At 31.1% G+C, this 144,179-nt stretch overlaps 14 protein-coding genes and 2 long non-coding RNA genes across 29 annotated transcripts in view; 9 read left to right on the top strand and 7 right to left on the bottom strand.

Annotated features, from left to right (window-relative positions):
- Positions 1–3,949, top strand: part of LOC107929913 (1-phosphatidylinositol-3-phosphate 5-kinase FAB1B) — an 11,085-nt gene extending 7,136 nt beyond the window's left edge. For all 3 annotated transcript variants that reach the window (XM_016861443.2, XM_016861446.2, XM_016861444.2), the window contains 5 exons: positions 339–462; positions 550–720; positions 899–2,434; positions 2,675–2,941; positions 3,408–3,949. In XM_016861443.2, coding sequence (XP_016716932.1) covers positions 339–462; positions 550–720; positions 899–2,434; positions 2,675–2,941; positions 3,408–3,743 — 2,434 coding nt within the window. In that variant the 3' untranslated portion in view covers positions 3,744–3,949. The remainder of the gene's footprint in view (positions 1–338; positions 463–549; positions 721–898; positions 2,435–2,674; positions 2,942–3,407) is intronic.
- Positions 3,950–10,166: 6,217 nt separating this feature from the next.
- On the bottom strand, positions 10,167–12,597 carry LOC107929870 (pectinesterase). The gene is made up of 3 exons (XM_016861403.2): positions 12,229–12,597; positions 11,268–11,870; positions 10,167–11,030 (listed from the first exon to the last, which is right to left on the bottom strand). Exons 1-3 carry the CDS (start codon positions 12,539–12,541, stop codon positions 10,342–10,344), a joined length of 1,605 nt encoding a protein of 534 aa, XP_016716892.1. The 5' UTR covers positions 12,542–12,597; the 3' UTR covers positions 10,167–10,341.
- A 10,474-nt stretch (positions 12,598–23,071) lies between these two features.
- On the bottom strand, positions 23,072–25,622 carry LOC107929932 (pectinesterase/pectinesterase inhibitor PPE8B-like). Its single transcript, NM_001327307.1, is given in 3 exon segments — positions 23,072–23,769; positions 24,663–25,235; positions 25,316–25,622. Coding segments are annotated over 3 exon segments (1,578 nt in total).
- A 9,864-nt stretch (positions 25,623–35,486) lies between these two features.
- On the bottom strand, positions 35,487–38,462 carry LOC107929854 (uncharacterized). The gene is made up of 6 exons (XM_016861378.2): positions 37,695–38,462; positions 37,490–37,587; positions 36,714–36,738; positions 36,263–36,383; positions 36,037–36,171; positions 35,487–35,940 (listed from the first exon to the last, which is right to left on the bottom strand). Exons 1-6 carry the CDS (start codon positions 38,086–38,088, stop codon positions 35,724–35,726), a joined length of 990 nt encoding a protein of 329 aa, XP_016716867.1. The 5' UTR covers positions 38,089–38,462; the 3' UTR covers positions 35,487–35,723.
- Positions 38,463–42,148: 3,686 nt separating this feature from the next.
- On the top strand, positions 42,149–44,303 carry LOC121231959 (ABSCISIC ACID-INSENSITIVE 5-like protein 5). The gene has a single exon (XM_041117128.1). The coding sequence runs from the start codon at positions 43,103–43,105 to the stop codon at positions 43,484–43,486; it is 384 nt and encodes a 127-aa protein (XP_040973062.1). The 5' UTR covers positions 42,149–43,102; the 3' UTR covers positions 43,487–44,303.
- On the bottom strand, positions 43,823–45,073 carry LOC107929978 (uncharacterized). Its single transcript, XM_041117127.1, has 2 exons — positions 44,509–45,073; positions 43,823–44,070 (listed from the first exon to the last, which is right to left on the bottom strand). Exons 1-2 carry the CDS (start codon positions 44,815–44,817, stop codon positions 43,906–43,908), a joined length of 474 nt encoding a protein of 157 aa, XP_040973061.1. The 5' UTR covers positions 44,818–45,073; the 3' UTR covers positions 43,823–43,905.
- Positions 45,074–46,316: 1,243 nt separating this feature from the next.
- On the top strand, positions 46,317–50,466 carry LOC107929967 (uncharacterized). 3 transcript variants are annotated; one of them, XM_016861521.2, is made up of 11 exons: positions 46,323–46,938; positions 47,037–47,139; positions 47,316–47,393; positions 47,847–47,963; positions 48,036–48,227; positions 48,297–48,745; positions 48,868–48,967; positions 49,153–49,212; positions 49,328–49,420; positions 49,823–49,921; positions 50,009–50,466. In XM_016861521.2, exons 1-11 carry the CDS (start codon positions 46,808–46,810, stop codon positions 50,345–50,347), a joined length of 1,761 nt encoding a protein of 586 aa, XP_016717010.1. In that variant the 5' UTR covers positions 46,323–46,807; the 3' UTR covers positions 50,348–50,466. The 3 variants fall into 3 exon arrangements, with proteins under 3 accessions (XP_016717011.1, XP_016717010.1, XP_016717009.1); XM_016861520.2 differs by having other exon boundaries at positions 46,326–46,938; positions 49,802–49,921; XM_016861522.2 differs by lacking the exon at positions 47,316–47,393 and having other exon boundaries at positions 46,317–46,938; positions 49,802–49,921.
- Positions 50,467–51,530: 1,064 nt separating this feature from the next.
- On the bottom strand, positions 51,531–64,584 carry LOC107929916 (brefeldin A-inhibited guanine nucleotide-exchange protein 5). Of its 7 annotated transcripts, none has more exons than XM_016861451.2 (35): positions 64,372–64,584; positions 64,064–64,226; positions 63,117–63,195; positions 62,768–62,803; positions 62,189–62,444; positions 61,838–61,959; positions 61,698–61,756; positions 61,548–61,605; positions 61,389–61,473; positions 61,095–61,292; positions 60,886–60,944; positions 60,716–60,785; positions 60,566–60,634; positions 60,070–60,192; positions 59,935–59,988; positions 59,731–59,819; positions 59,485–59,581; positions 59,284–59,382; positions 58,957–59,154; positions 58,713–58,823; positions 58,458–58,642; positions 57,313–57,936; positions 56,659–57,076; positions 55,827–56,066; positions 55,526–55,649; positions 55,297–55,445; positions 54,581–54,937; positions 54,220–54,386; positions 53,876–54,123; positions 53,422–53,588; positions 53,050–53,166; positions 52,831–52,967; positions 52,439–52,724; positions 52,205–52,300; positions 51,531–51,888 (listed from the first exon to the last, which is right to left on the bottom strand). In XM_016861451.2, exons 2-35 carry the CDS (start codon positions 64,164–64,166, stop codon positions 51,826–51,828), a joined length of 5,343 nt encoding a protein of 1,780 aa, XP_016716940.2. In that variant the 5' UTR covers positions 64,167–64,226; positions 64,372–64,584; the 3' UTR covers positions 51,531–51,825. The 7 variants fall into 7 exon arrangements, with proteins under 7 accessions (XP_016716940.2, XP_016716942.2, XP_016716939.2 ...); XM_016861453.2 differs by having other exon boundaries at positions 64,064–64,223; positions 64,372–64,574; XM_016861450.2 differs by having other exon boundaries at positions 64,357–64,563.
- A 1,519-nt stretch (positions 64,585–66,103) lies between these two features.
- On the top strand, positions 66,104–68,589 carry LOC121231961 (protein TIFY 3). The gene is made up of 5 exons (XM_041117131.1): positions 66,104–66,389; positions 67,383–67,494; positions 67,585–67,789; positions 67,901–67,958; positions 68,050–68,589. Exons 1-5 carry the CDS (start codon positions 66,241–66,243, stop codon positions 68,210–68,212), a joined length of 687 nt encoding a protein of 228 aa, XP_040973065.1. The 5' UTR covers positions 66,104–66,240; the 3' UTR covers positions 68,213–68,589.
- A 598-nt stretch (positions 68,590–69,187) lies between these two features.
- On the bottom strand, positions 69,188–72,177 carry LOC121231960 (protein FATTY ACID EXPORT 2, chloroplastic). The gene is made up of 3 exons (XM_041117130.1): positions 71,485–72,177; positions 70,249–70,383; positions 69,188–69,595 (listed from the first exon to the last, which is right to left on the bottom strand). The coding sequence occupies exons 1-3, from the start codon at positions 71,903–71,905 to the stop codon at positions 69,456–69,458; spliced, it is 696 nt and encodes a 231-aa protein (XP_040973064.1). The 5' UTR covers positions 71,906–72,177; the 3' UTR covers positions 69,188–69,455.
- A 25,276-nt stretch (positions 72,178–97,453) lies between these two features.
- On the top strand, positions 97,454–98,484 carry LOC107929884 (ethylene-responsive transcription factor ERF017). Its single transcript, XM_016861419.2, has one exon. The coding sequence runs from the start codon at positions 97,576–97,578 to the stop codon at positions 98,218–98,220; it is 645 nt and encodes a 214-aa protein (XP_016716908.2). The 5' UTR covers positions 97,454–97,575; the 3' UTR covers positions 98,221–98,484.
- Positions 98,485–101,121: 2,637 nt separating this feature from the next.
- Positions 101,122–105,601, top strand: LOC107929909 (uncharacterized). 2 transcript variants are annotated; one of them, XR_005930191.1, is made up of 4 exons: positions 101,122–101,417; positions 101,564–101,634; positions 103,388–103,489; positions 104,552–105,601. It is a non-coding gene; the product is annotated as an uncharacterized lncRNA (long non-coding RNA). The 2 variants fall into 2 exon arrangements; XR_005930190.1 differs by having other exon boundaries at positions 101,122–101,634.
- Positions 105,602–108,490: 2,889 nt separating this feature from the next.
- On the top strand, positions 108,491–113,994 carry LOC121231962 (uncharacterized). 3 transcript variants are annotated; one of them, XM_041117133.1, is made up of 10 exons: positions 108,491–109,080; positions 109,218–109,309; positions 110,239–110,341; positions 110,784–111,043; positions 111,218–111,349; positions 111,541–111,663; positions 112,091–112,219; positions 112,875–113,089; positions 113,200–113,323; positions 113,439–113,994. In XM_041117133.1, exons 1-10 carry the CDS (start codon positions 108,885–108,887, stop codon positions 113,658–113,660), a joined length of 1,596 nt encoding a protein of 531 aa, XP_040973067.1. In that variant the 5' UTR covers positions 108,491–108,884; the 3' UTR covers positions 113,661–113,994. The 3 variants fall into 3 exon arrangements, with proteins under 3 accessions (XP_040973067.1, XP_040973068.1, XP_040973066.1); XM_041117134.1 differs by having other exon boundaries at positions 108,492–109,035; positions 113,200–113,353; XM_041117132.1 differs by having other exon boundaries at positions 108,493–109,080; positions 113,200–113,353.
- Positions 113,995–120,894: 6,900 nt separating this feature from the next.
- On the top strand, positions 120,895–121,954 carry LOC107929850 (uncharacterized). Its single transcript, XR_005930192.1, has 2 exons — positions 120,895–121,323; positions 121,426–121,954. It is a non-coding gene; the product is annotated as an uncharacterized lncRNA (long non-coding RNA).
- A 6,065-nt stretch (positions 121,955–128,019) lies between these two features.
- LOC107929845 (copper transporter 5.1) lies at positions 128,020–128,764 on the top strand. The gene has a single exon (XM_016861366.2). It carries the CDS (start codon positions 128,208–128,210, stop codon positions 128,622–128,624), a length of 417 nt encoding a protein of 138 aa, XP_016716855.1. The 5' UTR covers positions 128,020–128,207; the 3' UTR covers positions 128,625–128,764.
- A 12,139-nt stretch (positions 128,765–140,903) lies between these two features.
- On the bottom strand, positions 140,904–142,841 carry LOC121231963 (serine/threonine-protein kinase RIPK). The gene is made up of 5 exons (XM_041117135.1): positions 142,343–142,841; positions 142,130–142,265; positions 141,717–141,853; positions 141,506–141,629; positions 140,904–141,423 (listed from the first exon to the last, which is right to left on the bottom strand). The coding sequence occupies exons 1-5, from the start codon at positions 142,730–142,732 to the stop codon at positions 140,942–140,944; spliced, it is 1,269 nt and encodes a 422-aa protein (XP_040973069.1). The 5' UTR covers positions 142,733–142,841; the 3' UTR covers positions 140,904–140,941.
- Between the last annotated feature and the right edge of the window lie 1,338 nt (positions 142,842–144,179).

The raw sequence follows: 144,179 nt of genomic DNA on the forward strand, positions 1-144,179 counted from the left end.
TGCTATAATGCTGTTCTTTCACAGTATAGTTTATTGGTCAGAAAGTGATGAGGAAAACAAGTTCATTATGTAGTTTGAGCACTGATAAGGGCATATACCTTTGTACACGTGTGACCTGAACTTGGCCTAGTGGTTTTTGCCTCAAGATAAGCCTAATGGTTTGATTTCCTAAGGTAAACTCCCTGCATGTACCTTCTGGATAAGGAGAATTTTTGGCCATTAAGGGGATGCAAAGGGTAGGTTCATTAGTGGTATGGAATATAAATTAAAAAATGGAAAAGATGTTTTGATATGATCAAGTGAAGTGTCCTCTTATTGTACTGTTTTACCATGTGCAGTTTCGGGAGAATGGTTGCTTGTTTTCGATATGCCTCCATTGATGTTCATTCCGTATATCTTCCACCTTCAAAACTGGAATTTAATTATGATAATCAGGAGTGGATACAATGTGAAGCAAATGAGGTTTGAATATCATAAATCCCTGTTCAAGTTCTTAAAGTTATTTTTGAATAAGATAATACCTACAATACCATTAATTTTGGTTTGCAGGTGAGTAACAGGGCAGAATTTTTATTTACTGAAATGTACAATGCTCTTCGAAAGATCTCAGAGAAACTATCAGGCCCAGGGTCCCAAGATTGTGGCATTAAGGCACCTGAAAGAAACATCTGTATCGAGGAATTGGAAGCAATGCTCCAAAAGGATAGAGAAGAACTTCAGGTAGTTGCTTTTTTATGCACCATCTGCCCACTCTCCCCTTCCCTTTTGAGCAGCAGTTGCTGTCAGATTTTACCAGTTACCTGTTCAGAAGTTTAATCCTGTGTTATTTCCTCTTTCTTTTATGCATAAATCAGTCTGACATGCTGTCTGGTTTTTAATCTGTTTACTGTTCCCTTAGGAATCTTTACAGGAAGCACTTTGTAAGGAGCTTAAAGCTGGCCAACCTGTTATTGACATTCTTGAGATGAATAAGTTACGGAGGCAAATACTCTTTCTGTCTTATGTTTGGGACCAACGACTGATACATGTATGTGGTTCAATTAACAATAATATACAGGAAGTTATGAGCAGCCCCATTCCTAAACTTGGGTTGAAGCCTGTAAATTCTATGGAAAAGCTTCCTGAGATGAATGTCAGTCCCAAACCAAGTAAATCCTTCAATAGTTGCGAATCTGCCCTAGTTGAGACCAAGCCTAACATAAAAATGAATCAAGGAGGCAATGCTGGTGTAATTGACAAATCAGGTGGAGATCACCCAGAAAAGGGCATAGGCGAGGATTTTAATAACAGGAAGGAGGCTGAACCTTCTGTTTCTTCTAGTATAAATACCAGTGAGAATTCTGATTCTCCTGAATCTGGAAAAGTAGTACAAAGGGCCCGGTCAGAAGGGGAATTGCCAATTATGGCAAATTTATCTGACACCCTTGAGGCAGCATGGACTGGTAAAAGTCACCCAGCTAGCATGAATTCTAAGGAGAATGGTTACTCTGCTCCTGATTCAGTTGCAGTGGATGTGTCAGGTGCAGTAAATTTGGATCTGGGAGTTCTTGCTAGTGATCGTGGTGAAGGGGAGGTGACTCGTTCTCCTCAGCCTTCTTTGCCTGCTAAGAAACTTGAAAGCCTGGAGAAGTCAATGAGCTGGGCAAACATGCCATTTCCAAATTTCTACAGCTCATTTAACAAGAACTCTTCATTCAATCCTCGAAAGCTAAGTATCAACGACCATAGTCCAGTTTATGTATCTTCATTTATGGAGTTGGAAAGGCAATGTGGTGCCAGGTTGTTGCTTCCTCTTGGTGTTAATGATACAGTAGTGCCTGTTTATGATGATGAGCCCACTAGTATTATAGCGTATGCACTTGTCTCATCAGATTATCATTCACAGATGTCTGAGGGGGAGAGACCAAAAGATGCTGCAGATTCTACAGTTTCATCGTCGCTTTTTGAATCAGTAAATCTACTCTCACTTAATTCTTTTAGTGACGTATCATCTGAGGCTTACAGAAGTTTTGGATCTGGTGATGATAGTATCTTGTCTTTGTCTGGGTCAGGCTCCCTGGTTTCTGACCCTCTCTTGTATACAAAAGATCTGCATGCTAGGGTTTCTTTTACAGATGATGGTCCCCTTGGGAAGGTGAAGTATTCTGTAACATGCTATTATGCAAAGCGGTTTGAGAGCTTGAGGAGGACTTGCTGCCCTTCTGAGCTAGATTTTGTACGGTCTCTCAGTCGTTGTAAGAAGTGGGGTGCCCAAGGTGGCAAGAGCAATGTCTTCTTTGCAAAAACTTTAGATGATCGGTTTATCATCAAACAAGTTACAAAGACAGAATTAGAATCATTTGTTAAGTTTGGACCAGCTTATTTCAAATATTTGTCTGAGTCAATCAATACAAGAAGCCCAACTTGCCTGGCCAAGATATTGGGCATGTACCAGGTATTATTTTTTTTAGTATTACTGTTGTAATTATTTGTGTCAAAATATGCTATGTTATCACTTGAAATCTAGGAAAGGAGTAGCTTGAGTGCATCAGGACGAGGAGATTTTCAATTTTGCATGCTTTGTTCTATTTTAGTTTTTACTAAATTAGAGTTCCGAAACTAAATTACACTTTTCTCATTTTGTGATACCTTGATTTTTGAGTTTAAATTTTCTTCTGGGGTCATTGTTTTTAAGGTTTCATCAAAGCACCTTAAAGGAGGGAAGGAGTCCAAAATGGACATGTTGGTGATGGAAAATCTTCTCTTCAGGCGTAATATTACAAGGCTTTATGACCTTAAAGGATCATCTCGGTCTAGGTATAATCCTGATACAAGTGGCAGCAACAAAGTTCTTCTGGATCAGAATTTGATTGAAGCAATGCCGACTTCTCCAATTTTTGTTGGAAGCAAGGCAAAACGGTTGTTGGAGAGGGCTGTCTGGAATGACACTTCCTTTCTTGCAGTAAGTTTCAATCCCTTTTTGAAGAATTTCCTTTTATTTTTAAATTTTAGTTCTTTCAAGCTCCTGGTAAGGAAAATTTTTGTTCTGGTGGTGTAGCATATATTTTAGCGGGCTGTCTGAAAATGTAGGTTTGAGTTTTCTTGCTTGTGCTGTTTTTATTTGCAATTAAACATCGACGAAACTCTTCACATTTATTCTATTTCTGGAACTTGCTCTCATTGTTAGGCATAACAGGTACGATGGTAGGAGACCCTCCTACTTTGGATAGCCATTAGTTTCCTTTTTTGAGGTTCATTGTTAGGGCTTGAGTCTGAGTTCTAGTTGCGTTCCATGCATAGAATGTTTTACATTATGGGTTTCAATGCATTGCCAGTGGCATGCAAGCTAATTAAATTGATCCAATGGTCACATTTGCTAGTTAGAGTTGAATGCTTATTTTTCTAACGATTATATTCACATTTCACAGTTAATCGATGTAATGGACTACTCATTACTTGTTGGTGTGGATGAGGAAAAAAACGAGCTTATTCTCGGAATAATCGATTTCATGAGGCAATACACATGGGACAAACACCTTGAAACATGGGTGAAGACCTCAGGCATCCTTGGAGGGCCTAAAAACACCTCACCGACAGTGATATCACCCCAACAATACAAGAAACGATTCAGAAAAGCCATGACAGCTTATTTTCTCATGGTGCCAGATCAGTGGTCTCCTCCAACGATTGTTCCAAGCGGGTCACAGACAGACCTTTGTGAAGAAAATAATAACAGTACACAAAGTGGTCTCCTTCAACAATGATGTGCAATCCTTCTGCCTGTGTGTCAAGACTCAATATGTAAGTTCAATACCTTTCTTTCTTTTCACCTTCTTTTATTTTTTAAAAGAAAATATAATTTTTGCCTCTTTTTTTTTTTTTTTTTTCTTCCATCCAATTGTAATTTCTAAATGGCTGCCACTTTGTATCATCATCATCATCATCAATGTATGCATCTGTTATTTTTTTAGTTATAAGCAGGATGTTTAATTCAAGTGAGACATATCCAGTCAAATAAGGTAATCCAAATATTCATGTTACGCTCGTGTTTACTATAAACACTTGTTATAATCGTGTTTAACAAGTTTTACAGATTATATGTATGTGTATATATTTTTATATTATAAAATAAGGTTTTTCTTTTGGATAATATTACATTTGGTACTTTTATTTTCTAAAAATGTCTAATGCGGTGTTTATATTTTGGAAATTTTCATTGTAGTATTTGAACTATCAATATGTACTTTTACAATTCAGGTACCATATTGGACTTTTTCAAAGTAGAAGCACCACTATGTTTTTTTAAAAAGTACGAGTACCATATTTGACAATTTATGAAAGTACAAGTATTATAATTGAACAAGCATTGATAGTTAAGGTATTGGACATTTTCGGACGTTTTCAAAGTACGGGTATTGTGATATTATTCTTAAAAAAACAACAGTTCTGTTGGCATGTTTAAAATATTTATGGAAGATAGGCGGAATGGTTATTTGTAACATAAATTAATTTTGCATTGTTATTAGTTTTTCTATTTACTAATTTAGTCCTTACAGTTTGGATGAAATAAAATAAAGAAAAATAAGTTCTTTTACTAGAAAAGGGATAGGTGTTTGTAGTTGAATTTACTTGTGGGATTAGAGTTTTTCACTAACTGTATATAAAGCTAACCCTTAAATTCAAACGTTTTCAACTATGTTTCACATTTTAAATTGGTTCTTAAATTTTAATGATCATATTAATCAAGTCTTTTCGGTACTAAACTGTTAATTTCACCATTGACACATAAGATCCTATATGGATAATTTAAAAATAAAAAATTAAACCTTAACCAAAAAAAAAGGCAAAAGTAAAAAGGAAAAAACTTTCCACAGCTCTTTTAAAAATAGTTTAAAAAAAAAAACTTGATTAGTATAATCTTCAAATTTTGAGATGTGATTAGAACGTTTTAAAATGAATTTTGTAATATGAGTCATAATTTCAGAATGCAATTGGTTTCGAAAATTTTAAAGAGAATCGACCTATTTGAGACTAATCTAATGGTGGTCCACTGTCGTTATTTTGGAACGTTTGGTATGATATTAAAGACTAATCTCGCCCTACTTATCCCATTTGAGAGCTTTCTCGTGTGATTAGATAGTGAAAAGTATGATTTAGTTGTTGAATAAGCTAAGATCAAATCAAAATTAATTATATGTTTCGTTTTAAAATAACTTGAAATAATTAAAACAAATCATCTCCACCCCATTTGTGGGTAAGCATTCCTCTCAAGAAACACTTTTTCCAAGTTTCATAAAGGCTAACAGAAATAGACTAATCTCATTCAATTCTTTGCAATCCATATCTCACCATTATTGCTAAATTCCAATTTAACTTAATTGCCTTCGAAAAAAGGTTTACAATTGTACATTTGATGGAAAATTATGTTTCCATGGTGGACCAAAAAGCAAAAAGCAAAAAGAGAAACTAAAGAATGGATCCAAAAATTGAAAATTTGAGAAGAAAAAAAGGAAGTTGATTTCCAACCACAAAAACAACCAAATTGATTTCCAACCACAAAAACAACCAAACATTTATAGAGTGAGAGTACCTATGAGATCCCTGTATTATAGGGTGAGACTACCCATGAGATCCTTGTATTATAGGAGTTGTATCAAATTAGTCCCTTTATTATCAAATTGATTAATTTAATCCCTGTACTATTAAAAAACATTAAATAGGGCCAAGTTGACAGAGTCAACATTTACGGTTTAATAGAGTTAATATTTTTAAAGTTTTTATGGTTTTGTAAATGAAGCCTTTTGTGTAGAATTGAAAAAAAAATTCAAGATATTTTTTATACAACAAATGTTAACTCTATTACAATTTGAACTTATTTAATTCTTTTTAATAGTATAGGGGCTAAATTGATCCATTAATAATATAGGGACTAATTTGATACAATCCCGATAATACAGGGATCTCCCAAGTATTTTAACCCATATATATTGTTTCCCATTATTTTTTATTTTGGTTTAACTGTGGTTTTGTCTCTCTACTATGATGAAAGTTAGAATTGATCCCATCTATTTTAACATAACATAATTTGATCTCTTTATTTTTATAATGTTGTTAAGAGGACCAAAATAATAACACTACTAGTTATTACTGTTAAATTGATGAAATGGATTAAAGAAAAATGGTCTTTAAGTATCAGTCGACAAGTATATAAATATTTATTATTGGTTGAACATGATTGATTGGATTTTCATGACATTGACCGTGTGACCAGATAACAGTTAAAGAAATTCATGTCATTATTTCAATGATAACAATTGATAGTGTTATCAATTTGGACTTGCTAATAATATTATAAAAGTAGAGATTAAATTATGCCAAAAGATAAAATTTCAAATTTCAAAGAATACTGTAAATTTTTTTTCAATTAATGATAATTTTTTTAAGAAGGTAATGGTAGTTTTTAAAAGAAAATAGTATTTTTAAGAGAAGGTCAGTCTCACCCTCAACGGTGGAAGTATTGTTCTCGAGATGTATATGCTCAATTTTAGCTTAGGAGATTTGTCTCCCAATTCTGATGAGAGCCCAAAGAAATTCACGAAATTTATTAGAAGTGCATAAGGTCGACAAAATTTTATTTATTTATTTATTTTTTTCCAATATAATTGATTTATACTTAGGAAGGACTAAAATCACCACCCATCTTCTTTGGTTTATGCTCATTTAGTATTGGTATAAAAATTTGTGGTGTGTATTGCATATGTTTAGCTATCAAATTGATGTTAGATATTGATCATACCGTCTCATTTTATCATAATATTTAAATCTACTTATAATTCCTCCACAACTTATAAATCGGAGAGTAATGTGTTTCAGCGTACTCAAACCCACATCCTCCTGTATTGGTAATAATATCCATATCAATCAAGTTAAGACTCAATTAACAATTCAATATTTTCTTTTGAATTTATATACCGATCAATTCTTAATCTAATTAATTCAGTTCGAACCACATTAGTTGTAACCATTTATTTTCCTCCAAAAACCGTCTTATTTATCATTAATTATCGTATTAATCTAAAACTGTCATGTTCACCTTCTCGATGATTTGTGTGGCAAAGGAGAGTTTGCTTTTTAGCTTTTGTTTTTTGGGGCACTTGTTAATCACTTTAGGGCCTACGGGATTTCAAGCATTAAGACTCTAATGGTCAATGGATATTTTTCTAAGTCTACTCCGAAATTAAAAATTCAAATTAAATTAAATTTAATTTAATGATAAAAAGTTTTATAATTTGAATCAACTTCACCTTATTTCGAAATAATTTTTATTCACACCAACTTTTATTAAGACTCTTATAGAATTAAAAAAATGTTAAATTTTGTTATTAGATCCTATACTTGTTGTAAGTTGTAAATTTAGTACTTGTATTTTAATTTAACACAACAAATTTAATTGTTATCATTGAATCAAGATTAAAATTTTAAAATTTTAAAAATATGAAAATTAAAATTGACCAAATTAAAGAATTGGTTAAAGTGTTAGTTAATTTTTTTATAAATGCTGGTGCCATGAGTTCTAATCTCAAATTATGCAGATTTTATACCTTTTTTCTAAATCTTATGAAAATATAATTTATTTCTTATATGTAAAGGTAATGTAATAATTTCTCAATCAAATTGATATTCAATTGACTCGTAATATTATTTTAATAAAAAATTAAATAATATAAATATTACAATAATAATTATAGCAGTGGAAATGACACCACACATAATCTAACAAAATGTTATTGTAAACCCAAATTATGATCTATTTCCCTAACCACCCAATATATGTACATACATTTATGAAGGTCTAATAAGAGGCTGGAATTTGTTTAAAAGCTACAATCATTTGAATGCAGACATGACCCCATTCTCACAATAAGGTATTCCACAAAAGCAAAAAGTGCAAACTTTTATCATAACAAAACTCATCATCATATTCCACTTCATCATTTAACTTATAGGTTTTGTTAAGGTTACCTAAATCGGAGTAATAGTCAAATCGATTAAATTTTTAATTTTTAATTTAATTAGACCAATTTTTTATTAATCTTATTAATTTTATTGGTTTTAGATTTATTCGGTTGGTTTGATTTTAAAAATAATAAAATTGATTGAATCAGTATCATCCATCAATTCAATTAAAAAATTATCAAATATTTTTCTGTTTTATAAAATAATAAATATAAATTTAGAGGTATTTATGCCTTTTTTTTTGTAGATTAAAACACAACATAAAGCGATTACATCAACCAATTCATATTAAACTGAATTAGAACCATTACAATCAACAATCAACACATCTTTTGTCGAATCCAGCGGAGCTTCAAATAACTGGAGCATGAGATTTTGTATTGCAGCATGTTTAGCCGTAAGTGAACACACAAAATTAAACATTCACCTCATCATTGCATGCATCTTCAACGACCATAACCTCCTCAATAAATGAAGTATCATCCTCCATAGGAGCTTTCTCAAGGACCCGTTCAAACTTGCGAACCAAGCCCTCCATAGCCTAGGTATTTATGCTTTTTATATTTTGATAAATTTAAAAATATGCATATAATTAAAAAATTATAAAATTTAAATTCAAAACATCAAAATCTTACTTCTCTCAATTTTATCATTTCAATCAAAATCAAATCAAATTCAATTTTTTATATAAATTACTTTTATAAATTTATTATATAAATGTTTTCACCCACAATTTAATATATATATTTTTACATTATCACAACATAGATCTATGTGGAAATCTTGTTAATTTTTTCGAAAAAATATAAATAATTAAATTTTATTATTTCAATAATGAATTAAAATTAATAACAATGACATCACATAATTCATCATTATGTATAAATTTATTCACCATCAATACATTGAAATATTTGTGTCTCAAATGTAGAAAAATATATTTGAATATAAGCATAAGATATAACCTTCGATTTAACTAATTCGATCACTATTTCAATAACATTTAAATAAATAATTAAAAATCGATAAAAATTATAAATAAATTTAACTATCGCTTTTTATTCTGAATTCCAATTCTAAACGATTTATTTAGAGATTAATTTAATTTATTTATTCAAATTAATATATTAATCGATTTTTAATATCCGAACAAAATTGAAATGAATATATAACCCAAAAGAATTGTAATAAATAGAGGTGGACAGCTTGTATTGGGCACATGTGAGTTGAGTCCATCAAGATGGAACTGTTACCACATTAATTAAGCACTGTATATTGAGACGTTGACCAACTAACGGTTAAAGTCTTTTGGGGCCTTTCTTTCTTCATCCATCCAAAGCCACTACTTTAAGTCAAAATCAGTCAAAAAGATTTTTACTTAAATTATAAAAAATATATATTTACTATATTATTATATTAAATTATTCAAGAATTATTTAAAAATATAATTATATTGAATTATTTAAATATAGTTAACATTATATTTAATTTTTTTGTAATATTTTATGTATAATTAATTATTTAAAAATATATATTTCATATATTATTATTTTAAATTATTTAATATCATTTAAATTAACTATATATTTTAATTTTTTATTATAATACCAAATATACAATGAATTATTATTTAGTTAAAGAATTAAATTTATCATATAATAAATATACAACTAACATTTATAACCCCATTTGGGTTTTGCTTTTTTATAAGTATAACCCTTTTGGGTTGTTTTATATTTTCTAACTCTTTTGGATTATTATTCAAGTCATGGAATTTATTATATAATAAATTTATAAAATAATTTTCCTTAATAATTTAATAAATATGTAAAAAAAAAAATTATATTATTACTTAAATAAGCAAATGATCTTTACATAAATAATAAAAATATTGTACATATTATTTTATTAATGAAGTTATAATTTAATATATTTTCAATAATTTTATAAAAATTAAATAACTCAAAATTTTAATTATATAATTGTTTTTAGTTTAATACCCTCAATAATTACTACAATTGCTGCATTAGAATCCAAATATATATCTCGTCTCTAACTTTAAATTCACAATAACAATATTTAATATCACCGTTATAATATGGGGTAACATAATATTTAATGAAAAATTATTTTATTTATTAAAGTAAAAATAAATACAAACGAGTCTAAAATGATGTCAAATTTTTTATTTATTTCAATAATAATTGACCGAATAATAATTCATGCTTTATATGTATGTATATATATATATCTTATATTTACACCTTGTACAATAATAACCATGTAATTTGTGTATGTAGGGGATATTAATTAATCCATGCCCTTATATTTATTTTTCTACATAAATTACTGGAGGCCTGAGATGAAAGTTACTCCAGTTGAAGGCAGCCAAAAATTTCCAGCAATGAACCTATCAACTGTAAATTTGGCAGCTTCATCACGCCCCATAACATGGAATCCTGGCCAGGTTACCCTCCCGGAAGTTCCAGCTCCGGGTCCGACATTTGCATACTCGGCAAAATACAACGATTTTGAGTAACCCCCTTCTCCGGGCCATTCGACCCAACCTCTTGAAGCGATGGCATTGTCTATTGTTGATTCCATGACTACTGCTCGAGAATATTGTTTCCAGGGCCTACCAAGATATGATTCAAAGCTATGTTTAACGGGAGAAAAATCTGAGCTTGGCACGATCCGACAATTCTGAACCGAGAAGCCGGTGTTTTGTCCGGGATCCGACCGTCCATTCGCAAGGATCACATTGTAGCCGGAAGGGCGACGAAGTGCCAATGTGCAACTTTGGAAAACTGCGGCCGCATTACCGAATATGAAATCGACTGTGCCGTAAATATCGCATTCTCTATAGAATTGACGCAGGGAAAGTGCGTACAATGTGTCCTGGTACCCTGCAATGCTGCACCTATAGAAAACCGAACGATCGGAGGCAACGTAAAGAGCTAAGGCTTGTTCTCCTTGAGGACCGGCTGTATTTTGAAATCCGATATCTCGAGCTATAAATCCGTCACCTGTAACAGCTAAGAATCACAAGAAAAGTCGAAGAAAACAATTAGAATTGATGACATTCTTTAATGACAACAATTAAATATGTTATTGATTTAGACTAATTAATAATATTATAAAAATAGAGCGATCATATTATGTTAAATTAAATTATAAAGATTAAATATCAAATTTCAACATAATAGAGGGATTAAATTCACAATTAGACCTTAAAATATAGGACAGGATTATAAGAGATAAAAAAAACTTACTAAATGTGGCGGAACCGGGCATGGAAGAGCCACCATTTACACTGTCACTACCAACGATGATAGTACTATATTTACCATCTCCAACTAAAGTAATACCATCTTTATTAGTACGAATTTTTTCTTTATAAACTCCAGCTTTTACGTAAATCACAAATCGTCCCCCAGAAGCAGCATTAATAGCTTCCGAGATTGTTTTATAATTTCCCGATCCATCTTTTGCCACTACAGCATTGGCTTTTACTGCCGGCACTTGAAGTAGTTTCCGATCTTTCGCCGATAACCATTCAGGGAAAACCCGATCAGCCTCAGCTAGCCGGCGGGACTTGGTGAAATGGGTTAACTCACTAGGTATCCTATTGACAAGGGCTAAAGTGTTGCTGCCCAATTGAGACAAGTAATCCATTTTTTGAGATATTTGTCTCATCAAGTCACCATTGGAGAAATTATGACTGTCGGCAGAGTCTTTACAAGCTTGTTGGTATGTCAAGGCAGCACTTATCCATGTCTGGATGTCATGTTTGTTTTTGTTACGAGAATTCTTAAGAGCTAATAATGACTGGTCGAGCCGCTTTAAAGACATGCTCAATAGCCCTTCACAGTATCCTGCATGAGAAACGTTGTGCTTTTTAGCTAAAAAAGAAAGGAAAAACAGAAAGGATTCTTCAAGGATTGAATCCGAAATTAATGTCAATTAAACATGTAATATAAAGTTCTCTGTATTTATCGACTCGAATTTATAAATTTATATTTGTTATATAATAATTTTTACCTAATGTGTCACAATCTAGTTAAATTAATATAATTAATGTCACTGATTAAGTCATACTAAAAATTTTATAATAGTAAAAACTAAATTACCACATCATATGTATAATATAATATAATAAAATCAAATTATATAAAGACTAAATTACCACATCATATACATTAGCCAAAAAAGTGTTGAGTTTTGTCGGCAAACCTGTGATGGAATTGACATGTTGGGCTTCATCGACATGGAGATCAGTGGTGAATTTGGTGAAGTAGGAAGTAGGAAGCTGGGTCTCTAAGATGGTTTTGTTTATAAGAGCTGACAAAATGTCAGGCTTTTGATTTTCAGACCCCAACCCTGTCATTGTGTCAACACAAAGGGTAGAGTATCTAGTAAACCTGCATTGCTCATCAACATGTTTTTGGTTGGCGGCTAAACAACCTTGGGTCACCATTAGGACAAGACCCATTACCCTAAACATAGTGATGAATTCCAGCATTGTCGTTTCTGAGAAATTTATCATAGAAGCAGCAGCTATGCCGAATTTAGACAAGTAATGTAGCTTGTATGAATGTGTTGTGAGTTGTAGGAAAGTATGGGGTGTCGATATTTATAGGGAGGGATGCCTGGTTTTGGACTTAAATGATTCGTGGCATAAAACATGTTAGTTTAAGTGTCTATTTTTTTCTACGACCGTACATGACATGGCAATGTTGCTAAGATCGATGTCCATGTCATCTATTTCGTAAAATTTCTCTCTCAAGTCATATATAATAACAATGTGTACATGGTATATATTTAAGAGCTACTTTATTAAAATTGTGATATTGTAATTTTACTTTAATTTACTGAAATTTGATTTTTGTATTTTACGAAAATTGAAGAGTTAATTGAATTTTAGCATAATTGGCATGAGTATTATTGTCAATGCAGAAGAATATAGATTTGAGTGCGCTGAAGCGCATTATCATCTTATTTATGGGTTGGAGAAGGGCTATAAGTATTTCTAGGTATTGTATAAAAAAAGTAGATATGATCAAAACATATAATAAAATTACTTAAATCTTTGTATTGAGAAGTTAATTTGATTGCGGTTAATATAAATTTTGTAACATTTTTTTATTTTTTTTTATAGTCGACAATTAAAAGGAAATATTTTCTCAATTTTTGTTATAGTTATTGCAACCCTGAAGCAGCTATTGGATCAACTATTATGTCCTCGATTTATAGTAACAGAAAATCAACGCGTATCAATCAATCAACTTTGTTGAATAAGTAATATTAATAATATTAAATTAGAAGATTCACCAATTTGAATTAACATGTACAATATGTTGGAATCTACATCATGTTTTCGAAAATATAAGAAATTAAAGTATCTTGGTCCTTTCTTATGAGTTGATCTCGAAGGAAATTGATTAAAAAATTCCTGATCGCCTTTTTTCCCTTCCATTCATATCATTTTCTTAGCCATTTCCCAACCTATACTACTTGTACTTCATATGGGTCTTTAATTTCATCAAAGACCTGCATAAGAGACTACTAGTTTTAACTTTTTTTAGAATATTTATATGCGGGGAAATATTTGATACTAGTGGAGCTTTCAGAGTTTGTAAGTAAGGTTAAAGATCGACAAGTATCCTAAAAGAGTATAGTAAAATATTAAAAAAATTAATTTCTAAAAAAAAAGATATATGACAATTTTTTAAGACTGTTTGTGGAATAAAAAAAATATTTTACTAATGTACCAAATACTAACCCATATATATATATATGATATGTATTACATATATAATGTTTTAAATATATAGAAGTTATATATTAAACCATATATTAATATCCTATATTTACCTTGACTCTAAATAATGCCAGTGAGAAACATATAATTATAACTAGAGGTGTTTATGGGTCAAGCTGAGTTTAAGGATGATATTAACACACTTTATATTTACTCAAACTTGTCTCCGCTCAAAATATGAGTTTAAAATTTTGCCTAAACCCACTTATATTTGTAAATGGCTAACTCAAACTCATTTTTAGACTCGTCCATATTTTTTAGATTTTTTTAACAATATTTAATTATTTTAAATTTAATATTTAATAATCTTATATATTTCTTCATTTATTAAAATTTTATTTTTTTTGGTACTTTTCATATCTATTTTATGGTCCATGTTTGGGGTTTATGGTTGCTCCTCTCCCAACAATGTTGTCTCCAATGTTCCAACATTGTTCTTCCATTGGAAGTATAATGTGCCTTACCACTACATCCAACACTTGTTGGTATTTATTAAAATTATATATATAGGCATTTTAACATTTTTTAGTGTTTACATTATAATATTATATATTACAATAGATTTAGTTTTTTATGTTTTATAAATTATAATATATATAAATAGCATAATATAATATATTATAAATATAGAAAATAATTTAGGCTAAGTTCAGGCCTTGAATATTTGAGCCCGTGCCTAGTCTATATTTTAAATGGGCCTAATTTTTTTGTCCAATTTCATTTTTCGTGTATAATATTTTTGTCCAAACCCTCTCGAAAATTGATTGGATCTGAAGGCTTGGACAAATAACCCGATTTATAAAGAGTTCTAATTATATCATAGTTAATATATTATTATATTATTATAAGTGCATGACAAGAGTTACATATGTCATAAGTTTTTAAACAGGAATTTATTCATAAAGGAGAATCTGACCAATGAGAACTTGGCTCAATGGTAAAGTTGAGATTTTAAGAATTTTAATTTTTCAAGTATCACTTTATGTAAGGTTAATGCTCAAGTAGGAACCCAACATTTTAGGGCTACTCATACAATAGTCAAACCTTTTAAATTAGTCATACAAGGGTTTAATCTTTACAAATGTGCTCAAATAAAGGTTAAATTTTTCAAAATAGTCAAATAAGGGTTAAACCTTTTCAAAAATACTAAAATAAAGGTAAACTTTTTTAAATGTGCTCAAATAAGGGCTTCTCAAACGTCGTATATTAATTTTTAAATTATGTTTTTATTATTTTCTTTTCTTTTAAACAATATTTGATTTAACTATTATGTCTTTTATACTAAACTGAATTAAAACGCGTGAAAAGTCTTCATTTAAGTATTTTTATAAATATTAGACCCTTATACGATCATTTTGAAATATTTAACTCTTATGTGAGCAACTCTTAAAATATTCAACCTAATTTAAGCATTCAACCCTTTATGTAAATATATAAATTTTCTCTTAAATTTATTGTAATTAGTATGAAAAAGAATAGCATCACAGTGTGAACCAAGGGCAACTTACATGGTCAAATCTCTCACAAACAAAAATAAAGTCACACATTGCCGAAGGAAATGGAAAACCATCGTACCTAATACATCTTTAAATGAATTATTGGGTATTTTGTGCATAACATTGTGAAGTCTAGTATTTGGATTTGAAAGCTATTAGAAAGCATATCTGCCATCTGCTAATCCAATAATAATCACATCAATTTAGAGCACAAAAATTAATGTAAGATGGGCCCTTTTTTCCCACTCAAGTTGTAAATGACCTCACATGCAATGCCAAAACTCATGTGTCGTTTTAGTTAGCATTGATGTTGATGATTAACACCATTTTGAAAAAGAAAAAAAGTGCCTTTAAAATGGTTTGTGATGAAAAAATTGTGGCGAGACAATGAAATATTTAGAAATATATTATCTTTAAAATCATACTAGTATATTTCTTCTTGTATTGGATTAATTATTTGTTTATATTAATTTATAAAAAAAATAAAACTTAAAATATGCTCTATATTTCTATATATTTCGTGTATTTGAAATTTAGTCTTTTTATTTTTATTTTTTAAGAATTTAATCCCTTTACTTTTTAAATTTAAAATTTTAGGTTTAGTTGTTATTATTGTTAAAATTCTTTTGTTAAGTTTACTAATGTGACATTTTAAAATTAAAAAAAATCCCTTGATAGTGATGTAACAAAAAAAAAAAGTTTGAAAATTAATGCTGATATGGACTTAAAAGCATTCATTCAAACTCGTCATGATAAAAAATATTCTTTTTTGTTGGAATAGTAATCTTTAAAAAAATGTCATCAGCATTGTAGTTAAAATAGTTAGCAATATTAATTATTTAGATTAACTAATGATATTATAAAAATAAAGGGACTAAATTATGTTAAAAATTAAAATATAATGATTAAAACCAAGTTTTAGCATAATATAGGGGCCAAAAATAAAATTTGACTATTGTCTTATAATGCTAAGGCAAATAAAAAAAAATTTCGCTCTCTAAGACCTTTAAAGCATCCAAATTATATATAATCACGTAATGTTTTATTCGAAAAATTAATGATATTAATTGTGAATTAACTAATAATGTTATGAAAATGTAAGAACCAAATTATGTTCAAAATTAAAATATAAAAATTAAATATCAAATTTAAACAGTAAAACATTTTCATGTAAGGAAAAGAAATCATATGTTTCAACAAAAGGTTGTAAGGAATTTTTTTTACATAAAGATATATAGATTATTAAATTATTTATAATGATAATTAAATAAATTAATAGTATTAAATACATAAATATGTTATTATAATTGATTTTATTTAAATATTATTTCATCTTAATAATATTTTATTTTAATAATTTTAGAATTTATGAATATTTCTATTATATGAAGAGGAGATAATGCTAATCCTCAAACACTAATAATACCAACCAAACATAAACACAAAATGAACCACTATATCAACCTTGCAGACTAAGAATAAATAAGGGGCAACCTTTCATTAAGCACAAAATCATAACCATTATCCTCTCATGCGAGTTTGTCTCCTTAATCACATATTCTTTCTCTACAAATTTATTTTCTATGTTATTTCCATTACAAGGACTTGTATTGATTTAAGCAGCCAAGAGCATCCCTTCGAATTTGGCAAGGGGCGAAGCCAGAAAATTTTTTTAGGGGGGCCGGATGAAATTTTAATTTTTTATAGGTTATATTTTTATAATTTGTAAAGGATTAAATTGAATTTTTATAATTTTAGGGGGGCCAAAGTACAATTTTACCTTTACTAATTTAAAATTTTTAAAAAATTTCAAGGGCCTAAAATATAATTTTCCATTTTAGGTGGGGTCGGGGCCCATGCCAGCCCCCCTGGCTACGCCCCTGAATTTGGCATTATTTTTTGAAATCCGAGAATATTTAAGTTTGTTTTACCTTTCTATAAGTCCATTTTCAAGCTCAACCAAACACGCGTAAACAATGTTATAAGTGAATAATGTTAAACTAGGTTATGATACACTTACGATATAAAAAAAAATTTATATCAAAACCAGACGTGGATTTTGGTAAAATGGTAAAGTTGAGGAAAAAAGTATTTCAAGGTCTTAGGTTTAAATTCCGTTTTGCGCATGTACTTTTGTAAATTGTATGTAAAAAAGATAAAAATGCTCTCAAAATTATATTTGTTGCTTTATAACAATATTAAGATCTTGGTAGTTTCATAATTGAGTTGGGACCTGATTGAGAATAATATCAACTCAGTCAAAACTTTAAATAATAGGATAAACTATACTATTAGTCACTAAACTATAGGTAAGTTTTCGTTTTGGCCACATAACTAAAAAAAGTTACAATCTGGCCTATTAGAAAGTTTTCATTTAAGTCACTAGACTATTCAAAAGTTTTTATTTAAGTCACTAGACTGTTAAGTTTTTTTTTTAAAAAAAGGTTCTACCAACGAGTTCCAAGTGACAATTTGACAATTGATATAGTGGATCAATACCCATCGACAAGTAAAAGAACATACCTTAGATCTAAGTCAATCTGATGGTCAGTGTTTGAGATTGAAAAAAAAGTTATTTGAATTTTGATTCGTAGATTCGTGATATCCAAAGTTATTTGAAGAAAAAAACTGAGTTGTAGAAGAGAAAGGAAAAGAGAGCTTTCGATTGGTGCAAACAAAGAAAGCCATATAGCATCGGTTTTAATAGCCCAATAACTTAAATGAAAACTTTTAAATAGTTAAATGATCAAAACAAAACTTTACCCATAATTTAGTGGCTAATAGTGTAATTTACCCTAAATAACAATAAAGATATTTAAAATAAAACATAAAATATAATTATACATATTATATAAACGTAATTATATACTCAAAAGTGCTTTTGCCAAATTTTTGTTCAAAAATCACTTTATAAAAACACTTTGGATGGCAAAAACACATTGTTTAGCAAATTTTTGGCCAACAAAAAGTACTTATAATTAGACAAAACGTACCAGCCCATGTATGAATTCATCATTCAGAATTTATTTTAATTACGTTGGACTCTTGCCTATTTAAAATCTCTGTTAGTTAGTCACATGCATGGGTGAAACCAGAAAATTTTTTAGGGGCCAAAATGAAATTTAATTTTTAATAGTCTACATCTTTATAATTTTTAAAGGATTAAATTAAATTTTTATAATTTTCTAAATGGCTAAAACAATAATTTTTATTTTATTTTAAGAGGACCGGGGCCACTACCAGCCCCCTGGATTTACCTCAGGACATGTAAAGATATATGATATATCATTATTGAACAGTCTTTTAATTTCGGTTTAATGACCCCAAAAAAAAGAAAGGCATTCCCCAGCAGCCGGATAAGTATATTTGTAGGGCTTGCTGCGGTTGTTGGTGAGCAAATGGAGAGAGCAAAGCAAAGAATGAGGCTGAAAATGGCACCACCACACCATGTAAAGGGAACTTATGTTTCTTAAGGGAGACAATAGCACATGTATTTGATAAGAGACAAGTGAGCGACCAAGGGGATGATATGGCTAAAACAACCATTAGAATTTGCCATTTCATTGTTTTGTTTTGAGTGGGACTAGGGAATTTTAAGACACTTCTGGGTTTCTAGTAGACTGCATGCCTGGCTTAGCTGCCTTGTTTTTTAGCTGAAATTGTAGTATGTTTTTTTTAGCTTTCGACTTGAAATTTCATGCAACTGAAAATGCAACATTTGGACTACTGTAAAAATTTCTTTAGGAAATGATATTTTGAATTCAGATTTCAAAATTTTATTCATGTGTATATAATTAACAAATATTGAATTAGAAACATAGAAGTATATTTATACAAAAGGTAACCTACTCTCGAGATCATCCGACTATGGTTAAAAACTCTATCACAATTTTATACGATATTAGATGACATCAATAATGTGACTTCTTGCTCTTGGTTAGTAATATTGAAATGAGAAGTTCCTAGCATAAAACTCACTTCCTAATTGTAGCTATAACAATAGTGTCAATGAGCTAAAACTCAACCGGCTCAAAAGAAAATTTATATGTGTGTTTAAGTTTTTTTTTTTTTGTTCAAGCGACATATATTTATTGAGAAAAAAATACAACAACATGAGTTTATTAGGTCGTGTTAAATTAAATAAAATTCTTAGCAATGTTATTTTATAAATACATGTATATATACTACATCCATATATGCATGATGCATCCCTTCAATTCAAGCTCAACTTGGTCTTGTTTTAGACATTGTTTTCATCTTTCTCAATCTAATATTGGCTCTTGCATCATTTTAGCAGCCATAGACTTCCTTGAATAAATCTTAATTCATTGCTGATATTGGGCTTAACACCGGGCCAATTTATGAAATTTTAGCACCCTCTTATTTGATAATATTGAATGCACAAGGGTGTACAACATTCTCTATTTTTATTTTTCATTTCATTTTCAAAAAATATTTTTTAATTTTTTTTGAAAATTGAAAGTTATTTTTGGTAAATGAAGATAAAAATCATTTTCAATAACGAAAATATTAAAAATGTGTTTATATATTTTTCAAAATAGAAATGGAAAAATAATTAAAAAAAATAAACTAAAGTATAATTTATTAAAAATGTATTATAATATTAAAAAAACTGTAATTAAATAAAAAATATTTAAAGGTTTTAAAAATAAAAAAGTTGCTTCTAAAATGATTCGGCTAGGGTAAATTTAATGCGTAAAATGAAACCAAGTAAATTCTTTATTTTTAATTTTTTAATTCTTTATTTTTAATTTTTTCCATTTTTCCAAAAACAATAAAAATATGTTTTTATACACTTTTTTTTTCATTTTCCAAAAATTAATTTCAAATATTTTAATCAAACATGTCATCTTCACTATTTTCCATTTTTCAAAAAAAAAAATGAAAACACCCCTTATTTCTTAAACCTAAATCTAAAATATTGAAATACCATGTAATGCAAAAAAAAGTTTAATAAAATTTAATGAAATAATACGTGGAAATCAATATACTATAAATGATTAATATGCCCAGTGGGGGTTTAGCAAGGCTCAGCCTCCCTAAAATAAATTTTTTTATAAAATTATACTTTATTTTTAAAAAAATATAAAAATTTGATTTAATTTTTTAAAAGTTATAAAGATATAGACTATTAAAATTTTGAAATTATATTTTTATTATCGTAAAAATTATAATTTAATTCTGATAAACCCTAAAACATTTTCTAGCTCCACCACTGAATATCCCAAAGATTATATAAATACACGAATATGATACCAACACATAACTTAATAACATGATTCATTTATAAAACTTGTTGATCATTTAATTTTTTTCGTATAAAGATTTATATAAATGTATATATACGAGTAGAGTCCGATTTGATCATTTTCAAAAATAATTTCGATTATTTCAATTTTTATATAATTTTATTAATAAAAGATTGAGAATATTAAAAAGACAAATAAATGTTAATTGAATTGTTATTTGATCCATTAGAATTGTTTTTGCAGCATTTTGCTTTGCCTGCTGATTTTGTATATCCACTGAATAGTGATCTTTATTTATTTAATAAAATAATTGTATAAAAAATATATTAAAATTTATTATAATAAGTCGACTTTGGAGAAAGTGCATGAAAATGCATTTTCAGCAAATTTTATAGGAAAATATTTTCAATTGGATGCGTTTTATTTTTAGTTAGATGGTTAAATATTAATGTTTTAATTTTTAATAATAGAAATAAATAGAATTTTTAATAAAAATTACCAATTTACTATTTGACATAAATTATAAGGACTAATTTATTTATTTATTAAGTAGAAGGAACAAAATACAATTTAACACTTAATAAAAGGACCTTCATGATATTTTGTAATACTTATTACAAATTTTTATAACATGGGAAAGAAATATTTTTTGAAAATTTTTGGCAAGAACCAAAAATGATGGCTGCTGAATTTTTTACTTTGGGTTATGGTGCCCAATTGATTCTCATGGTCATGGTGGGTAGTGAGCAGTGGACATTGGGCTGTAGAATTTAGATGGCTCATGGCAGGATTTTTTAAATTGTAAGTTTAATTTTGGGTGTTGATTTGGACAATTTTATTTTGTTATGAAATAATGGAATGAAAAAAAAAAGAAGAGAAAAGATGAATAGAAAGAGAGAATACAATAGAAAAATAAATGAGAGAGGTGAAATGAATTTTTTTTAGTCATTTTCAATTTCGATGTTAAGTAAATTTGTCTTTCTAAAAATTTTGGAGTAATTTAATCTTTGTTAATTTCGAAAATAAACAACTAAAGTTTATTAATCATGACGTTAATTTTTTTGTCAATTTTACGTAATTTTGATTGATATAATAACAAATTTGGCTCTCATAATTTACACATTCTATTAATTTGATCACGATTAAACAAATTTAGCCTACAATATTTTTTCCTTTCAAGTCTTAAATTACTTAACATGATGTTTCATATTAATTTAATTGTTTTTTTCAAGTTCTAAGCTATGAATTGTATGAGATTTGAGATAAAATTTAAAAAATAAGAAATAAAATCGAGGGGCAAAGCTAAAACTTTTGTTTTGAAATGGCTTAAATTAAAATTTTAACTTTTGAAAGAGGACAAAATGTAATTTTTCATTTAATAAAAAAGGTAAAAGAGATGAAATTGAATAATTACATTTGAGAGGGACTAAAATAGGAATTCTTCATTTAATGATGTTAGTTGTTAATGAAAATTGAGTCCGATCAAAATGTCATATATCGATAATAGTATTTATTTTATATAAAATGGTGTTATATGAATAATGATGTTAGTTGTTAATAAAAATTGAATCATATCAAAATCTAATATATAAAATTACATAAAATTAAAATTCATATATAACATTATATATCGAAACAAATTTCATACTTATAAAATTTATCTCATCTAAAAAACTAAAAATCTAACATTTTTTTTTTACACTAAATAAAGTGATCCTTGGCAGGGAAGTTTGGCATTTGGTTTCTATAACATTCCAAGCATAATTGCAATGAAGTTCCTAACATTTCTCATATGATACAAATAACTACAAATGGAATATTTGGTAAAGCATCAACATATGGGAGAATATGACATTGTCTCCTACATAAAGTTTATATAAACTCTATCTTATGCAATACAAAACAATCATCTACAAATTTAATATATCTTGTTAGTGCAATGAGAATGGGAATTAAAGATATATATATATATATATATATCGTACGGGACTTGTTTTGGTACCTACATGGCCAAAATCGCCTGAAGAATGCATTAAAGACTGCGTGATACAGGAATCAGTGATGGAGACTGTCAAAGACACCCACCACACCAGCATCTCCACATTTTGCAAGTTTGGATGTGCTGCCCCTCTGTGCCCAAAGCTTACCATCAAAGAAAACCCCAGTTTTTTTTTCTTTTTTCCTTATTTTCTTTGGTGCTAAGCTTTGAAAACAAAGTGGTAGCCATCCAAACTTGCAGAAAGTGGAGCTGCTGCTGTGGTGGGTGTCTTTGACAGTCTCCACCACTGATTACGGTATCATGCAGTCTTTATTGCAGTCTCCAGCCGAGTATCCTTTGGCCATGCAGGTACCAAAGCAAGTCCCATACGATATATATATATATATATCTCTTTAATTCCCTTCCACTTTGCAGTAACAAGATATATTAGATTGCAGAAGGTATTTAACACCAGTTGACGGAAAATACATAAATAAAGTTATATATATATTTATACCCCAAATCCTGAAGTGTATTTAACACCAGTTGACGGCAACCACAAGTCTCCTTCAATGAATTGAGCTACTGTAAAATTAACAGCTTGAGCTGAGTTATTTAAAACATGGTAACCAGGCCACTTAACTCGCTCCCTAAGGCTAGCCCCTGGCCCATTATTCATGTACTCGGCATAGTATAATGTATCCAAGGCAAAATCTTGGTTCCATTCAAGCCACCCTTGTGGCCTTATGGCATCACTAATGTAGGATTGCATGATAATGGTCCTTGAATATAGTTTCCATGGTCTTCCCAAGTATGTAGGAGTGGAGTTAACTGAAGGTAATAAGTCCGTATCGGCCGAGATGTTGCAGAACTGGATGGAGAAGCCAGTCGGTTGGTTCGGGTCTTTGCGACCTTGCGCGGTGATGGTATTTTTCTGGCTTGGTAAGCCTTGCTTGGCTAAGATTTGGCAATTTTGGAACAAAACCGCGCCGTCGCCGAATATGAAGTCTACAGTGCCGGTGATCTTACATTCCCTGTAGAATTGACGCATCGTGTGGGTGTAGAGCGAGTCTTGGTATCCCTTGATTGCACATCGGAAGAAAACTGAGAGGTCCGAGTCGGACCGTAACGCTACCGCTTGGTGCTTTTGGGGACCTGCTGTGTTCTCGAATGTTATGTCTCTTGCTATGAACCCTCTTCCACTTACAGCTGCAGGTTTCAGGACAGAACATAATAATGATGACAATATGGAAAATAACTATGCATGATGCACCATAACAATGTCATGATTATCATAAAGAAACCTTTTCATCATATATATTATGGTGAAAACTGAAAAACAAATAAAGTTTTAGAGACAACATCATAGTTCCCATATGATTAAATCATGCAGGGTAAGGCTCCTTGGGTGTCCAAAAGTTTACAAGCCCAATTAGGCCAGGATGGATTTACCAATTGGGCGGGACAGGTTAACTTCGAATACATAAATTTGAATAAATTTTATGGTTAATTTGAGTTTTTTAAGTTTAAGTGAATTTAAGATTCAGATTATTTTTAACTCTGTTCATTTTGAGTTTGTCATTTTGGGTTAAAATGTTATTTCAAGATCAAGTTTTAAAATTTTCAAACTCATTTTAGATTTGAATTGATTTTGGGTTTAAGTTATTTCGGACTCCAGTCACTCAGATCTAATCGTTTCGGGTTCACGTCGTTTTAGGTTTTAAAAGTTTCATGTTATGCTGAGTTTGGATCTTTTTGGGTCATTTTTGTCTTCAAGTATAGGTCAATTTCTGATTAATGGTATTTCAACCTCAAGTCTTTTTATGATTTATGATCAAATTAAGTTAATTCAAAAAAATTATTAATTTTTCGAGTTTGGATTAAATTAAATAAACCTAAGCAGTCTAGATGCAATAAGTAATGACCCCAAACTCAAGCTACGCCCTAAAAGATGTTGATTGGTAGATCGATAGGGGGAAATAGGATCAGCCCCTGCATTGAAGTTCCATTAAGGGATTTCATGATTGTGCATTTAAAACTATAGCAAAATGCAACCAATTAAACCAAGTCCAGTGCTAAATGATTCACAGTACTTGACTTACCAAATGTTGCAGATCGAAATGTGGTCCATCCATCAATGAAGCTACGATTCCCAGATATTACAGTGACATCCATTCCATCACCGATCATCACAAGGTTCCATTTCTTCTTCTTGATCTCCACATTCTCTTTATATAAACCCTTCTTAATGTAAATAACATATCTGTTCATACTCTTATCTGGTGCTGTCTCCACAGCATCCATTATGCGTGTGAAATTCCCACTCCCATCTGCTGCCACCACAACATTTGCTGTTACCCCATTTATTTGCAACAATCTCCGATCCTCCCTTTTGAACCATACCGGAAACCGGCTCTGGCCTGGATGACCCCCACCACCACCACCTTTTTGGCTGCCATTACGGGTACCGTTGGACTTGGAATTAGGACCAGGGTGCACCATGATGAGAAGATTACGAACCAGTGAAGTGATTTGGTTCAAGCTACCGGATACTACAGTTTTGACCATGCTATTTGTACCTTCAAACCCATCAATGCATGTCTGTTGGTTAACCATTGCAGCACTTAACCATGTTCTTAAATCAGAACTTAGATCACCAGTACTGTTATCTTTAGCTGCAAAAAAACATAGTTGAGATTGAATGATATTCCACAGAAAAGTTGCATGTAATCACAAAAAAGTTAAGAAGTACTACCATTAGGATTCTGGGAAGCAGACATGGTCCAACTTAGTTCATCAGCAGAAGAGTCGAGCAGATCAAGACAATCAGAAATGGCATTAGAGAGACGAAAATCATGAAAAAAGCCACCAAATTGAGAAACAACAGAGGTAGCTTTTCGTATAGCATCAATGGTGGTTTTCAAAGAACCTATAAACTCAGTTGCTGGTACTTTCAAGCACTCAGTTTCAAGGAACTCATTAGTACTACTGCTGGCATTTGAATTGGTGCATAGACAAAGAGCAACAAGGAAGAATACCAACAAATGGAATGGCTTTGGCATGGTAATTTGGGGAAACAAAGATTGAAGATGTTACATATATGTATAGGTAAACACTTAGAGGTGAAGAAATGAGATTAGTATGTAGTGAAGAAGATTTAAAGGCAAATATATATATGGCGAGGATTAGAGAGTTGGATAGGTAGGTGAAGGAATTAAATAGGGGACGTTGAATCGTGGAGATGAGGCTAACATTGGGGGCGGGGGGGGGAGGTGGCTTAAGTCATGGTTTCCGTCTCACTGACAGTATTGGGTGGTCTATGCTTGGTGTCGGTGGTGAAGGAAAAAATAATAATAAAGCATTTTTACTCTAAAAAAAAATAATAAAGCATTTTTTTATAATTATTTTGTTGCTTAAATATCCGAACGAGGGGCATCGAGTCCTGTGTGCGCATGCCCATTGCTCAAGATGATATTAGTTTTGTATAATTTCAAACTTAGCTATAAATGTTTATCCTTTTTATCAATTTTCTCCTCATTCTGTTTTTAGTTAATTTTTGGTCTTTAACCTCTTAAAAAGAGTTGAATTTAATCATTCACATTTGCAAAATAATTTCCTTTACCTTTAAGTATAGAATAAAAAAAAAACTTAATACATCATTTAGCACTTGAGTTTAACACTTTTTCTAATATAGTACTTGTGCTTGTCAAAAATTATACATTTTTATACCTAAAGTTAATGGTGTTAACTTTTAATGTTTAATTCAGCTTTATGGTTGATTTGGTGAAAATTGATTAACTAACATATTAACGATTAATTTTCATCAAATCAACCCTAAAAGCTGAAAAAAATCATAGTCATTAAGTTATAATAACAAATTAAATAAATTTAAAATTAACACTTAATTTAATCTATTAAAAAAATAATGAGAATTCAAATCTAATTACATTAATAATTAATTTTCATCAAATCAACTTGAAAACCTTAATTAATTTTTAAAAAATTAATATTGTTATCTTTAAATACCAAAATATATAACTTTTAGATAATATAAGAAAAAAATTGAATTCAACAAAGGATTCCATCATAATTCCCAATAATTAAAAGACAAGCACAATCAAACAGTTATATAGAGAGAGAAAAAAATGTTATTGACCCCTGCCTAACTATTGCATCCCGAAGAAGACCCATTAAAAACGACATTAATTGCATTTCAATATACACTTTTCAGCCTTTTTCATGTATTAAATTAAAAATTAAAAAAAAATAGTATTTACTGTTGTAACAATTTAAAGGATATGGGTTTTTACGGTTTAAAAACTTAACATCTTTCACTTTAAGGATTGAAAGATTATTGATAGTTATGGCACAGTATAAAAAAAAAAGATTTGGGAGAGATTCATTATATTGATGTAAAATTTAAGTAGTTTCGCGCATTTTTATAATTTTTGTATGATTAATGTTTTAACAATTCTTTAACCGTTAGATTTATCAATATAAATTATACTTGTCATGCATGTAAGTTTTCTAATTTATCCGACATTTCTATCATATCAAACCAAAATATTATTTTTGTTCACATGTATATTTAATGGTTAATTTTTTTATGTAAAATAGATAGTTAAATATTTTTAATTTACTCAAACTTTGACATGTATTATCTATATGAATGGAACATAAAATATGAAAAAAAATATATTAATCATTAAAATATATATAAACATAAAACGTGAAAGTTTGTTGAAAAAAATATGAATGTTGGATTGTTAAAATATTAATTATAAAAAAATTTATATAAGTGTATAAACTACTTAAATTTTACATTTTTTTTATTAACATTGGTTGAATTTCTATGTAGAAAAGGGTGTTTTATTTGTTTGCAAGATTTAGGTCTTGGGACTTTGATAGTCTATGTTTAAGTCTCGTTCTATGTAAATTACGTGTGTATTCTTTTCATATTTATTATAGTTTAAAGCATATATATCATATGTGAGTCTTGTTCAAGTTTTATCCTGTTCAATTCATCGTATTTTGTAATATGTGATTTTGGTTATATTTATTTGGACTAATCTATATTGTATTTAAGGTCTTGACTAAGTTAATGTCACGAGTCTACCAATCATTAATTTAATTGGAAATTGACTAAAATACTCTAAAAGTTATCCATATTGTATTTAATCTTATGACTAAAATACATCTCTATTTAAGAATTAAGTTATATTATAATTAGAGAGTTTTTGTTTTTTTATATATTTTTATTTGAGAGCATTGATCTAATATGCAATTTGATACATGAATTTTAATTTTATACAATTATACACATGAAACTTTGATCGTGGATCAAGTGTACACATGTAATTTTGATTATGATTCAATTATACACATTTAAATAAACGCATAACTTTCTTTTCATATTAAATAAATATAATTATCTATATTGATAATATTGCACATTTGACCAAATTTCATATATAGTTTTAAGATTTATTCTAATCGTTCTAACCAAATCTTCACTTGATTCTTAAACCTTTTACTAAATAAAAAAATTTCACCCATATCATAAGTATGGCATAGCGTGATATTATTTAGGACAATTATTTAGTACGATGGTGATGGGAAGCTCCATAAACAAAGTTTGAGATTTAATCATGTATCATTAAATCTTATTTTAAAATTTAAAAATAAATAAAAACTTATAAAAGAAAAGGGTTAATTATGGAATTTAACCTGAAATTTAATATAATTATGGAATATCTAAAAAAGAGAAAACATGAAGTGTAACGTCGAATGGCTTCTTTTTCAAAGGCAATAAATAAAGGCCCTAAATTAAAGAGAGAGTATATCTATCTATCTATCCATCCTGTTTGCTTTAAATGGATAGGCGCGAAAACGCGTTTTACAGCTTTCCTTCATTTCCTAATCTTTCCTTTTTGTGATCTTTTATTTTTAATAGAAAAAGCACACGCGGGGTGTCTCCCTCGTTTGCATTAACTAACCCATCCATTTCATTTTCTTTCTTTTTATTTTTATTTTTATTTTATATTTTATGTCCCGGTTGGTAACAGGGATGACCCTGCCCCCTTCTCCTAATAGGAGACATGTAATTTTTTAGTTCTTTTATAATTTATAAGATTTTAAATTAATATACATTAAAATTACACTTTGGCTTCGTAAAAAGGGTAAAATTTTGATATATTCTTTTAAAAAATTAAAAACATATGAACTATTAAAATGATAAAATTACATTTTAGTTATTGTAAGCGAAAAATTTTCTAGCTTCATCCTTAATGGCTGCTCTTCTTAATAAATTCGTTTTTAATATTTGAATCTTAAATTATAGGTATAAAAGTGTTTTGAAATATAATTGAGAATATAAATCGAAGTTTGAATTTTTTTTAAAAAAAGGATATGTTTAAATAATAATTTTTTAGAAAATTAAAATATAATTTTAGTATAGTAAAATTTTATAATTTCTCAAGAGATTAAATTATAAATTTTTTTTGTTTTTGAAAAGACTAAAAATTAAATATAAAATTTAGGAGGCAAAAATGAATTTTACCATTAAATTATTTGAAATTTTATTATTTTTAAAAATATAAAGTTAGAAAAAAAGATTTAAGGAAAATACATTTTTAAAAAAAATTAAAGGTAAAAATGAACTAAATTTTTTGGAGTTGTTTTTAATTGGTTTTCTAATTTAATCGTTAAATCGAATAATTCTATAATCAACAAATTGAATCGATTAATCAAATTTGATTGCGTCATAATTTTTTAAGATGTATTCATTTATTTAAACATTCATTTATTCAAATTATCGTTTATCAAGTATTTAAGAGTTTGAAAGAGTTGTAAACCAAATTTCTACTTTGTCTATAGTCATTAGACATTAGTTAACTATGGCTGTGAATGATGTTTTATGTGTGAAGATTCAAATAAGTCGAATCTCATGTGGTTATATTATTATTTTTTAAATAATCTTATTATAGGTTCTGATCATATCTGCTTTTTTTAAGACAATGCCTATAATTATCCATACCCCATCCCAACCCATAAATAGGAAGAAAATGCATTTCAGAACACTCGAATTCATATCCTTATACATTTACAATAATGCTCATATCAATCGAGTTAGGACTCAATCAGCTCATGTAGATATATTGTTAAAACATATAATAATATTAATTTATAATGGGTTGGAAAATTAATAATAATAATGATTTGATTTGCTTTATTGTGAAAACATAATCTTGATTTGGGACAAAGGATTAGTGATTTCGTTAAGCAAAGTATCTTGGTCCACAGCTTTCATTTTTCTCATGTGCTTATGGATCTATCTTTTTTGAGCTTTTTGAAAGGTCTTTTGATTCTAATATTCATTATAATATTTTCCCACTTTTCAATTATTCTTATATATTGGGAGTTAAAATTAAATTTATAAAAGCTAGGGGTTAAAGGTGAAAATTTTGCTTTGAAAAGGTTTAAATTTTAAACTATTTTTAATTGAGAGGGATTGTATTTAAAATTGAAAGATAATGTGTGAAAAATTATATACTTTGACCTCAAAAATAAAATAAAAAGATTCTATTTAATTCCATTAAAAATGATGAAATCATAAATTTATATATGATAAAATTATACTTTTAACTTCCTCAAAATTTATATAATTCTGACTCTCTCAAAAAAAATTTTAACTTCATCCCTAATAATTATTATTCCATTTAGCCAAAGCGGTTATAACCCTATTTACCTTCACTAACTATCGTCTTGATTTAATATTACTGTTTATTGAATCAAATGATAAAAAAATTAATAGTTTTTAAATTTGAGTATCGTGAATAAAGAAAATAACATGAAAAAGCTTTACCCTATATTTAAAGGTTGGATTCGATTTAAACAAGATGTAATGCAGATGTAGATACCCAATACAAGAGGTTGTGCAGCCACCAAAGGCACCGACTTGGGGAAGTGTCAAATTCACTTTGGGTACAACGAATCTTTTAGCTTTGCATCTTGGCCAATATTTTCAATTGGTGTTTTACGTAGACATGACTTACATTCTGATTTGCATGACAGTGAGGAAAATTCCCACAAGAATCACAGCCAAACATGGTTAGGCAGCCGCCTTTTTATTGGTTTATAAAATTCTTGTTGCATCCCTTGGAAACCTTTACCTATGAGATTTGTTTTACCTATAAATCATCCCATAGGTATTTTAATTACCAAAATTCTTATTGATTGAATCTTAACTCGATTGACATGAGCATTGATGTCAATGCAGGAGGACGTAGGTTCGAGTATGCTGAAGCTTATTATCCTCCTGTTTATGGGTTGGGAGGGATTATGAGCAATTCTAAACATTGTGTCAAAAATAACAAATATGATCAAAACTTATATTGAGATTATTTTAAGAATCAATAAATATTTTACGTTTGGTTTACTATCCAAAATAATTAATCCTTTCGAGATTCACGGTTTCTCCTTCTAACAATGCTCTCTCCAATATTCAAATTTAAATTCTCACATTGAAAATGGAACATAATTTACGACTTTGAAATTTGTATTTTAGTCCTATGCTTAACTTTTTTTTCCTAATTTCGTCAAATAATTTGATTTTATTTATTTTTTTAAAACATATAATCATGTGACATATAGACATTTACTTTTTTGTTAAGTTGGACGAAGATTATACATTTTTCTCCTTTTCCATCTTTTTAATTGTGCAAAAAAAAATTAAATTGTAAAAAAAATAAATCACGTCAAATTTTTTGATGGAATTAGTGAAAAATATTTTTTTTTTTGTAAATACACATTTTTAAAAGCAAAAGACTAGAAGAAATAATCAAATTAGAGTAAAGAGACTATATCTACCAAAAACATATAGAACAGGGACCCTTTATAAAATTTGACCCAGTGACGGAGCCGAGGGAGGCTGTCAGGGCCCGGCCCTCCCTAAAATGAAATTTTTTTTCATTTAGGCCCTTTATAATTTATAAAATTTTAATTTAATCCTTTAAAAATTATAAAGATATAGACTATTAAAATGGTGAAATTACATTTTTACTACCATAAAAATATACAATTTAATTCTTACCCTCAAAAACTTTTCTAACTCCACCACTGTTTTGACCTATATCTTTTAATCGCTCTGAAACTTCATTTTCTATTTTGGTGAAATTTTTTCTATGGGAATATACAATTGGTTTAACACATTGGTAATTTAGAGATAATGTGCTATTGCTAATTAAATTCGGTCAAAATTGAATTTTTTCTATCTATAATGCATTAAATATAATAATGAGTATTTTCTTTTTTATTTTTTATTTATATAAAATACATATCTATATTTTTTTTAGTTAAAACTAGAAGGGTTTATGGACAGACTAGACCTATGCCTAATTTCAAAAGAATTTTCAAGCCTGCTGGCCTAACCCGATATGCTCAAACGGTCTCTTTCATAGTTTAAATAATAATAAATATTTTTATTTAAAGTTAATTATAAAACATAAATATAAAATTATTTTTATATGTTTTTAATTTTTAATAGTGAATTGGGCCGGAACAAGGTAAAAAAATTAAACCCCATTTCAAAGTAGGGTGAGTTATTTGGCACATAAACACCTCTAATTAAAACTTGAGTTTAATTAGACGGAAATTACTGAAAACTAATAGTTTGAATATATTAGAGGTCTTTGTACTCTTTTGAAATTTAAACTTTAGTCCCTATGTTTTAATTTTAAGACATTGAGTCAATATATTTTTTTTATTTAAAAATCTTCGTCCCTACTTTTACTTTCTCTGTTAACATTGTTGACATGAAAAATATAAAAATAGGTAGAATATCATTTTAGCCTCAATATTTATAACTTTTTTTAATTTAGTCATTACTCTTTAAAAGTACATAAAAATATAAAAATTATATTTTTAATAAAAAATTCTATAAAAATTTAAAAATTATGATTTTTAAAAAAATTCCCAAGACTATGAAAAATGTAAACGTTGAATTTTTTTAAATATTAATATTAAAATTCAAAAAAAATACATATAAAGATTCGAAAATTAAAAAAACTATATATTATTTATTCCTTAAATGATAATAAGGTCAATCTAAAGTTTGAAGTATCCATTTTATAAAGAATCAAAAATTAAAAAAAAAAACTATATATTATTTACTCCTTAAATGGTAATAAGGTCAATCTAAAGTTTGACGCGTCCAATTAGGCCATATTAAATCCGATTTGAAAAAATATTTTTTAATTTAATTCAAATAAAAAATATATAAAAAAGTGTTTTTTATTTAAATTTAATTAAAATAGATAAAATATTAGTTTAAAAATAATTTTTAAATAATGATACAAACTTTAAATCATTCAAGTAAAAAAAATACTTGTTCAAATTTGATTTAATACAAACTAAACGAATAACTCAAATTTTGAGAAGACCTTATTACCATCTTCAGGATAATTATCATTTTTTATTCCAGAATTTTTAATAATTTTAAAATGATTTTTATTTTTTAAAAATTTAAAATGAGTTCCTCCCGTATTTTTGAACTTTCTAAGAAACGACAATTAAAATTTTAAGAAATTTTAAGAAATTTTTTGTACTTTCCAAAGAGTAAAATCAAATTTACAGGAAAACATCGAGAAAAATTATAAAGTTATTCTACATTTTATTAGTTGTCATTTCAATAACATTAATGAAAAAATTGGATAAAAGGACCAAAATTTTTAAATAATGAAGTATAGGGACACAATATCTTAAAATTAAAATACAAAAATTAATTTTAAATTAAAAAAAAAAACAAAAAGACCTTTGACATATTTAAAAAAGAACTACCATTCAAAATTGATAGCAACAAATGGTGGGGAAAAATAGCCTTAAATGCCAAAGAAACTCTAGTGAAATAAATTTAAAAAATCTATCAATCTATCGAAAATTATGATCAATTGAGCCCTTAATTAAAAGTTAACAGTCAATTGAGCCGTTAAATATAACTTTTCTTCAAAGTTTTTGACAAACTATTAAGTAATGATATGACATCTAATGTAAAAAAACGATAACATGATAATTGGCATGACATTTTACGTAAAAAAAATGATGATATGGAAAACTTAACTGGTTAAAAAGGGGAAAGGTTATAGTCTTCCATAGTTATAAAGTTCATTAATTAATTGTGAAGACTATATTTTTAAATAATAATTTGATTTAACTATTATACTCTTTAAAATTTGAAATTTCAATACAAACCTCAATAATAGTAGTCAAAATAAGACAAATTCTACTACTTATCGTGTATTGTGCGTAGCTTATAGATTTAATTTGTGTTATCCTATTTAATTATTTTTAATCATTATTTTTAAAATTTTGACCTAACTTAAATAGTAATCATTAAATCTACCAGTCAAAATGGTATGACTTTTTTTGTGAGTATCGCGAAAAAATATTACTAACATACTATTATGCATATAGTAATATATTTGCCGTACAAGGTATTGGAAATTATACAACTATTTTTAGATTAGGTTTGAAATTTTAAAATTCAAAAAAATAAAAAATAATAACTAAAACATAAAAACAAAATCCCAAACTAAGTGAAATACAACATAACAAATTAAATTGAAACGTAATTGAGGAAGCAGACCCTTCTGATGGCATTTTAGCAAATTTAGGTTTATGAAGGGATATTTCCATTTGATTTGGTAGAGAGTGGACCCAAAAATAAATGCAAAATATCAATACTCTTTTTCCTCTTTTTAAGGATAAGCAACATCTTTATGAACCTTGCCCTAAACTACACAGAGGAAATCCACAAGTGGGAAAGTACACTAAAGCATGACACTCCATCAAAGTTGCCAAGCATTTGCTTCTGTCACAATATTTTTCTAATTTTTTAAATTGAAAAGATAAATTATGAAAATATAGAAACAAAAAAAATTATTAAATTAATTAATTAAAAATAATAATTATCACTGACATAACAGAATTAATTTAAATAAACAAGTGATCAAATAAAAAACATTTACAGTTAATAAAAACCAAATATAACCATTTTTATTATTAAAAGAACTTCAAATCAAAATAAAAAATATCCAGAGTCCGCTGACTATAAAAGAGGCACAACCTGTAAAATTTCAAGACTCCACATGATAAATATTACATTTCTTTATATAATTAAATTATTTATTTAATTTTTTACTACATCTTATAATATACTTGTCAAACACTCAACTCACTCGTATAGGATAATTTTCTATATAAAAATAAAATTTATATTTACATAAACTTGAAAACAAGTGATCAAATGAAAATCTTCTTTTTACTTTTTACTTTTTGCATTCTGCCCCTTCTACTAAAAACTATAAGCAAATTAATTCTTAAATGTTAGATCAAAGAGTAAATTAATCATTTTTGTTAAAAAATTCATCTATTTGTACTGTTAAAGACTAGTCTAGCTAATAAAATAATCAAACAGTAATGTACCTCATACTAATGTACATAGACCTTTTTTAACACTAAAAATAGATGAAATTTTAATAGAATGACCATTTTGCTATTTTGATGTAACGTATAGGAACTAATTTACTCATTTTTTAAATAGATGGAGTAAAACATAATCCAACTCCTAATATAAGGACCTCTATGACACTTTTACCCTCACTATACTTATCAAAGCTAATACTAACACTTAAATATTGACTCAATAGATCAAGTGGATCATGTCTTCACTTTTTCATTCATAAGATGAGATGTAACATGCCTAAATTCAAATCCCAAAATATGCAACGAGTCCTACGGATTTGGAACCACTTGAACAAACCAATAGTCTGTAAACCTACCTACCTAATTTGGATTTCCCTATTGTTTTCCCAACTCAAAATGAACAAAGCAACGCTAAAAACGAAACTTTCAGGTTATCTCCAAAGATATGAACTTCAAATTGATCATTGTATTCATAGTCAAAGATGAAATATAAGTAATGGTATATTATTTAACCAACATACCTTACAGTTTTGTCCTCAGTCAACCAACATAGCATAACGCCATTTGGCTGGTCTCCTTATGGTTGATTCACCCAATAAGCCAACATTTTCGGCCTATTGAATGTTTCGGGCATAAGAAACAATACACAATGATATGCAGTGGAAGGCTCTATAGAGTCCATCCTATGGGATAGTAGAACTAAAAATCCAAGCAGCTATTTGTTGCTCCGCTTCTTCCCAATTATTTACCCTAGTCACCAAAGGATGTTTATCAATTGACTCTGTCTTGCACCATGGATACGAGTTCTCGTAATCAAAAAGCAGAACTCTGATTCCAACTTGAGCACACTCAACAGCATATCTGGGATTATCATCGATTAGAATCTTGGCTCCTAACAAACTGCAAGACTCCAAGGAAAAGCTCATCAAGGCAATATTTGAACAAGATATTTGCACTTTTAAGCAATGTTTAAGGCCTAAGGGCTTAACGGCATACCGGCATATTTCTGACTTAGGTCTAGACTTGCCGTGTAGAGCAAAATGGTTGCCAAAGTGCATCTCTTGGAACAGTCCAGGGTAGTACTTCTCTAACCACTCCATCGTATGGTCCTTAATGACATTTTGCCGTGACCTACTCATAACATATATAACATGCGAAATACCAGATTAGTACACAAGTCAGAAGGCATTATTAAGGAAAGAAAAACAGTATGCATACATACGTTACAACAGACAGGTCACAAAATCTTGATAACCTATGAAGCGCCCTCTGAGCACCTGGGATCGGGTGGATACCTTTCTTGAAATATGACGACTTGAAGAACTCATGGACACGGATATCAGCTGTCAAAACAAGAAAACAGGAAATGCTCCAAAGTCGGAGAAGATTCAACAATTTTGATACATATTAAGGTAAGAAAAAGAGTTCTTCCAGAAATCCGCTTTGTCAACTTAATAAAAGTTGAAATAAACCAAAGATTCCACTAAAATTGATTAATTAATGAACCTTTTCATTTCCATCCACAACAAGCCAAACTTAGCTTCACTTTTATTATAAGAATTTTATAATGTTATATTAATATAGAAGATAAGCATATTAGCACTAAATGCATTATCGTCAAATGAATAGAACAAGTTATCCAAAAAGGAATCAATCTATATATCTAATGATACCTTCTTGACGAGAACAGTTCCATATCTGTAACAAAGAGTTAAAAGGTACCATCAGATTGTTGCCAAAAAAAAAAGAAAAAAAGAAAGGAAAATATGGAGACAACAGTGTAAAAGTGAAAGTATTAAAGAGGTAGTTGACTTAAAAAAACTGCTTAAACACGAAATCAAGTCAAAATGCAACACTGTTCACTTGTGAAAACAGAAAAGAAATATGTCAAATGCCAATTAAACTTCACTTTTACTTTTCTGTATGTGCATGCAATCTGGTAGCTATATCGGATTCCAACCAAGGTTCCGTTTAACATCGAAGTTTAAAAGTACTTTTCAACCCAATCCATGATTTTAATCCAAACCAGAAAGTTAAAATTTTTAGCTTTCGGCTTTTGTTCGAATGAAGTTACTTTCTTATCCTTGCTAAAATCCATGATTTCAAGCCAGATGCACAATTGGATTTTAACCCAAGCCAAAATGTCAAAACTTTTTAACTTTTGCAAAAGTACTTTTTGGCTAAAATTACTTTTTTATCATTGTTAAAAAAGTCCAACACATATTTTAGTTTCGTATCATATCTAAAATGGATATTTAGCCCTTTTAGTTTTCGATATCATATCTAAAATGAATATTAAGCACTTTTTAACCTCAATGATAATATGAGTCAAGCCGAGTTTGGGCAAAACTCTCCCGCGAGCTCCTTCACACTCGACCCAACAGACTATAATTCATTACCATCTAGTTTCTACTATCTTGGCAACAAAAAAGTTTTTTATTTAAATTACCTTGAAGAACTCGTAAACATGGTATTCGGAGACTGAACGTTTCAACGAATAGCGATCAGCTATAAATTTGTTCAAAGCCGAAACGAAGTTTCCTAGTACTGCTTATATCAGAAAACAAGCAATAATAATAATTATCAAATTGAAAAAAAAATACATTAAAATTTTCAAAAAGGAGCAAAGAATTGGTTTGAATTTAGTTGTATACCTTCGTCGACATCGACGGCAACCGTGATTTTATTACGCAAGGGGTAGTCGGAAAAGTCAAGAGGGTTCCCACTTCGATACGCGCCGCGAGTGTCAGTCGTCGGCTCCGCTACTTTTTGGGGTTCGTTATAGCTGATGATTTCTAAATCACGCGCCAACCGGGGAGCAAAGGCCCGTGCTTTTTTATCCCAGGTTCTACGCGAATCCTCAAAGCAACTTTTAATACTCAAATTTAAGCCGGCAGCGGGTTTTTTACAGTTGTCACCGGCGCCGACGCCAGCATTGTAGTTTCCGAGCGCGTCTAATTTACCGATGGACTGAAAGCAACGGCGTTGGTCGCCGGGAAAAGCGTGGAGTTGCATGGAAAACGGATCATTACGGGCTGAAAACGCCATAGCCGAAAACTGTCGTTATGGTAAAAATCTTTGTTGAAGAAGAAACGAGCAGTGGTGCTTTGCTTCTTTAACATAACGAAGATTCATACATTTCCAACATTCCCCAATAAATCGATTAATGAATTTGCCGAGAAAACGAACCCTAAGAAAATTGGGAAAAATTGCAGAAGAGGGTTCGCGGTAAACCGCCTTATAGTAATGGAACAATGAGACTGAAGAGAACGTATAATTTTATATAGTATTTATTTTAAACGGTTTAAAATTAAAGGAATTTTGAAGAATATATGAAAAATTAAGAGGACAGTATGAATAGAACAGAATTTGTGCTTCATATTTCTTTTGTCTTTTTTTCGCCTGAATAAGAAATATTTTAGGATTATTGTAAAAAGAAATAAATAAATAATTGGTTAAAAGAATAAATTGGTTATAAAAACACACATGGTAGGCAATGATGATTAAACCAGAATGGTTAATAGAATCAATTGGAGATATCAATTTAAAGAATGGTGTTAGACTAATTGAATATCGTATTAGTATGAAATGGTTAATTACGTTTAAAATTTTTTTTTAATATCTTTTATTTTTACGAGTTTTTTAATCAAATTGAACAAGCCAATTCAATCATCCGTGTAATTTTAAAAGCATCGATAGTAAGAGTTAGGTAAAATTAATCTTAATATAAAATATTAATAAATCATATGTTAAATATTAATATGTTAATATATTAACAATATGATAAATTATAGTTTTCACATTTTTAAAAAAAAAATTACTAACTCTTGTAATTTGTTCCCTGATAAAGGCTTCTAATGATATCTCAGTATTTATAGATGTTGAGGCTTTTTATTGTTTATTATAGTTATTGCAAAATTTATTGTTTAATAATTTACTAACGATAAAACGGCCTTACTATGATCTCAATATCTTTAGATGTCAAGGTCCTAGTGAAAATTTTTCAAAAATTCTCTCAGTAAAATTGTACTTAATAGTTGAAGATTTAACTTTATATAGTATCATCTCAACATTTATGAGTGTCAAGCTTACATATATTTTTTACACATTGACCTCAAGACTTATTGGCTCCACGAATCTTAGATATTATAAAAACTTCAAAAGACCATATAATGCTAAAAGCTTCAAGAAAAACAAAAATGGACAAAGATAAAAAAAAATGAGAAAATTGATTCATGGATACTTACTTAGGAAAGAAACATGACCTTTTGCTCAGTTCCCATATATGGCATCAATTATTGAAATGCAAAAGTCAAGGGTGATTTATTGTGGTGGTTCTAGTTCAAAAATCTATTGAAAATGATGATTCTTGAAGATCTCCTGAGTTTGGAGAGTTTTTTTTAAGATAAATTTGGAAATGTCGAACATTTATCTTAAATCATTTTCTTTTCTTATAACGACGAGAATTTTTATAAAAAATAAAAAACTTTGACATAAGTCTTATTTAAATAATGTCTTGTGAATACATGAATATTTTATTACGATAAAATGAGTAGGGGCAAAGCCAAGGAGGCTGGTAGAGACTCTAGCCCCCCATTTTTTATTTAAACAATATATAAATTATAAAATTTTAATTTAATTCTCTAAAAATTATTAAAATAATAAATTTATATCTTTACTATAATAAAATTATATAATTTAATTTTAAATCATAAAATATTTTTACTTCGCCCATAGAGATGAGATTAGTATCCGAAAATAGTTATAAGAATATGAGTCATTTTTTTGGTGGATGGCCATTTCCTACCATTCTTTTATATTATTTGAAATGATTACATAAAGAAAGCATATAAAGAAAGCCGAAAGTGCTGAACTTCGCCTCCCTCGTTTTCTTTTAGAATTTATTCAAACAAAAAAGTTACTTCCTTGCCCCTCCCTTTTATTTAAGGAATCTTTGTGTTTACAATATTCGTTAAAGAACATATATTTTATTATTACAAAGTACATTTAATATGTTTTTTTATTAATCTAAAAAATTAATGCCATAATTATATTATTTTGGTTTATACATCAAACATTAAAAAAAAAAACTCCAAACCTCTAGTGTTGACCTGATAGTTAATATGTTATCGCTCTAAATATAGCCTGAGTTTGAGTCATGTTAGTCGCAATGCTATTTGGACTTTGCCATCCTCTTATAATTCACTAAAAAGAATTTAGTCCCAGAATTTTTAATTGATATCCAAAATTTTAATTCTCTTTAAACTATTAATATTATATTAATCAAGTTTTTTTATTGGTTTAATGGTCAGTTTTAAGTATTAAATATTAACTTAAATATTACGTTTAGTATATATTTAAAATACATAGATTAATTTATAATTACATGTCTATCTATTTTATAGGTAACTTATATATGATATATTAAATAATATATAGCAATTCTATATTTTAATGTTGTTGTCTCCTTTTAACAAGTATGATACATAAACAAATTATATAATGATTTATTTGGTCCTCTAACTTTATAAAAAAAAAGATTATTTTAATCTTTCATTTAATTTTTCGCATGCATGCCATGTTAGCAATTATTTTTTTAAAATTTAAAAAATATTTAATTCTTTTTATACTTTTAAAATATTTTTTTATGAATTTTTAAATTTTAAAAAATTAATTAATTATTGGCGTGACATCTACATGACAACCATGTGTATGCTACATCAACAAAGGACTAAAAGAGATGAAAAATTAAATTAAAAAATTAAAATAATTTTTTATAAAGCTTAAGTATCAAATAAATCAATATGCTTAAACAAATTGTCCATAGAAGAGACATGGATATACTCTATGTCAACTAATTGGCTAACAAAAGGAATTCATTGATACATTATTGATATCTTGAGAAAATAGAACATTTTGAAATTTGGATCAACTTATATTTTGGGTCATAGTTTCTGGACTTCTAATGAATTAACTTATGTGTTTGCTGTGCCAGCCGAGGACCAGATCTAAGCTAAGCTAAAGCCAAATTTAAGCCAACTTATCGGGCTATGTTGGTCTCATTAACATGAAGACAAGTCCAAAACAAACGAACTAAGTTGAATTAAGTTTAGAGTCTAGCAAAATACAACTGCTTCCCAAAATCACATGTCTAAAGCCCTGCAACTATAGCATGGGCTTCCGCTTCCGCCTAAGTGGGATCAACCACTCCTCCAAATTGTTGTACATTCAGCTTCAAGGCGTGACCTTGCGGGGGTCGCTATTGCATCGTTTCCAGCACCCTTAGAACCATAGGCCTATAGTGAAAGTCTCGACGCATAGTCCCGTGCCACTGACCCTTTAAGATCGCACATTCCATAGATACCAAACCAAGATTAGCAACCTCGTGAAGACATTCTTCTCAAGCAACCTCATAGCATATTCAAGCCAGTCAATGCGGCGCACAACATCAACGGACAACATATTATCGTTAATACCAACTAATAGCAAAATTTGCGCCATGTAAAATAGTGAGCCTCTCTGATGCATATGTTTAAACTAAGCACCTAATAATATATTTTGTTAATAATCAAGACCCTCAAAAGGGTTACAAAATCAAACACAACCAAATATAACAACCCAAAACAGAACACACTTAAAGAAAAAACACACAAAAGAAACCATAGCCAGCTCTGATGTTCACCTTAAAAACACATAAAGTTAAAGACTGGATAAAACATACACACAAATCCAAACCAGAAAAGAAACAGACAAGAAGTAGCAGCATATAAGAACCACAACACTCAGGAAACTTAACATTCTCACAGAGCTACCACCATGATTTGAAAAAAGAATCACGTTTCAACCCACTCTAAGCCAATTCCTTATCAAATTTAACAAAATACACATCTCAGATCACCATAGTTCTCTTGTATATTAAAATTAAAATATACAAATAATTTATACTATCCGCATAAATGTCATTAATATATCATAATATTATCAAAATATTGTAATTTATTTATTATATTTATATTATAATCAAAATAAAATATGATTTATATATTTATATTAGATTTTACAAACAACTTTTATTAATTAATTAAAAAGTATTTAACATTGATATTTCATATGCATAATCTGAACCTGAGGCAACTTTAACATGAAATTACCCAAACTCAAAAAAATCCCAACCCATTGTTGAACAAATATCATATCATAAATAAATAAAAATGGGTGGAAGAAACAAAGACATCATCTTCATTTTCAAATTAAGAGGCACTAAAGATGAATATCAGATTCTAAGCCAGTGTATAAGATTCAGTCTATCCTCCTAGTTCTGCATTTAAGATGATAAATGCCACACCAACATACAATATAGCATTAGGAAAGCTAGAGTAAAACAAATCCCCAAACATCATCTTGTTTTAGCCATTGATTGAAAGAACAACATAATATGGTTCCAGCTACAAAAACATTTCTTGAAACTATGTTGAATCTTTTAAAAGCTGAAACAAATTGAAACCAAAAACCAGAAGTTCTAAACTAAAATTTTAAGACAATTGAAATAAGAAAATGTAAGGCCATTCTTACAACTTTGTACAAATTAGGTCTTTAACCTACAATCTGAAAATAAGGAAAAAAGGGTTAAAATGCAAGATTCAAACTTCACATTTATTGAATATCCCAAACCATCTCGGGTCTTTTAGATTTATCAATAGTCCACAACAAAGCAATTGCAGAATCAGATTCAATAGTTAAAAGAAACCTTGCGCATCCATTCTGAAGCAGCAATTTAAGCATATCATCACCCTATCAGCATACCCCTGACTTTGATGCACTCAACAGCAGCTTGATGAAGGTACCTCCAAGGGCTTGTAAGGCAGCTATGTAGCAGCAATTTAAGCATACCATCACCGGGTGCGGAATAGCCTTTCTCAAGGTAGTAATCAAACAGGTTTTCAGGCTTCCAATTTGCCTTTGAATGTTAATGGGGTTAAATCAAACCAGCACCAGTTAGTTCAGCAGCAAACTCAACATAACCAACAGCACCACTTTACCTGCTGTAGGATTTGGATGTCAGATGCCTTTACAAAGTGGTGGTCGGTTGGGGAGTCCTGGAAATAGAGGGGGAATTACTGAGATGGGGGGCCAGGGACTAAGTAATGGTCTTATTCAGGGTGGAAAGACGGGGATGGTTGATTTAGGAGGGCCTGTCAGCATTGCAGCTGGATCACCTGCTAACCACTTCTCATCGGATGGGATAGGGAAGAGTAGTGCAGATACTTCCTCAGTCTCGCCAGTTCCTTATGTGTTCAATGGAAGTTCGAGGGGTAGGAAATGCACTGCTGTGGAGAAGGTTGCCGAGAGGCAGCAAAGGAGAATGATAAAGAACAGAGAATCAGCAGCAAGATGTCAAGCTCGAAAGCAGGTGAATATACATCTTATTTACTTCATTCTAGTGTAAAGATAGACGATTAAGGATATGCATTGTTATCATCATTAAACTCAATAATATCAATCTGCTCATTCGATAATGTCTCACAGCTATGCTGATTCCGGAATGAGGATTTTGTTCAACTTTTGATACCAAAGAGTAGTAGCACACATAGACAACCACCATACCCTACCAGTCCTGTCAATTTTGATACCAATCAAAAACGAATACAAATCCAGCAATCCACCAACATAGTCACCCTAGTTCTTTTACACCAAGTGACAACCAATGTCATCGCCAGACAAGATCCCCCTTACAGCAAGGAAAACTTCAGTATAGAAAAAAAAATTGGATAAGGGAAGGACAACCAAGGCTTGGCCATACAAGACCAATACTGAATTATGGTTTGTCTTGCATATTAAGGTAAGCCCCTATTTCTAGCTCTCCTATCAATCCTTCAACACTAAATAACAGAAGATGGAAAGCAAATCTAAATATCCCCCTGCAGTAGTCACTACTGAGTTAAGGAATGAAAATGGCTCATGTTGGATAAACATGCAGTCAGTGCACATGAAATTCCTGCAGCAGTACAAAGCTAACCAGTGCTTGTGAGCCTGATGAAATTTTCAACATATAAAAATGTCGTCAAAACATGCTTAAGTTGAAAGATGATGGGACCAAGAAAAGAATATATACTTAAACCACAAATTTCTTAGGGATAATCAATGTAAAAAAAAAATTCATAAAATTAATAATGCCGGCGAATTTTGCATATGAAAAGTGCATCGACTAACAAGTAGAAATTGATTCATTTTTATTCTCAATTTATACGCATTAGAAATCACCCCATCAAAACATTCATCCTTCCCTTCTAAATCCACCAATTTTCCTACCTTCCAAGCTACTTTACACAATAAAAATCATCAATTCTATACAAATATTTTAAAAAATAAGGATAATTTGAGCATATACAAAATTAAACCGAGATTGAATATGACAAATCATGTGAAAGTAAATATGCATGAAATTAAAATGAAAATTAAGATTCTTACAAATAAAATAATTTGATGACAGTTTTCAATTCCGTAACCCTGGAAACAAATGATCAAGGTGCCTTCGATCGGTTCTGTTACAAGATGGGTCTCGGTTCTTGGGCCTTCGTAATCGCTTGCCGCCTGCCAAGGCTTCGATTGCGGCGATATCATCTTCAATCTCTTTCCTCGTAAGTACAACCGAGAACCTCTTTTGTTTGTTCTTTGCTGGCCGAACTGTGGGTGCTCGAGATGGTTGTTGAGTATCGCTTTCATCATCCTTTCCGGTGACAGAGGGATTATCCGGAAACTTGGTATTGTTCTTGACATCAAACTTTGAGGGATTAACTAGGGGCGAGTTCTGATTTGAAGGGTACTCGGTAATGGGATTGAGATCCTCTTTTGCGGCAACGGAAAGATGATGGGAACGATTATAAGTGGAAGGAACAAAATCAGAGTTGGGAACGACGGGATTTTGAGAAGGTACCGAGAAATTGGGAGAAGGGTGAGAGAGGGGAATGAGTGAAGCCAAGTTTCTTTCAATTTCAAAAACATTTTTTTTAAACCCTAAAAATATGGTGAATTTAATTTTTATTAAACTCGACCAATAGAAGTAAATTAAAAAAATATTTAAACTCTTTTAAAAAATAAAAATTATTTCAAAGTCATAAAAATATAAAAAAAATATATTTAATTTTATTTAATTTTTATTAAAAATAATATTGATCCAATAGGTACACGTTCAATTTTTTTTTAAGAAAAATCTTGTATGAATCTTTATTGTTGTTTTTTAATAATAAAAAAATTATAATTTTAAATTTTTACAACTTTTTTTATGTTGTCTATAATTTTTATGTTTTTTTAATATTTTTAAAATTTAAAAAAGACTTAACTATTTTTTAATTTGTTATTAAGGTCTTTTTGATCTTTTAGCTTTAATAGTTCAATTTTTTTAATTCACTTCCAATAAAAAAAGAGTAGGATCAAATTGAATAAATATATAAATATTGAGCGCTAAATTGTTATTATACATTATACATAAACACCAATATTTGACTGATGGACTACTTTGCTTACTCATATATAGATAGGCTAATTTGTCCATTTTTCAGTAGATAGGCTAAAAATCAATTTAAGGTATAGCACAAAAAGTATATTACCTAATCTCATTTCTCAAATCTAATATTTTTATTCAAATTCTCTTAAATTTCGGATGTACCTTTAAGTTTAAATAAATAATCGAACCCTAAATAAATCTATTTAACCAATTTAAATAAAAATTTAAGTTAACATTTCTAAACCTGGTTTGTTGAACTTTACTTTAAAATCTTTCTCACAAGCCAATAACATAAAGTAGTGACTGAAGTCCCTTGTTGATATTCTAATAACAGGTTACTTTAATCAAGGATCGTTCTTATTTTGGTCCCTCCAAAAAAAGAAATTGATTAAATTGGCCACTACACAGTTAAATGGTAACAAAAAACTAATGGTGCATTTGTACAAAAAAATTTTGAGGTGCCCAAAATAAGAACACCCTTATTTAGAGTGATTGATGGATAATTTACCCTAATTTTGGAGTGACTAATGTGGAAATGCACTGTTAATCTCTTGTTACCATTTAACAATGGAGTGATAATTTGATAAATTTCTATTTTGAGTGACCAAATAACAAAAGAAAATGGTATGACCAAAATAAGAACAACTCATATTTAGAGTGACTAATAAGGGAATTTACCAAATCTATTTTTACAAATTAGGTAAGCAAACACATAAGCAGGGAAACGACACCGTTTGATTACTCAAAAAAGGTGGAAAGTAGGGTGAAAAAACAATACCATGAAAATGAACTGAAAAGAGAAAAAAAATGAAGGCATGTGAGCGTTGTCGGTGAATGAAGAGTGGCGCTGGAAAAACAGAGTATGACATATGATAGATCCATATTTGCCTCAACTGTGGAAATGGGGTCTCTTTCTTCCTTACTATTAATACTTACACAACTCATAATTTTATAGTATTACACCCCCAAATCCACTCCTTTATAGGCCCCCTCTATATACCCCACTTCCCTCTTCATTTTTTGTCCCTTTCCTTCACACCCTCTTTGCAGCAGTTGAAAAAAATAATTTCCATGCTGATTTTCTTTTCCTTTTTTTTTTGTCTTGAAAGGGTAGTCTTTAGTTGGTGGAGTCATTAGATTCCTATGTGTTCAACAGGTGCAAGAAGAAGAAAAAAAATATGAACCACTGGTTGTGAAAAATTCAACTAAAATTGCAATCTTGGGGTGTTCATTAGATTTTTTATTTTTTTTGTGGTTCTTGGAATGATGCTTTGTTTGAAGCCTGAAGCTTTGGATGAAGATCATCATCCTCAAAGTCCTAATAGTAATACCATTAATGGGAATGGGGATTGCAATGGTGGTAATAATGGGGGTTTTATTCTACCAATCAGTTGGTGGGTCTTTTTTCTTTTGGTCCTTTTTCATTTTCTGCTCTCTTTTTTTTTCTTCTGGTTTTGTAATGGTGAATGCAGTATGGTTGATGGTTTTGCAGGGGAAGTTCTATTAATAGGTATTTACAATGGAAGAGTGGTAAGGTTTGGAGCAAGTCATTTTCAGCTGGGGATGATTCTTGTAATTCTTGTTCTGAATTGGAGGTAATTTCCAATAGCTAATTTTATTATGTTCCTTAAAATTTCCAGAATCGAAATTATTATGAGGGGAAATTGTTAGTTTTACTAAGAAAGCAAGGGTTTTTATTATGAATTTATGATATATTTGTTTAGGTTTTTTGAAAAGATTTTTAGATTCTGAAATCATGTTGTTATACCAGGATGGTAAGTCCCATGAAAGGAGTGGACAAGAGACAAATCAACAGTTGTGTAATTATAAATACCAGCTTGAGCAAGAAGTAAGAGGATTCTAATTCTATTTCATTATTTGTTTTTGCATATTTGTTCGAAAATCAGTTTCTCTTGAAAATTTTCCCTTTCTTATGTTTTTGTCCCCCCCAAAAGATGGAGATTGCAAGAAGTAAGGGTTTTTGAACTCGTTTTTAGTCTACGAATCTATATCACTCTCGTTCCTCGTCTTTATAAATCTTAAGCTTATCGAGGGTTGATTTGATGTATTCTACTAGGAAGCAAAGAAGAATTGGCATAACAATGGACTTTTAAGGGGAGACATATAAAAACATGAAACACATTGTTTACTCGTTGAGAATTAACGGTTTTGCTAATGAATGACATGCCGTGATCATGATATACATGTTTTGATTTTCTTTTTTATCTTACCGGTAACAGCCAGCTCTGTGCAGGATTTATATCTCATTCTCATGCAACATGCTACCACTTGGATGATACAGGTTAAAAAGTTGCAGCAGCAGTTGCAGGAAGAGACTGATTTGCACTTAGCTCTAGCAAGTGCTGTTGAACATTGTGGTTCACCTTCGTCTAGTTCTCCAGGCAAGCTTCCTGATAAGGTCAGTCTCCTTCCGTGGGATTTCTGTTCTGTTTTTATGTTCTTTTCTCAATTTCCGAAACTTGGATTTCAGGCCCAGGAGCTTTTAGATAGCATAGCTGTTCTCGAGATTACCGTAGCAAATTTAGAGCAGGAATTTGTTTCTTTACAATGTCAGATTAGTCAAGAAAGGAATGAGCGACGTCTTGCTGAGTACCATTTAAAGCATTTGCCATTTCCTTCAACGTCACTTTTTGATAGCTCTTTGGCTTACTTAACCGAACCGGTAATGTCATCAATATCCTTAGAAGTGTTCGGAATAATGCATCTGTTGACCGTCTAATTTATGTTTTAGATTGCAAGGCTTTGCAATGAAGAGGAAGCCGAACAAAACACGGATGATATGCATCTGCCAGAGGCTTTTATTGATAACAATTATATCGTGGATAACCTTTGGCATCATCCCAATCAACTATCTGAAGAAATGGTCTTACGCATGAGAGATATTTTCATTTTCTTAGCAGATTCATCCAAGCTTTCTTCTTCATCGTCTTCTTCTTCGGTGTCACCCGCTTCACCTCACTGCCCCCTTGCCAATTTTTTGGCATCATCCTCGGACTCACCCGTTGTAACTTCCTTTGTAAGTAGTCCCTCAGGAGGTGGTGCATATGACCCTTATGGAATCTCTGACAAAGTTGACTGGACATTTAGTATTGGGACCTATAGTAAAGCGATTGAAGTCTCGTGGTTGTCTGTTGGGAAGAAAGAACTTGAATATGCCGCTATGGCTCTAAAAAGATTCAGGTCAACTATTTATTCCGTTTTTAGACTTGTTTTTATACCCTTATTTCACTGCCTTACTAGAAACGCTTAAAGCAACAATCCTGACAGTATTGCTTTTACTGCTCCTCTTTGTTTCCGTACAGATTGCTTGTTGAGCAGCTGTTGAGGGTGGATCCTTCTCAAATGAGTTCCAATGAGAAACTGGCATTTTGGGTTAACTTGTATAATGCATTGATTATGCATGTAATACACTTCTACCTTTCCAATCCATGCGCTCCGTAAATGATTTATACGTGCACTCTTTAGATAATTTGGGATTCTATAAATAGATAGCAAGTCTTGTCTAGAAGAAGTGTTGACATGGTCTAAGACTTCAGTTTCTGATCGTCTTGTCTGATTTTTTTTCCCCTCTCAAATCTATTTTGCAGGCATATTTAGCATATGGAGTTCCAAGAAACGATATCAAACTATTTTCCTTAATGCAGAAGGTTTGATGACATAACTTTTCATCTTATCCCTCCGCACCTCCCTCCTCTCCCTCCCTCCCTCCCTCCGGTATGCTGCTTTGGGTAAATGCTAACGGTACCGTATGATAACATGCAGGCTGCGTACACCATTGGAGGACTCTCCGTGAGTGCAGCTGACATAGAATGCACCGTTCTAAAGATGAATCCTGCTACTTATCGACCTCAAATAGTATGTATAATTACTCCATTTTTAAACAGTTACTAGCTCCTTGCAATAGTAGCCACATTTATCCAAAATTTGAAACATGCACTGTGCAATGGGATATCATGCAAAAAAAGACAGGAAAGATATCAGTACTTGGAAGCATCGATATCAGTACTTGGAAGCATCGGCATCTCCGGAAGGGGTATATTAGCTTAGTGATGAATGCTCTATAATAACTTTTGTGGGGCTTCCTTCGTTGAGTATTTTCAAGTTTCTCCACAAGTGGAAATCCATCTTTACCCATTCCCTTTTCTCTTTTTCGGGCTACTTTCTTCTCCGGTTTTCTTATTATTTTTAATTTTTGTATTGCGTTCTTCCTTGTATTCTATTTGAAATCATTTTTAGGCTGCGGTTTTCGCACTTCAGAAATTCAAGGCTTCTGCTGAACTGCAGAAGTATACAATTGATCATCCCGAGCCTCTACTTCATTTTGCCTTAAGTTGCGGGTTGCATTCATCACCTGCGGTAAGATCTCATTCAACATCCCTATATCCGCTTTCCAATTGTTATGGTCGAGTAGCGTTCTACTTTTACCAACATCTCCCATCGCAGGTGAGGATTTTCAGGCCTGAAAATATGAACGAGTCGCTAAAAAGATCAATGCAAGACTACATTCAAGCATCTGTCGGAATAAGTAACAAAGGGAAACTATTAGTGCCTAAATTGCTGCATTGTTTTGCCAAAGGAATGGTGGAGGACTCGGTTTTACCCGATTGGATTTGTCAATTCTTATCGCCGCAACAAGCTTCCATGGTTAAGAACTGTTTATCACGTAATAAGTGGAGGATCCTCGGTGCTAGAGTATTTTCCATCATACCTTTCGATTCGAGGTTCCGGTTTCTCTTCCTATTGGATGATAAGAGCAGCCAGCTTTCGAAATCTAAAGTTTGAGCAGAGCAGGCATTTCTCCATATCACATTGTATAGTAGTGGTTGCCGATGATAATAGATTTTCTTACATAACAAAACTCAATGCATGGTTACCCAAATTATAAAGGAACTGTTTAAGTATTTGAAAAGTTGTTTTTGCTGTTAATTTACGGTCTGATTTGATAATATGAGCATATACAAAATTAAAACAAAAATAATGTGAAATTAAATATGGATTATATTGAAATAAAGATTAGGGTTCTTATAAATAAAATAATTTCATGGTAGTTTTTCAATTCCCCAACCCTGGAAACAAAAGATCAATGCGTCTTCGATCAGTTCTGTTATAAGGTGGGTCTCGGTTTTTGGGCCTTCGTAATCGTTTGCCGCCCGCCAAGGCTTCGATTGCGACGATATCCTCTTCAATCTCTTCCCTCGTAAGTACAACTGAGAACTGTCGCTTATTTTGTTTGTGCTTTTTAAGTGGAACAGTGGTTGCTCGAGGTGGTGATTGAGTATCGATCACAGGCAAAGATTTTACTTTGAAAACAACAGCACTGGATTCACTTTCATCATCCTTTCCGATAACAGAGGGATCATCCACAATCTTGCTATTGTTCTTTATAAACTTTGAGGAATCATCTATGAGTGGTTCGGTAATGGGATTCGGATTCTCTTTTGTGCCAATGAAAAGATGGCGGGGAATCTTGATACGAAATTTTGACATATTTTTAGGCGAACTTTGAATCGGAGAACTATTATTAGTAGCAGAAACGAAATCAGAATTGGGAAGAACGGGATTTTGAGAAGGTACGGAGAAATTGGAAGAAGGGTCAGAAAGGGGAATGAGTGAGGCCATGTTTGTTTTGTTTTCAGAAACCATTTTTTTCAACCCTAAAAATATGGTCAACTTTTTTTTTTAAATCCTTATATAATCGGTTTTTAAAAGTAAAGTTAAATTCTATATAAGTTTTTATTTTTTATTTTTTTTGGGTGTGAATTAATCTTCTAGGCCCAAACCATAATTATCCAAAGTGACCAAAATTAATTATCCAAACTGACCAAAAATTGAAATAAACAAAAAACTTAGAACAGTAATTTTTTTCCAAAATCGATCCAAACCGAACCGTTTTCATCGACAATACGAACGAACCGTTTTTTAACGTTTGTATTAGCTAATAAAAAGGAACACAAAATCAATCAGATAAGTGAAATTCAAATATATTCATTCTATAACACAGAAAATTTCGCTAGTTGTAACTCAGGTATAAATGTAAATCACTGAAACAACCTTTACCTCAATATATTTGAATTCTATGCTACCTGTAAAATAACAAGCGTTTGCAAGGGAAAAAAAATAGAATGTCAATTTTAAACCATCTAATTTCTTTTTTCTCGCTCGGTAAATAATAATACAACAAGGCCATGATCCGATGGAATTTTCGCAACAATGCCGAAACCCCAGTCCTCCAAAAACAGCTCAAAAATAGACATTATAACTCATGGTAGGAGAGCTTTCAATTGTATCCTGAAAAGATCACCCAGTGCTCCACGAACACCCAACTGAATAAATAAAAATGCAATCGGTTACGACAAATTAAAAAACAAACAAAAAAAAGATTAGTTCGACTTCAGGACTGATTCTATTCTTTTTCATGCTTAATTGCAAATAAGTGGAGACCAAACCATAGGCGGGAAACTGGTGGTTAAGGAGTGTAAAAATTGTGCCTAGTCTGCAGGGGCCATGGTGATGGGAACAAAGAAATCTAAATCGGAAACCGTTTCGAAACATAATACGATTCTTATATCGCATACAGACGTATGACTAGAAATGTATTAGGAGATTCTGTGGTACAGGCAAAGAAAAAGGGAGATTTACCTGGTCACAGCAGACAAGTTTTGTAAGCAAAGGATAAAATTCTCTGAGGTGTTTCCTGAAAATCTTATTGTTCATGAAGCACATGCCTCTAAGCACCTGCAAGAGCAAAACCAACACAGATCATATGATCGCAGAAAAAATATAATGTAATGTGACCCCTGAAACAATAACGATGAGGAGATATTCAATTCAAAGCACTAAAATAGTTCAATTCCTTTATTTCTGATATAGTACCTTAATGATGATTGGAGACCTCAATTCCAAAACTCGATGAATATCCACATTGGTAGTTTCCCCTATTATAGACTGGAGATCAGTGGCATCCCTTAGTACCTGTTCACAGAAAGAAATCAACCTCTCTTCTGCTATTCCTTCCAGTTTCGAATCTTCAGTGTCCTGAGAACCATTAGATTCTAGGTTTTGTCTATTATTGTCATTAAATCCTGATGTCACTTTTTGCAAGACATCCAGATAAATGGAAGTTCCTGCTAACTCTTGACGGAGAAGATTTAGAGGGGGCCTGCCAAGGTAAGAAGTTATTAGAAGCCGACACGCTCTGCAGGTAAGAAGATTTATAGGCAAGATGATTACTGAAAGATGAATTGAGAAAAAATTGATTTTCTTACCTTTCTGCAGGAGTATGGTGCATACGTGTTCTGAGGTTAGAATACGAATTATATGAAGCAGCAAACTCTAGTAAGGATAACAAAATGTCCATTATGGCAATCTTCTGAGTTGCTTTCAAATTATCCCAGTATTTTTTCTGCCAATTTAGACCACAATTTAATTGGTAAAAGAATTATAAAATCATACAATCCCAATTCCCAAAGTCCAAAGACACAAACCTGAATGCTATCAACAGCACCAAGAAGTAATAACTGAGTGATGCACTTGCCCCTAACTGTTGCCATCAGTGGACTTTCCTCCTCATCCCTGGCATCAGGCTCCAGAGACTCGGGAAGCTAGAGAACCATCGGATAAAAAAAGAGGGGTAAGTGAAAAAGGGAGAATGCATATAGCTTCACTAATGCTTTACAACCATACTTTTACATTTTAGCCTTAAATAGAAACATCAGCAAGATTGAAATGACAAAAACTAGCTTCTTAATACTTATAAGCAAATATTTGCATAACAATAACAAGAGAGTGCAATAAGGAGGTCTCCTTTTCTTTTTTTCAGAATAAGTACAATAAATAAGCAGTGGAGACATGCTTACCTTCAGAGGTGAAGATGGAACTGGAGTCTCTGATGTAGGACTCTTTGGTTTTGAGGTAAAACCTCTAAGAAATATGTTATCCATGATTCTTTGACCTATAGTTTGACTTCGTTGGAGACTCCCAGCTTCAGCAGACTTCTGAGCTCTACCTGACGGTGAGGGAACACCTACAGGAATGACAATGTACATATTTATCAGGGTTGGTTTGTCAATGGACAAATTCAAATGTCCAGATTGGGTGGTATGAGCAGTAGTACATGGGTCAGCCCTTTGCTTATAGTATTAAGGAAAACTCGACATCAGCATATGATCAGAGGGTATTCAAACTTTGTACATAGCTAGGCAGACAAATCTGCAACGTACAACTAATTCTGATATGTTAAATATATTAACTGATGAAGATGCAGATTATGTGCTGTCTAAATTTTAAGGGCAAAGATTCTCAACAGCTAACCTTCAGATCCATCTGGAATAGGCTGTAATGCAGCAGAGTCTTGACTGTGATCTTGTGAAACAGATGCATTAGTATTCCTTTTGCTGCTACTCGGGGATGCAAGTGGTGAAATGTTCCCATTATCAGTAGACCTAAATTGATAACCATCTGTATGAACCTTTAAATCTCTTAAAATAGAGGGGTTCATTGGATTCTCTAGTCCCAATGCATTGAGTAGCTCAAGCGGTTGTGTTGTGTATGATGCATCTCTGGTGATAAGAATAATGTAACAAAATACATGACTTGCAAATAAAAATTCAAATCGTCAAAAAATTGCGTATTCTCAAATCTTAAGGCATGCATACCTTATGCTTTTCAACAACATGTCCCAGTCACTCTCACTGAACTGGTGTCCTCCAACCTCTATGAGATGGACCAACGCCCCAAGAGAAATTGAAACAACTGTCTGATCCGACTTTTTAGCACAGTCCAGCAGCAAACTCAAGAGTGGTGGTAGCATAAAGCATACCTCCTGTAAGAGAAACAAAATAGACAAGAAAGTTCAAGCAACCAGTAATTGTCAGGAAGCATGGTCCAATCGCAAGATTATATGGACCATAAGAAATTTAGATGATGTATGGTTTCCAGACAGAGTCTAAACCTCACCACCCGCATTTTATATATCATGTGAATAATACTGTTAAGAGGACAACTAAACTCATATACCTTGTAAAAAGTGTTGAAAAGGTTGCACAGCAACTGAAGTGAATGAATGCTGCTTTCACGAAACAACTCATCTCCGGAGGAAATTAAGCTCTCCTTTCCAGCATGTCTCACATGATCAAACATGGGAAACAAGACACGATGGAAAATGCTCTCCCAAAATGATGTTGAGAACTTGCTACCTCTTTCATTCAGCAAATCAAACAAAACTTCAAGTGCACAACTCCTAACCTCTGGTCTTGAATCTGACGTCAGATCAGACAACCCAGCAAGCATTGGGAACCAATAATGCTCGGTTACGTCAAATGCTGAATCAGCATCAACACTAATTGGTTTAAGAGCCCCACCAGGTATACGTCCCTGTAATTGAAACACAAATGGAAATACTTACACAAAACATCCTTTAGAAAGAAAAGAATGCAGAACTTAAGCAAATTCACAAACATGTTAGAAATAATCAATGAGATGAAACAGCTAATATAAACTTAGCTTTTCCCTGATAAGAGAAAAAGAGTTCGTATAAATGTTCAAAGTTTAATAAAAAATTACAGCATCTTATCATAAGAAAGACAATGAACAAAGTCTTCTTGGTAGAAGGGTCAGTGATCATTGCTAGTTATAGACCATACTGTGACTATTTTAGTCTTACAGAGGAAGAGATCAAGAGGGTAGAACAACATGCTCAACTAACAAATCAAGCTCAAGTATGGAAAACAAACCTCTGCTAGACGATCTTCACATATACGGAGAAGGGCCACAGCCTTCAAACTTATACGGTGGGAAGTTTTATTGTTGGCGAACCTAATAAGACAGTTGACACAGTCCATAAAACAGTCTCCAACAACTTGATCAAAGTGTTCCAGTACAACTGCAAAGAACCTGCTGTTAAATTAATTGGACAATGAAAACAAGAATCAGTCAGGAAAAAGGAAAAAGGCAGTTTCTTACCCTGTTCCACATTCTCAAATGCACTTTCAACAATTGGTTCCATATCATCATCGGCGGCAGCAGTGAAAATCATGAAAACGCTTCTCCATCCAGATTTTATGCTTCCAACCTTCGATTTTATCATCTGCAATAACATCATGGTAAGTCTGAGTGTCACACAGGATGCCCACGGGAATAAGACAAAACTGACAGCAAAGGCTTAAAATTAAAAAAGTATTAAACTGCAAAATATATGATAGAGGGGAAAACAACAACCAGCAGGAGAGTTAGATGTTCAAGAAATCTGAGCAAGCGGACATACCTGGACAATGCAGTCAACAATAAGGCTCCTTACGGTTCCACTTCGACTATTCCGCATGAGGATGACAAAAGGTTTAAGAATATCATTTTGAAAAGTAAAATTGGTCAATTCAGCACGCTCCAAGTACTTCATACCAAGCTGCCTCAAAGAATCTATAGCATACATAGCAATTTTCTCATCTGCATGGCTGCCTGCAGAAATGAAATGATCTGCAAGGACAGTCCATATTCTGGCCCAGACCTGATAGACATATCATTAATACTTTTAGAATATAAGAAAACATGTACTGTGGGAGGAAATTACTGAATAACTTTCGATATATAAATCAATTTATAAACCATAATTAGATCCCATTATGTCAAAGTAACAGCTCATATCTGGAAATTACACATCTGAAACTAATTATCCTAAAAAAGTGCTCATATGTGCTAAAAGAAAGACAGTTTAATATAAAATGCCCTATTCTTGTAAATTAGAGTAACTTTACATGTAAAGTTGATTCAATTGCATTATTTAAACTTCTATCAGAATATTCTCTGCAGTTTTACCAAGAGAACATGGTACAGATATATCATGTACTTTATGATCTTCTTTTCCCTAAAAGAACAGGACTTTCAAGTAGGAACGAAAAGCTTTGAGCTAAAAAGTTGGGTGAAATTCAAAGATGGTCAGAGCATTTTAAGGAGTACTCTCTGGTATTCGTACATGTTCTCAATATTTCAATATGCCCGCTGAAGTAACGCATATCCTAATCTACAGAACAAGGTTCAGAATAAGACTAGCCATAAAATCTAGGATAAGTAATTGGAAAGCAAGTCAGTCAAGGAAATACCATGCGTATACGAGCAATATTGTAATAACTGATCTCGACAAGCTTCTGCAAGCTGAAAACACGGGCTGGGGTTTGTCTCAGTTCTTCTGCTGATACACCACAAAGAGCAGTGAAGAACTCCACAACAGAATCACTAGGCAATTTTTCACTATTTGTAAAAACCTGTTCAGCAGGTTTCCCAGCCAACTCTTTCAGTGACTGCACAACAGCATCCCTGGAGATCTGATTTGATCCATGCATGACACTTGCAGCAATAACAGGAGTTGTTGTTATAAATTCAAGCCGAGAAACACATTCAAGAACAGCATTCCATGTGTCTTGAAGAGAATCTGGTTCTGAGTCACATAAACCCAATAGAGTCCGCAATGATTCCACATTTTTACTACGCATATCCTTTGGGGCATGCAAGAAAGTAAACCTAACATCCAAAAATTCACAGACTAAGCATTACAGCTAAACTACTGCCTGAGGCATTACGATGACATGAATTGCTCAATTAAACAATTGTAATAGTGATTGATGTAGGGGCTGCCCAACATGAGACAAGGTAAGAACAACAGAATAAATACAATGACAAAGTAGAACAAAAGCAACGGTTACAAATGGGAAGGGTGGGGAAAAGGAACTTTTCCAAGTAGAAAAAGATAGCTTTACCTGACTAGAGATGTTAAAAAGGCATAGCGCATTGTATCCATTCCGAGGACATATGTGATATGTATCCCAGCTTTAAATCCTTCCATACAAAGAGCAACCCTCGGCCTATTTTCACCTTCCTCCATTGTAACAGAGAAGGTAGCCAGCAATGACCATCCTACAGCTTCAACCATGGGTTTAACAAGTTCAATCTCTTGTGCAGTGTAAAAAACTCTTTTTGCTCCTTGGTTTCGGATGATAGCCTGTGTCTGCTTAATTATTGATTCACTTTCAGACTTAGCATCAACTGCTGATTTTTGTTTAGGTAGAGCCAGATTAAGGATACTAACAAGGCGGCCTCTCTCTTCACCCTCTGGCTTTTGCCTGACACCTTTCCCAATTCCAGTTGCATCATCTTTCATTTTTATCTCTTCCTTAACAATAGAATCATAGATCTCTTCCAGAAGCTCAGTAGGGGCAGACTCTTCTGGATCATTTGTTGCATTCATGCGTATAAAATCTGACTTTGACATTTTCGGCCAGACCATTGGGTTATGGGCATCAGTGTTCAGCATTATAACTGCATATGCAAGAACATATGCAGTGTCTGCATTCTTGAAAAGACCAGGATTATCAGCACAATACCTGCCAAACGCAAAATGAGACAACTAAGCACCACAGATCCTGCAGAGAAGCACGTAGTCTACATAATAAGTGGACACCAAGAATTGTATTAAAAAACTCAACAAATATATAGTAAAATGGTTCATAGAAAATAAATTATTATACAGCAAAGGCATGCAACTCTTAATTAAATTTCCTACAAGCCTCGCTACAGAATGAATCTCAAACATGTTTAAAGAAAAGGTTTGGCATGATGTAGCAGAAATTGAGATTTGAGGACAGAAGTTGTACTGACTTTTAATCTAGGCTAATAAAACAAACAACAGAAGGAAGATAGAAGGCTGTCCAAGATATATTAGGGAAATGTTCTCAAGACAATAAGATATATCTATCCAATGACAATAACCTACATGGAATGGCTAAAGAACCATCAGTAAACTAAAGACCACTTAAGTCTGTTTCAATAATTAAATTAAGTCATGCATATGTTCACAATTTATAAAAATGACTGTATCATGCACACAGCATAGATACCCCTATACCTTTCTGCAAACTTTTCCATAATGCGATCTATCTTTTGAGCCTCCCCAGGAAGACGAAATCCTTTAAGAAATTCTCGTATTGCAGTATGAAATTTCATCCCTGAAAATGTCATCGAATCTACGTAAGCATGCATGACAGCGAGGGGAAACTCCTCATGTTGACCCAAATAATCACCGATCATTGCCTGTAAGAATGCTAAGAGTTAGACCACTTCTACAAGAATTAAGCAAAAGTTGAATTTTTAAAAACTCTACCTTGTCCAGACTGAGAGTATTCCTTAGAAATTGGGCAACTGAGGCAGGATTATTTTCCACTAATTTATTTGATATCAGATACCCAATACCCTTCACCGGTTGCCTGTTGAACTGCCACATAATTAAAACCATCTTTTAGAACCTAAATACAATCCAAGAAATTGAGGATTGTTGAATTGCCACATATTTGCATTACAGAAAACTTCCTGTCTGAAAACCTTGAGCAAAAAACCCAATCAATTACCTCAGAGATGGCAGCTTCCATGGTAGATTTATGAGCTTTTGCCTTCTCAAAGTTACTGGTAACATCTTCCCTGCTTTTTAGCTCAACAGATTCTCCAGCCGAATCTTCTTCGGAAGACCCAATACCTCCCCTCTTCCTTTCTGATTGTCTTCGAGATTTCTCCCAGTCAACCAGTGATTTTAGTACATTGACAAGGCACTGAAGAGTTTAGGAAGTACAGCTTTGTCAAACAACTGTGGTGGACATGGAAGCATAGAAATACAAACGAATAACAGTCTTAATGCTTGGCAAGCTAATTTAGTGGAGCTCGTTAATAGATTAACCTACCTGGAGCGCAGAACCCTTAATTGATGTAGTCTGGTTGGCAACAACAGAATTTGGGTCTGCACTTTGTGCCCCTTGAGCCATTTTAGACAGAGTTGTGACCTAGAGGGCCATAAGGCAAGAACAACATATAAACATGAAAAGGCCAAGAACAATATATAAACATATAAACAAAAGACAGGTAAACGGTGACTGAGTTCATACCAAGCGTTCAAATAAGTTCGGTGCCTCAAGATCACAGTCGTAATTCACATAAACATCAACAAGCATCTGGGGATCTTTGCAAACTTTCTCAAGCATCCTAGAAAATATAATTAGAGATTAGATTATATAAAGAAATAGCAAATTACATTGCTAATGGTGAAAGCTGAACAATGAACAACACAATTTAACTAAAATCAATTAGCACCAGCAATTGCAACATCCAATCAATTAGGAAGGGCACTGTACCGAAGAACACTTGTTTTTTGGTTAACGGGGAAGTCTGAACCATCCAATGACCGCAAAACAATCAAGGGGAAAAAAACACCAATTTCACCCTGGAAGAGATAAGAAAAAGATACTGAGGCATCAAGCAAAACTAGTGTGTATCATAGCACTAATGCAATGTTTGAAAGAATTAGATTTAACAATCTGTCAAAATAATAATCATACTTTGAGACACTCTCGGAATCGCAACAAAAGCACAGCAAATATCCCAGTAGCATACTGCCACAAAGAAATAAAAGAGTCAGACAAATTCTCGTAGCAGATTCTTCCCACAAATAGAGTACATAAATACAAGATAACCTGAAAAATGACAGGGGACTGCGAAACTGAAGCCCGCAACAAAGCATATGAGAGATATGCTTTCACTGAATCAATGAAATGAAAGTTCCTTGTAAATGAATGGCTAACCCCTTCCAACAAACCCTGAAATAACATAGGCCAGAAAACATGATGAATTACATAAGCAATCACTCCTTTATTACCTTTAGAAAGTAAACAAATTTTGGCATTTTAAAACATTGTTTGTGCTGACAAGATTCTTTTAGAGATACAAATGAAAGTCTACTCTACAATGTCAAAGGCTTTCAATCTATCCAAACTCAAATACAAAGATGCTACATAGATGCTTTTCCCCAGAGAAAGAAAATAGCAAAAATATCATATTAACATAGAATTTAAAAAAAAAAAAAGCATTTGTAAATAAGACCCCATATAGTTGGGAAAACACTGTATTCTTTTATGAAAAGACAACAAACCAGCGTTCTTACAAAGCATAAAATAAAGTCATAAAACTAACCTGCAGAAGTTCAAGAGACAGAATACGTGTCTTGGTTGTGACCTCATCAGTATCTTCCTTCATACCCATCTGCAAAATAAAACATTTCATGAAGGGAATGCAAGCAGAGAGTTCAAAATGGCAAGAATAATTAGTGATAAAAGAACCAACCTTGCAAAGGGTGCGGAACACTAGTAATGCATCACGTTTACCAATACTCATGCTCTCAAGGTCAATCCCTCTAAAGAAGAGTTCCAAGAATCATGAAAAGAAGCAATAATATACAAAGGAAGGAAAGAAAATCAAGACAGAAAATTTAGGTAAAATATTTTAGTCCATACCTTGTGATCTTTTTACCATCTTCAACATGCACAACTTTGTCAAGAGCAGCCTCTAAACCCTATAAAACATGCAGGTACCGTTGTAAGAACCACAAATAAAATACAATAAAAATAAACTTCACCAATGCAAACACCCACAGAATGATATAGAAACTGAGTTCTGAAAATCAAATTAATCAAAACAACTAATAGCAAAGAAAAGGATGCACCTTAATATCAGCCCCACCAGCAAGGTTTTGAAGTTCCTCAACAGATGCAAGTGTGGTATCCTTGGCCTGATTAAGTGCATCCCCTAGATTCATTTCATCGTCATTTTGGTCATTTGAGGAAGCTTCTTCAGCTTTTGAAGTAGAATTCTCCACAGAAGCAGCTTTGGTATGATCAGAAGAATTAGATGAAGTAGAGACCTGAATTCCATGTAAAAGATATTAAGACTATCGATTTTCTTCCTGATATAAAAGGGAAGAAAAACAGTTAAAAGGTTAGAATTATAAATTCCGTACTGGATCAGCCTCCATTCTCCTAAATATGATGCTAATCATCTGTGTCAACATTGCCTTTGATGTCGCTTGGTTTACCGGGCTCTTGCTACACATCCAATCCACAAATTATGAAAACTATTAAGTTGGACTATCACTATCTTCAACAAATAGAAACAGTACCTGTGAAGAGCAATATTGTAGCAGACTCTGATAACTCCAAGCAAAGGTTCCCCATGGACTGCAATTTTAATAAGCAAATTGCAGCAAGACTCAATTCAGATGCTATACAACAAAACAGATGAGAATCCCACTAGGTCCTGCACTATTTACCTCGGAACTTTGCGGACGCTACAGCTGTAAGAAGTACCTTCAACACCTGCAGAATTGTACTGCAAATTGATTTCTAGAATTAAAATACTTAACGAGTGCCATATGCTAAAAATAGGGTTAACATACACAAGACCACATACCTGTCAGGAGAAGAATTATCAACACAACTGCAAACCATATTCAGAATGTCAGTAAACAGAGGTACATTTTTACCACCATCCAAACCAGGATCTCCCTCCAGATGATCGTAGGCAATTAGTTTCTGTGCTTATGGAATTAAAACAGACCATAAGTAATCAACTATATAAAAAATGAAGGCATTATAATTCCCAAAATCAAAGAACAAAAATAAGCAGCTCTTAAGAATATATAACAGGTATTCAGATGGATGTGGAATTCCCTTTGAGTTATATAAGAATAAAAAATCATAGATAAGAAGTAGAAAATAAACATTTAAAAATAATAGATCAAGAGAGAAAACAACTACATACATGAAGACAATCCAAAGCAGGTTCAAGGATTTTTAAGTTCTTTGACTCAAATGCAAGTCGAAGAGGATTTAGAACAAGCTCCACCTCAGCCCCTTCCAAGGTGTATCCAGCATTTGCTAAGGCAGTTATGATAGTTGTTCCACTCGCACCAGTTGGCTTACTGACATGTTCAGTATCCCCAGCACTTTGTGGAACTGAGCTTGATCCATCAGGTTCTGTTCCAGTTTTTCCGGCTACAGTTTCAGTTTCACCAGAACTACAAGACAAAAATAGAAAATAGAGGTCATCAATAATTGTTATAAATTCAGCCATGATCACATTACTGCAAGTAATATCATTTTCATATCATTTTTTACAACGCCACCTAGGCTGAATCTGAAAAAAGTTATAGTGGTGGGCGAAAACTTCAGTTGTTAACTCTATGGAGAGCAAACAACAGTGTAAAGTAATAGACTAAAGAACTATACATAAAAAGGCTATTCCATAGGGTTTATATCTTGGGTAAGAAACTAGAAATGAATCAAGTGGGAACCATTTTTTTTTTTAAATCAGATTATAAGATTGTAAACAGATATAAACCTTCCATCTCCGGCAACAGTTTCAGCTTCACCAGAACTACAAGACAAAAATAGAAAATAGAGGTCATCAATAATTGTTATAACTTCAGCCATGATCACATTACTGCAAGTAATATCATTTTTTACAACGCCACCTAGGCTGAATCTGAAAAAGGTTACAGTGGTGGGTGAAAACTTTAATTGTTAACTCTACGGAGAGCAAACAACAGTGTAAAGTAATAGACTAAAGAACTATACATAAAAAGGCTATTCCATAGGGTTTATATCTTGGGTAAGAAACTAGAAATGAATCAAGTTGGAACCATTTTTTTTTTTTAAATCAGATTATAAGATTGTAAACAGGTATAAACCTTCCATCTCCAGCAGAAGCCGCTGCTGCTTGATTTTGCTCACTGGATGAGGAGTGCTGATTTGTTTGCTTAGGACTATCTGAAGAAACGAAAAAGAAATATAATGAAAAAGTAAATAGATGAAAGCTATGACCAATCAGCAGCAAATTAAATAAGAAATTACATGAAGAGATAAGTTCACATATTGAAGAAAACAGGTGAATAGTCATCTACTTAATCCATGGAAAACAGTGCACAGTAAGAAGTGAAGAGCCCAAATCTTTACTCTACCATCCTCTTTTTTTTCTCTTAATGGCATACTCTAATTTTCTGGTGGAAAGAAGAAAAGACGAGCTCCTATAACAAGCCATTATAACAAGAAGTAGAACCGTAACCATTATCAAGTTATCTTGGCATTATTCTTTTGCACTTTCCCTTTTGACTAAAAGCAATTTCACGTACAACATCCCTTCTAAAATCCATCCATGAAACAAATCTCTCCCATTTTCTGATTAAAATTGTAAATGCAAATACTAAAATAAAATAGGCATCATTTACTCCACAGAAAGTAAAGTTTATTAACCTAATTCCAGAAAGCGCTACAACTCCTACACTTCATATCCCTAAACACCATTCTAACTGCATCACAAGTAATACTATAGTAGAATGCAAGTGAATACTAAATGCAAAACTCAAATAACTAAACAACGGCTGATACAGTAGGAAACTCAATAGAGCATAATATAGAGCATAATCCGAAATTAGAACTTCTTTAACTCTCACAACGTTAAATAGAAGAAGAAGAAGAAGAAGAAGAAGAAATACTAAAATGAAAACAGATTAAAAACAAAGAAAGCATAATTCCAAACACAATTACGGATAGAAGATGTCCAAAGAATTTCAAAAGAAACAATAAAAAAACGAGGATCGATAAAATAAAGTTCAAATAAATTAAGTGTAGATCTAACCTAAATAAGTTTGAATAGCCTTTTGAAGATCGGGATACTTCTTTCCGGCACATTCCTTGAGCATCGACTCGAAAGCCCGGCTCACAAATCCACCAGCCGCCATTTCGATCTAAGCCGGTGCTTCGAACACGATAATTCCGGAGTTCCCTTCTCTCTCACCCTACTAAATAAAAGAAAGCAATGCCGAAATGAAGGAATTAAGCAACGATTTTTAAAAAAATTGAAGCAGATCGTTGAAGAAGATAGTTAGGATCTACGAGTGTATGATAGCAGAAATAATATAAACAACATACAAAAATGAATGTTACCGCGCTTTGTTCTAAGAGGGATTAAATTTGGAGAAGAAATTAGAAAAAATGATATTGAAGATCTGGATACAAAAGAGCAGAGCAGATCAGATGAGATCTGTTGAAAATTGAAATGATGATGATATTCTTTTACGAATATGAGCGATTACTGGGCTTTTAGTTGTGATGAGCCCAGACGATGCTCGGTTTTGGCGTCCAAAACAGAACTAATAACGAGCAGATGACTTGGAGAATCTTTGGATTAAATTTTGTTTTATTTAAGATTTGACCTAACCTTTTCTTACTTTTTCATTTTCATTAAGCTAGATTTTGTTTTTAACATCTTTAGTATTAAATAAGGTTTTGATTATTCTCAAATTAAATATTTAACTTATTTTTTATATTACACCTTACAATATACTCATTACACTCACTATCTGGTTGCGAAGTTTAAAAAAAAAATCAATTTTTTTATTTTCTCATTTTTTTCTTGTATATATCTCTAGTTGTTAGACTATTTTTATCATTCTCATTTCAATTATTTAAGAGAGAGAGAAAGAGAGCACTTAACACTTATAATCACACATAAATATATTTACTGTTTAACTTTATTTTTTGTATTGCAAAAGCTATTTAAGATTTTTTAGATAATATCAGAGGTAAAGTCAGAAAATTTTTTTAAGAGATCAAAATTAAATTATAATTTTTACAATAGTAAAAATATAATTTTTAAATTATTAAATTAAAATTTTATCATTTTTGGGGGCCAATGTGTAATATTTATCTTTCTTAATTTAATATTTTAAAAATTTTAAATAGACAAAATAAAAAATTTTCCATTTTTAAAGGAGGTCTGGGCCTTACCAACTCCCCTAGATTCGCCCCTGAATAGGATCTAGTTAATAGATTCGCCCCTGACTAAGATCTAGTTAAGCCATAAAAAATTGGGAATGGTTTTACTTACCATCATGAAAAAAAATACAGTTATTAAATGTTATATATTCTCTTTGAAAGGTATCAATTTAAGTATAATGAATTGAGAAATCATTGATTGAAATATATTAAAGTGAATGTAGGTAATTGGGACAGAATAACTCTAAATCTAAATGTTCAAGTTTTTCATTTATTTACTCATTTTTTAGAAAAGTTCGTAAAGAATTTTAAAATATCAAATCATCCCTCTTGATATTTTCGAGTCTAACAATTGTTATTCTAATACAATATTAAAATTTAAACACACCATTAGTTTGTCAAACTATATCTAAAACACAAATCAATAATAAAAAAATTAAAACTAATGATAAGATTGACACAAAATTTAGAGATTATACAAATTATAAATAGTGTCACTCTTGTAATTATAACTCATTGTGTGAGTTTTTAGCATGATTATCTAAATCATATCAAATCGATCCGTTAGATTGAGAATTAATTAAAATATTGATATGGAAAAAGGTTTTAGACTAACTGAATTGTGAATTAGTACAAATTGATTAAATTAACAATTGAATAAATTTTTATAATTTTTAATATTTTTTATTTTATAAATTTATAATAATTTATTTAATTAAACCGTAACCTTATAAATTCGACCATCAATTAATTTTTTTGAGGGAGGTAAAAAAAGAGTCCAGGGTCCTGAATGATTGACACGTTCCAATCATCAAAACAACCACGACCCTTGGATTGGTTCACGTGCTTTCGCTTTCACGTACTTTTTTATTAATATAGTTTCTTCTTTTAAAATTCCAAACAAAGAATGTACCTTTTTTTAATTGATTTCATTTCCATATATCTTTAAAACCAAATTTTGGTCTGCCTATAGCAAGAGTGAAAAAAAAAATTATCAACGAAAAGAAAGGTCAAAAGAAAAAAAAAATTCTGGTTTCCATGGAAGAAGAGGCTGAATCACGCGAGGAAGTCAAGCCAAACGTCGTCGTTAAAGAGACAAATGGAGATATTGTCGGCGATAACGATGCAGGAAAATTGGGTACCATTGAAACCCCTGATTTTCTTTCCCAGAAAATATTCCATAACTGGTAAGCTTTAATTATATTCCTTCCGTAAAAAAAAGGAGACAAATGTTTCTTTCCGGATCTGGGTCTTGATATATAGCTGTTTAATTATACTCGATTCGATGTTTTAAAATGGAAGTCTTGATACATAGTGAAATTTAGTGCTTAATTCATTACCCTAATCTCATTTGTAGAGGAAAATTGCACATGGTTTTAAAATGTACTACTAGTAGTTTTTTTTATTGATGTTAAATGGTTGGGGCTGGATTTAGTTAGTGTTAATCACTTGCAAGCTTTGAATTCCCGTTGTATAAAAAACGGGGACCTGATTCTTTTTATGGTAGTATTTAAAAATAACAAAAAAAAGGGGTTGTTTGGTTATATTTTAGGTTCGCATAGTTACTTACTTTAGAGGGCTTCCAATTCTCTCTCTCTCTATATGTGTGTGTGTATATTCCCTTTTGATGAAACCTAGAAGATGCTCATATGTCATATTGAAATTTAAACTTATCAGTGACTGACTCAGTTGAGCATATGGTATTCGATTGTATTGAAGTTATAGATTCCATAAGAAAAATATATATTAGGAAGTGCACATGCTTGTTCTATGTTGTGTTTCCTTTTCTTTTCTTTTCTTTTTTTCATTTAAAACCATTTCGTTATACCGGAAAATAGTGTAAAAGTATGCAAGTGTCACCGTCTTGACCTGACCGAACTTGCAGGGCATCGGATGTGTTGCGATAGTATAATCCTTTTTGGGCACCCACAGGTCCCTCAAGGTTTTGCTACCTTCATATGTGACTAGTCCTCAAGGTCCCGCAGAACATGGCCATATCATGATAGCCTAACCCTCCTTTTCCCCTATCATTCTTTGAAGCAAAAATTGTTAGACTTTACCCCTAAAGTAAATTGTGCCCAGTAGATCTTTCTCATTCATGAGTGAAGCAAAAGGGCACATTAGTCATATTTGTGCACGCTTCTATAATGTTGTAAGCTTTTATTCTGCTGTTGTACAAGTTCCCTACCAATTCTGGCATCTGGAGTAATTACCACAAGCCCTGCTCAATCCCAACTCACCATCTTCTATGGCGGAAAAGTTTCTGTATTTGATGCAATTTCCGCTGAAAAGGTTGGCCTTTACTTAACATTTTAGAATGTTACTATGTTTTGGTAGGATGAGATTTTATTCCAAAATTAACCATCGATCCATGTCTGTCAGATACAAGAAATTATGCTTATTGCTGCTACTGTGGCTGCTGCTGATGTTGGCTCTGTTGACATGAAGAATGCTGCAACCGATTATGCCACCATTTCACCTGCTCTTACAAGGTGTCCTTCACTTCAAAGTACTGCAACTGCCTCGGCTTCGCCACAGGCACAGTTGTATCCTCTCCCCAGGACATCTTTTAGCAAACTGCAAGCTGGTAATTCAAATAATTACGAGGTTCAAATGCAAAATATTCTATGATTTTCATTTTTGGTGCATGTAAGCTAATAATGTGGCATCATGATTATGTGAATATCAATTGGATCAGAACTACCAATTGCAAGGAGACACTCACTTCAGCGTTTTCTTGAGAAGCGGCGGGACAGGTACTCCTTCAATCGTACTCCATCATTTTACTGTTTACTTTATACCCCTAAGCTATGGTAAGTGTAGTTATGTGTCTGTTCCCTTTTGTAGGCTGGTGAACAAGAACCCATATCCTGGTCCATCAACACCAAAAATGGCTGATGACGTCAAAGCTGACGTGAGTGCCACAACTTCACCAGAGTCTGGCTACTTCAAGGCATCACCCATTCGTCAAGAAGATATCCAACCAAAAGCTCCAGCTCATGTTGCCTAAAGCTAAGCATATAGGATTCCTTATATATATATACATATTTGATAAAAACTGAATCTAGCTCTGTTATTGTAAGTGACAAAGTGCAGAGGAATACATCTGATCTGCCACTGGAGTTAGGTGTGGATAGCAAGTGTACAATTAAACAGGTCTCATGGTAGGATCCGTCCACTTGTTTCCCTATTGCCTTCTTGGGCTGCAGTTTTGATGTTTCCTAAACCTGGACCCCCTCTCTCTGATCTGCCTGACAAATAACATTTGCTATGCATGTATGATTCTCTCTGTTCTATGGGTATGCAAAGATTGCTAATTTGTGTGTAATGTGTTCCAACTTTGTACAATACATTTCTTTTCTATGGATGCTTGGTGGTTTTAAATTACTCAAACTCAGAATGCGAGTATCCCGATACAACTATGGTTAAGCTTTTCTAAATTTGTTCATGTGTTACGAAAATCTTCGAAAGTTGCATCTCTGTGTTGATCACAAATGTTGAAAACCAATACTTCAGTTACATAGCTTAGTGGTAATTTGCATGCATTTTATCGTCATTCTTTGGCGTCAAGGTACGGTACAGACAGAAACATGCCAGATGGTTAATGATAAACCGCGGCTTACTTCATCAAACCCTCCGTCATAAAACTCAACAGTTATACCTATTTATAGACACGATGCTTTGATTCTGTCCCCTTCTCGGCACAATTACGTTTACCTATACTAAAACAACCAGAAACGTTTCAAAAAGTGGCATACAACGTACGTAAAGTTTCAAACAAGTCATATACTTTTGTTGCTTCCTAATTTCCTGATATAACCAAAAAAATGAGATTTTATGACTGATCAAGGTCGCATTCTATGACCAAAGATTAAAGGGTTCTAACTTCTTCTAAATGAGGCATTCTTGTAATACTAGCTTTTCAGTTGACATGATCCGGAATACCTTTAGACAATATTAAGCATGATTTTCCCAAATCTCAAAATTTCAAAACCGAAAACGCATACAATATTTCTTATTGGCTAACCTCATCCTTAATAATTCGCATCACATAAACAAAGAGGAAAAGGCATTTGGATACGAAAGTAACCTTCCGCCCAAACACATTGCTCGATGCCGATAGTCTAAAAAGGTTCACAACTAAAATGTTTGACATAGCAAAGCATTAAATATAGCTGTATACCAAAACACCAAGTTCTCTAAACATAACAAGCTCGTAATTCAATTAACATTGCCATCACCACTGCATTTCACTAGTGCATACTCCGCATGATGCCATGCACATAGCCCCCTGTCATCACAAGTGACACGAGTGATACAACCCCCGCGGGAAAGACTTTTCCCGACCTCTTGAAACGGGAACCCATCACTCCCAAAAGTGCAGCAGATATACCTTAAAATCAGATATCATTGATGCAAAATAGGGTTAAACTTTATGGAGCTAAAACAAAAAATGAAACGAGAAGATAAAAGCTAAACTCTATTTATGGTAATTAACATTCAAATGAAAAAAGGTTATCGAAGTCAACAACTAGAAGCACCTTTAGAATTTGAGATGCTATCTCAAGGTAGTAGTTGGTACTTTCAGTTAACTACTACCTTAGTATGCATTGCGAAAACAAATTCAGAAGCATATCTCTTTCTGTTTCTTACCCCCAATAAAACTGAATACCAACCCTTCCTCTCACTCTCTCTCCCGTTTTCCTTTCCCAGACCGAAAATTTTACTCTGATCGGCACTCTACAGAATAACAAAAGGGCTAATTGGAATTCAACATTTATAGCAAGTTCAACACTAATTGGCAGACCACATCTCTTCTAACATCATCACTTGATGTGTAAACTTGAACTTTGAAGGTATCTCCCTTTCTTTCTTCCCCCAATAAACCCAAATTCTCTCCCCTTTCCTTTCCACAAAAGCAAAAATCAATCTTACCCTCATCTCTTCTAACCGCATCCTTTCAAATGTAAACTAATCAACTTTAGCAACATAAACATCCAACACAAAAATGCCAATAGCAGGGTAAATAAAAAGAGTGTGACTTACCAAGCCCAACGGATGAGGCAAAAACTGGATTTGTGGGAAGCTGAGTATAAACATAATAGAGCACCGCAGCTGACAATCCTCCTGCCGCAAGCGATTTCTGGCTGCCACTCTTCACATAGCCCATAACACCACCCACTATACATATACACATTAACAAAAATAAGAAATACCCCTCAGCCAAAATGAAATATCTGCACATTACAATTCTGAAGTCCACATCAAATTATCAAAGACTGATATACAAAAGGATATCTGAGTTTCAATCAGTATTGTCAAGGTGAGCACCTAGGCATGCCTGCGCTTTAGCACTTGAACTCTAAGGAAATCATGTATATTGACCAATAAAAATTACATGTTTTGTAGATATAGATACAGACTTTAATGTTTATTATATATATATATATCTCTTATGCTATATATATGTATAGTCCATAGACACAGCAAAACCCACACATATACAAATTGGGCTTTACTTCACTTAGGCTAGCACATTTAGCACATTTAGCACATTTTTGTGCCTTGCATTGAAGCAATACAAGGGTTCTAATGCCTAGAGCCCTAGACAAGACCGGGTTCTTTACATTGCAAGAACAACAAAGCAACAAAAGAAAACAAAAGGGTCAACCCCAGACAATAATGTCAGACCCCACGGCCTTGAATCGATAGTAGGTGTCACCTTTCATTGCAAAACCAAACCAAGCCAACATACAAACCTTATGACTGGCTTCAACCACCAGTAACTACCCTTCGGTGAATTGGCAATGGCAACTGTAGAACACTGGATGAGGACTAGGAAACACACAATATGGATTCTTACACAGTCCAGTTCACTAAACAAGATTTATACACACACACACACTAAGGCGGACAGTTATGGTGGCCTGAGGACCCTAATTTTTCGAAATTTTCATTTCAAATTTTTAGAAAATTTTAATTAGGCCTCTCAAATTTTGAAAATTCTCATCTCAAAAAAAATTTAAAAATTTTAATTTGTCCCCCAAATTTTTTAAAAAATTCCCATTGAACTCCTAAATTACCCTGAATGGACATATATAAAACAGCACTAGGACACAGAGCCATAGCTCCTAATACAGCAGTCAAGGTGATGTCCTATTCCCTTGACTGGACTCCAATTCAAATTTCTTCCTAAATTACCCTGAAAAATCCAATCAAACATCAGCACTAAGAACCAAGAACTGAAAGCATAAGGCAAAAGAAAAGGTGAAGAATTTTTACCTCCAACAAGTGCAGCATATCCAAGGGTCAACTTCTGAGACATAGACAAAGCCATCTTTTTCTTACCACCGTCGTCCGAAAACTCCCCTTCTCCTTTACTCTCACTATCGCCTCCGCCGCCGCTGTTATCCCCACCGTCTCCTCCGCCGCCGCTTCTGTCGTCAAATTTATCTCCTCCGCCGTTTCCTGTGTCTACTTCGATGTCGATTCCTCCTTTTTCAGAACCCACAGTGCTGGTAACAGTCGTGGGTGCTTTGGAATCAGAAGATACGACCCCAGTTACAGTCAACCGTCTGAAATGAAGCTGACGGTTGCTAGCTACGGCAAATCTTGGGCCACCGGTAAGCCTTAGAAAACTTTTAAGCTTTGGTTGAAGATGAAGAAGAGACGACTGTGATACGCCTATAAACAAATCAGCCATTGTTTGTTTTGCGTTTGCTTCTTTGACCCTTTACCTTTCCAATTTCCTTTTTTCCCATTCTTGGACTTTCTAGAAGAGTGATCAGGTGGCAGCCATTGTAGACCCATGAAAATGGGTCTATGAAATTGGAACCCAAAGGGCCTGAACCAGGCCTGGTTGAGAAGCTCGGGCCTACACAATTTTAAAGCAAAGGGGCTCATAATAGCCTGTCATCATGGCAAAATAATCCAAGAGTTTTGGGTTGTTAGATCAAGTAAAAGAATTTTGATGGAATAAACTATAAACATTTTAATTATTTTGGGTTGTTGCCAATTTTTTTTATTTTATAATTATTTTTATAATATTATGAATATTTTATTATTAAGTGAATCTTCGTCAAAATTAAGATAAATTTGGTTTATTTTAGAACCTAATAGTCCTTAGAAGTAAAGTTTTATTTCATTTATATTTCTTATATCTATAAATATAGTTTTTGGAGAATCATTGTGAACATCACTATTGAAGTTGTAGGACTTTAAAATTGTGGGTTAGTATAACTCTACAATATTTATGATAAATTTTTAACTAAAATTACGTGGGAGAATATTACTAATGATACTTTATTAAAGAAAATATTTTCAGTTTTTTGCACTTCAGATATGCTCTTACAGTTTCAATACTATGAAAAAGGTTCTAATATATATTATGAGTTAATATCATGTTTAGTTATGGTTGAATTAAATAATGAGCTATTAAGTGAATCTTTTTGTATTATTAGATTTTTTTAAAGGACTGGAGATACAATTATGACATGATTTGTATTTTAATTTGATAGTTTTTCGAACACCGGGAAGAGAAATAATAGCCACATGGAATAATTATTTACGTAAGTTATCATTATCTAAATCCTCATAGAAAATAATTTGAATCAGAAGTTCAAAAGATAATTTATTTTATTGTAAAATAACGAAGTTTTCTATACTAGCTAATGTGTTGAAGTCCTAGTAGGACAATCTATTATAATAAATAAAAGTAATGCATGCCTAAAGCATGGAAGAATTGGTTCAAAGATGAAAATTTTTGTAAAATATAATAATAATTTTAGATTGTCATATAATAAAGACTAGACTTAATCATGAGTTGAGCCACCCGACTCGACTTGAAAGCCAGCCTAAAAAGTGGGAGGGTTTGGGAAAAAATATAGGCCGAAAAATGGGCTTGAGCAAAAAAATAAAGTCCATTTAGAAATTGGGTTAAACGTTGAGTAAGCTTTTTTCGACCCGGGCTGACTCGACCCAAATTTGCAAAAAAAAAAAGAACTGCTGTTGTTTTTTTCACTGTTTTGCTGTTATTTCACTATTATATGGCTACTATTTTAGAAGCATTTGCTTATTAAGTTGTACCTATATTAGTGTTAAGTATAAAGGTCTTTTTAATATTTTTCAATTTGTTGAGAAAGATTTATTTTAATATTTTTAGTATATTTGATGCATTATATTTTTAAAATTTATTTTCATATAAAAAAATTTACTACGACTGGGTCGGGCTCAAGTTTTAGTTTTTTTATTCAGGTCGGGCTTGAGTAAAATTTTAAACTCATTTTTCGGGTCGAGTCGGACGCCTATAAAATGGGCCTAAAATTTTGTTATGGTCCGGCTAGCCAATGATCACCTCTAATAGAGCCGAATGCTCTTAAAGAGACCCAATACTTATCTAATTATTAAAACTCCAGAAGATATTTAGGTACTTGAGATTGAAGATAAAAATGATGAAAATAAAGAGATATCAATAAGTTATGTCAATACGAGAAATATGAAACAACAATAATGAAAAATTATCAACAACAGTTTTGTGCAATTTTATTATTAAGATAATAAAAGAAAATTAAAATCTTGAATAAATTTGTCAAGAAATATATATATGGAATAAATTGGTCAAAATAGAAAGATGTAATTCAATTAAAATTAAATTCATAAAGTTTTTTGATTAGTAGTTCAAATATCTAAAGGTATAAAGCTAGTGAGGGTACAATGATTAGTTTTGCGGAAATGAAATAAGAAAGAATAAAGTTTTTCACTAAGTCCTAACAATGGTTATGAAAAAATACTCTTGCGACGGATGCAATAACCTTTAGATATTTTATTAACGTGGTAATTTATGAAAGATTTGACATTGAATGATTTAGAAAGCTAGAAGCATATAGAAATTCTCGAGAAATTGTTCAATACGTTTTAGTAAATACTTATATGAATTAAATTGATTTGAACATATATGGTAAATTCGACTTAGTGAATAATAATAAAAGAAGATTATAAAACGATCCAAAATATATGTGTCGAAACCATGTTTATTTTGGAAAATGGGGATCGACTTTTGAAAACGAAAAGTTGGGAGTCGCCACTGACTTTTTTGAGGTGTAATCGGATCACCTTGAGGTTGATCATTTTAATAAAATATTTGATTTATTAAAATAATAAATTTAGGTCTACGAAAATTGAGAAAAAGGGTTCGGGAGTCGGTTACGCACGAGGAAGAGTTAGCACCCCCGTAATGCCTAAAATTGGTACCAATTGATTATTGAATGTCCTATCGTTGAAAATTTAGAAAAAAATTAAAATACGATTCCTTTAAAAATGTATGAACAATTCGAATTGGATTTTAAGGTTCACTTGATACAAAGAAAAAAAATACCACATCCAGTACGTTAGGACACGATACTTTAAGCCTCCAAAGACTAAGATCACCTCATAATTTCCAAAACACGCAACGAACTCTTAAAAGGATACTCCGTTATTTGGGAAAACAGAAAAACGAAACCCAACACGTTAGGGCACGATTTCTCGAATTTTTAAACACGAAATATTACCTTATTTTGAAGAGTTTTCGAATAAGTAATTATGAAACCGGCTCAAAATATATTCGCTTGGTTTACTTTAAGGGTAATAAAACAATCGATGTTGAGCGAAAATGCGGATTTTGTAAAAAACATGATGCAATAATAAGAAACTAAATCATAATTCTAAGCATGAAACGATAATAAGTGGATTCGAATTGAAAACGAAAGAAATAACACGTGATACACAGAACTACATGAAACCAATATAACACAAAACAATTTAAAAACCATACGAACAATATACAAAGGAATAACATATATTAGAATTCAAATAGTTTATATGTATAAAAAAACGGATAATATATTAGTGATTATTTTTTAAAAAATATTGAAACGAATAATATGTAACATAATTTCAAATGAAACAAATTGACTAAACGAATGATATATTTATATGAAAATAATAAATGCAAATAACGTATATACAAAGACCAAAGTAATTAACATAAATAAAATATGCAATAAAAAACAAGATCCTCAAAAGAAAGCCAAGCTATATATGAATAATTTTAAAGAAAATATATACAATAAATTTAGAAAATATTTACATAAAATAATATGAAAGCAACAATGTACATAGAATAGAGTTAATCATAAATTATATGCCTAATAACATAGATATGAGAACATTTCAATGTAATAACATAAAATAAATAAATAAATAAAACAATAATGTTTTTCAAAAGAAGAAGTGGAATTGGCAAAATTATTTAAAATACATATATACAAATAAATAAAGAAAATAAAAAAATGTTAAATGAACCTTTTTAAAGAAAAAGTAAATTATGGAAAAGCTCAATTAAAATAAAATTAAAATAAAAGGGATATTTTATAAATAAAGTAAACCATTGAAATTGAATCGTGGACCAAAACAAAACGCGTATAAACGCTTGGGACTAAAACTGAAAATAAACTAGACCCTCAAACGTGTCGTTTCAGCGCGGATTAAAATGAAAATATGCGCATGTCCCAGGGATAATTTAAAAGAAATAAAAAAAACCAAACATGGCTTAATTAGACAGTAGTGCAAGGGAGGGGGACTAAACGCACAAATTATCCATTTAGAGAAATCATGCGCATGAACCAAGTCAAAAAAGCTATCTGTTCCTTCCCCCAATGCCATTTCCTTTTATTAACCATTAAAACCCTTTTTTTTTTTGTCAAAAAACGTTTTAACCTTTATTTTTTTAAAAAAAGAAATCCAAAAATGTTTTATGAAATTCCTTCTTCTCCCTTACTATCCCTTTTGTCTTCCAGCCGAAAAGGCCACCAATGGTTCACCCAACCGTCGCCGTGACTCCGGTGAGTCTCCCTTCGTCGACGTGAGCACGACGTGGCTCCGGTGAGTCTCCCTCTCTCTCCTAATGTTTCTTTCACGCAATAAGAAAATGAAAGAATAATAACAAAATCAGAAAGGGAGAGAAACTAAAAAATCACCTTTAACAAATATTATTGCTTTTGGTCTCTGCTTGTATTTGATTTCATATATATTTCCACTATTGTATTCGTAGAAAGGGAACCCCCCCTTTACAATGAAAAATTGAAGGCTTTTATAGCTAAAAACCATACATTTTCTTCCTATTTCTTTGCTCTAATTGCAGGTGTTGTGATGTCGTGGAGGAGTGCACGATCGTGGGGCATGGATGCGCGAGATAGAGGTCGTGTGTGGGCGTGTCGACGTGCATGGGAAGCTGATCATGGGGGCTACAGCGCCAACTGCTTTCAGAACTCTTAGTGTTGCTGGAATTTTATGTTATTGGCTTAGGTCATTTGGGCCAACTAGGGAGTTGGGCCACTACAATTTGGGCTTGTTTAATTTTGGGATTGGTTTCTCTTTGGTTTTAATTATTTTTGCTTTTATGTGTGTATGGGCTATAATTGGGTATTTGGACCGGGCAAAAATTGGGTTTTACAGTTGCCCCTCTTTGCTCGTTGTCGTGTAATGAGAATGAAGTAAAGACCACAAAAAGGCCAATTTTGCCCGGTCTTACCACATCTCAATCTCTCTATGCCCATCTTCTTCAGGTAGCCCTATTCCAACCCACTGCATCTTCATGGGTATCTAAATTGTGCTTTTAATCCACTCCACATCCTCAGTCTGCTCCATTGCGACTTCAAAAAGATAAAATTTTCAATTTTGAGCCTGCTCCGCTGCATCTTCAGGGAGATAAGACTTATCACTTCGACCTGCTCCACTGCAACTTCAGGGAGATAAAGTTTGCTATGATCTGTTCGTTTAGCTTCAATCTGTTCCATTGCAACTTCAGGAAAATAAGATTCGCTATCTTTAGTCTGCTCCACTACTGCTTAGGGGGTTAAGGCTCGTATCCTCAACCTGCTCTCTTGCTACCTCAAAGAGATAAGGCCGGTGGCTAAAATCTGCTTCATAGCCGATACATGGAGATAAGACTACCATTCCTGATCTGCTCCATAGTCGATACACGGAGATAAGATCTGTAATTTTCAGTCTGCTTCCTACAACTTCAGGAAGATAAGACTTGTGGCTAAAATCTGCTCCATAGCCGAGACATAGAGATAAGACTCGCCATTTCTGATTTACTCCATAGCCGATATATGGAGATAAGATCTGTAATTTTCAGTCTGCTTCCTGCAACTTCAGGAAGATAAGACTTATAGCTAAAATCTGCTCCATAGCCGATACATGGAGATAAGGCTTGCTATTTCTGATCTGCTCCATAGCCGATACATGGAGATAAGATCTGGTATTTAGCTTGCTCCACTCTTGCTCAGTGAAGATAAGGCTGATGATTGGAATCTGCTCCATCCCTGGTACGTGGAGATAAAATTCTCCAAAGTTCGATCTGCTTCACTCCTGCTCAGTGAAGATAAGATCTGGTATTTAGCCTGCTCCACTCCTGCTCAGTGAAGATAAGGCTGATAGCTGAAAACTGCTCCATTGCCAATACATGAAGATAAGACTTGCCAAAATTTGATCTGCTTTACTCCTGCTCAGTGAAGATAAGATCTGGTATGTTTAGCCTGCTCCACTCCTACTCAGTGAAGATAAGGCTGATGATTAGAATCTGCTCCATTGCCGGTACGTGGAGATAAGATTCTCTAAAGTTTGATCTGCTTCACTCCTGCTCAGTGAAGATAAGATTTGGTATTTAGCCTGCTCCACTCCTGCTCAGTGAAGATAAGGCTGATGGCTGAAATCTGCTCCATTACCGATACATAAAGATAAGACTTGCCAAAATTTGATCTGTTTCATTCCTGCTCAGTGAAGATAAGATCTGGTATGTTTAGCCTGCTCCACTCCTGCTCAGTGAAGATAAGGCTGATGATTGGAATCTGCTCCATTGCCGATACATGGAGATAAGATTCACCAAAATTTGATCTGCCCTGCTTCTGCTCAGCGAAGATAAGATCTGTAATTTTAGCCTATTACCCTACTGCTTAGGGGGTTAAGGCGGGTCTTCGACCTGCTCCACCACTACTCGGGGAGCCAGGATCTATAAATTTTAGCCTGTTACCCTACTGCTCAGGGGGTTAAGACTTGTATCTTTGATCTACTCCACTATTGCTTAGGAAAATAAGATCTGTGAATTCACCGATTCCACTGCACTGTCCTCTGAGGAACATGATCTGTAAAATCAGTTTCATGTATCTATGCCTATGCCAAATAATTAGGATGCAATGATTGAAATGAATCAAATGCTCCTACCTAAATGTGATGCTTATGTCAAATAATTAGGATGCTATGATCGAAATAAAATCAAATGCTCCTAACTAGATGTGCTATTGTATAAATACAGAAATGTCATGAGAATGATTCCTTTTTAAAATATTAAAGTGTCATCACTCGTTATCTATCAGAGTTTTATCACTGTGGCATTATGCTGCCTTCCTGTTCGACTAGCATTTCCAACAAAAACCCATAGAAACAACCCATTGTGCTCAACTAGCTTGCCCCACTGTAGTTTCAAAGTCTCTTTCACTGTACCTTTTGGGACATAAGGTTTGTACCTCCTAGTGCAACTCCAGGGGAATAACATTTGATTTCTTCTTCATCCTGCTGCAACTCAGAGGTATAGGATTTGCATCATCTTCAATCAAATTGATCAACTGCACCATTCCCTGGGTGTAATGAACAGATGTATATGCCTGATACCTGTATGAATACAGAATACCATTTTTTTTCTTGAGAAAAATCCCATTACTCGTTCTTTGCTGGGATTATGACACCAATGTAATTTTCTTTTTGGTCAACCAATGTCTTTGATAGGAAACCTAAGGAGATAATTTTAATTTGGGTTGAAATATTTCCAATCCTTAAGCTTGGCAAGTTTTAAACAATAGTCCCGTTTCAGGTTCTTGTACTATTTAAAAAATTCCAGAGTAATATGTGAAAACACCTTTTATGAAAGTATTATTAGTCCACTAAACATTATTTCAATGTAAAAATGCTTAAAAAATCATAACAGCGAACTAGAAACATAGCTCGAAGTAAATAAGTTAACCAAGGATAACAAATGCAATTAAGAAGGAAACTTATTGGGACGTAAGAAGAATAAAGTAATCAAAGATAACAAATTTAAAATGGATGAAATGGAAAACTAGGTGCCCTAGATATCGCAGCTTGAGCTTCTCTGTACCAACTTCTTAGGGACTATTTTGAGCTTAATCTGTGCTTAAGGGATCTGGAGTACCTTGTTAATACCCTAGGACGTAGCATATTTCTTCATTGTTAATTCAGGCATAGCAACACTACTGTATGCCCCACTTCGATCCAAATTTAAGCCGCCGTTTTCAGGTTTTCAGCTCAAATTCCTTTTGGTCTCAAGGCGCCCTTTGCGGGTTTTCGCCTTGGCCTCTCCAGTTTCTTTTTCTTTTCTTTTTTTTCTTTTTCTCTTTTTTTTGAAACTTTTAGCTGTGATTGAATCTGAGTTCACCGGATTAGGCAGGTCATTGCCATCTATTTCGGTCAATATCAATGCACCTCCAGAACAGGCCTTCTTTACTACATAAGGTCCCTCTTAATTTGGCATATTTCTTCATTTGAAATCTTTCTGTATAGGAAAGATCTTCTTCAATATCAAGTTCCCCTCGTGGAATTCTCTAGGATAAACCTCTTTGTCATAAGCCCGCATCATCTAACTATGGTGGACATTTTTTAAATTTGACTGAACATATCGGGATCAAATTCATTTTGCCTCATCTCATTTTTAATTCTGACAAGATTCGGAGAAAAGGAATCTTGTTTTCAAAACCATTTTTATCCTATAAACCAATGAGCAATATGTTGCCCCAGCGAAGATCCTGGTTAACATTCAATAAGCATAGAGGGTAAAATGGTAACTTCTTTATGCCAATCCTTACAAGTCTCAGTCACCTTCTACAATCTCTTTTTGTTGTTTTTTTTTTTGTTTTTTTGCCTTCCCTTTTTTGTTTTTTCTTTTTAGCCGCCTTTTCTGTATTAAGATATTGCATCTGATCTTTGAACAAACTGCAAACTTTTGACATTGTACAGTTGTATTAGACGTGATCTTTTCTGACATTACTTGTCGGCACTTTTTTTAAAATTTGACGACTATCGATCTTGTAATAGTGGCATATGAAGCGACCCTCACCCTCTTCATGAAGTCATCGAAGACCACCGAGATAAATCGAAGCATATTAGACGAGAATGGCCTGATAACATCCATGCCCCACATATAGCAAATCTATGAAGAAATGAATAAGGCACATGAATCTTGTCTCACTAAATAGTTTATGCAATCCCCTTCCATGGTGGATCAACAATACCCAAACCTCATGATTAGCGTGGCTACCATGAAACTTTTAACATGCGTCCGTCTGACACCGTATAGACATTTTCCATCATCAGGTCTTAGTATCCCAGGTATATCTTGACATGATTATGCGAAAACATCTTTGAATTCATGGAGTATACTCAATGGCGATTCGCTTTGTCTTCGTGGTAATGCAGGCACTAATCTTTACCTCTTGCTCATAATGTCCACTAACCCCTTGTAGAGTATGATCTGTTTTTATCATGTTCTACCATCCTTAACAAATCAGGAGATAGACTACAATCTATTTCATCTTTCAAAGTCCTGAGATCTGCTTAAACACATATCTCACTCCAAAAGGGAGTCAGTTACAACGTTACTCCTGTCGTTGATATCTAGAGACCTATTTAAAAGACAGTCCAAAGAACAAAAGAATATATCAAGAATGAAAGAGCATTTACTCAAAAAAGATGCATTTTGATTGAAATAAAGATTTTGAACACGAGCCTATTTCACAAAAAGATTCTTATTGCTTCTAGGCTTAAAATAATAAGCGTGTTTTGAATATTACTTTAGATTAGCTCTAAAAATACGGGGATCTCTTCCATAGTCCCATTGTTTAAAACGCTTCCAAGTATGCAAAAGTTTGGAGACTTTTATGCCTCAGTTTCCTCTTCGGATATATCATTCAGATTTCTCGATATTTTTTTCAGGCTTTTGACTTGTTCAAGGCATTGCAACTCTTTGCTCATTGTCGTGTAATGTAAAGATGCCTAGTCGTTTGACTTTTGTCGGTTCCCAAGTTAAATGAAATAATTTTACCTAATTAGGGTCTTTTTTTATGAAAATCTAGTGCATGTGATGAAATGCAATGCAAATGCATGAGATGAATGCAAAAAGAAAGAGATGCGTTGATTATGAATTAAATTCCATTAGAACAACTTTTCTAGAAAACAAATTTCTTTACATAAAACGGATTACATATGCAGTATTGCCCTCATGTTCCAGACGAAGACACCGATTTCTTTTCTTTGTAAAAGCCAAATTTCGCAAGCTTCCAATAGTTGCCCCCACTAGCTCATTTTGCTTGATTCGGGCCGCGACTTAATACTCACTTAACCCCGCAATGTTCGCTAGATCCTTTAAGAAAGTTGAGACGTGACGTCTTTCGGATAATCTTTATTGACTTGAATCCTTATGTAAAATCTTGTTTTTCTCCGCAAACTATCAGCCTTCTTCCGTTGTGTTTACTTGGACCATATTTAGACAACCGTATTATAATTCACTTTATCAAGAAATTCGTTTTCTTATGACAAACTGTTCTATTTAGCAATCAAATATGAATCAACACCTCCTTTCTATGATGATGTAATGTAATGCAGTCATAAACAAAACAGACAAAATACGTTAGTACAGAAGAAATAAGTAGCAAATAGAGCACCTACTAGGGTAACCACTAGGGCTTGGAGTGGCTTTTCCTAGGGTGGGCTCTTAAGGCTCGCTATATGAGGTTGAGTTCTAAAGACAGGGTACCTGAACCAGCTGATTCCTCAACCCTCACCCATTATAGGCTCATGTGGATTGAGTTCGATTCAAGGGAATACATTTCCCTATGGCCATGCGAAGGTGAAAACCTCACGAAGACATAGGTACATATGTATCCCGGAAGCAGTCCACTAGCCCATACGGAGGTGAAAACCTCACGGAGGCATAGTTTCTCACTCCCACTTAAAAAGGTGCGACCACAACGGTCATGTATGATGATGCGAAAGGATACATAAATAAAATAAAATAAAACTCAAAATGTAAAACACGAATAAAATGACCAAAAACCATAAAACCCATGAAATGCAATAAAATGATCGTATATTAAAATTTAAATTTTAAATTTTCAACAAACGGACAGAAAATAATCAATTTTACGGCTTGACTCTCTTATTAGTCCCCAGTGGAGTCACCAAGCTGTCGAAACCATGTTTATTTTGGAAAATGGGGATCGACTTTTGAAAACGAAAAGTTGGGAGTCGCCACCGACTTTTTTGAGGTGTAATCGGATCACCTTGAGGTTGATCATTTTAATAAAATATTTGATTTATTAAAATAATAAATTTAGGTCTACGAAAATTGAAAAAAAGGGTTCGGGAGTCGGTTACGCACGAGGAAGGGTTAGCACCCTCGTAACGCCCAAAATTGGTACCAATTGATTATTGAATGTCCTATCGTTGAAAATTTAGAAAAAAATTTAAAATACGATTCCTTTAAAAATGTATGAACAATTCGAATTGGATTTTAAAGTTCACTTGCTCCAAAGAAATATAATAACACATCCAGTATGTTAGGATACGATACTTTAAGCCTCCAAAGACTAAGATCACCTCATAATTTCCAAAACACGCAACGAACTCTTAAAAGGGTACTCCATTATTTGGAAAAACGGAAAAAGGAAACCCAACACGTTAGGGCACGATTTCTCGAATTTTCAAACACGAAATATTACCTTATTTTGAAGAGTTTTCGAATAAGTAATTATGAAACCGGCTCAAAATATATTCGCTTGGTTTACTTTAAGGGTAATAAAACAATCGATGTTGAGCGAAAATGTGGATTTTGTAAAAAAAATGATGCAATAATAAGAAACTAAATCATAATTCTAAGCATGAAACGATAATAAGTGGATTCGAATTGAAAACGAAAGAAATAACACGTGATACACAGAACTACATGAAACCAATATAACACAAAACAATTTAAAAACCATACGAATAATATACAAAGGAATAACATATATTAGAATTCAAAATAGTTTATATGTATAAAAAAACGGATAATATATTAGTGATTATTTTTAAAAAAATATTGAAACGAATAATATGTAACATAATTTCAAATGAAACAACTTGACTAAACGAATGATATATTTATATGAAAATAATAAATGAAAATAACGTATATACAAATACCAAAGTAATTAACATAAATAAAATATGCAATAAAAAACAAGATCCTCAAAAGAAGGCCAAGCTATATACGAATAATTTTAAAGAAAATATATACAATAAATTTAGAAAATATTTACATAAAATAATATGAAAGCAACAATGTACATAGAATAGAGTTAATCATAAATTATATGCCTAATAACATAGATATGAGAACATTTCAATGTAATAACATACAAAAAAAAATAAAACAATAATGTTTTTCAAAAGAAGAAGTGGAATTGTCAAAATTATTTAAAATACATATATACAAATAAATAAAGAAAATAAAAAAATGTTAAATGAACCATTTTTAAGAAAAAGTGAATTATGGAAAAACTCAATTAAAATAAAATTAAAATAAAAGGGATATTTTATAAATAAAGTAAACCATTGAAATAAAATCGTGGACCAAAACAAAACGCGTATAAACGCTTAGGACAAAAACTGAAAATAAACTAGATCCCCAAACGTGTCGTTTTAGCGCGGATTAAAATGAAAATATGCGCAAGTCCCAGGGATAATTTAAAAGAAATAAAAAAACCAAACATGGCTTAATTAGACAGTAGTGCAAGGGAGGGGGACTAAACGCGCAAACTATCCATTTAGAGAAATCATGCGCACGAACCAAGTCAAAAAAGCTGTCTGTTCCTTCCCCCGATACCATTTCCTTTTATTAACCATTAAAACCCTTTTTTTTTGTCAAAAAACGTTTTAATCTTTGTTTTTTAAAAAAAGAAACCCAAAAATGTTTTATGAAATTCCTTCTTCTCCCTTACTATCCCTTTTATCTTCCAGCCGAAAAGGCCACTAATGGTTCACCCAACCGCCGCCGTGACTCCAGTGAGTCTCCCTTCGTCGACGCGAGCACGACGTGGCTCCGGTGAGTCTCCCTCTCTCTCCTAATATTTCTCTCACGCAAAAAGAAAATGAAAGAATAATAACAAAATCAGAAAGGGAAAGAAACTAAAAAATCACCTTTAACAAATATTATTGCTTTTGGTCTCTGCTTGTATTTGATTTCATATATATTTCCACTATTGTATTCGCAGAAAGGGAACCACCCCTTTACAATAAAAAATTGAAGGCTTTTATAGCCAAAAACCATACATTTTCTTCCTATTTCTTTGCTCTAATTGCAGGTGTTGTGATGTCGTGGAGGAGTGCACGATCGTGGGGTAGGGATGCGCAAGATAGAGGTCGTGTGTGGGCGTGCCGACGTGCGTGGGAAGCTGATCATGGGGGCTACAGCGCCAACTGCTTTCAGAACTCTTAGTGTTGCTGGAATTTTATGTTATTGGCTTAGGCCATTTGGGCCAGCTAGGGAGTTGGGCTACTACAATTTGGGCTTCTTTAATTTTGGGATTGGTTTCTTTTTAGTTTTAATTATTTTTGCTTTTATGTGTGTATGGGCTATAATTGGGTATTTAGACGGGGCAAAAATTGGGTTTTACAATATGTATGTATTTTTATAGAAAGATTATGATCAATGTTTATTATGATTATTGTTGGAACTCCTGAAGAGATCAAAATCTCTCCACCCCCAAAAAAATTGTAACTCAATCATGACATTTAGAATAGTATTCAGGATTCAATACATAGAATTCGAGACATTACATAATGTTATCATGAGAGGGAGTCAATACACGATTACTCGTTTTCTCTTAACCGAGGTTTTATCCCACTAGTCCTTTTTTGTAAGGTTTTTAATGAAGCAATATGTTATACGTATTATAAATATGTGTACTATTTTTCCTTCGTTACATTTTTTTTTCACGATATTTTTTTCTTAGTAAAATTTTAATGAATCAATTTAAAAAAATAAATAAATTAGGCCCACTCAAAACAAATTGGATAAAGTTCATAATAATATTTTAAAAAAATCAAAATACTTATAAAAAATTTAAAATTACTAAATCAAGATTATCATATTAATTATCTCCTTTCTTTTTGTCTTATTTTGTTTTAAAATAATTTTAAAATTTACGTCTCAAATTTATGTAATCTAACACTGAATTAATCATATTAATAATAATATTTTAATTTGATCTTTTAAAATATTTTTTAATTTAACTCAAAAAAATTTATTCAGTTAAATTCTATTTAACAACTTGATTAATTCAAAATATTTAAATTAAATTAAAATGATAAAATAAATTAACTAAAAATTTTAGTAGCTTAAAATAGATTTATTGAAAGTTACATGATTGAGCCTTTTAAGGCCAAGGAAAGGATTTTTATTAATATCATTTCCATATAATATGGCATTTGATCATAGGTAAGCAATCAATTTACTCAATTGGTTTTTTTCTAATATGACATTAGATTGTAGATAAGCAATTGCTTTACTCAATTGGTTTTTTCAAAATCGATTTAATCGATTTATACACATCAAAATCAAATCACTCATCTCTTTTTGATAAAATCTATCGAATTCGATAAATTAACTCAAATTTTAAATAATTTAAAAATTAATATATTTATTATATATACTATCAAAATAATTATATTTTCAATTATTAAATATATTTATTCGATAATTATATTTATTATATTTTTGATAAAATCAATCATCTCTTTTTTATAATATATTTATTATACTTAATAATTATTTTTTATTATCAACTCATAATTAAAGCTGCGTTTGAATCAAACACACACCCCATCGTTATTTTTAATCTTACCGTTATAATATTTAATTTTATCGTCACCGTTATTTTTACACTTATTAAAGTTAAATACATTATCTATCTAAATTAAGCCTTCTTAATAACGTGTTGATATTGATAATGTTGCAAATATTTATATTTTTTGCCATACAAAATGTGTGTAGCTTTTAAATTTAACACCACTCCAAAAAAGACATTGCTTGAATTCGGACATGTTTTAACCATGGAAACCAAACCAACCACGTACAGTAACAGCTATTCTAAACACACTGTTAAAAATAAAACTCAAAGATTACCCGTCTGACTTTGCAAACGCGTAAATAGATTTTGGCAAATCACAACTGACGGCGCTGTCACTCTTTTGTCTTGAAAACTCTGCTGCATTTGCAGTGTAGAGAGCGATTATTTTCAGTCTTGAAATGTCTCTTAATAGCGTCATTGAAAAATGCAAAATATATTTTGCAGCTTGGTTTGTTTGAATATTCATTTGTTGATATTTATTCTGAATTTAAAATAATATTTCTATAAAATTATATATAAAAAAGCTTCTATTTTGCATCCGTTCAAAAATTTGAGACATAATCAAAGAAAAAGAAATATTAAAGATAGAAAGAAGCAAGGTGTAAAATAAGGAGTATTGGGAATTATCTATATTTATGGAAAATCAAAGATATGAGTATCAAATAATAGAAAGTCAAAAATATGGGTATCAAGTATTGGAAAGTCAAAGATATGGGTATCAAATATTGGAAAGTCAAAGATATGGGTATCGAGATATTGGCATAATAAAATCTGAGATATTTGCAATATATGGTCCCTAATTGTAAAGTGACTTTGCAAGTTGATCCCTGAACCTCAACTATAAATAGGCATAACCATCTCTCATTCTGTATCTCAAACTTGCCATTCTCTACTTAAGGCATTGTTTTCTCTCTCTCTCTTTGTAAATTCTCACTTGTATTTTGGAGTGGAATATATTTGGTAGTACCCGAGGACGTAGGCAAAATTTGCTGAACCTCGTTAAATTCTTGTGTTCTTTATTGTATTATTCTGCATGAATTGTGTGTGTGATTGTAGTGATTTATTGTGCTATTAAATTACGATTAAGGGATATTCTGGTTAGGAAAGACCTGGTACTTAAGCGATCCTTGCGATCCACCTCTCTTTCCTGGGAATTGAACTTAGTGTGATTTTTTAGTACAATAATTTTACTCTTTTACACGCTTCCGCACAACAATTGGTATCAGAGCTAGATTCGTACTTGGGGAATACGATCGTTCACGGCACTGTTCACGTACTGTAGTTGGGATTGAGGAGAAAAAAATGGAAAAGTCATCGTCAAAGACTACTGTGACCAATGCGAAATTTGAAGTAGAGAAATTTGATGGTACCAATAATTTTGGTATGTGGCAATGTGAGATCCTGGATGTCTTATGTCAGCAAGAGCTGGATATAGCCCTTGAAGAAAAACCTGACAAGATGGATGACAAGGAGTGGGCCAAGATCAATAGACAGGCATGTGGAACAATTCGCCTATGTTTGGCCAAAGAGCAGAAGTACTCTGTCATGAGGGAGACATCAGCGAAGAAGTTGTGGGATACACTGGAAGAAAAGTTTCTAACAAAAAGTCTTGAAAATAGGCTTTATATGAAAAAGAAACTTTATCGATTCACGTATGCACCCGGTATGTCGATGAATGACCATGTGAACTCATTCAATAAATTTTAGCAGACTTGCTAAATTTGGATGAGAAATTTGAAGATGAAGACAAGGCATTACTGTTGTTGAATTCTCTTCCTGATGAATATGATCATCTTACCACCACATTGCTTCATGGGAAGGATACAATCACATTTGATGCAGTCTGTAGTGCATTGTATAGATCTGAGACTCGAAAGAAATATAAAAAAGATCACAGAGATACAACTACAGAAGTCTTAACAGTAAGAAGTCGTTCGCGCAGCAACAAATCTGGTAGAAGGAGTAAGTCCAAAGGGAGACCTGCCAAAGATGAATGTGCCTTTTGTCGTGAGAAAGGGCATTGGAAAAAGAATTGTCTTAAGTTACAAAAAGGTAAAGCTATTTCTGATGCATGTGTAGCGGAGCATGATGAGGAGTCAGACTTTAGCTTGGTTGGCATGGCAATGGCATGTCATACAGATGAGTGGATTTTGGATTCGGGATGTACTTACCATATGTGTCCTAATAAGGACTGGTTTTCTAGTCTTAAAGAACTAGAAGGTGGAGTTGTTTTTATGGGCAATGATAGCGCTTGTAAGACAATGGGAGTAGGTACAATCCAATTGAAGAATCACGACGGCTCAATTCAAGTCTTGACAGATGTTCGCTACATACCTAGCTTGAAGAAAAATCTTATCTCATTAGGGGTCCTAGAATCTAAAGGGCTCACAATCACTTTGAGAGATGGATTACTAAAGGTAGTAGCTGGGGTATTGACGGTGATGAAATGCACAAGAAGGAATAATCTGTACTATTTAAATGGAAGTACAGTTATTGGATCAACATCAACAGCTTTTACGAAAGATGCAGATTCAGAGGCTACCAGGTTATGGCATATGCGATTGGGACATGCTGGTGAAAAAGCTTTGCAGAGTTTGGCGAAGCAAGGCTTGTTGAAAGGTGCAAATTCTTGCAAATTGGAATTCTGTGAACATTGTGTTCTGGGCAAGCAGACGAGGATAAAATTTGGTTCAGCAATTCACAATACAAAAGAAATTCTGGACTACGTTCACAGTGATGTGTGGGGACCTACTAAAGTGGCTTCTTTGGGAGGTATGCACTATTTTGTTACTTTTGTTGATGATTATTTAAGAAAAGTATGGGTGTATCTAATGAAAAGGAAAAATGAAGTTTTGGATGTATTTCTGAAATGGAAGAAGATGGTGGAGACCCAGGCTGGTCGAAAAGTCAAACGACTTCGATCAGACAATGGTACTGAGTACAAGAATGATCCATTTCTACAAGTATGTCACGATGAAGGTATTGTACGACACTTCACTGTTCGAGATACACCACAACAGAATGGGGTGGCAGAACGTATGAATCGGACTATACTGGAGAAAGTTCGATGTATGTTGTCCAATGCTGGATTGGGCAAAGAATTTTGGGCTGAGGCAGTTACATATGCGTGCCATCTAATTAATCGGTTGCCATCAGCTGCAATAAATGGAAAAACTCCTATGGAGAGGTGGGCTGGTAAACCTGCTGTTGATTATGATTCTTTACATATTTTTGGTTCCACTGCATATTATCATGTAAAAGAATCTAAGTTAGACCCAAGAGCAAAGAAAGCATTATTCATGGGTATAACTGGTGGAGTAAAAGGATACCGTCTCTGGTGTCCTGATACAAGGAAAATAATTTTCAGTAGAGATGTGACTTTTGATGAATCAACCATGATGAAGAACAATGATTCACAAAAGGATAACACAACCAGTGGCACTTTGCAGCAGGTGGAGCTTGAAAAGGTTAATGATGATCCAGCTAATATTGAAGGAACAAATGATGAAGAAGTTTCGACCCAAGAACTTCTACAACAACATGATTCAATTGCATATAGAAGGCCAAGAAGAGAGATTCGTATGCCTGCTCGCTTTGATGATATGGTGGCCTATGCACTTCCAATTGCAGATGATGATGTTCCTTCTACTTACACAGAAGCAAGAAGTAACTCTGATAGTGTAAAGTGGAAGCAAGCTATGAATGAAGAAATGCAGTCTCTTCATAAAAATAAGACCTGGGAGTTGGTGACACTACCCAAGGGAAAGAAGGCAATTGGATGCAAATGGGTATATGCAAAGAAGGAAGGATTTCCTGATAAAAATGAAATTCGATACAAGGCTAGATTAGTATCAAAGGGTTACGCTCAGAAAGAAGGAATAGACTACAATGAAGTGTTTTCTCCAGTTGTGAAGCATTCGTCTATTTGGATTTTGCTAGCCTTGGTTGCGCAATATGATCTTGAACTAGTTCAGCTTGATGTGAAGACCGCGTTTTTACATGGTGATTTGGAAGAGGAAATCTATATGACTCAGCCAGATGGATTCAAGGTTGCTGGAAAAGAAAATTGGGTTTGCAAACTGACAAAGTCGCTTTATGGATTGAAGCAATCTCCGAGGCAGTGGTACAAGCGATTTGATCAGTTCATGAAAGGGCAAAGGTACACAAGAAGTAAATTTGATCATTGCGTGTATTTTCAGAAGCTACAAGAAGGAACTTTCATATACTTGCTCTTATATGTTGATGATATGCTAATAGCATCTAAGAGCAAAGTTGAGATTGAAAGATTGAATACTCAACTCAATCTCGAGTTTGAGATGAAAGATCTAGGAGAAGCTAAAAAGATTCTCGGCATGGAAATATGGAGAGATAGAGCTCATGATAGAGTTAGCTTGTCTCAGAAGCAGTATTTGAAAAAGGTACTACAGCAGTTTGGCATGAACGAGCAGACAAAACCTGTAAGTACCCCGTTGGCTTCTCATTTCAAGCTTTCTGCACAACTATCTCCTTCGACGAATACGGAACGAGAATACATGTTGCAAGTTCCGTATTCTAATGCAGTGGGTAGCTTGATGTATGCAATGGTGTGTACAAGACCCGACATTTCACAGGCAGTTAGTATAGTGAGCAGGTATATGCATAATCCTGGAAAAGGACATTGGCAAGCTGTGAAATGGATTCTACGGTATATTCATAAGACCATGGATATTGGATTACTGTTCAAGCAGGATACTACACTTGGTAAAGGTGTTGTTGGGTACGTTGATTCTGATTATGCCGGTGATTTGGACAAACGAAGATCAACCACTGGTTATGTGTTTACTCTTGCTGGAGGACCAATAAGTTGGAAGTCTACACTGCAGTCTACAGTTGCGTTGTCAACCACAGAAGCTGAATACATGGCTGTCACAGAGGCTGTAAAGAAAGCTATTTGGTTACAAGGTATGGTTAAAACCTTGGGATTGGTTCAGGAGCATATTAATGTGTATTGTGATAGTCAAAGTGCTATTCATTTAGCAAAGAATCAAGTCTATCATGCACGTACAAAGCATATCGATGTACGTTTCCACTTTGTGCGGGAAATTATTGATGGGGGGAAAATTCACCTTCAGAAGATTAAGACTGCAGATAATCCCGCAGATATGATGACCAAGGTGGTAACAACAATCAAGTTCGAACATTGTTTGAACTTGATCAATAGTCTGCATGTTTAACAATTGAAGAAGGCACTATCAAGTGTTGTTGACAAAGACAGAGAGAATTGTGTGAAGATAAGATTACTCGAATCAAATCTTCAAGGTGGAGATTATTGGGAATTATCCATATTTATGGAAAATCAAAGATATGGGTATCAAATAATAGAAAGTCAAAGATATGGGTATCAAATATTGGAAAGTCAAAGATATGGGTATCAAATATTGGAAAGTCAAAGATATGGGTATCGAGATATTGGCATAATAAAATCTGAGATATTTGCAATATATGGTCCCTAATTGTAAAGTGACTTTGCAAGTTGATCCCTGAACCTTAACTATAAATAGGCATAACCATCTATCATTCTGTATCTCAAACTTGCCATTCTCTACTTAAGGCATTGTTTTCTCTCTCTCTTTGTAAATTCTCACTTGTATTTTGGAGTGAAATATATTTGGTAGTGCCCGAGGACGTAGGCAAAATTTGCTGAACCTCGTTAAATTCTTGTGTTCTTTATTGTATTATTCTGCATGAATTGTGTGTGTGATTGTAGTGATTTATTGTGCTATTAAATTACGATTGAGGGATATTCTGGCTAGGAAAGACCTGGTACTTAAGCGATCCTTGCGATCCACCTCTCTTTCCTGGGAATTGAACTTAGTGTGATTTTTTAGTACAATAATTTTACTCTTTTACACGCTTCCGCACAACAATGAGAGATAACAGATAATATTTGTTAACATAATTCAGATTCACCAATTTCACCCTATAGAGTTTTTCTTAAAGAATAATTATATTCCACCATTTGTTTGGATCAACTATTAGCTAAAACTCGAACTATTCTTATACTAATAGATATTTATAATCCTAGTATTGAGCCTAAATTATTACAAATCACTCTTTCTAAAATATCTTTAAATACATTCAATAAAACTCTCCAAAGACATTTAAAAAAATGTTCACCAATATTGCCATTAAGTTGCCAATATATAGGCCATGAATAGCACAATCCTCGGTCACAAGATAAAAGCTTTATCTCTTGAATTAAATGTTGAAATTATCTGCACAAAATTCTGTGTTAAATAATCTCATTAATCCCACCATTAGTAGGTTCTACAATAACCTCAAATCACTTAAGAGACAAGGATAAAAATAAGCAACTTCTAACACTTTATAAACTTTTTCCTTTCCCACGTTACACGAGCAAACAATGATAATTATTCTAGGATGCTGATCATGAATTATCTTCACGTTTGCTTTTTTAATGAGATTTAATTAAAAGTTAAACAACTAATATAAAAATCTTGAATATTCCAAATTAGCATGTTCTAACTATTGTTCAACATGAAATAATGGGACAAGGCTGACAAAGTTCCCAATTTACTTTTAAAGTTTTTTTTAAATATTTTTTATTAATACTTACTGCATGTCATAATATAATATTATCACTCATCATCGTACTATTAACTGTGAGTACCATATCATCATCGTACTATTAACTGTGAGTACCATATCATCACATTATAGTAGCTTCGTATCACCAAAGTGTGAAGAATTTCAATTAGGTAAAATAAATTAAGTGCCAACTAAATATATGATTGGCCAAATTCAGTGACAAAGTATATATTAACCAAAAAAATTCAATTATTTTAATTATTTTGGACGGTTTGACATTCCCTTTCCTTCCCTTTCTATTAATATGTGGCATGCATTTTATGTGAGTTGTAAAATGTGAAGCGCTTACCAATAAGTTTTTCTATTAAAGGGTTATAAACGTAAGATTATGAATTTAAACCTTAAGAAAAACAAATTTAGTTGGTTGTTTCGAAATAATTACAGTGCTTAATTAAATTAGGACATGTGTTCACCGAGGCAACTGAACCAAACCACGAAGGGTTACTGTTTTGTCATTAAAAGACAGTAATAAGAGTACCTGGTCTGACTTTGCAAGCGCGTACTTTATTCCCTACTAGTCATCCACAAGGCATTTCAAAATCATTCTCGTATATTTAAAAAAATTAAAATATTATAATGTCAACTTAACAATTCTTTTCATATTACTGGCTGATTTTTTTGTTCAATTTAAGTTCTGAACCTGACAATTGTTTTACATTGAGTTTTGAACATTTAAACCTCGAATTTAGCAATTACTCACATATTCATGCTTAAACTTGAAGGTTTTCAAAGGCTAACTTTGATAAAAAAAAATTCAAACCCTAATGTGATAAAAATTACTAAATTCAAGACCTAACTTGGATAATAAAAAAATTTAAACCCCAATATGAGAAAATTTTTAAGTTTAAAGCTTAATTGGACAAAAAAATTTTAGACTCCAAATAATGATTTAACTCATACTAAACATTTAAATTTTTAACCTAACTTTTTTAACAATATTTTTTCACGTCACTCTTGAAAATCAGTGTTAAACTAACACTAATTTACTTTCTATTTTATAAAAGCTTTATTAATAAATTGGTCCTCGAATTTTACTCAAATTCTTTTTGTCATAAGTGGTATATAAACCATCAGTTTTGTTCTAATTTACTTAAAGAATACTGACCAACAAAAACATGACATTGCTTGTATTTAATAACTTAAGTATCACTGTAGACCCAAAAAAGAATTAAGGACCAATCTGAGAACTAAAGTATAGTTTAGGGCCCGATCTATATAATATAAAATTGTATTTAACTTTACAATAACCATTTAAATATTTTCTTATTAGCACACAGATTTCCCTTTTTGACGACATTCCCAGTTTAGCCAACCCTAAAATTGGGACCAGTGGGTCAAATCAGTCGATTTATATGCAATATAAGTATCAAAATGGAATAAAACTCGTTGTTATAAGTAAATACATACAATAAAGATGGCGACATTGCTTGCGTCAATGAAATTATGTAATTCTAGAATAAGTGAGACTCTTCAAATAAATAAAATACCATTTCCATCAATGAAAACAAAGGCAACATGCCTCATTTGACGGGAAGATAGAAGAGTCAATTTTTAAAATTGGTATAATAATAACTTTAATCATTAATATTTCAATTTAGTTTTGTTTCTAAAAATTTAACACTCAATATTTATACATTATATAATTTGGTTTTTCTTTTTTAATTTTGCTTTTCTTTATAATCCTTTCAGCTAAAAAGTTAAAAATAAATAAATCTATCAACTAAATTTGATTGGAAATATACCAAAAATCCAAGTTAATAATTTTTATCTTTTCTCATTTTTTTTACATTTAACCCTTAATGTCATAAATAAAAGTAAAATTATAAAAAGATAAAAACACCAAATTACAAAATGCGTAAATGTTGAAGGTTAATTTTTTAGAATTAATACTAAATTGACACAATATATAAATTTCGATAGTTAAAGTTTAACGAGGGTGATCAAAATTTTTTTTGAATAATTAAGTAATAAAAAAAATGAACTAATTAAATACTCATTTTGTAACTTTCATGATCAAGAAAAAGTTCACTAATTATGATTAGTACGCAGTATAGTTTACCGATTTTTGTTTTTCACTATAATTGGTACAAACTTAGACAATGACCATAAATACTTCACTTATAATGTGAACTCAGGTGGCAGGGACCCTTATGTTCTTTTTCAGTTTTAGAATCCCCACCCCACTTCTTAGGATGCATTTGGCCCTTTACTATCACAATCAGATTTTATACTTCCAATTTTAAAAATCTGTATATATTATAAAATTTAAGAAATCCCATTTTTATATTTTTATCGGAAAAATAATTAGTTGTCTTATTTATTTAAGTTAATTAATGAGCGTTGAATTATATCAAATAAAAGTCTTTAAAATTTTTCCTAGACATGATGATTCTTTTGACCCATCAATTTTATTAAAAATTTCATTTTAACTCTTTATTTAAATTTTTTTATTTTTTTAATTTTTAAATTTGTATTTTTGTTAAATCATCTCAAAATGAGTGAAATAGTCAACAGTTGTTATGTGGATGACATGTCATCATTTAATTATACTTTTCACTAATTTTAATGATTTTAAAAATAATTATTTGATTTTTTTGAATTTTTTGAAAATTTAAAATAATTAATTGTTAACGTGTCATTTACGTGTATGTCACATCATCAAAATTAAAAATATTTTAGGATAAATTGACAAAAAACACAAATCTAAAATTTAAAAAAGAGAAAAAAATTAAATGAAGAATTAAAATATTTTTTTATAAAATAAAAAAACTAAATAAATTATTATGCTGATTTTTTTTTGTGATTTATACCGATAAATCATAATTTAATGGTGAAGACTTGTTTATATTGCTTAAAAAATTATTTATGTTGTTTTTATACTATAATGGTATTATATATAATCTTTATATATCATTAACTTATACAGAAAAGGAAGGTGTTTGCTTGATATGTGTTAGAACCATTTTTTACATTTTTTTTTTTGCATTTTATAGGAAATTAATCTAATATTATTTTATCTCTCTATTATATTTACAATAAGATTTAATCTTTATACTTGAATGTATATAATTTAATCCTAATTTTTATAATGTTTAGGCGAAGTAGTTAATATGAATATTTTGATTAATTTTTTTACAATGACTTTTTTTTTAATTCACATTATCTATCAAAATTATTAACGAAGTTTAATTAATGACATGACATTTCCCCTTTCTTTTTTAATTATTAGAAGATAATAATAAAATTGTAATTTCGATTTCTTTGCGTTAATTTGATCTTTTACTTTTACAATAGTATTAGTTAGTCTAGATTTTCTTGTATATGATAGTTATCTTATCATTTTACTATCATATTTTTTTATGTTAATAAAGGTTTAAAAGTAAAAAAATTATTTATAGTTGAAAATTTAAAAATAAATATTAAAAAAAAATTAACCCAACATGAACCAATTATAAATATATAGTTAAAATATTGTACAATCAGTTGAACTTGAGTTTTAATGTTAAAAAAAATTAAATTAAATATAAGTTATAAATTTTAAAAAATAATTTTAATATTTTATTTCAAATTTTCAAATATACATAAAATTTATTTTGAATTAATAATCTAACTATTAAAGAAGTTTAATATCTGTGTCAATAAATTACGTAATTTAATAAGCAGAAATTAGGGTTAAAATTTTCTCTTCGTTCTTAATGAAAAGAAAGGATGGATCTAAAAGACACAACTTTTTTAGTAAAAATAGAAGATTTTTTTAAAGATGAAATTGCATTTTAATATTTTTTAAACTAATAATTAATTAAGAAATTTTCAGAAACTAACAATAGGATTGTTACACCAATATTATTAAAAAAGAATATTTTAATTAATATATTCTTTAAAAAATAATTGACTTTTTTAAAAATTTCATGACTAAATTTGACTTATGTGTCTCCCACGCGCCTTCCAATAGATTGCAAATAGCACCCTGAATTCCATCACATGAGGGGGGATCTCCCTGTGACCGACCCCATCACAGATAACTTACATTTCCCACTTCCTCCTATATTATTAATAAGTTTTCTTAAAATATTTTTATTCATTTTGTAAAAATTTATTTAACTATCGATTTTAAAATTTTTTAAAAATTAATATTTACAAATCACACTAAATTTACCAACATCGCATCTAACTTAATACCACATTATTCATTTTAATATCATCAAACAGATAATGATATGAAAAAAGTTCACAAGCGAATGCCAGGTCCAAAATAAAATTATACAATTTTGGTAAGGTTAAAAAATAATTTTATCATTATACTAATGCATGAATTTATATATATATTTAAAAGATTTACAAAGTAATTTTACCGTTAAGGGACTCAATTAATTTTTTTTTTAAAAATTTTGAGGATGTATAGTGAAATGATCCCAATTGACAGATAAATAAACTCACTGCATAATATATGCACGTGGTTTTCGCTTACGATCCCTACCGCGTTTCCTTCATAATTTTTGGCCTTCCAAAAAACTTGCCACGGATCCGCACGCTCTTTACTCCTCTTCAACACGCTTAAATTACCCCTTCAACAGAAAACTCCCCCCGTCTCCGATCCCTATATATAACTCGCACAGAGCCGCCATTTTTCATTATCCCCAAGCTAACTCTCACCATCCATTTCTCAACTCACAAGTCTCAGGGATCTTTTAAAAAATTTAACCCCCCTCCAAAAAAAAAAACATACATGGTGAAGCCAACACAGTCTGAGTCAACCACGAACCATGGCTCGGACCCAACCGGTAATGGTTCAAAGTACAAGGGTGTAAGGAAGAGAAAATGGGGGAAATGGGTATCCGAAATCCGACTTCCCAACAGCCGTGAACGTATTTGGTTAGGTTCTTACGACTCGCCGGAAAAAGCCGCTCGGGCATTCGACGCCGCTCAGTATTGTTTACGTGGCAATGGAGCTAAGTTTAACTTCCCCGATAACCCACCGGAAATAGCCGGTGCAAGGTCACTTGGCCCACATGAGATCCAAGCGGTGGCGTCTAGGTTTGCCAACGAGTCGGTTAATAACAACAATGCGATGACGGACCCGACTGTAGAACAATACACGTCGTCTTCGTCCGTTTCAGTGTCGGACGGTGGACTTGCTACGCAAGTAGAAAGCCATGAAACGAGGACGGATTGGTCGTCGTTTTTGAGCATGTTGGATTCCAATGAAGGGATGTCGTCCGATTATGGGTTTTATCCAGGGCTCGGTCATTTACCCGGCGATCATTTCTATCCTCTTCCGCCGCCGCCGCCGGTTGATGACGACATGGACGATGATCAAAACTACCCCGGCGATGGTTTTTCCCAGCATTCATCTTTTCTTTGGAACTTCTAAACCCAAAAATATCAGAATTACAATACTCTTTAAGTGTAATATTAGTGTTTTCTAATCACCCTTTTTCTTGGAAAATTACAGAAATTTAGCTGGATAATCAGGAATTTGGTGAATTTTAGCTGCCGGAGTCACTGATTTTTTCCCAGTTATATACTGGTTTGAGAGGTTTTGGCTCTTTATAAATTTTTAAATATATAGGCTTGTTTGTATTTTGTTACTTATAATTTTTTTTCGATAATAAATCAATAATTGTTTCAAGTGTAATTATCAGATAATGTTTTTTTTTAATTTTACAAACGGATTAAACAAATGATATTTTAAAATTAAAAAATAAATAAATGAAAATTTCGTGATGGTGATATATTTATTAAATAATAATATATTTTTATTTTTCAACAAAAAATAAAGGGTAGAATATTTTTTGTCAACGGGATAGGATAGAAGTTTCATAAGTATTTACCATAAAAAATAGATAATAATAATAGTTCTATAAATAAATTTATAAAAAGTCAAAATATATTTCTTAATTGTAATTATATAACTTCTTAAATTTTTACTAAAATCAATAATGATATACAATAATTTAAGAGTTTTGATTGAATTTTCTAAATAAAATTTTTGGAAAATTCGGAGTTACGAAGTATTGATATATTTGTTAAGTTCTGCTATGCTATCTTTGCTCATTTTGTTTTTATTTATTATTTTTTAATAAAAACTTGCAATGTATCATGAAAAAAATATAATTAATTAGTTGAGTTATTTCACAAGTTATTATCGATTTATTAAAAAAACAAAACAAAACCTAGTAATATAATTTGAAAAAAATTGTATCAAATATTTAATAATTATTTTTTCTTAACCTTATGTAATAAATGAAAAGAAGCCTTTTTAAATTTATATTTTATTCATTTCCTTGAGTAGGTCCAATATTTTTGGAACTAAATTTGTGATTAAATTTTTAATTCATTCGATTTAAAATTATTTAAAAATTTTAAAAAATAAATTAATGTTAAAATCTAATCAGTCTTTTAAGTGCTCCACTAATTATGTCGGACCAAACCAAAAAGGCAAATATAAACAAAAGCTTCGAATTCTATCACGTGTACAACTTTTAATAATAATATTATAATTATAATATTTAAATTTTTGAAAAAATCAATAAAATTATCTGCAACCAGCAGACTCAATATAAAAAAGTCTTTTCTAAATACTTTTTACAATCATATGTTTATCTAAATGATATAGGGGAAGAAATTCCTACTATAAAATTCAGATTAGATCATGAACCATTTGGTATAAACAGTATTGAATGGGGTTTCGTTAGAGAAATTGTAGTACAAAACTTTTCTTTTCACTTATTAAAAGATTTTCCTGCTACTATAAAAGCTATATTGTCACTTTTAGTATATCAAGATAATTTTTATTACTATTTTTATATCCAAATAAGTAGTCTTATTGGAATTGCTGAAAAAGAGCGATTCTATCAACCATATCAAATATGAATTATTCAACGAATGTTTGATAGTCCTTATTTATCAGCAGCCAAAGAAGATAAAAAACACTTGACCAAAACTATTGACAAGTGTTACAGTAATCCAAAATATTTTCAAATCCAAGCAATTGATTTAATGTCAACAACTCGACATGTACTTCAAGATCAAACATACAAACTATCTACCGATAGAAGAAGAATAGTAGCTGATAAAAACAGCATGATTCAGAAATCAAGAGATGAAGAATCCATACAACTGCTAAAGAAAATAGCAGATATGGAAATAGACGATTTCCCTTCAGAAATAATTGAAGAAATCAAGAACACGTGGGAGACTTGGAATTCACCAAGACTATCACCAGAATCTTTACACCTGGATGAAATAGAAACATGGAACCTGGACAACATCCAAGAAGGATAAAGACAAAACAAAGACCACGTGGAAAGTCAAGAAGACTTTCAAGCTGATTTTCAAGATTTGCGGTAAACAAAAATTCAAGGCATCCATGTACGAACGAAGATATGACAAAGACAACTGACAATCTTTTCCTTCTCCTTTTAAAAAATAAAAATCAACGATTATCCTGTAGTAGAAGATGAAGAACGTCCCACAATCGTAAATCAAATGTTATACAGAAATCTTAATTAGAATAACTGAATCAAGAATTTATTGAAATATTAATTTAAAAAGAAAAAGTAATTAATTAATTTACAAATTGATACAAATAGATGATTAATTTATTTTTATTTTTTAATAATTTTATTTACTTTAAATTAAATAAATTGATTAAATAAAATATTTATAATTTAATCGATTTAATCACTCATCTAACTATGAAGATATCGAAAAAAGTGAAAGGAATTTGCGAAGTGGAGGGTAAGTGAAAAAAAAAAAAAAGAGGACACCGCCACCTGAACTGACCTCACTCGCGAGTCACGCGTCGAAACATACAAAATAGTAGTAATTAATAAGGTTAAGAAATAAAATAAATAAATATTTTGAAGTCAAAGCATGTAATCATTGCTTACGTTGAAAACCAATCGTCAGCATTTGCTGCATCATACGTGACATCTTAATAATTGGTTAAATTCTGATTTTGGTCTCTCTTTTTATAATGTCATTTGTTAATTCAAATAATTAATAATAGACGATTATTTTTTATAAATTCATAAAGCTGATTTTCTGTATGCATTAAAAAGAATTTTCTAATTATGTATGCATTTTAGTCGAAAATTTTAATTAGATTAATTAATAATATTATAAAAGGAAAAATATGAAATTTAAAAACTAGAGGGATCAAAATTAGAATTTTTCCAATTAAAACACTCCAGTTTTGAATCTCTTTTTAAGATTCAACGAAATTGAATTCTTCGTAAAATAAAAGACAAAATAGTTTACCATTAAAAGATTCGCTTAAGCTTCACTCTTATCAATTCTTATTCCGCGATCCTTCCTATTCTTGTTCTTTTCTTAGCTCGTCTCCGATTCGTTTTATGTCGTTGTCGCAGCAGATTAGGTCAAACGTCGGGAGAGGAGAAATGGTGCGTTGTAACGGGCGGTAAAGGCTTCGCCGCCGGCCGTCATTTGGTTGAGGTGCTAATCAATTACCAAATACCAAATGTTCGTTGTTCGAATCGCTGATTTGATTTATAGCATTGATCTCGAATCCTACGAGGAGAACCGAGTCCTCGGCGAAGGTTTAAGGTCCGCTCGTGCTCACTACGTTTCTACTGATCTTCGCCGCGAAGCTCAAATACTCGGAGGTCTCCGATTATTTCGAAAATCGTATTTATTTCTATATTATTTATCAGTAATATTCTTTTTGCATTTGTTTTTAATTCTGGTTGTAGGCTTATAGTAGCTTTGAAAGGAGTTGAGGTAGTTTTTCACATGGCGTTTCATCATTCTGTTAATCTTCAAGGTAAAGTATATATAGTTTATGAGATTTAGAATTTATCCAATTTTGTTGTTATTAAATATTTTTGCAGCAATCTAAAATTTTTACCATGGCTTGCATTCAACTTCTCAATGAGATTTTGGCTTAAAATTTTGATTTAGATTTATTTTGATGAGTTATCTAGAAATGTTTTGATTGGTAAGTTTAAATTCAATTAGTTGTTTAGTACCGTATGAATATAATGATTATTACCGATGTATCTTATTTCAAATTTTCGTTTAATTATAATCTGTAACTCTTTAAAAAAAATGGCATTCAACTTAAAAGTGAGAAGCTTAATTTGGCAGAACGGTTTGTTCATATGTAAATTTTGTTCATTGTGGTGGCTGTAATTATTGGAGCCATATATAAATTATGGTGGCTGTTCATATACAACTCTCTACTGCTCCTTAGCTTCCTTGGAGCCATATTATCACTTGGGACTATTTTAAGGCTACAGGTGAATTTACTTTAGAGGTCTTTCTATTATAGAGACTTGATTATATTAATTTCTCTATTATTAAATGGATTAATTCAGTCTTTATATTATTAATTAGAATCAATAAGGCTAAATTAGAATAGAATTAACATTTACTATTTAGAGTTAATATTTTTAAAGTTTTTATTGTTCCGTAAATTAAATATTTTGTTTGGAATTGAACCGCAATTGAAAAAAATAAAGGGACTAATTTGATCTAGTCCCTATAGTACAGGGACTTCTTGAGTACTTTAACCTATAGGTATGTCTCAAGACGATTGATGCTTTAACTCTTTGGATTAATATGAAGGGGTTTGGGCTTTACTTTTATGGGTAGTAGCCCATTGCATTTGTGTTCGTAGAAACACCCCCCCCCCAAAAAAAAAAAGAACAGAGCCTCATTTTGGGTTTTAATTGCATGAAGGTTGGAACACTGAAACTTATGTCAAGGAGTTATTTCTCAAAGTTGGGTTAATGGAGTGAGCAAGAGGCATGGTTGTCATTACAAAGTTGATTCTTAATTATACATAACATTATGCCATTCTTGTCATGATTATCTTTATTTTGTTATTTCAAAGTTTATTGAAGAGATAACAAACATGAATTATAACTGTTTTTTTAAGTACATATTACAAATTGAGAAAATAATAACAACAACAAAATTTGAATTTTGATTTTTGAGCATTGATACTGTATACACATGTTTGGTCTTAATGTCTCCATGAAGCTAATTGCCATGAAACATTAACATATAAATATTAATAACGTGGCCTTAACTCAGTTGATGGAGGTCTTGGCCCACGTTATACATATAAAATACTAATGATTATAACGTTTTCATTTACTTTTTCTCAAAATATATAATATTTTAGGGTAAAAATGTTATGAAGGTTTTATATTAAAAGTCGGATTGAATTTTATTTTTTCTGTTAAAAAAATAGATAAATTAATTCTTATATATTACATCAAAGAACAAATTGGTATTTTTGTTAAAAATTTCATCAATTCCTAATGTTTAAAATTAATGAGTTACACGTGGCACACCACATGCTGTTATTTAGTTATTTTGTCAGCTATGCCCGTGTTTAATAGCAGAAATGGATAAAATTCTCAATAGAAAATATCAGTTTGCTCTTTAATCTAATATACAAATACTAATTTATCTATTTTTTAATAAAAAATGTAAAATACAATTTAACACTTAACACATAGCGTTTATGTTTTCCATCCTATGTAAGTTTGATGTGTTAAATATTTCAGAGCATTGCAAAAGTTACAAGAAGGGTGATATCTTTCTCAGCTTACATTTGTGGAAACAGAGCTCAGATCTCAACCAGCCCCTCCTTTAGTACTTAGAACCAGGTTTGTCAACTGACTCTCTTAATCACTCAACTTGCTAATAATATTCTAAACGTGGAATCTCCTCAGCCTTTGAACCAACCTGTAGTGGGCATTTGGTCACTAGCATAGACAGATCAAATTCATACTATTGTCTAATCTACAAGTAGTATTAAAATTTAAAAGTCTACATAAAAAAGAGAAGATTATAACAAAAGATTCAACCACAGCCAGGGAAGGTTTCTTTTATTTCACCTGAAAATGACAGCTCCATTGACACCTTCTTTGTCTTTTTTAACCTTCCACTAACTTGATCATCTCTCGAAATGCTTGGGCGTTTGACTTATCTTAAACTACACAACCTACATATTAGGTGTCTAGTTCGCCACAAACATCATACATTAAGGCTACATAATTGGATAAGGGTAAAGTTAAAGAATTTTATTTAAGGGGTTAGAGATAAAATTATAAAATTTTAGAATTAAAATTAAGATTTTATATAACTTTAAATTGATATTTTTTATTTAATTAAAATTAAGATTTTAGAATTAAAATTTTGGATAAGGCTACATAATTGGATAAGGATAAAATTAAAATTATAAAAATAGATATTTTTTCATTTAATTAAAAGCTAAAGAATCTTTAATTTTGATTGTTTGAAATTTTTGGAGGGCTTAAAAATATTCTATTTCCTTTATTAAAGAGGCTTCTCAGCCCTAATTAGTTTCTACTTATATCGAATTGAATTGAATAAAATGAAAAAATTTCGTATTAATTAAGTTGAGGAATTCTATTTCATCATTCTAACTTAATTACAACTTTTTTTTTTGAAATTAACAGGGGCTCAAAAAATATTTTACACCGATTTTTTATTTGAGTCATCCATAAAGATCAAATAACTCAATTAAATTAAATTAAAATTTGATTTTTTTAATTAAATCAAGTTTTGCTTAATCTTGAAAGTGTTTGAAAATATGTATATGATACTGGCATGCTCTTTTTTTAATTTTTCTCTAAATATTTTATTTGTGTGGAGAAATATAGCTTCAAAAGACAGTGGATAGCTGATATATATGATTTTTGTAGGCAATAGGTGGTTGAACAAGAAGATATATGACACGAGTTATGTTCATTGGCCCACATCACTCCATAAGCACTAAATAATTGGACAGCTTCACCATTTTCTGGGTGGCCTGATATAAGTAATCGGTTAGTTAAATTTTTTAAAAAAAATTGATTTTATCGATTTTTTATTATTTTTAAATCTGAAATTAAACTATTTGAAATAAAATAAATTACACCAAATCGACTTTCCTGCATTGATTTAGACGAAAAATCGATTTGACCGAAAATTTATGTATTTTCTAAAGATTATATAAAATTAAATCAAATTAAAAACACTACTAATTACAATAAAGGCAAATTCGATCAACAAAAGCTATATAAATATGAAAGCAGGGTTTAAATTTTAGTTTGTACAATTGATGGGTTTAAATTTTTAGTATTTTGTTTATCGGTTTTAGTTGAATTTGGGTATATTGGGTTTATTTTTGGTTTGAGTTTGAGTATGGATTTGGGTTTAAGTACTATAAAAAATATAAATATAATATGTATTTTTAAACTTTATAAAGAGAGTCAAACAGTTGATAAAGTGTCTTTTAGAAATATAGTAATTAAAAAATAAATATTCAAAAAAAAGACACAAGGAAATTTTTTGAGTTTACTTGTGGAATAGAAAAAATTACATTATTAATGTACCAAATAATAACATATTTTTAATGAGTTATTATTGATACATTGACAAATAAAGTTAAGATTTTGCCAGATGTCATATTTATTTATTTTTAAATGCAATTTAAAGACACACGACAAAATCTCAACTCCACTTGTGTAGTTAAAAGTTCCACCATGTGTATCAAATAATATTATTTTTTTGAATTATAATCTAAAATCGAAATCGACTTGACTTAATCATTATAACCGACACTTCAAATCGAATAAAAATTAAAATTGACCAAATTGAGCCAATTTAATCAATTTAATTAAGTCAATTTAGTCGGCTTGACTCAACTTTTACTTACCCTTAAGTATTGTAGTAGTGAACATATCGCTTTTTTTTTCTCTACATTTAGTAAGTATTGGTACTAATATGCTTTAGAGTACCATTTTAAATACATCAATATTTTAAAAAATATTTATAAGTATCAAATAAATAAAATTAAATAAATTTGAGATATAAAATAATTGTTAATAAACTTCACAAGTATAATCTATAATCTATTGTTGAACAAACACAAAATAAACAACCAAAAAAAAAATGCCTTACATTAAACAACGAAATCATCCTATAAATTATTTTAATAATTCCTTTTACTAATTAAAAAATAACGAGATATTTATTTTTAATATTAATATTTATATGTATAAAATTAAATTCAATTAAAAATTTTTTTTTATCAAAATAGTTATTTAAATAGGATGGAATTGGGTCAACTTTAATTTAGTTAAAATAATGCATTATTTTAATCCAATTCAATTTCATTATTTATGTACTGATTAGTATACATTAAAATTAAAAGTATAATTTGAAGTTCCGATTTATTATCAAAATAAAACATATTGATTGATACGATTCTTAACAGGTATATAATTTAACTGTTATGTATATGTTATGATGTTGTTATTATAAAATAAATTTTTAAACTACATAAACAATGTATCAGCATAGGTGTATCAAATACAAGTATAATTTTATAGAAAACAGAGTCAACAATGCTAAAATATATATAATTATTGGTAGATGATGCAGTTGCTTGGTGCATGCTGCTATGGTTATGCATCACCTTTTTCTTATTTTATATATGATAGTATGATAAGAACCCTAATTTAATAATAGTAGTCAACTTTAAAATTACACCATACTTTTGACCTTGGAAAATGACTTATAACTGTGAACAAATAGAAGCTCCAAATGACCCCCTCCCCCGTTTTGTTGCTTTCAAATTACGTAAATGATTTGAACCCAAAACCGAATATTGCAAAAGTAAAGACAAGCAAAATAATGTATACAAGATGAAGAAGAAGAGACAAACAGGTGTCCCTAGTTTGAGTTCTTGTTTCAATTCCTGCTTCTATTGCAATAAATGCAGAAAAATATGATTTCGGCCTTTTATACGGTAGTGGATCTTGTGATTGAGTTTTGGAGTACTTAATAAAATTTTTAAACTTTTTGGAGTTTAATGAATTTTTAAAAAAAATAATTGAGGATGTAATTAAAATTTTTGTGAGAGTAGTGAGAGTTTTCAAATTTTTAAGAGATTTAATTTAAGATATTTTTAAAGATTGAAGGCCTAATTTGTACTTAATTTTTGTGAGAGTAGTGAGATTTAATTTTATTAAATTTAATATATGATAGTGTACTAATATATTTGTTCTATTAAACGAAAGTCAATAGAATTAATTGAAATTATCTCAGTTTGATTAATTTATTTATAATAAACAATTAATGCTTTTATAACTTCAATTAATTTAGATAATAAAAATTACCTCAAATTTAGCTTTTTAGCTTTTTTCCTCTTTTATCAATTTGAATTTTTTTAATTAAATTTAGCCATTAAACTTAAAAAAAATATATAAAATTTTACTCTTAACATTTTGATTGGGTATATCCAAAATTTGACCATTAACAAAATTAGATATATCTAATAAATCAAGTAAATATTTAAATATCAAATTTCGATTAATTTTACTGATAAGTGTGAGCTACAGTGATAAGACACATTGCACTCTAAAAAAAATACAAGTTCGAACATTTTTTTAAAAATCTCCTCCCATAATCAAATATTTTTTTAATGTAAAATAAGCTAATGGAGTTAAAATAAATTTCAATAGATTAAAGTCTTAACAATGAGCAACCCTAATCTAAACTGTGGCCAGAAATCTCTCTCGTTTAATAACCAATATTTGAAGGGAAATTTGCATGTGAAAAGAACAGGTATGCTGAAATTAATGTGATAATGATATTCACAAACTCAGTAAGTTCACCACTCACCATCACAACAAAAACAAATACTATAGATGGGAGGAAGTGGGGTTCAAGCATTGTGGAAGTGGAACCCCCCTAAACCTTGGTTTGGTTGGGTATGGTACATTAGTAAATTCAATGAAATAACAAGCCCATTCTGGAGAAGGACATATGGATCCAACTTTTGAAAGCACTAGAGATTTAAAGGAAAAAAAGGACGAATTCTGTTTTTAGTCCCTATTTTCTTAAATCATTCTATTTTTACTTTTAGGAATTTACTTTTTTTTACTCTTTCCATTTAATAATTGATGCTGAATTGATTTTACCATCAAAGAGTAATTAAAATAGATTTACGAATCAATTTAAAAAAAAAAAAAACTCAATGGTTGCAAAATAAAGGTAACGATTTTCATTTATCTTCTGAAATAATATTACAGAATCTTACATCCCATTTTCAAAATCAAAACCTTACAATCTTAGATTCATTTTTATTTTTTTGCCTATTTGGGTCGTTCATGTGTGTAATATTGATCACGTGGACACAATTTTTTATTATGAAAATATTGCATAATTCATTTTAACGAAAGACTTAGTTGTAGATCTTTGTGTTAAGACTTAGAGGGCCTAAAAAAAATTTGTCTTTAAAATTTTGGTAAGTCTAATTAAAAACTTCAAAAGCTTAATGAGAGTTGACAAAAAATTTGAAGGAGAACATCTGAAAATTTTAACGAGAATTTTCAAATTCTGAGTTTAACTTAAATTTTAAAAAAAATTAAGATTCTAATGAAAATTTTCAAAAAATTTGGAGGCTAAGACCTTTGGAAAGACATTTTTGGTGTTATTACTTGGACCTCAAAAGAATAAAGGAATTCAATTCTTAAAATTAAGAATAAAAAGACTAAATTTAAAATGTAAAAAATATATAAGGACTGGGAGTAGAAATAGACAAAAATGGCTGCCTTTTTCTGCTCGACAAATTTTAAATCAAAAGAACACTCCATAAAAAAAAAACCCACCCAAAGTTTCTCTCTGTACTCTGTGACTCTATAGCAAGGCACAAAAACAACGAATTTCCTTAAAAAACAATTCACTTTTCTTTTTCCATACCTTTTTTTTTTCATATAAGTTAACATTAAAATAGTAGTAATTAATAAAAAATACTCATTTTGTCTCCAATCTCTAAAAATCCCATTTCCCTCCACACTCTCCTCCACCTTTTTTTTTTATTTGATTCCTCTTTTTTCTCATTCGAGATTCTTTTGACTTCATCATTTCAAGTTTTCATTCTTTGGGTTCATTTAAAATTCATTCACTTATTTTGGGTTTTTTTTTGTTTATATTTTTAAATAACTTTTGAATCTGAGCCTGAAAATACGAGATGAGTGAAAGAAAAACATGGGTGGTCTCAACAACAATAGGGTGGAAGTGGTGAACAGAAAAGGTTGTTCAAAGCTGTTTATTGGGTCCTCACCTTCGTTTGAACCAATGCCCCTTTCCCCTGTTGCTTCTTCACTGGGCTCTGAACCGGTTACGGTTCGATCCACCGGTCCGTTTTCTGCTTTGGTCATTTGTGTTACTGGCTTATCTAAAGGTTGGGTAATTTTGTTAAAATCGTATGATTTTGAATTTGGGCACTTGAAGTTTGATTGAATTCAGCTATTGCATGTGTTGAGAATTTTATTTCTTTTAAAAGAAATTAATGTTTGTTATTGTTGGTTTTTTTTTCAGAAGCAAGGAAACAAGTTATGGAAGCAACTGAGAGATTAGGTGGTCAATATAGTCCAAGCTTGCATCCTCAATGTACCCATCTGGTGGTTCAGATATCCTTTCTCATTATCATTGCTTTTTTGAAAATTAATTTAAATTTTGGCATCTTTTGAAACTTGGCTAAAGAACTATAGTTTTCTGAATGTGGTTGAAAAGTTATATGTATGTATGTGTATAAATGTTTTGGGGATGGACTATTTGGGGGGAGAAGTTTTAGAAGGTGCCGGCGGCCGAGCAGTTGATCAGGTCGCCCAACAACTGAACTATTGTCTTCCGGTGAGGGTTTTATCTCTTGTACTCTGTTGAGGGTCGGCGTGCTGTAAGTGGCTCCCTGAAGGGCTTGGTTCACAGAGCACGTGCCTCGATTGGTGGACTTGCAAAGCTCAAGGGATAGGTGTCAGTATAGTACGGGTGAATAATTATGAAGTTACTTGAGCATGGGGATAGCTCATGGCATGCTAGCTCTTGGCAGTGTACCGGAGACAAAACTGTCCACTGTTTGGTGGATGACACTTCGAATATTTCTCCTGAAGTAGTCAATCCCTCAACAGTATATATGTATATATATTACTGTGTCTATTTCTTTGGTTTTGCTAGAATTGAATTTTAAATCTTTATACTTGCATCTCTAAATTGCTGTACTGTAGCAGACGGAGTAGTTTACACGACATCCTTGCATCTTTGTCATTAATTTTTTTTTTTCGGATAAAAACTGTTAATGTGATTAGATTTGGTATTGTTAACAAAATCCAGTAATCTTATGACTATAAATTAAATTTTAATGACCTACATCGGATTTTTGTTGAAATGCGATACTCAAAGGTGGAATTTACTTGAAGAAAAGAGTACCAATATGGTTAAAATTTTATGATACTATTGTAATTTCCAGATGGATGTTATGATGATGATAACATTTCCTATCTCTCAGTCTATGTATTATTTCTACTGGTACCATAGTTCTGTTGACCTTAATCTTGGATACAGTGTAAGCGGACGTAAGTTTGAGCATGCTCTAAAACATGGATCAAGAAATGGCCTGTTCATCGTTACACTTGGATGGTTTGTGGATAGTGTCAAGAGGAATGGTATACGTTGCTGTCATGATATGTTTTCTATTTAGGGATATGCTCTTTCAAACTGTTACAAAAATATGTTTCAGAATTTAGATAAGACATAAGAGTTAGAAAACTGAATAGGATGATACCTTATGCTACCAGCTACTGAACTAAATTGCAGCTTGTATATATGTTTTACTGATATGGTCATTTATGAATCGTCTGGCTATTGTTTTGTTGCTGTTTTTGAACTCTTAATTGCAATCTCCAAATGCCTTTTTTTTATTTTAATTTCAAATTCTACCATTGAATTTTATTATTTTGATTCTAGGGTGCAGTTCTTTTTCTATCTACACCTAAGTTTTACAGGAAGCGGAAGTTGAGTTTTTTCGGGAAGCAAAGGCCATTTGGGTGCCTTTTATTTTATTTTATTTTATTTCGTCAGATTCATTTTTTTTTCCATTTAATTCAGTTAGGTTAAGTGAATCACTCTACACCGTGAAGGGTGTTGGTGAAAATGGCTCACGTGTAGATGAGTTGAAGTGGCTCGTGTCTACTGCTTCAGAAAGTTCATGTCTTCCTGCCAGTTTTCATGATACCAAGAAAATTGACATGGTTGGAAAACCACATGTAAGATATTCTAGAAGTGACCCGAAAAATAGTTTGAGTTCAATGCTGTCTGGTCATACCCTGTATATAGATTCCGATATTTCAGATGAACTACGGAATAAGGTAACATTTAAATATCCTGATTAAAATTAATTTTTCCTCTTTGAAATGCCAGTTTTGAATACATTGCATCTTCTATATGTCAATGCATCGCTAGTAAATTACTCACTATTTTAGTTACGTTTGGACTTGTATGTTGCTTTTAGCAATACCTCAAGACATTTAACATGTTGATAGGTTCTCGAGGCAGCATCTAAAGAAGGTGCCCTGGTTGTAGATCGATGGTTTGTTGGTTGTAATGCTAGTTATGTAGTGTGTGAAGGAAATTCTCTCCATCGGTATGTTGGCCACTCTAACAACATTGTAACGGTGAGTGCTTCTGCATTGCATCATGCAAACAATTCATTTTGTGCATCATCATCATAATGAGTTTGATTCTAATGTCATCATTATTTTGCCCCAGTTTTCCCATGATGTCATCACTGGCAATAAACATAACAACTTATAAGAATAATCAATGCTTCATTATGCTTAAACTGACTTGACATTTAATGTCTCAGCCGTTGTGGATCCTGAAAACAGCTAAGGATAGGTATCTGCAGAGACTTGTTCACATGTCTGCTGATTTGGCTCGGCAGATTGGAACAGTGCTTGAAAATTCTCAGAATGGCATTGAAGAAGAGGTACTGATGAATATTTTGATTCTTATGATATTGGCACTTGAAAACTCATTTAAGGATATAGATTTCACATCTTTTGCTTCTATGATATCAAAGCTTCCATGTTGTTCCTTTCCCGTGATGAATAATTAGATATGAAAAATGGGAATGGATCCAATCATTAGAAACAGTTTTGTATAGATGAGTCGTCGAATATAATTTAGCAATGATTGATGATGTATATAGATTACTTCTCCGATTCTTAAGCTAATGCTTGCACTGGTTCAGAAACTGAAGTTTTTCTTAAGCAATTGAGTGTTGACCTTTCAAATTCTCTGTTTCTGTGTCTAGTCACCGGTTTCTGCTAACTAGGTTCTGGTCAGGTTATGCTTATCTGTTGATCTCCTTTTTAGCTTCTCTAAACAGATATGCTAACGTCAAGTTTTAATAGGTAAACAATGCGGGTAACTTCTCTCAAGATACACCGAGCTTCAGAAGCAATGCTAGTTATGAAGAAAGGCAACAGGTTGTTCATTTAGCCAAAACCGGGGTTAGAAATCGTCGCGGTCATCGAATGCAGGTAAGTGATTAATCATGCGTATGCCCTTGGATTTTTGTAATATTGTGGGCTTAAATTATGACAAAAGAACTGCGGTGATTTGACTTGGGTGTTTGATACCACTGTTTTTCTAGTTAAAGTTAATATTTGAATTATATTTACTCTATATAAACCCAAGAGACTATGGTAAGTCATCTTAATTGTAAGATTTGTTGCATGGAAGAAATTAACTGGATGAACCTTGGGATTTGGGTGGTAGACATTGAACGGTTCGAGAGTTGACCACACCATGGTTTCTTATTCACCAAAATGTATATTAGAAAGCACCCTTCCGACATGATATTAGCTATCGGATCGATTGACTTCTAAGTAGGTGGAGGCAATCTAGAAGGTAGAAACAGGCTAGCTCAAAATGGATTACCATTAACTTATCCCTTTTTGACAATCAATGGTTCCTATATTTCATATTATATCATGTAAGCTATAGAGAGGTCCTTATCCTACTGCATGCATGCAACGCAAGTTGTAAAAATCAGGCTTACTATTACAATGTCATCGTAAGCATGTGTGCAAACACCATCGTGTGTGTTCGGTTATTTCTCTTTAAAGATTACTTTAGCGGAATGATTATAATGTATTATTATTGCATTTCCTTGAACATTTGTTTCCTTTTCAGACTTGTCAAACCCCGATTCGTCCAATAAGTCCGAGTAGTCTTCTCGATTCAATTTGCTGGACGATATCTGAGCCAACTTCAACTGCTTCAGTTTTCACTGACTCTTGTAGTGTTGAAGATGTTAATGAGCACCAATCCATATTCTTTGATGCAAATGGTGATGGACAGGATTCCAGGGCCTCATTTACGAACTCCACCCGGTCTCTTACAGAAAGGTCTTCGTTCTTTCTGCTATAGAGATGCCTCATCTATTTTTGATCGTTTTCATGTATTAATTTAATTAGCCATTGTCTTACAATTTATCTGCTCCACATCTTGTTTGCAGTGAGAGAAACGAATTGATATTCAAAAACCACTTTCTAACCATACTATTCCCAGTTGACCGGTTTTCTGAGATGGGTCCTTCTTCACGAACATATTTCAGCAATAACGGCTTTACATGTCTGCAGGTTTTGGATTATATCTATTCCTTTTATCAGGTACTAGAGTTATCGATGTTAATGCAACATGTTCAAACATGACATATGGATTGAATTCTTTGCTTGCATTGCTGCTGTTTTGTAGGAGAACATGTTGAGTCATGAAATAGAAGCCGCTATCCACACGGACTCGAGGCATGCTGACCGGCTTCGAGCATTGTACTCTAGCAAAGAGACAGTTGAATGCGGTGGAAACATGATTTTCAAACGAATCGATTTCTTAGGAAGTCGTAGAAGCTTCGAAATGTTAAAGCGTGTTAGTGGGGATAATAACAGTAATGTATATGAGCTCTTGATTAGAGCCTAAAATATCATCATATATAGCATTACTGGAAAAGGATTGAATCTTCAGTCACAGCATCAATACTTGGGTCGACCCGCGGAATAATACGACACCGTTTTCCATATATTGAATGTGAAAGCTGGTAGACTTGTTAGGATATTAGGGTAAAAAAGACCCCGAACTTGTCGAGTTCTGATCTGTCCCGACCCTATAGGGTAAGGTGTTTTGGGCAGGTGTAGGTAAAATCCAACTTGACTTGATATATTTACTAACGTTAATTTTAGGGTTAATATGCAAATTTGTCACTGTGTTACTATAGTCCATTATGAATGGTAATAAATTTATCACTATAATTCTATATTGAATTCTGTTGCTTTCTGTTGTTTGGTTGAATTTTGCCACAAAAGTTAAATTTTTGATTAAATTTTGCTATTAAATTTTAATTTAAAATAATTTGAAGACAAAATTTAATAATATTTTTTATAGTTTAATATTTAACAATAATAATTTAATAAAAATATTATTAAAATTAAATAAAACTGGTTATTTTATAAAAAAATAAACTTAATTTTTTATGATATATGTATTTTTATTTTTCAAGTTTTTATTTCATTGAATAGAAATTCTAATTTAATTTATTGAGTTTTACTATGTTACATTATCGCTAATTATTAAAATAAAATATTTGAAACAAGTCATCAAATAATATTAAGTAGTAAATTTTAATTAAAAAATTTAAAATTAGTGACAATATTTAATAAAATCAATGCTTTACAGAGAGGAAATTTTCTCTCAAGTTCTCCCATTGTCAAACCTTCATCAAAGAAAATTGTAAGTTTTTTCTTCTTAATTTTAATAGAATTTCGATCATAGATGATAGATTTTGAGAACCCATTGGTTCAATTAGATGAATAGTGTGGTTTGATGTAAAGTTTCATTGATGGAAATCTTAGGAAATTTGAGGTTAAAAGTTTTAGTTCTTACATGAATGATGTTGAGCTAGGTGATGGAAAAGCATGTTAATAATGAAATAGGAACTTACAATAAGTTTAGATCATTTGATAAATTATGTATTACTAAGGATTAAATTGTAAGGGATAAAAACTTTGGGGTTTGATAATAAATAATGATTATAGGAGGCCTCCGTACTATATTAATAAAGTCGAATTTAATTTCAAATGGGTAAATTGTGAGAAATGAGCATTTCAGATATTAGGGTGTATAAGAACTAAATTGAATAAAATGCATTCATGTATATAATGTGTTGATTTGTGTTTGAAAAGATGACGCAAGACCATCCCAGGACAAAGGGAAATCCAAAGTTGTTGAAGAATAAATATTATGGTTTGTACTCTCATAACTCGAACTCATTAAATAATTAAATATATATGTTTGAACCAATTTTATGTTCGGGAATGGTTAACTATCAATAAGAATATGTTCGATAGGTAAGTATATACTTGATTGGATGATTTGTGATCAATTGGTGAGTGAATATAATTATCTATGCTTGATGCTATTATAAGATTAATAATGACGATATTTGCCTTAATGTTGTCAGATAGAGTCACAGATATAGTTGGCATGCCATAGAGTCCATATTGATAGGTGGAAGATTCACTGCTATACGCATACATATTATGATAGTTCTCTAATACCCTGGGGGTTGAGAATGTATCACTAGCTCAAATATCTTGGAGGTACGAGCGTATTTTGGTGTGGTTGGTGGGATCTATGTCCTTGTGCTTGATTAGCACTTCAGTGAGTATTTGGTATGATGGTGGATTGATCCGAGTATTCATTCTTATGTCTGATTTGCTTAATAAGGATTATAATGTAAAAAATGATATATTGAATATCTATTGAATCAAAATGAGATATTGATGTTAACATGAGACATAATTTTGATATGTTAAATTAGATGCAAATACCTTGAGGGTGCATCAGAAGTTATTTCGAGAAGTTGAGTAAAGCATTTATGAGAATAATATGAAATGATAAATACACTATTGGTACATACGTATTTTTGATATTAACGTGAAATGATTAGTTGGTTAACTTGAGTTATTATGTTACTTTTGTTATTAAAATTCTGTTATGTTTATAATTGAATTTGAGTTATGTTAGCACTACTGAGTAACCATTACTCAGTGTACGAACATATTTGTTTTCATGTACTGGTCTCGAATAAAAATTTAAAGAAACTTTATGTTCAACCATCCAACTCTCCAACTTGGCACGAAGCCATTACTATATTTTGTATGTTTACATATATATATATTTAAAGTCTTATGGCATGTACCTAGGGTGGTTGACTTATTGTCTAAGTAAACTTTTGGCACTTTTGGTAAGTGACCTATAATGTTTTGTTAGTTGAATTTTAACTTTTGATTACTAGTTAATTAAGCTTGAATATGTGAGTTCAAATGTTTAAATTAGTTGGTTTAGTAATGATCTATTGAAGGATATGGTTTGGTAATGTTTAAACACATTTTGATAGGTTAATTGGATGAATAGGTTTTGTGGTAAGTTTTAGATAGGTATAAGTTCATTTGGTTAAGTCAATGAACACTTAGAGGTACCAAAATTTTGACTATTTGATCACTAAGTGTTGAGACAGAAAGAACATGCCTCGAGATCGTTAGAACAAATTTCATCTAAATTTTACATTCAAGAGCATGAGGTCTCGAGACATTTTTGTATAGTTTCGTGACAAGTAGCCTTTGTCTCAAGATAAAAGAACATCCGAGTTAAATAGATTTTTCCCTGCTCCAAGAATCGAGATAGGAACTCCTTATCTCATGACATTCAAACATTGAAGCAAAAATAGGAAAACATATAAGGTTGGTCTCGAGACCATGAAGACCTTGCCTTGAGACACAACATGTAGTGTCTCCGGATATAAATTTGAAATTTGACTTCTGAGTTAGGATTTGAGTCCTAACTCTGAAATTAACCCTTGTAACCCCATATATTGATAAAATGAAATCAATGAATGTATAAAAATACATGCATATGGATTATTTTGACGATTAAATTGAATGTATTTGTGCTATAGTAACTTGAGTTGCTTTGACAACGTAATGTAACATCACACATTCGAATTCGACGATCGGGTCAAATATGAGATGTCATATTTAGTATCTTCATTTTTTTTTAATATTTCATATCTATTTTATAATTTTTTTGTTTTTAGAATTTATGATTAATTCTCTCAACAATGTAATCTCTACTGTTTAAATATACATTTTCTCTCAATACAATGTGTTTCATCATTGTATCTAATACTTATCGGTAACTTACTATTAAACAATCAAAGGTGGCGCGCGTGATTAAGGGCAAAAATACTTGCAAAGCAGTAGAACGCGCATGTCAGATTCTGTGGCGGTACGTTCTTGTGAGGGACCAAACCTGTTTTAAACACACGCTGCCGTCTTTAAGTGCCCCTACAACTATTTTACATGTTTCTTTATTATATAAGACCTAACTATATTCCCATTTTTATATCTTTTAAAATTACTGGAAATGTGTTTTTCACGTTATAAAAAAATATTAAATTTAGGGTAAAATATATGAATAGTCACTTAACAATTAGTAAATTTTTTTTTGCTTATCTAACTATAAAATATTACAAAATAGTTACTCAATTATTTAATAACATGATAACAAAATTAGTATAATAACAAATTTAGTCCTCAATATTTATACATTGTGTCAATTTAGTTTTTTTTTTTAAATTAGCCGTAGATGTTTACAATTCCTTAATTTTATTGTATTTTTTTACATGAAAATATAATTCAATACACAATGTGTAAATTAGAAATAAAAAAGAATATTTTTTAAAAAATATGTTTATAATTAAACTATATAATCTCCAAATATTTTTTTACATGAAAATATGTTTATAATTAAAAAATATGTTTATAATTAAACTATATTTTTAAAAAAATATGGAGACCTAGGCATCTCAATCTCTAGTATTCAATCTAGTGGTGGAGAATCGAAGTGTCAAGAGAAAAGAATGAGAAAAAGTGAAAATTAAGATATTAGATTTTTTGGTATTTTATTTTTTGTATATATATTTTTATAAAATTTAGCTAATAAATTTATTTTTTTTCTCTTGGTTTTTTGGTAAAGGGACACAAAGAAAAGCAAAACAACAAAAAAAAAAGACCAAATTACAAAATGTGTAAACGTTGAGCGTTAATTTTTTTAGAATCAATGCTAAATTGGCATAATGTATAAATGTTTAGGGTTAAATTTACTATTATGTCAGTTTTAAAAGCAACCATGTCATCTTTCTATCAGCCTTTTAACAACTGGTGATCAAAAAAGAAACTTACTAATAGTTGGGTGACTACTAGTATAGTTTATCCTAATTTTTATAGGAGCATGTGATATTATTTTAAAATATAACATGACATTTTTAAATAATATATTATGTACATTCAATTTATTGTAACTTTAAACAATTAAATCATTTTACCGAAAAATGTTGGGTGTATGTGGTAAGACACATTGCACTAATAAAGAGAGAACACATATTTGAACATTAGAAATGACATTGTTGATAGAAACAAACACAAATCTTAAACATATACAGTAAAATAGAAATGGAGAATACAAAAAAAAATTGTTTTTGTTTGTTAAATGTAACAGTTCAAATTTTCAAGCTATAATAGTTCATATCAACATTACACTTCATTTTATATATAAAAAAAGCCAAATAACGGGATGATAACTTGGTAGCTTTTAAAATTGGCATAATAATAACTTTATCCTTCAATATTTATATATTGTGTCAATTTAGTCTTGATTCCAAAAAAACTAACCCTCAACATTAATTTACACATTGTGTTACTTGGTCTTCTTCTTCTTTTTATAGTTTTAATTTTATTGTGACATTGAGGGTTAATTTTAAAAAAATAAAAAAATATAAAAATTATTATCTTAGATTTTTTGTTGTTTCTATTTTTTGTATATTTTCGACCAAATTTAGTTGATAGATTTGTGTTTTTAGCTATTTAAATGAAAGAGTCACAATGAAAAGCAAAATTGAAAGAAAAAAAGACTAAATTACATAATGTGTAAATATTTAGAGTTAAGTTTTTTAGAATCAAGACTAATTGACGTAATGTACAAATGTTGAGGGTTAAAATTACTATTATATCAATTTAAAAACTATTATGTTATCTTTGCATCAGGCATTTAATGGCAGGTGACCAAAAAAAAAAAGAAGAAAAATTGAATAGTTGGGTGACAAAAAAAACTTACCAATAGTTGGGTGATTACAATGTAATTTACCCACTATTTAATTAAATTAATCTCATAAGATTAATATTATTTTAATGGTTACAAAATAATTTTTTTATACAATGCCTAAAACTACCTGTAATCACTCTCTAATCCTTAAATAGAAGAATAAAACGTGCATAAGCGTGATTGAACCCACTCGAACCCATTAGTTGTATGTATCAATAATGTTGTTAATTAAGTTGGTGTTACAAGTCTACTCTAACTCACGATTGGTGACAACACTATAATAAACGATTGCCGTACATTTAGTATTGTTAATATGACGTTTATATATTAAATTTTGTTATTCTCATAATTTAATCTAATATTTTATTTTAATATCGTACCTATTTTATTTATTATTATGATTAATTAAATTTAAATTATAAATTTTATTATTTATTGCATATTATTTTTAAATATATATCTATATTTTAAATTTGTAATTTTTACTCACGATTTCTAATTTTTATGCTAGACCTCGGACTGACTATATGGTAAGACCGTAAGAGAACGTGGACAATGCTTTTACTTCTTTTAACCAAACAGTAGTAGACGACACGCGCTTCTGACAGGTCGTAGGGAAGGTTAATATAGCGGAAAGAAATAAATCGCTAAATAAGTACATTGCACGTTTTACTATTTTCCGTTTGGACAACATATGAGATCGGTAATTGTCTTGACAGCTGGCTGCTTTTGTCCTTATCCAGGCCGCATTTCTCCAATAAATTCCCCTCCTACACGAATCATCTCATTATATAAACCTAACCAATTAGAATTTCACACGTGGGATTGCAATGATCATATTGGATGTAACGTTTAAGTCATGGTGGAAACTAGAGTAGCCTAAAAGTTTCTTACTCTTAAATAAAAAAGGGTAAATTATATCAAAGGTCACTTAATTATTAGTAAATTTATATTTTGATCACTAAATTATTTAAAAGTTTTTATTTAAGTCACTGAGTATCACTTGCATCAACTGAAAGCTCTTCTTTCCTTTCTCTTTTACAAATTAATTTTTTATGAAACAACTTTGAAAGTAACAAATCTACGAACCAAAATTCAAATACATTTCTTCTTAAATCTCGGACACTGACTATCAGATCAACTTGAATATAATGTTTGTTCTTTTACTCATCAATATGTACTGATCCATTCAATTTGTCTTTTAGATTTCGTTAGTCAAACATTTAAAAAAAACTTTAAAACATAATAACTTAAATAAAATTTTTTTGAACATTTCAATAATTTCAATGAAAATTTCTTATTAGTACTTCAATGGCAATCTCGTAACTTTTTGAAATTTAGTAACTCAGGATGTAGTTTACCCAAAAAAAAATCGTTGAGAGAGCTTACTTCCAATTTAAAGGTTTGATTCGACTTGATTCTAAATTTAGTTGGACTTTAATGTAACTATTGAACATTGGAGAGTTAAAATAAACATGGCTGTTAAAGAAAAGTACCATAGAGAGTTTTACATTAGTGACTATAAAAATCAATGTTTGTTGAGTCAAATAATAAAGAAGCTCGGTATCCTTATATAAGGTTTCAAGTTTGATTATTGTAAACATGAAAACAACATTAAAAGATTTTGTTGTTGTGTAAGAGTTTAATTTGACTTGATTTGTATTTAATTGGAGTTCAATATGATAGCAACGAATTAGAAAATTTCAAAAGAAAGAAAAATTAAAATATACCATAAGTTTTTGTACTTTTCGAATATTTAGAGTTTTGTTCTTGTACTTTTATTTTTTGAAAATTAGTTTCTCTACTTTTTAAATTTTAAAATTTGGGTCTAACTTTCAATATTGTTAAATTCAAGTTCATTACGTCTTTTTTCAATTATATGGCTGCCAAGTGAAGTTTTTTTTTATTTTAAAACATCACATCAATATATTTAACAAATAAAAATTTAATAGTGTTAACAATTGACCTGAATTTTGAAATCTAAAAAGTAAAGAGACTGAAATACAAAATTTTAAAAAGTACAAGGATTTATTGAAAAATTTAACCAAAAAATGACCGTGGGGTTAAAAAAACGGTGCCGTGGAGAGCCATTGGCTTTCAATCGCTCAATGATTGGGGGCTTTATCTCTTCTCTCGACTTTTCTTCCTAATCTGCTATTTATATGATATGAATCATATAGAAAACAAATCAGAGAGAAAAAAAAGGCAGAAATAAGTATCAAATGCAATTGAGATTCATACCTGTGTTTTTCTTTCATCTTTTCACTTAAATTTTGCTTTTAGAAGAGGAAAAAAGAGAGCCAATTTAGGCTCTGAGATGTATATGAAATTCATTGTTCTTCCTCTGATGCTTGTTGCTGAAAATCAAGTTAAATTCCAAGAAAGGGAGTGGGAAAAAGAGAGATAAACAAAGTTCCTCATCTAGGTTCGAAACGAAATTAAAAAAAAATAAACTGCTCCTTTTCTTCTTCTTCTTCTTCTTTTTTTTTTTTGAAATATTTTGAGCTGAATTTAAGGTTTTTTGCAGGTGGACTCCAATGGCGGCATCGGTTATGAAAGAAGGTAAAAAACGGAGTCCGTTGTTATTGTGAAGCTTGCGGAGTGCGATTGTTGCGGTTTAACGGAGGAGTGTACGCAAGCTTACATTGCTAGCGTAAGAGAAAAATTCGAAGGGCGGTGGCTTTGCGGGCTTTGCTCGGAGGCCGTTAACGACGAGACGGTTAGATCGGAGGAAGATATCACGACTAACGAAGCAATGGATCGGCACATGAAGTTTTGTGAGCAGTTTAAATCGTCGAGTCCACCGGCGAATCCCGCCGAGGACTTGATCTCTGCGATGAGACATTTGTTTCGGAGGTGTTTGGAATCGCCAAGGAAGAACAAGTCATCGCCGTCGACATCGTTTTCTCGATCCAAGAACTGTTTCTCAACTCTGTCGAATGAAGAAGTTAGGACTTAAAAAGAGAATGAGGTTTTATGATGCTATATTTATTATCCAATCTATTTTGAGCATTTGGAATACTTTCGAATAAAGACAGTGATTAGTTATGCTTTAAGGTTTATTTATGATCAAATTAATTACAAATTTGCTTCAAATATTTCAAGTTTTAATTGAGAATTTCAGCTTTTTATTTTATCAAAAAAGTTAATTAAGCTATTAATAAATACATAAACTTTTTTAATTTAAATATAAATTGCTTAACAGTTAATTTTTGTTAATTTATTAATTTTTAATATAAAAATTAAATTCTGAAAAATGAAAATAAAAGGATGAACTTGAAAACCATTGAAAGTTTCGTAAAAAAAGGGAATTTCTTTTTACTAGTGTTCTAGTTGTATACAACTGTTTGATTGGTAGCCCTTTCACTACTTTGTTGGATGATGTGTTTTAATGTTTTTATAAAAATAAAAAGTATAAATTTAATTATAAATTTATTATGTATTAATTTATAATTTTATTATTTTTGAAAAGATTAAATAATTTTTGTTATTTTTAAAAGAGTGAAAGTGTAATTTTAATATATATTAATTTAATATTTATAAAAAGACTAAATTAAAAAAAATCATTTTGAGAGAGGGAAGGCCTCTATTGGTCCAACTCAAATTCATAAAAATAAGAGTCGGATGTAATGACGAGACATGTTGCACATTCAAGAAAATTTAAGTTTGAACATCAACTTATTAAATATATTAGTAGAGATTAAAGACTTTTTAATGTTTCAATCTCTAAAAAGGAGTAAACTATTCCGTTAGTCACTTTAAAATTAAATTGTTCCTATTTTGGTCAGTTTAAATTTTTTTTGTTAATTTAGTCACTGACATTAAAGAAATAAACCAAATTTATTATTCCATTATTAAATTTAACGAAATGCTCTTAATTCATCTTTTATTTCTTTATTATTTAATTTTGCTTTTTTCTTTCTTTATTTTTCTTTTCATCTTCTCCCTTCCACCTAGAAACCCTAGACGACGCCTCCTTTAAAGATGTTGCCACTTCCTTTATTGAACCATTGTTAACGAGCATTGTCACTCAAAAAGTTAAATTTATTGTTGAGGGGGGTTGAATCATTCGAAAGAGGTCTTTAAAATGCTGTTTGTTGGACAGGTTGAACCCCAACAATGTCAATGTATTGTCTCTCAATTCTGTAGAGAGCCAACATGCCTTGAAAGGTCTAATTCACAGAAACAATAGTGCCTTGGTTGGCAAAGATATGACTTGCAAAAGCTCAAGGAAATGGTATCAATATAAGATGTAATAGTAACTATGTAAATAGCTTGACCTTAGCCCATGGGAGGGGGGACTTAAACCACCAACCTGAGACATATCTAGGCTACTTATCTAGAACCATGGTACCACCATTTTTGCAAGTATGTGGTTTAAGTGCCTTATATTGGTGGTTTGAATCTCCCCACGCGCAAGTGGCCTCCATAATTAATTCTAAACTTTATAATGCATCTCTCACTTGAGGCACTTAAACCACACACTTGCAAAGATCATAGGAGAGGAGTCAATATGGAGCGTAATAGTAACCACTTACCTACTACCCTAGTACCAAGTGATAACATACTTGCAAGTATGTGGTTTAAGTGCCTTAGGTTGGTGGTTATAGTTTCCCTGCACGTAGGTGACTACCATAATTAATTTTACGCATTATACTAACACCTTTCCACTAAGTCTTGTAAATTATATCTCTACTAATCAAGATGCTTTAGATTCTCTGAACCAGGCTTCTTAAGGCACATTGGCTATCGTCAAAGTAGGAGGTGCAAAACCTCTCACCAAAAGATAATATTTGACATTATTTAAGGTCTAATTAACTACTCGACAAACAACATTTAAAATAATTCATGTAAACAAATTAGAAACATGGAACAAAAGTATATAAACAAGTACATAAATGCTTTCAATATACTTAAAAGTTTCAGGTAAACAAATAGATAATATTAAATAAATAAAAAGTTATGGAAATCTAGATATTTTTGCACACAAGGGGATTGCATGTCTACAAACAAAATCTGAGGATTTGCATTGAAGATTTGTACCTCAGAGTGCGACCTTACATAGCATTGGCAATAGTTCAATGTGGTCAGTCTCTGGTCCCTCTGTCTTTATTTTACACATGAACATCGTGGCTAAATTTTGAGAACAAAAATGGTTGGACCAAATTGGAAAACAACGTTGGAAAATAAAAACTAAAGGAAAAAGAACCTGATGGGACCATTGTTGATCGAAGTGATAATAGTTTGGTTTTGGAAAAAAATAAATTAAAATTGAATTTTATCTGTTCAACAGATTTCTTCTTAAATAATTTTTATATAGTATGCTGAAGTCATTTTCATTCATTTAACTATAAAATTTTTACTTTTATATTATAAAAATAAAAATAATTTTAATTTAACTAAAAATATAGCTTTGTTTTTCTAATAGTTGTTTTTTAATTTATAAATAAAAAATTAAACTCAATCGATCTGGATATATTCAAATAGGGTCAGGATTGTTAGAAACAGGAATGACACCTCATCTATAACTCTTTTTTAATAGTTTAATATTACATCAGTATTTTTATCTTGAATTTCAATAGTTTCATCCTAAAAAAAAATCAAATCCAAATAAAAATCTTGAAATTCAGGATAAAATTATTGATGTAGCATTAAACTATTGGAAAGAAATAATATTTGTATTTCATACAATCTTTTCTCTATTCAAATAATAAGTAACTTTGGTATGTTGGCAATTAGTTTTGTCACAACTCAATCACGACATATTTTGAGTGATTGCAAGAACTTAATACGATAAAAAAACTAACTCTGGATGGTCTAAAGTGGCAGACAAAAATCGGCAAAAAAACTGAGTATCCGCCAAACTGGAGGACAACAACAAAATCATCCCTAAAATCACTTGCAAAAGCAAGACTATATGCATAAGTAAGACTAAAAAAGTGCTACAATAATAGACAAAAACTTCTAAAAATGAATACTTATTAGATAATGAAAAACAAAACATATAAAACTTAAAAACAAGATAGGTCCAAACCGACTCGTAAAATTATTCATTATTTTGAAATACTAAAAAGAAAAGAAAAAAATATTAAGACGCCGATGAAGAGCCACCCACTTTCCAAGAGAACTTGTCGTTGGCTAGTGGAGTTTCAACGACGACAAATACCGTCATCTGTCTATTATAAGTTGTGAAGACAGTAAAGATACCCACAAAATAAATTTGTAAATTGAAAAGACACAAAGCACATGGAGTGAATGAGAAAAAAAAGAAAGAAAGAAAGAGAAGATTGGTGAGTGGAAGAAAAAGACAAACAGTAGCCAATCCGAAGGCTGACACTACCGTTGGGCAAAACATAAAAGAAGATGCAAACGATTTAGAGAAAAAAAAGAAAAAAATATGTTGATAAAAATGAGGAAAAAGAAAGTTGGAATTCTATAATGGTTAAAATATGCTATTAGCCACTATACTAATTCAAAAATGGAGATTTGATCCAAGTACGGTAAAAAGTTAAAAATTCAGTTCTCTTATTTTTTCAAATTAAAAAAAATCTAATCCAATCGTTATCATTGTTTGTAATTTTTGTCAAAATTTATTTTAACATGTTTAATTTTCGTCAATCATATGCAACCTCACTTGAGGGTAATCTAATCATCATGTCAAGGTGATAAAATTTTGACGAAAAATACTAATAATGTTAATGATTGGATTAAAATTTTTAAATAAGAAAATAAGAAGATTTAATTTTTAACTTTTTAAATTTAGGGACTAAATTTTAAATTGTCTAAATATACAAACTAATAACATATTTTAATTTTCTATAATTGATATTTAATTTAAGACGTATTTCTTCTTCTTTCTAAAAAAGATATACGTGGACTGCCTAATAATTATCATTACCTTTAAAGTAATTATCATAGTCCTCTAAATGAATTTAGTGTTTCTTCTTTTTAAGTGCTTTCTGAGTCATTGATCATGTCAAGTGAACATAATATGTTAAAAAGGGTAATTGATGTAACGTTTGTGGAGTGAAGTGGTAAAAAGTTTTAGTTAAAATTTTGGATTCGACTATTGCGGCCGGAGAAATAATGTTGTTAGAATTTATCTTTTATTTAGGAATTCGATTTAACTTAATTTTACATTTAATCGAAGTCTAATGTAATTATTAAACATTAAAAAATCTCGTACAAAAAAGAAAATCAGGGTTAAATTTTGTTTTTGATTTTTGTACTTTGTAAAAGTTATAGATTTAGTCTCTTTGTTTTACTATAATTAATTCCATATATTTTTCGAAAGTTGAAATTTTAATCTTGATACGAATAACCATCGTTAATATATTAATTGTATTTTTAGTGAGTAATATGTGAAAATAATAACATTTCAAACACAAACACACCTGTTTAAACTACCACACAAGCATTCTTTGTGAACCGATCCCCAAACCTTAAAGATATGGTGAACGCCCTTAATCAATAAACCGAATTCACCAAAAGTTAATTGATATAAAAGACTAAAACATTATTTTGCTAATAGTGTAGTAACAAAATATTTATGTTGACCTTTCTTATTTTTTTTATTAAAAAAGTGAAAAATAAATAAAAATTTCTTTCAAAAGCAATATTAAATAAGGTATTTGATAATAGATTCATCTCATAATACATAGTTATTTTCTACTTTATATTTAACCCACTTTTAGTTATTTTATAAATAAAATTTTTGGGCTAGAATTAAATTATATATTTTTATGATAGTAAAAATGTAATTTTATCATTTTAATAGTCTATATCTTTATAATTTTAAAAGATTAAATTAAAATTTTATCATCTTTGGAGTGTAAAGTATAATTTTTACTAAATTAAAATTTTATAAATTATAAAGAGTTTAAACAAAAAAAATTCATTTTAGAGAGATCGAACCCTGCCTCCCTAGCTCCACCACTGTACTAAGGTATCATTTAAAAGAGATACACGTCAAAGCTCCCTCTTTTCTATAAAAGCCCACTCCATCACAAAACGAGGAGAAGCTCCAAGAGGCTTACCAAAGTTTTATCAAATCTCTCCAAGAAGTTGAAACCCCCTAAAACCATAATTCTTAGTAGATATATAAATATCGTAACTCTAAAATTATTCATAACTTCTCATTAGCCTTTAAATAAAAAATAAATGTAATTTAGTATGTTCGAACACGTATTCTCCTATACTTATAATAATTTTAATACTAAGTTAAAACCCAATTGACGTGTGTAATATTTATTAAAAGCTAATTTAATTATTATTTTAATTTTAATGCACCACAAATAATTACAATTTATATTATGAGACAGCGATTAAGATTTCTTCATCCAACTCTCTTGTTTCGTGCCTACAATTAATCATGAAATGTTTAATCCAAATTCCGACACTCTAATCCAGCTGGCCTCACCACATTTTTGTAAAATTCAGTACTTTTATGCTCAATTTCGTTAGACCCCCTTCAAGTATAACTTAAATTTTAAATTAATCCTAAACTTCTAATAGTTCTAATCAAGCCTTCAACAGATTCATATCATATCAATCAAATCTTTTATTAGTTTAACCAAAGCTCAATTCTAAACAAATTACAGGCCCAATCGGCCAAAAAGCCCATATCATTGTTTAAAAATTAATAAAATTTTAAAAATATATGTTTTATATTAATATTTATACCTTTTAATAATTAAATTTAAATAAAAAATATTTTAAAGTTATTTAATTTAAATTCGGATTGACTTGAAAAACAAATTTTATTTCGTGGTTGATACAAATTAAGTCTGGTCGACTAGACCAAGTGAGCCACGCAACCCATAGATAGCTCTACTCCATGTTAAGTCCAAGTTAGGGAGTTTGTATTAAACACTCAAGCTGGAGGAAGGACTTAATTAATATAATTCTAATACTTTGCGGATTTAATTAAAATAATTTGAAATTTAAAATTAATTTAAAATCTCTAAGGATCATTTCTGAAATATCCCACTTTTTACTAAATATTAATCCAAGAAGCAACCTTTTCTTTTTCCTGTTTTGCCCATAATATCCTCAACAGTCCCAAAATAGTAAGGAAGCAAAATTGTAAATAAAACATAATTGAATGGCATTTTCCAAACATAAAAGATCGTATTTTCTACGTATTGTACTACACAAACGAACTTTAAAATATAGTACAGTACAGTTCGTTCAAAGTTGTAACCTTTATTTATTTATTTATTTTTAACCTAAATTCTTCATCTTTAATCAATTAAGTTCCAATTTTTCTTTTTTAATTCTCTGTAAATAGAAACATTCAATTCAATCAAAATGATGCATATGACCTTTTACTGGAGCCGGCAGGTGACTCTCCTCTTCAGCTCATGGCGGACCGATTCATGGCCGAGTTACGCGTTGACTCTTCTCGCATGTGTTTTGGCTTCCGTTTTTTACCAGTACTTGGAGCACGTAAGGTACCGTGTAAGGCGATCTGGGAAGCCGGCGGGAGAACCGTTATTGTCGCAGCCGAATCGAGCCGCAGGTAAGTGGTCGGCGAAGAAGATCGTCGATGGGTTACTATTTGGGTTGAGTTCGGGTTTGGGTTATTTGTTGATGCTGGCGGTTATGTCGTTCAACGGAGGCGTGTTTTTGGCGATCGTGTTGGGGTTAACGATTGGGTTTTTGTGGTTGAGGAGTAAGGATGAAGATGAAATTGCTGGTGTTAATAGCTCTTGTGCTTGTGCTTGATGGGATTTGATTGATGATTTGAGTTTTTTATTTTGTTGTTTTCGGGGTTTGGGAATTTAGGGATTGAATTTGATGATTGTATGTGTTTATATGGAAATCACTGTAATTGTTTCAAGCATTTTTCTGGGTTTTTCTTGAAATTGGTTTGTTTTTTTTTTTTTTGGTTTATATATTTAGCTCATATTCTGCTTGATTTGATGATATAATTCAACCTGGAATTGAACTGTTAGTTATTAATGCCCAGTCACTTAGAATTGCCTGAATTAAAGCAGAGATTGATTAGTTTTGGGGTTTAATTAAATTTTTTAAGGAGATTAATAAGAATTTAAAAAAAAAATATTAGAGGATCTAATTAAATTTTTTACAAGGCTCAATTAAATAAGATCTAATTAAAAATTTCAAAACTTCGCAAGAAAGATATTAAATTTAAAAAATATTTGAAATATAATATAATATATTATTTTTGTTTTACTTTTATGTTGTATACTTAATTTGAATAAGATATAAATTACATAATAAATAATAAATAAAAAATAAAATAAAAAATATATTATAAATTTTTAATAAAAGAATTTCATTTTCTTTTCTCATTTTCTCTATTGTGAATAAGGTTTTTAGAATTAAAATAATGGTCAACCAATCAAGACATCGATTCATTGATCTGACCTATTTGATTAAATAAATTATTTTAAAAAGTTATAAAAGAATCGATTGAACTAATTTTTTAGCTCAGTTCAACCAGTCCGTGCTGGTTCGTAAGTCAATTAGTTTGATGCCTCCCTTCAAAGTTCCCGATCTAATTGATTTGACTAATATGTTCAAACAATCATGATTGTTAATGATCTTACTGGAAAGCTATCCATTCCACCTAGTGATGGTGGTGGAAGGGAAATAAGAAAAGTCTACCATCAAAAAAATGAGTTGTCGACTATGAGTAATGTAAACGTAAATTTATCAGTGGTGGAACGCAGATCCTTCAAAGATAAGTTGTTATAGTAATTTGGAATCCCTTATTTGGTCGATGAAGGAATGGAGGAAGAGGATCTCAATCTACTAGATGGGGATGTCCATTAATGGTTACATTGATGGAATTACTTCTATCAAAATTTTGAATCATATTCATCATCTAATTGAGCAAAGTATGGCATAAGTTGTGATCATTAAATTGTTAGGTAGGATGACCGACTTTAGTATCCTTATGATAACAATACAAACCATATGAAAGACGGTAGCCAAATGGCATTTGATGAACTTAGAAAACAACGATTATTTACTCAAATCCCAATCCATGGAAGATTATACTAAAGTTCTTTAGGAGGGACCATGAATGGTGCTTGGCTAATATTTAACGTTCTAATTGTGGTCATCTTCCTTCCCGACCCTACAAGATCATTTTAATGGAGTTATAGTTTGGACTCGCCTTCCGGGTCTTTCAGGAGCAATGTGCAAGAGAAGTATCCTAAAAGCTGTGGGAAGTGCTATCAGAAAAGTAATGAAAATAGATTACAATATTGGGCATCTTGCTAGAATGGTGCGATGTATTGATTTAAGAAACCCTTTGATTTCTAAAATCATGATTGATGATCAATTATAAAGGATAAAAAGACATAGATTATCTTTTCTATAAAAGTTGATGAGTTTTGTATCTTGCATCAACAGTAGATTGAGGTTTGAAAGAGTTTTGGACTTAATATCCCTCATTTTCATAAAAGGGTCATAGAAGATACACATAATTTTTATATTGATAAAGTTTAACAACATCTTAATGAATGGAATGGAATGATGCTTTCTAAGAATAACCAGATAACACTAGCTAAACTGACACTATTATCTTATTCCTAATTGCTTCATGCAATTTGCCTTGATTCTTATAGGTATTTTGTGATGAAATTAGAAAGAGTGCAAGAAATTTTGTATGGGAAGCATTAAATGGGAAAAGGAAACCAACACTTGTGAAGTGGGATAAATGTTGCCAATTGATCAAGCAAAAGGGATGGGCATGAGGCACCTTAAAGATCAAAACTAAGTCTTCTTATTAAATTAAGATTTGATCTTATTACTAATACGGAAGTTCATTGAGTACAAGTGTTGAGGAACAAATATAATGTGCATAAGGAATTTTCTGTGAGCATTGATTGTAGCAATTGCTCTTTTGTGTGGAGGTTACTTTTAAAATTATATAGTCAATCCCTCTAAGACTGAGTTGCATTAAGTTGTTAGAGATATGATGGATGATCATGATAATTGGAAATGTAATACTTTTTAAAGAGCTCTATTACAAGACGTATTTTTGCACATAGCAGGTACATGTCCCTTAAAGGACACAATAGGGCAAGACACTTTACATATTGCATTCCTTACATGCATTTTTTCACTATTTAGTGCTCAAAAAGCATTAGGACATGATATGAGGTCCACAAAAGACAAAATGTGGGCTAATGCTTGAAAATCTACCCTTTCACCAATAGATATTTTGCAGCCCAAACAATGACTCTGATTGTTACAAATTACTCTCCAAAATATCTCTTTTTACATTTAATAAAACTCTCTAAACAATACCTAAAAGTGTCACAAAATTACCCAATAACATAGCAAACTACAAAAGCTAAAGACACTCATTTACAAGTGTAGCACCAACAACCTATTTATAGGCCTCTTCAAGTGATCAACCAACAATATTTTGATATGCTTGAAACACTCATTTACAAGTTAATTTTGTCCCATTAATTATCTCGAGTATTTATCACATTAAATCTTTTATAAACAAATTCCCCAACAACTTCAAATTCTTTGAAAGATAAGTATAAGGATGAGTATCATCCGAAGTTCCAACTCCTCTCCTTCCTTTTCAAGGCTAATCGAGTGGATGATGATCATATTTTAATTTACCACGAAATTCCTTATCATTTGTTGTTAACTAATATTAAAATATATGGTAAATTACAAAAATAGTCACTTTTGTTTGTTTCAAGTTACATTTTAGTTGTAACAGCTCGATTTAGGGCCAAAACGGAATAGTGGTTTCGAAACCACGAATTCGAGGTTGAAAAAAAAATTATTTTGATTAAGTTTTAGTGTTTATATTATGATTGCATAATCGTGTGAAAATTTCGTTGCGAAATTTTATCGATTGGGTGTTTAATTTGATGTTTATGACTAAATTGAAATAGGTGAAAAATGTGTGTGTTCTTGTTCATAAAGTACTTGATTGAAATGGGGGTTTTAAGTAGAGGTCCTTAAATGGAATTAGACCATTATACTTTATATGGACAAAAATTTGGACATGGATGGAATTTTAAGAAAGTTTAGTAGTAAGGGCATTTTGGTCATTTGCATAATAAATGAAATAAAATGGGGAAAATAACACAAAAATGTGTTCATCTTCATTTAGCTTGGCCGAAACTTGCATGTTCTCCATAGCTAGGGTTTGTTTCAAGCTTTCAAGCTCAATAGTAAGTGCATTCAAGCCCCGTTTTTAATGTTCTTTACATTTTTGAAATCCTTGTAGCTCGGTTTACCTATTTCTACCATTATTTCGAGTTAGGATTTATGTTTAAAAACTTACCCATGAATGATATGCATGTATTTTGATGTTTGATGGTAGAATATGAATGTTTGAGGTTAAGAGAACGAGAACGATCTTTTCTAAGCGATTTTTAGTGAAAACGAGCAAAACGGTATAATTGGTAAAAATACTAATGCTCATAAGTGCATGTTAGAGTGAGAATTTGATGTTTTCATGGAAGATAAAAATGATCAGCATGTCATAAAACATAAGAATAAGGAATGAAATTAAATTTCCGAGCCTAGGGGCAAAATCGTAATTTTGTAAAAGTTAGGGGGTAAAAATGTGATTTTTCCATAATGTGATTTTTGGATTGAAATAAATAGTATGAGTATTAAATGAGCTAAATGTGTTGTTATAGATCAAGAAAGGCGTGGAATCGACCTCGAACGGGGGAAGGAAAAGGTTTTGGACTAAATTGCAAAATTTCCATATTTTGCACCGAGGTAAGTTTTTATGTAAATAATACATTAACTTCATTTACATTTTTATATTTCAGCCTATTATATATATAATTTAGCTGATTTTGAAGCATAAATCGACTATTGGAAGAATGGAAATAAGTAATAGAGAGAAAAATCCCGGTTGAACATTCAGAAAGATTGAATAATATAGATGGAGCGTAGCTAGGTCACATTTATGGTGCTGAGTGCACATCATGTGTACAAGAGAGCTACGAGATACTATGTAGTAGCTAGGTCACATGTGTGATACGGGATGTATCCCATGTAGACAAAAGAGCTACGGGAGAGATAAATGTACCTAGGTTGCATGTGTGATTCCAAGTGAAGGACACCATGTAGACAAGAGAGCTATGAGATAAATTGGCTAGGTCACATGGGTGGTACTAAGTGTTCACCATGTGTACAAGAGAGCCGAATTATATGAAATATGTGGTGGGGCTGTGTGCTGAAACCATCAAGTATCGAGGATTGATCCGAATTGTTCAACGGGATGGTTTTAAGGTGACATTGTAATCATGGACCTATACTTGTGATGTATGAAATATGGTGAAAATGAATTGTGATATGCATGTTAAAATGAGGTTAATACAAAGAAAGTGTGAAATAGTGAATTAGCAATAATACTGTTTTGGACAGTCACAGTGATGTGAATTTGAAAAATCACCAAAAATAGTGAATTTAATTAGAGGCTGAATGAGATATGAAATTAAAGCTTAATGAGTCTATTCCCATGTAAAAGAAACAGAGCAAGTAAAGGAACTCTATATTTTGAGATATTTATATTTATGTGTGACTCGCTCAGAATGATTATGTGATCCCCTGTTCTAACTTTGAAAAATCAGTAAATATTATACAAAACGAATTAAGAAATATAGTTTATATGTATAGATTCGTTATTGAGTCTAGTTTTAAATGAAACAGATTTCATGGATATTTGAATTGTGTACTGGGAGAAATTCAATTCGTAGTGAACAGAGGTCAGATCAGTTGAGCTGTATAACAGGGGAAACTTTAACTAATAAACTGTACTAATTGGCTGGACCAAAAATTCTATAAAAATTTTAGTAAGAATTAATATGAGTATAGTTTCAGGAAAATTTTACAGATTTGAATTTTGAGTTTTGTAACTCGAGTTATGATTTATTTAGTGAATATGGCGCAGGAGAGATAGCTTGACCAAAGTGGAGTAAATAGTAAAATTAAAAAGTAGATACACTTGAGTTATTGTGTAAACATATTAAATTCTTTATTCATTATTTATATACTTGCTTACTAAGCTATAAGCTTACTTTCTTTTCTCTCTTTTGTCTTATAGTGTCATCCAGCTTGCACAGGGGTCAAGGATCGTTGAAGATCTGCCTACACTTTCAATACTTTTGGGTATTTGAATTGAACATTTTGAATTATGGCATGTATAGTAGACTTAGTTATTTTGTTACGTGTCATAATTGTCTAGGTTTAAAATATTAATTATAGTATCTGACCGATTATTTTGTACGAAGCCTTTGAAATTGGCTAGTATTGTTAAAGGCATATGTTATAATGATTCATGATCTAATTGCACGCCATATTTTTGTCTCGGTTTTATTAAATAGTATGTACTATGATTTGTTAACACCTCGTACCCTGTTCCGGCGATGGATACGGGGAAGGGGTGTTACATTAGTCACTTATGTTTGAAATGTTGCGTTTTAGTCACTTATGTTATTATTTTGTTACGAAGTAATCACTCTTCCGTTAAGTTTCGTTATCTCCCTAACGGTAATCCTACGTGGCAGTCCAACTAGATTTTAAGTGCCAACTTGGATTTCCTAATGGAATAAGAATAGATTTTTCAAAAAATAAATTTAATTAATTAAAAATTTTAAACCCCAAATCTTAGTTAAAAAATCCTTCATCTCCCCCTTTTTTTTAGTTTTCTTTTTCAATTGACTAAAAAAACTATTATCATAAAAAAAATTATTCACATAAAAAAACAAAAGAGGATTCAATTGAGGGTCCATGTATGTCTTCTTCATCGACAAATTTATGTTCTAAAACTTAAAATGAAGTGGTTGTCGACAAATAAAAAGACGGTAATCATTTTTGTTCCTAATCATTTTATTTTCCAATTCTTCAAGTTCTTGAATAATTAGTTTCTCAATATGATTTTTTCTGATTTGAATCAGCTTTTTTGTTCACAATCCCTTTGTGGGTATCCCTTTTTTCTGATTTGAAATTCTTTTAGTTGTTAATATTCATATCAAGAATTTTAATTTAGGGTTTTTATTAAACAATAAAAAATCTAATCTTTTGTTTTTCAGTATTGAATAAAAGAGATAGAAGAATACAAAGAAGACATACCTGAACCCTCCATTGAATCCATCTTTATGAAGCAGTCAATTTGATTTCAACTATTTTGATCTTAATAATAGTTTTTCCAATCAAATGAAAAAAAACCATTGAAAAAAAGAAGAGATTGAAGAAAAATTAAAAAGAGGAGATGAACAGATTTTTTAATTAAAGTTTAGGTTTAAAAATTTTAATTAATTAAAAATCTATTTTCATCCCATTTAGAAATCCAAGTTGGCATCTAAAATCTAGTTGGACTGCCACGTAGGATTACCATTAGAGAGAAAACAAAACTTAACAGTAGAGTGATCACTTCGTAACAAAATAGTATCATAAGTAACTAAAACGTAACATTTCAAACATAAGTGACTAAAATGTAACCTGAGGCAAATAAAAGTGACTATTTTTGTAGATTACCCTAAAATATAAGCCATTAAATGTCAAATATGCCAATACCAAAAACTTTGATTGTTCCAAACAACACGTCCCAATTGTTATTTGAATAAGGCAGTCAAAATTTCCAACGATTCATCATAGATTATTAGCCACAGTTTGGCATGGGCAAGACACATCAATGTTGCCATCACCAAAAAAAAAAAAAACTATACCTAATGTTACTAAATTATTAGTAAATTTATATTCTGCTCATTCAATTTTAAAAAATTACAAAATAATCATTGAACTAATAGTGAGCTTTCATTTAACAATCCAAAGACTTAAACGTAAAATTTTTGAATAATTCAATAACCATTTTGTAACTTTTTAAAATTAAATAACTAAAATATATACTTAATAGTTTAATAACCTTAAATGTAATTTACCTAAAAAAAATACTAGAAAGAGCACCTCAAGAACCAAAACAACATGCATGAAAATGTCCATAGACATGGTGGATAAAACTGAACACCTAACTTTGTAAAATACAACAAGGAATTTGTCTAGGTTTTTTTTGCTCGACATGTTTCAGTTTGTCTTAATCCTAGACCAGCCACATTAAGATGCTGCAATTACGTGATGAAATTGAAGATGGCCAATAAATTTATTTCATAAGTCAGCTTTCTTTAAACACGTAGACATCCATTGTTAATCCAGAATTGCATGAAGCATGCTGCAGGCATATTTTGAGGTGAAGTTCATCTATCAACCTACGTTTATATTTTTTTTTTGTTAATTTGAAATTTATATATATTTTTAAGTTAAATTTAGTCATTAGGTTTTTTTAATGATTTTTTAATGAAAATGTTGATTAAAGCATTAACCTTTTAACAATGTTGGTATGGCAACCCACATAACGGTTTATGTGTACTTCATACTAGTATGATACTATTTGTCTTATATGTTACGTCAACAAATAATTTTAAATTATATATTCAAAAATTCGAAATAAAAAGCTTAAAAATAATTAATATGAATTATACATGGATTGCCAAATTCAATTTAAAAAAGAATAAGAGTCAAATTAATAAAATACGTAATCATTAAGAGTATAATTTATATCATACCTTAATATTAATATCATATTTGGTTATTTAAGCTTTTTTAGGTATGAGTTTATTTTTAGTATTTAGTATTATATTAATTTTTACAAGATTAAATAAAGTATATGTTAAAAAAATTTTCACAAAAATTAAGAAAATCTAATTAAAATCTATTAAAATGATATAAAAGTATTATAGAATTTTGTAAATTTCTAATTAAAATTTAAAAATAGTTATAAAATTAAAAATATATATATAATTTGATAAAATTTTTACAGCAAGATAAATGAATTTAGATCAAATCCATCTCCATCCAAAATTGATAATTTTATTAAAAAATTGTAATCCCTCAAAAACCCAATTTCTTTAAAAAAATAATTCTATAAGATCCTACCCGGTTGATTTAGATTATTTTATTATCCCTACAATTGGCAAACATCCCCAATTCTTTTATTATAAAATTGTAATTTAATTTAATTTAATTTAATAAAATCATTCTTGGTGGTATAGGTACCGGTTCACTCCATTTTAGAAAATCATAAAGTTTAGATTAGATTAGAGGTGTGCATGGGCCAGGCTGGGTCCAGACAAAATTTTAAGCCTGTTTTCTAAGTCTGGACTCGGCCCGGCCCGGCCCGAAATATGGGCTTAATTTTTTTTAAAAATTTGGCCCGAAATAAAATTGTTAAGCCCAAGTCCGGCCCACCCCATATTAATTTTTTTTATCTTATTTCACTAAATAAAAAAATTTTAAAATATAATAAATCAAATACATTTAAAACAAATATTAAAACAAGAAACAAATAAAAAATGATACTAAAACAATTCTTAAAATAATACACAAATTGAAAATATAATAAAAAGTGATTATATTAAAATTGAAAATAAAATGTAAAAATGATTAAAAATAAAAAAATATATATTTAGTATATAATTCGGGCTGGGCCGGGCCAAAAAAATTCATCCGAGCCTGGCCCATTTTCTAAATGGGCCTATTTTTTTACCCAAACCCATATTTCGGGCCTATATTTTTACCCGAACCCTCTCATTTTTGGACGGGCCTTCGGGCCGGCCCGGGTAGCCCGGCCCATACACACCTCTAGATTAGATCAGTAGATGATTGGGTTTGGTCTCATCCGAAAAATGAGAAGGTTTGAGTAAAAAAGTAATACTCGTTTAGAAAATAAGTCGAGTCTTAGGTAAGGTTTTTTTTGGCCCGACCTAAATTTGTAAAAAAAAAATTATTTTCTTGTTGTTTTCTCACTATTTTGCTACAATTTCACTATTATGTTGCTACTATTTTGTTGTTGTTATTTGAATATTGTGCATCTCTTGTTTTATTGTTAATTTTGTTAGAGGCATTTGCTTGTTAAGTTGCAATTATCTTAGTATTATTTGAGTATACATATTTTTTTAATTTATTTTCAATTTGTTGGGAAATATTTATTTTAATTTTTTAGTATTTTTAATGCATTATATATATTTTAAAATTTTATATAAAAAAATTAATACGAGTGGGTCGAGTTGGGCTTGGACAAAATTTTAAACTTATTTTTCAGACCAAACTTGGGCATAAGATTTTGTTGAGCCTAACCCAGTCCATGGACAGCTCTAGTTTAGATTGTGTTAAATAATTTACATTTTAAGTAGTATAATATATAAAATATGTGGTTTCCATATATATATATACATACGAATGATAGAATTTCTAATTTTACTAATGAATATAAAAATATATACTATTAATAATTTTTAATTTAACTTTTGAAAATTTTTAATAAATTAAGTATAAACGAATTAGTTGTATCTGATTTTTTAAAATATAAATCAGATTTAAATATAATAAAAAAAATCATAATTATGGAATCAGATTTGAAAAAAAGAAGAAAAAAACAACCTCTAGGCCCGACTACAAGTCGACCATTAACTTCTCTAATCATGAACTCATAATGAAGAAAAATGAGGTTTTGCTTGTCCATGAAGTTTAATATGTGTAGAAGTTGATTAAGACTGTATTTGTGAAGCAATCATTTGATTGTTAATTAATCACTAATTATCATTGATAAATGATGATTACGACCCACTAACTTACTACAAATCAAATTATTAGTTCCATTAGACAAGTCCAAATTCCCATCTTCGTTAACAAAAATTTTGCAACCAATTTTCAAATCTCAGCCCCTCCAAAAAATAATAAATAATTTTTAAAGAAATTAAGTCCTTTTCAATAAGATGGTGTTCAAGATTCAAATTTATCTTTCTTATTAGAAATAAAATATATTTTCTACTGCTAATTTAAATCAAGATATTGATATATGTTCCTTTTTCTTTTTTTTTAATATATCGATATGATAATATTTAAATATGTTTATAAACTTTTTAGGATAAATTACGTCAATAGTCACTAAATTATGGGTAAATTTTCGTTTTGATCACTTAATTAAAAAAGGTTACAAGTTGATCATTAAACTATTCAAGAGTTTTTATTTAAGTCACTAAGTTGTTAAGTTTTTTTTTTCTTTTTAAAGTTCTACCAATAAGATCCAAATGACAATCGGTATAGTAGATTTAAGTCGATCTTCGGAGAGAAAAGATGTTTGAATTTTGGTTCTCAAATTTGTGAGGTTCAAAATTGTTTCATGACTTAATGACTTAAAGAAAAACTTTCGAATAATTCAATGATCAAATTGTAAATTTTTTTAATTAAATGACTAAAATAAAAATTTATTTAGTGATAATTTACTATCTCTTTTTTTATTCTACTAATAATAAATAGAAAAATAATTTTTTAAAAAGAATGTGAAAATTTATTGATAAAAAAGTAATAGTTTAGAGGGTGGGCGGGTGAGTGGTTGTTGAAAATTCTAATATTCGTTTCTTGTAATGTTGTAATACAAAGCCACTGCAATTTTCTTTACTATTACTATGCTACTGTTGAAAATTTTCTCTCTTATATTATTTTAAATTGTTGGTTAGGTTTTTGTCTATTCTCAAGCTATGAACAATTAATATGAAATTTACGTGTTAGGTTGTTTCGATTTTTTCTTCTTTTTTTTTTAATTAATTGTATTAAATGTCCTATGACTTAAATTTTAAATTAATTATTAAAATTTTAAAATATTTTAATTGAGTCATCATAATATTGATTTTTATCAATAAATTCTTTTATCATTTTTATCATTAACTTCGGCATCTACTGGCAACTCAAATTTACGTGAAACATATTTAAAATACATGAATTAAATTGCAAACATATTCGTACTTATTATTGGTTTGGATTTGACATGTTAAAAAAAGGCTTAATATAACATTTAGTGTCTGAACTTGACATTTTTTTTCTAATTTGGTACCTAAACTTTTTTGGCCTAATTTGGTACTGAAATGTTTTTTGCTCCAAGTTGGTACCTAAACTTAACATTTTTTTCCCTAATTTGGTACCTATATTTTTTAGGTTCAATTTGGTACCTAAACTTGTTAATACAAATTACCCAAAACACTAGTGATGTTAAAAAATTCATGTTATGCTACAAAAATATCATCAATATTAGAGGAAATTCGTATTAAAAATTTATGCACTGAGATATACTTAGCGAATTAAGATTAATAAGAGTTTAAAGAACCTAAAATAAAATTTTCATTATGTTAAATTAATAAAATGAAATAAATAAATTAAACTAAAAGTATTTGAACATTTAAAAAAGAAAAAGAAAAAGAAATACCATGTCATCTACCACATGCCAATCATAAATTGATTATTTTTGTTACCTCATAAAAAATAACATTTTTAATATATTGAAATAATTTGTATAACGTTTAAGAAGTTCAGATACAAAATCTCACACACACAAAAGAAAATTAGATACCAAATTATGAAAACGAGTCAAGATTACGTACCAAATTAAGAAAAAAAAATGTCAAGTTCAAGTACCAAATTAGGTAAAAGTGTCACATTTAAATATCAAATATTATATTAAGCCTAAAAAGTAACCCTTCTAAATTTTAATTACATTGTCTTCTTTTTTTTTTTTCTTTCAACATGTTATATTCAAGTGATTTATAGAATAGTTACGTATGTGTTTACAATTTTATCCAGTTTCATGATATTTCCAAAAAGGCATTCAAGGACTAAATTGATACGTAGAGTAATAAAAGGACGTGATTGATACAATATTGATACTTCAAAGATTCAATTAAAATATTTTAAAATTTATTAAGCAATTTAAAATCTGAATCATAATTTTGAAGATGTTTGATACAATTAACTCGAATTCTTCTTAATCTTAGAAAAATGATTACCAAAGAACATTTGGTTTGTTTCAAAGTACCCTCTTCAACTACTATTTTCAAAATACTAGATAAGTTTATGCTGTTTCAACTCAATTTTTCTACTTGTGTTTTTCCTCTAGCTGTTTTCCTTTGACAATATTTACAACCATATATATAGGTAAATTTCAACCAACTATATTATGTCTCAAATTCTCATATACTACATGGAGATTCGGCATTAGCTACCGAAGAAGGCGGCAACTTGATCCGATTTCTCCAACCACGAAGAGGCGAATCGTGTTCGTTTTCCCCTTTCTTGGCGAGAAATTCGTTGCTATTTTCGGTTTCATTAGGCACCACATACACAAATGGTCCAACAAATTCATCTTCAAACCCTTGCAGTGATTCCAAGACTATGACCACATCACCCATTGTAGGCCTTGGTTTGGGGTAATGGCTCAAGCATTTATAAGCCAATGCAGCCACTTTTTGAGCCCCTTTGTTGGAATATTGTCCCTCAAGCCTGGGGTCTATTACCCTGTCAAGCCTCTTTGGGTCCCTCAATAATGGCCTTGCCCATTCCACAAGGCTCTGCTCTCGACTCGGGCGGGTGTTATCCATCGATCGTCTCCCTGTTAATAGCTCCAAGAGAACGACCCCGAAGCTGTAAACATCACTCCTTGTTGTCAAGTGACCTGAAAATAGCATATGAAATTTTGGGTTAGGTACATCGCATGGTTTTTTACTTTCCAACCAATAACATTTGATTCGGCTTACCGGTCATGATATACTCCGGCGCAGCATATCCTTGCGTGCCCATCACTCGGGTCGTTACGTGCGTTTCTCCCCCTTCTGGACCGTCTTTTGCTAACCCGAAATCCGATAACTTGCAATTATAATCCTGAAACCAACATTGTTCTCTCAGTAATTTCTTAAAACACTTCAATAAAATATTAAAAACATTGAACTGAAACTTTTAAGTCCTTACAGAATCTAACAAAATGTTTGATGATTTAAAATCCCTATATATCACTGGTTTATCAGCTTCATGTAGGAAAGCTAATCCCTTTGCTGCTCCTAAAGCAATTTTCATCCTAGTTGACCATGGCAAAGTAGCTGAATACCCTGCAAATTGAACCAAAAAAATATATCAGAATATGCATATAGCAGGTAAAATAACCATGGAGGCCTCTGTACTAAGAGTCAAATTGCATTTTGCCTTCTCTATTCAAAAAATAGGCAAATTAGTCCCTGTGGTTTAGATCAAAGAGCAAATTGCTCCTTCATGTTAAAAATTTCTATCCACTTGTACTGTTTTTTAGCAGAGAGGACAAAATATTATTCACTCCTAGTATATCAGCCTCCATGGTATGGAACGAACTTAAAATCACGGTTACATACTTCTAAAGAGTTGATTCTCCAAGCTGCCTCTCGGCATATACTCGTAGACGAGAAGCCGGTTCTCGTCTTCATAACAATAACCAATCAATTTAACCAAATGAGGGTGCCTAAGTTGTCCAAGGAAGATAATTTCAGCCTGCAAATAAACACAATTTTTCAGCACATAATAAAACCATAAATGGAGACCAATAAGACTAAGAGGCCAAAACTAACCAGCCATTCTCTATGACCTTGCAAGCCGTCCAAATCAAGTGTTTTAACAGCTACAGGTTGAGCCTTTAAACCAGGTCTAAGCTTATCATCAACAAACCCTTTGTACACTGGTCCGAACCCACCTTCACCAAGCAAGTTACACCGTGCAAAATTGTGGGTTATTAGCCTTAACTCGGCTAATGTGAAGACGTAAAGATTTGAACCAAAGAGTGATGTTGAAAGACCATTAACACAGATTGGTGAACTTGGATCACTCACATCTGATAGTGATAATCTTTGGAACTGGCATGGTTTCAACTTCAATCTGTTTTCCCCCGAATCTGATGTGTCTTTGCTTTTGTAACAGCTTGGCATTAGTGATTTCCATGTGATCTTCTTCTTCACGGTCATTTTCTACTTTAAAACAAAAGAGAAAATTTGGGGTTTTCTTTTTTCTCAGGAAACAAAAACAAACGGTACCTTTTATCCAAGAAAATGAGGGAAAATTTTCCAGGGTGTTAAGGACTTTGGTGTGGGCTTATGGGACTCTTTATAGTATTTCCATTGATTCTTTCAGTTACCTACCACTCTCATATCCTACACGTATAAAAGTCTCCAATCATTTCTTTTTCTTTGGTCTAATTGTGTCTTCATCCCTGTACTCTTTATGCTTTAAAAAGTTAATCCCTCTATTTTTAATTCCTCTACTTGTTTGATTTATAAATTAAAGTTCAATTGAGTTCTATCAAATTTGAATATAATTATACCTTTGAATATTAAAATACAACATATTTAAATTCATTAAAGATTTGAGGGCTATATATCAAAAGTAGGAAGAGTAGAGGGATCGGAGGCAGAATTAAATGTTTTTCCCACTTCATATCTTTGATTATAAACATTAAAGATTTGATGTTTATAATTTATATGAAAAATTAGAAGATAAATATATTCTGAATGCAAAGCCTGTCTTTTTATGTTTCCTTACCGGAATACCTCTTGACATTCAACTTCAATTAAAAAAATTCTATCTATTTTAATAATTAAGCCTCAATCAAAAATGTTTTCCACAATTTAGAATGTATGCATGAATCTCAATTAAATAATAGATCTCTTTTAATTTCAAGTTTTGTAAATTATTATCAGGTACATTTAAAAAGAATGTTAAAAAAACGTAAATTTTCACTTTTGGGTGTCAAAAGTGGCAATTAAACATTAAAAACTGTAAAGAAAAAATCAAAAGTGAAAAAGTAATTTTTGTCTGCAAGTAATTAGACAAACTCCAAGTGTATGTTGTTGGGTAAAACTTATTCATGAATCTCAAAATATAGTGAAGATAGAGGTTTTTTTATTTTAAAAATGAGTAAATTAGTTATTGTACGTTAAATGAAAAAATAAATCAATTCTTTTTGTTAAAAAATTAATAATCAGACAATTACATATAGCATGTCATGCGTATATACTTCAGATTGACATACAAGGACTTGTTTTTAATCGTTTAAATGGATGGAAATTTTAACAGAAGAACCACTTTGATATTTAATTTAACGTATAATGACTAATTTATCTATTTTATTAGTAGAGAGGACAGAATGCAACCTGCCTCTCAATATAATAATTTCCATAATACTTTTACCGCGGAGTTAAATGTATAATTTTCCAAATCCTATCATGATTTATTAGTTTAAAAAAATAATCCAAAAATTCCGAACTTAATGTTTTCAAAAAAGTACATACATTACTTTTGTGTTTACGAGCAAAAGTTTTAACACAAAAAAATTGAAATATATATTTTATTCGATACAAGCTCTTTTTTTTTTAAATTCACTGTAATAATACGCATAAATCGATCAATAATATT

This window comes from Gossypium hirsutum, chromosome A07 (assembly GCF_007990345.1).
Source record: "Gossypium hirsutum isolate 1008001.06 chromosome A07, Gossypium_hirsutum_v2.1, whole genome shotgun sequence".
In the NCBI taxonomy this organism is placed as follows: domain Eukaryota; kingdom Viridiplantae; phylum Streptophyta; class Magnoliopsida; order Malvales; family Malvaceae; genus Gossypium; species Gossypium hirsutum.

Excerpts from the sequence above, each read along its gene's own strand:
- LOC107929870 (XM_016861403.2), bottom strand. The coding sequence starts at position 12,541 with ATGATAAATTTCTCAGAAACGACAATGCTGGAATTCATCACTATGTTT. Across the intron at positions 11,871-12,228 it reads ACATGTCAATTCCATCACAG|GATACTGTGAAGGGCTATTG; the intron begins GTTTGCCGACAA and ends TTTCTCATGCAG. Across the intron at positions 11,031-11,267 it reads GCCCGGTTCCGCCACATTTA|CTGTTACAGGTGACGGATTT; the intron begins GTAAGTTTTTTT and ends TGTGATTCTTAG.
- LOC107929854 (XM_016861378.2), bottom strand. The coding sequence starts at position 38,088 with ATGGCGTTTTCAGCCCGTAATGATCCGTTTTCCATGCAACTCCACGCT. Across the intron at positions 37,588-37,694 it reads TGCCGTCGATGTCGACGAAG|TACTAGGAAACTTCGTTTCG; the intron begins GTATACAACTAA and ends TGATATAAGCAG. Across the intron at positions 36,172-36,262 it reads TGTGACCTGTCTGTTGTAAC|GTCACGGCAAAATGTCATTA; the intron begins GTATGTATGCAT and ends TGTTATGAGTAG.
- LOC121231959 (XM_041117128.1), top strand. The coding sequence starts at position 43,103 with ATGCCTTTACAAAGTGGTGGTCGGTTGGGGAGTCCTGGAAATAGAGGG.
- LOC107929978 (XM_041117127.1), bottom strand. The coding sequence starts at position 44,817 with ATGTCAAGAACAATACCAAGTTTCCGGATAATCCCTCTGTCACCGGAA. Across the intron at positions 44,071-44,508 it reads GTCATCAAATTATTTTATTT|GCTCACAAGCACTGGTTAGC; the intron begins GTAAGAATCTTA and ends AAATTTCATCAG.
- LOC107929967 (XM_016861520.2), top strand. The coding sequence starts at position 46,808 with ATGATGCTTTGTTTGAAGCCTGAAGCTTTGGATGAAGATCATCATCCT. Across the intron at positions 46,939-47,036 it reads TTTATTCTACCAATCAGTTG|GGGAAGTTCTATTAATAGGT; the intron begins GTGGGTCTTTTT and ends ATGGTTTTGCAG. Across the intron at positions 48,968-49,152 it reads ATAATGCATTGATTATGCAT|GCATATTTAGCATATGGAGT; the intron begins GTAATACACTTC and ends TCTATTTTGCAG.
- LOC107929916 (XM_016861451.2), bottom strand. The coding sequence starts at position 64,166 with ATGGCGGCTGGTGGATTTGTGAGCCGGGCTTTCGAGTCGATGCTCAAG. Across the intron at positions 61,960-62,188 it reads CTGCTTTGGATTGTCTTCAT|AAACTAATTGCCTACGATCA; the intron begins GTATGTAGTTGT and ends CCATAAGCACAG. Across the intron at positions 58,643-58,712 it reads ATACTCTCAGTCTGGACAAG|GCAATGATCGGTGATTATTT; the intron begins GTAGAGTTTTTA and ends GCATTCTTACAG.
- LOC121231961 (XM_041117131.1), top strand. The coding sequence starts at position 66,241 with ATGGAAGAAGAGGCTGAATCACGCGAGGAAGTCAAGCCAAACGTCGTC. Across the intron at positions 66,390-67,382 it reads CAGAAAATATTCCATAACTG|TTCCCTACCAATTCTGGCAT; the intron begins GTAAGCTTTAAT and ends CTGTTGTACAAG. Across the intron at positions 67,495-67,584 it reads ATGCAATTTCCGCTGAAAAG|ATACAAGAAATTATGCTTAT; the intron begins GTTGGCCTTTAC and ends CATGTCTGTCAG.
- LOC121231960 (XM_041117130.1), bottom strand. The coding sequence starts at position 71,905 with ATGGCTGATTTGTTTATAGGCGTATCACAGTCGTCTCTTCTTCATCTT. Across the intron at positions 70,384-71,484 it reads ATATGCTGCACTTGTTGGAG|TGGGTGGTGTTATGGGCTAT; the intron begins GTAAAAATTCTT and ends GTATATGTATAG. Across the intron at positions 69,596-70,248 it reads TGCCTCATCCGTTGGGCTTG|GTATATCTGCTGCACTTTTG; the intron begins GTAAGTCACACT and ends TCTGATTTTAAG.
- LOC107929884 (XM_016861419.2), top strand. The coding sequence starts at position 97,576 with ATGGTGAAGCCAACACAGTCTGAGTCAACCACGAACCATGGCTCGGAC.
- LOC121231962 (XM_041117132.1), top strand. The coding sequence starts at position 108,885 with ATGGGTGGTCTCAACAACAATAGGGTGGAAGTGGTGAACAGAAAAGGT. Across the intron at positions 109,310-110,238 it reads GTACCCATCTGGTGGTTCAG|AGTGTAAGCGGACGTAAGTT; the intron begins ATATCCTTTCTC and ends AATCTTGGATAC. Across the intron at positions 110,342-110,783 it reads GGATAGTGTCAAGAGGAATG|TTAGGTTAAGTGAATCACTC; the intron begins GTATACGTTGCT and ends CATTTAATTCAG.
- LOC107929845 (XM_016861366.2), top strand. The coding sequence starts at position 128,208 with ATGATGCATATGACCTTTTACTGGAGCCGGCAGGTGACTCTCCTCTTC.
- LOC121231963 (XM_041117135.1), bottom strand. The coding sequence starts at position 142,732 with ATGACCGTGAAGAAGAAGATCACATGGAAATCACTAATGCCAAGCTGT. Across the intron at positions 142,266-142,342 it reads AAGGTCATAGAGAATGGCTG|GCTGAAATTATCTTCCTTGG; the intron begins GTTAGTTTTGGC and ends GTTTATTTGCAG. Across the intron at positions 141,424-141,505 it reads GCCGGAGTATATCATGACCG|GTCACTTGACAACAAGGAGT; the intron begins GTAAGCCGAATC and ends TGCTATTTTCAG.